Source organism: Arvicola amphibius, chromosome 10 (assembly GCF_903992535.2).
Source record: "Arvicola amphibius chromosome 10, mArvAmp1.2, whole genome shotgun sequence".
Lineage (NCBI taxonomy): Eukaryota > Metazoa > Chordata > Mammalia > Rodentia > Cricetidae > Arvicola > Arvicola amphibius.
The window spans coordinates 116993222-117136704 of NC_052056.1; the positions used below are offsets into that span (position 1 = coordinate 116993222).

The 143483-nt window shown below is 50.1% G+C and overlaps 2 protein-coding genes and 1 pseudogene across 3 annotated transcripts in view; 2 read left to right on the top strand and 1 right to left on the bottom strand.

Annotated features, from left to right (window-relative positions):
* Positions 1-28510: 28510 nt before the first annotated feature.
* Positions 28511-115884, top strand: Nos1 (nitric oxide synthase 1). Its single transcript, XM_038344534.2, is given in 34 exon segments — positions 28511-29220; positions 40115-40241; positions 54820-54948; positions 56034-56179; positions 56620-56782; positions 57797-57888; positions 59966-60107; positions 62894-62914; positions 62916-63034; positions 64399-64408; positions 64410-64574; positions 67220-67264; positions 67266-67322; positions 68816-68905; positions 68907-69011; positions 69531-69616; positions 70611-70755; positions 71924-72028; positions 72493-72551; positions 73791-73892; positions 76943-77059; positions 81360-81534; positions 84269-84407; positions 85137-85215; positions 92562-92755; positions 94053-94222; positions 98738-98948; positions 99585-99672; positions 100889-101010; positions 102592-102740; positions 104255-104449; positions 106609-106727; positions 107324-107557; positions 115668-115884. Coding segments are annotated over 34 exon segments (4827 nt in total).
* Positions 115885-129793: 13909 nt separating this feature from the next.
* On the bottom strand, positions 129794-129892 carry LOC119825798 (annotated as a pseudogene).
* Positions 129893-130147: 255 nt separating this feature from the next.
* Positions 130148-143483, top strand: part of Fbxo21 (F-box protein 21) — a 31639-nt gene continuing 18303 nt past the window's right edge. For both annotated transcript variants that reach the window (XM_038344947.2, XM_038344948.2), the window contains exons 1-6: positions 130148-130433; positions 131172-131307; positions 133243-133337; positions 139206-139327; positions 141825-141971; positions 142190-142326. In XM_038344947.2, the coding sequence (XP_038200875.1) occupies positions 130195-130433; positions 131172-131307; positions 133243-133337; positions 139206-139327; positions 141825-141971; positions 142190-142326 (876 nt within the window). In that variant the 5' untranslated portion in view covers positions 130148-130194. The remainder of the gene's footprint in view (positions 130434-131171; positions 131308-133242; positions 133338-139205; positions 139328-141824; positions 141972-142189; positions 142327-143483) is intronic.

A 143483-nucleotide genomic window follows, 5' to 3' on the forward strand; every position in this document is an offset into this window, starting at 1 on the left:
AGGAGTCTGCCAAGCCCAGAACTGAGTCCCACGCTTTTAAATGGCGCCAGCTCCTCCCTTGTCCACACGAGTAGAGGGAGCGTCCACTTGAATCAGTTGGATGTCAGAGTGCAGGGCCGACTGACTGGGGAGAATAAAATGGCTTCTCTCATTAAAGCTTTGAAACTGAGGGCAAGGCTGGCATCCCAGGGTCCCATTGTGGGGGTACAGACAAGAGAGACTGCGGGGTGTCAGCACTCAGGTGACCACCATGGACCATGAGTTTATGGTCCTCTGGGGCCAAAACTCCTGCCTGAGGGTCTCACCGCCCCACCCTGGCGCAGTGCTCCACACAGATACCAGAAAGAGTGAGTGTATACACAAGCAAGAAAGCCAAACATACCAAAGGCAGAACTCTTCTGGAATGAGGAGGGACCTGAGGGCTATGGCACCCTTCCCAGGTGCCCTGGCACCCAGTTCGCGAGATTTGGGCAAGGGGCAGGAGGTTAAAATACACAGACAGACACAGACAGAGACACGGGTCATCCTTGAATTCCCCAAGAATGCCCCCTTTATTGTGTTCAGGGGCAGATTATATAGAGATAGCCACGCCCCAGCCAAACCCACCAGAAACCACTCTCCTGCCATCAGGAACTCCTGAAGGTCTCGTGCTCAGAGCAGCTGTAGGCACTCAGATCAGAGGATTACAAGAAATTCAGGATCTGGGGTCTCACTGCTCCCAAGACCCAGGTCTTTGCCTGCGACCCAGCAAGCTGCTGCAGAGTCCTAAGCAAGCCTACAGTAGGGAAGCCAATCCAACCTCCTTCCTTTCATAGAGGCCCAGAGAGGGGAGCCGCCTCACCCAAGGTAACACAGCAGGTGAAAAGTTAGGAGAAGGATTGTGGTACCCGACCCTGACTTTGGGGGATTTGTAGACTATGAAGCTGGAGTTTCTACCTGCCCCTCTGTCCTCCACATCCCCAGTGACCTCCCCCAGGGACTGCCCAGCAGAAGCCAAGGGTATGACGGTCTCTCTGAATATCTGTGGACTGATAAAGAGGGTGCGGTCACCGGAGATCTCTAGTTTGATAATAGAGGAGTGTCATAGTTTCCGAGAAGCCCTGTCATTGAATTCCAGATGTCTGGAGACAAAGATGAGGACGCAGAGCAGCTTATTGGGGTGACCTCACACGGCAAAACACCCAACTTGAAACCAGGGGATCATCTGACTCAGTCTCCTCAACAGCTTGTTGAGGACACAGCCATTCCAGCTCTCCTTTTTGGGGGTGAGGGGAGCATCCGTGCATGTTGGGAATTCTTAGGCACCTGGCAGTTTGTGACTCTGTGTTGGGGATCTCCCTTGACACCAGGCAGCAACACTTGCAGGAGCCGAAAGCTACATTTGCGGTCAGAACTCTCCAGCGAGTGGCCTCGACGCTTTAATTTGATGGGAAATATTAGAATTCTCTGCAGACCCAGCCGCTCCCCCATGCCTCACACTCCACCCCCTTTAAGCCCTGGCTGCACCCTTCAAACTGCAAACTCCACCGGAGCTGTCCACACTGAGGAGGCCTGAGAGAGAACAGGAAGTTACAAAACAAGGCTTGGACTAACTATAAGATATTAACAGGACCAGCAGTTGCATGCCACCCAAATCAGCTCAACTTGTCCAGGACGAAGACCCGAGGTCCCAGAAGTTGACTCTAAGAAACCATCCTGTCTTCAGATAGGTCTCAAAAAGCAAGTTGGCTACCGTGAAGGCTTAGCGCCATCTGTCAGTCATTTAGGGAACTGCCTCTCTGCTGAGCTAGCTTGGTAAATCCAACTGCCTTCAGGGAACCCCTAGTCTGGGGACCCTTTAAAGGGGCTTTGGACATTGAGAAACATTTGTGTACTGGATTTTGTATATAACTCATGGGGTTATCCATCTTCACATTAAATTATCCTTTGAGGCCCAGAGATTCCTGGCTGCTTTACTCTGGCTCACACAGCCCTGGAGAAACAGTCAGGTCATGCTATTCCTTATGGCCAGATTGCTCCTCTAAATGGTTCCTCTCTGATCTCTGCCAGAGTCTCACAAATTATTTCCGGTGTCTGGGGTAACATTTGCAGGGACCGTGGCACTCCCTCCTTCCCTGGGGACACTAGCCTCTCAGATAACCATGTTCTCAATACTGGGTCCTGTCTGGCCTGCCAGCCTGCTGGCTCCAAGTCTGCTTTAGATGAAATGTTTCCCCTCTTATGATCCCTGAGCTGAAGGGAAAAACCAATCAGCCACCCACAGGCTGCTGCTCCTAGATGGCTCTGGAACTTTCTGGTTTGGGCCACTCTGTGTCTAATGCCAGACAGCTTTTCTGAGTCCCCTCCTTTCTCCAACCGAAAAAGGGACTGATGGGCATGGAGTCTCATAGAATGTGCATGGGAGCGACAACTCCCAGGCAAACGCCCAGGGCTGAGATCAGACGCCAGCTAACTTCGTTGCTGAAACCAGTATCTCTCACCCAGAGAGAGGAGCAGAGTTGATTCGGGCACAGAGAGGATCTGATTGCCATGGCAACGGAGGGACAGCCCTGAGGCTGTCATCACCCCTGTAACTCAGGGGCATTCCTCAGAACTGAGGTGTGAGGGAATGTGGGCGTAGGTTAGAGGCCAAAAGAATTCAAGAACTTCATTACATGGGGCTGTGTATACAGTTGGTGTCTAATGGGGGAGTTGCCGTTGAATACACAAACCCTGGCTAAATGAACGGTTGTCCCTTCCTTCACATATTCAAACAAGTGTGAGTTTGGCTTTTGGTTGGCACTGGGATTCTCACAAACCCACAATGAGTCTGTCTTAAACACAGCCCTGAGTGTCTGCTCCAATGGGTGTGGGGTGAGCATGGTCAAGCGGTTCTCAGGGGATGGATGGTGACCTAGTTGTCCAGCAACAATCTTTGAGAACCACTGACTTGGAGCCGTGAGTGGTAGTGGCTGCGAGCGCCCACCCTTGTGAGCATCTTTCCAGTCTAACACTGGATTTGTAAATATTCCTGAACGTACTGTGTATTAGGAGTGGGAGGGCAGCTTAGAGCAGCGGCTTCTCCGAAGAGAGAGAGTTTGTGCAGACTCCATCTCGGTACAGCCTGCTCAGTCAGGGAAGAGATCGTTTTATTAAACACATAGAATACGCTGGGGCCCCTCCTGTCCCACCACCTCACCTAAGTTAAGTTCCTTAAGTCGCAGTGAAAGAGGAATAATTAAAACCCATTGTTTGGCTGAGAAAACTGAGGCTGCAAATACCAAAGAAAAGCCCAGAAGTCGCAGCAGGAACGGAGCCCCCAGGTCTGTGCCTGGACAGACAAACACCTTGGGGTTGCCGTGGGCCTTCAGCAGCTGCTGCTATCTGAGCTGTAGGCACCGCACAGCCTGGACACAGCTGCAAGCCAGCCAGCGGCGCTCTCCTCTCCCCTCCCGGGTCCTTCAAGTGTTTTCACTGATGGGTGAATTCAACAGATGCCTTTCGATCGCAGCCTATTAAATTAGCCCCTCTCTGCAGCCAAAAGAAGATAATTATGTTTTCATTAGCCCTGGGTAATGTATTAGCCCTCGGTGGCAGCCACATAGAGTAAGCAAATCAAGTCCCTCTTCCCTCAGCTCGCCTGGGCCAGCTCTTAGCAGAGGACTGTGGGGGATACTGACGGGGGTGGATATAAACACTTTATCCACCCACTGTCCGTGCAGGGGTTTGGAGTGAGACCCCACGCCTGGAGCAGATGTCTGGATGTGTGTCAGCTGACTCAGCCCCTCTCAGACCGAGAAAGGCGACATCTCCGTCATCTACCCCTAAACGCCCAAGGTTGCTTCTGAGAATCAAGCCACAGCACTCACTAGGTCACCACATCCAAGGAGCATTTGGGGGAACTGTTGCTATCACCCTGCTCAGAGCCACCTAGGTGGTGGCAAGATCCTCTGGTTTGTTTTCCTGCGCTTCTTGGGAACGTTAGTTCTGCCCAGCATTAGCCAGGAGGCTCCCCAGCACCTCCCCCCCAGTACTAAGATCCCAGCACAGTGACTGACTTCATTCCCCTCCCCCTTTCTCTACGAGAAGCCAAGCACTTTGGGGTCCCGGGGATGGAACCCAGGCTCTTGTGCACAATCAGAAGGAGCACTACCTCGGAGTCATGCCCGGCCCCCAGCCTAGATCTGGGTTCTTGTATTTACTTTCTCATCCACTGCTTGGAGAGGCTCTGTCTTCAGAGCATCTAATGCTCCTTCTGTCAGGCACGAATGAGGAAAGGAAGCCACTTCTTGTCATTTTGGTGATAATTCCATGAGCTGTGTGTCTGTAAAGGGCTTGGTTCAAAACCAGCAAAATGAGAAATGATACCCATGTCCTCATGGTGGTAAGCTCCTCCGCTGGACTCTGGCTCTGTCGTTGCAGCGGGGTCTCCAGAGCCTCTCGGTCCTGACTCACTATCACTTGCACCAGGACACCTAGCAACAGGGACAGGATTGGGGGTAGTGGGTTTCTGCCTCCTCTCCCAGCGGCCCAACTCTGTTTCTTCAGGCACAGCCCAGCCTTGGCCCTGACCCCACATGCCACAGCTCTGCCTTCCCTACTGACCACTCTGGGCCTTTGCTGGCCCCAACTTCCCATACACAGCAAGCTGGCGCAAGCCTCTGGAGCAGGTGAACTGCCAGCCCAGTGAAAAAGCAGCCTCCTTTCCTGGCTTCCTGATTTTCCCCAGTTGCCATGGTAATTGAGGGAGCAGTGTTGAGACCCAACACCATGGAAGCCCAGTACTCAACTTTGAAAAGGATGAGGAGGAAGCTGGGCCCAGGATGGACTGAGCCCAGGCTGCAAGCACTTACTCCAACCTCCGCTTCTGGGACCCTCATTTACCCGTTGACAGAGAGTCGATCCTTCTGGTCAGTAACACTATTAACGGCTAGCCATTTCAGAGCAGGTACTGTATGCCAGACGCTAAACTAAGGGCTTTGCCGCCATCCTTTGACCATACCAGCCTCAGCACAGCCCAAGACCCACGTCAGAAGCCCAGGAAGCAGACTTCGGAACTGGCACACCCAGTCAGGAAGTGGCGGAGCCCTGGCAGGCCAGTGGAATTTCTCAGGCCTTCCCTCGACACACACTCTTCACACCCCACAGCTTTTTCTTGTGCTTCTCTCCCCTCCTCTTCCTGCCCCCTCCAGGTCACAACCCCTTTCCTCAGGCTTGACATGTAATATTATCTGGAGACCATGTGTGAGCAACAAGGAGGGGTAGCTGGCTCTGGGTCTCAGTGCGATTATACTCCGGGTGTGCAGTGTCTTCGCTGAGACTAAATGGAGATCAAGCTAGTAGCCAGGTGTCTAGGCGTGTTTGGGCCTGAATCCTCCTCTCCTTCCTTGAGTGCAACCCCCTCTACACACCACACACACACACACACACACACACACACACACACACACACACTCCTTCCCTCAAGAGTGTGTGAGCAGCAGCGACAGTTAAATGCAAAACCGCCTTGCAATCTGCCCAGGGAAAGACAGCTTTAGAGACGGGTTTATATGGTTACCCATATGTTAGAGCCCCTAAGAAAGGAAGGGAAGAGCGCTCTGAGCCCACCCTCCCCCAGCCCAGCCCTTGGCCTCCCCTGGCATTGTTGTCTCCAGGCCATAGGAGAATAAGACCCCCGGGGGGTTTTCCACCCCCACTTCCCAGACACAATGCCCACACTCTGCTCTGAAAAACACCAGAACTGGGCAACCTTTCTAGAACCTCTGCGCACCCAAGACCCAGGGCCAGAACCCAGGCGGTCTTCTGCTGGCTCTGTGAGGGGCTTCTGCGCGGAGGGGCTGTGCTCTAACTATCCCATTAAGGAATGTTTCACCACGTAAGACAGAGACAACCACCTGCCTCAGCTAGGTCCTTTTCTGCCCAAAACAGCCTGCCTCCTCGCTGTGGTCACTATCTAGCCCCCTTCGGGCTCCCCAAAATTGTCATTGTGTGTATTTTTTTTTCTGATAGAAAAAAATGGAAATTAGGTTACATAAAAGATGTATGCTTCCAAGCCCAGAGCGGCCCTTTTAATGAGGGTTGCGACGTCTCCCTCCCCACGCCCATAAACCAGCCGGTTGGACGTCACCACTAATTCGTTTCAGCGGTGATAGGATAAAGCAGGGACATTAAGAAATAAATTCCCCCTCACGACCCTCGCTGCGCTCGCTGCTCGGTCCCTGCATATTGATGCAGCAGCGGGCGCGAGCGACTACTTAGCACAGCGGCTAAGGCAGGGGCAGCTGCGGCTTGGGTGAGCCTGGTTGCGCGTGGGGACACTGGCAGCCTCCAGTCCTGAACTTGGCTGGGCTAGGGCGGAGCGAGGCGGGAGCTAGGGGCCGGGAGGGGGCGGGGAGCGCTCGCTCAGGAAGCTCCTACCCCGAGGCGCTGCCGAAGCCTGGAGCATCCTGCCGCTGAGCTGAGCGAAGCTCTGGATCCGCGCGCTTGACAGCCCTGGGAGAAGGAGGCGCGGGAGACACGGTGATCGGCGAGATTCACAGCCCTGGAACTGCGCGGGCTCCGGAGGCGGCAGGTGAGTTCTCTGCCCCGGACCCGGTGTGTTCCACATACCGTATCTCTCCCAGACCAGTGCTCTAGCTCCGACTGTGTGTGTCCCAACTTGGCTCTCCTTGGCGGCCTGGCTCTCTTGATAATGGGGCAGACCCAGATCCCCCTACTGTGAGCTCCTGGGAAGATGAGTCCTGCCACCTCGTTCCAACTTTACAAGGGCAGAGGACCCTGCCAACCCCATTCCCCGGATATCCTCAACCTCCGTGTCACAATGACAGGGATTCACGACTTTAGGCGTGCATGTAACCCGAGGCTGGGGATACATGACCCTGGAGACCTTGGCACCTGCGGGGCCTCAACTTTAAGCTACCTCTTCCTCTAGGAGACCCTCTCTTCCTCTCTCCCGCCACCACCCTCCTCAAACCCCGTAACCCTGTTGGTGACTCTGGCATGGCCAGAGGGTGACTTGCTGCGAGGCTGGCTTGCTAGAGAGCTTTTCCTTGACTTTCCAACTTTGCCCCATCAACCTGGCACTCCTACAGACTGGCACAATCCAGTAAGGCAGCTCTCACTCCTCCAATCTGGAAAGTTGTACCTCTCCTGCCAAGGAGACTGTAGAGAACGCTGATGGTTCCCAGAGCAGAATGAAGGCACTCTGTGGGTCCCTGCTATGCACAGCATTTCACCCAAGTGGTCCGAGAGTGAGACAGGGCTCCCAGGAGATCCGGCTTCCCTGGTCACTCATGAACACTTGGGTCTTAGAATCTAGCACAGGATTCTTGGGTTGTACCCTAAAGAACAGGAAATAAGAGTCTCGCCTCAGGGCAAGGTGTCTGTGCACTGGGGACATGGCTGTCTGGAGCGAGCAAGGTTTGTCCGGGCAGTACACCCAGGGCAGAGACTTAGAGGGACTCCCCTGGGGTTCTAATCCTAAAGCTACCATTTCAGGTGAGTCCCGTCCCCTCTCCAAGACTATTTTTCTCGTGTGTAAAATAAAGACGCAATCCTTTCCTGGAGATCTGTTGGCAAACCTTTCAAACATCGTAAATGTCACAGTGAAACTGAGGGTAGGTGCTCAGCGAGGGAAATATTGCTGGTTCAGTCTGGTGCCGCTGGGACAGATCCTGGGGCCTCAGCATCTTGTGATTTCCCATAGACCAAACCGAGGGTCAGGAGGGCGATGTAGGCTGTGCCCACCTCTGTCTCCCAAGCAGCCCCTGGGGAGATGTATCCCATTTTGCAGCAAATGAGACTCTTTAAAAACATTGTCCGACTCATGGGGAACCCCAAGCCTCGCTTCACACACATACATATTTAATTGTGAAGGGAACCCTAGAGGCACCCCATGGAGGGAGAGGCCCCAAAGGTGAGCTGGTAGGTGTGATATTCAGGCAAGCCCGGGGTGCCCAGGGAGTGTCTGCCCCAATAGTGGGGAAGACAGAAAGGAGTTGGCCCTTCAGACCACTCTCTAAAGCAGATGGGGGGAGTACCCCCCCTTGTCCAGCCCCACTCAACTAGGATGCACAAATAACAGGTCAAGGGGGGGCATTAACAGCTTCCTGGAGAATTAATTTTCTTGCTTGGATTTTTACTCTTGTTTTTAGTGGGGTTTGTTTTGGAATTTGTTTTTTAAGCTTGGGATGTATGGCAGAATGGAGTAGGGGTCATGGCCACTCTTTATCCTTGCAAGCCAGAAGCCCTTTTCCCACGATCGCCAATGCTACCACCCCAGTCCAGATTTCAGAAGAAACTGAGGGACACGTCGTCTCTTTGCATATGCTGCAGGCTACTACCGCATATAGGATGTGTCTGGAATATCTTGACTTCCCCAATACCTAGGACAGCTACCTGAACCCCACTTTCCAGATATGGAAACTGAGGTAGGGCCAACCAAACTAGCTGCCCATAGTCAAAGCAAGGAGACCTTCATCCTGGTTTGTGGCTCCCTAAATGGGGGGAGGAGGGATTACATGCATAGCCAACTGACCTGTGCCCCCTCTTTTGTGTACATGGCCCCACTTCCAGATGCATCTGCACAACCAAACTACCCTCCAAAAGACTTTATAAAGTCTGGGAATCCCTCCCCAGTACCCAGAACATGCAGGGAAAGCCCGAGCAGCATAGTGGAGACCTGTTGAAGATTTTTGCCTGAAGCTAAGTTTGCACCATGGCTGTGTAACCTTCCTATTGGTGACTTAACATCTCTGAGTTCAGTCCTGTTATCTGTTAAATGGGAGAATCACTCCTACAAGAAGCCGTCTTGATGATATTGTGATGTCTGTAACAGGCGTTCTGGAAACATCTATGGTGTGTTAAAGTTGTTTGGGTTTTGTTGTTGTTGTTGTTGTTGTTGTTTTATTTTGTTTTGTTTTTAAATAAAAGAGAATTAACCCAGGTTGGGAGGTCTGCTCTGGAGTATACATGGGATATAGAATCTCTTCCGGCCGCTTGTTCATTTTTCCCAAATGGCCAATGCCAGCCCTTAAGGGCTTTATCTCTGAGGAGCAGCCCTAGGGGAAAGCCGAGAGTCTGGGGAGTGCTCTAATGTAGGAAGTCCCCAAGGGTCTCTACATCAAGCCGCAGGGAGCTATCCAAGGTACTAGGGGAAAGGTGTTCCAGCGCTCACAGAGATGACTTGGGGGGTCAGCTTGCCTACGTTTGTAAGCACAAAGACATTTGTTCCGTCTCTGTGTGTGTGTGTGTGTGTGTCCGTGTGTCTATGTCCCCGGGGTGTCTAATGACAGCTCTTGGCTGTCAGGTTCCCGGTAGGTCTCTGCAGGGGTGGGTGTGCTTCGGAATGCAGTTAAGAATCACAGGCAAGAAGGGTGTTCACCAGAGAAGCTGGCATACTCAGAGGTTGAATTTGGCAACTTAAGAGGAGCAATTTTTACACAGGCTGTTTTCACGAACAGGCACACTTTCCCATCCCAAAACAGTGTGGGACTGGGTGGTTAATAAGGCAAAGGCTGCAGACTGTATAGACTTGACTTTTTGTCTCCTGATGTCTGATGGGCTTAAGACATCTTCCAATTGGGTGAGTGTCAAACGCCTGCCCAGCCGACCAGCAATATCAGAACCACAAGCTGGAAGCAGAGATGTCAGGACCCCTCTGCAGAGTCCTTGTCTCCTGCAGGAGACATGAAGTAACTACATTTAGATAGAGCTTTTCTAGAAGATTCTAAGGCCCTCGGTTCCTGACCTCATTGTGAAGGAGGGAAGCTAAGGACAAGGGAAGGCTTATGACCTGTCAAAAGTCACATAGCCCTTCTCTGACAAAGTAGGGGCCAAGCCTCATGTCTTGGCATTTTGTCTAGAACTTGTGGATGATATTTTATGCTGTCTTCTCAGTAGAGAGGCCCCAGAGTCAGGCATGGGTGGTGCAGGGCTTCTTCTCTTCTGATCATCCCTGTAAATTAGGGAGCTGTTGGGGGTTCCTCCCACCTCAGCCTCGCTAGACATCAGCCCTGAGTTCCAATCCAGCACTAAGCCTTAGTCCACTGGTTAATCCTTTCAGGGGGAAAGTTCCTCTTTAAAGTGGCCCATCAGGAGTAACTTCAGAATCAAGCAAGCAGGCTCCACTGAACTGTCACTGGTCTTGACAAAGCCTTTGCTTTGTGCTCAGCCCTGGCCCAGCCTTGGCAAATCTTCAGAGAATTAGTGGACCTCAGGCTTCTGAGCCTAGGAAGGAGGAAGGTGACTTAACCTGCCATACTGGGCACCGTAGCCAACTTGGAGCTGTCCAACACAACCCATCCACAGAAAATGCCACTGAGTCCCCAGTGCGAGCATTAGCAGGGCTCTGTGGGCATACACCCTGCTATATCTGTATTCAAGGAGAAAAGACAAGAATTAGGGCAGTTACTATGGGTGGCCTCACAACATACATCCTCATTTGTCAGATGTGACATTGTGTGTGTTCTTGCTGCATGTCCATAGGCAGGTACGTAATACAGTGGTGTGACCACCCTGGGGTTGGCTGGATCAGGCAGCTGGTCATCTAGCAAGCCCTGTGCCAAGTGTGACATTTCTTTAGGAGTGATGGGAGGTACTTTTTCACTGCTGCCATGGTGGTGTGGCTGAGGACATCGGGGGAGATGTCTCAGAGGCAGGGTTATCAGAGATAGTACCCCAATTTACACTAATCTCTTTGGCAATAGGGCATCTTCCGCTATAAGCTGGCCACAGTCAAATCACAAGGCAAAGTATGACAGAGAATCATAGGGGCGTCATTATGGGATGCATCCAGGGACTCGGTGACTTGGGGATGAATGAGTTGAGCTCCCCAACCCTTGGTGTGCCATCGATGAAATCATAAGTACTGTGTGAGCTGTCAGGAGGAGTCAGTGGGGCAGCATCATGAAAAGGGACAGAATCCAGTACTCAAAACAAGAGGAAGGATCCTGAGAGCAAGAGACCCCTTCCATTGGCCAGTTGTTTGGTCTAAGCCTTAACCTCATGCTCAACCTCCATTTTCTGCCTGTGAAATGGAGACCTAGGAATCCTTGGCAGATCCACCCAGATGCCTATTGAGATACTGTGGCTGGTATACAGTTGTGTCTTGTTGGTTTGGTTTTGGATGGGTGGGGGAGGCTTTTGTTATAGGCTCTTATTATAGGCTCTTGTTACAGTTGATTTGGCTTAGGGATCTAGATCATCTCAGGACCAGCACATATGGTCCATGCCACTTGACTGACCTCAGAGGTGTTTGAGCTGCAAGCCCCGGGCTAGCGGCCCTCAGAGCCTCATTACCATCAGTGTTCTCTTCCTTGCCTGAGACAAACATTCCTCAGGCACCATCCCTTAGTTATGCACAAAGGGAGAGTTCCCTGTCCAAATGGAAGTCAGAAACCCTTTGCTAGGGACATGGTTTCTGTGTGCAGCAGGGAGGTGCACGCTGTCTCACACTGTACCTGGTGTCTTACTGTACCTGGTGCCACCTTGTCTCGATGGTGGTTTTCCAGGGAGGGTAGTCCTGAGTCTGGAACATCACACGGGGTGATCCTGAGTCTGAAGTATCACTGGGTGGTCCTGAGTCTGGAGTATCATACTGGGCGGTCCTGAGTCTGGAACATCATACTGTGTAGTCCTGAGTCTGAGCATCACACTGGGTAGTCTTGAGTATTATACTGTGTGGTTCTGAGTCTGGAGCGTCATACTGGGTGGTCCTGAGTCTGGAGCATCACACTGGGTGGTCCTAAGTCTGGAGCATCACACTGGGTGGTCCTGAGTCTGGAGCATCACACTGGGTGGTCCTGAGTCTGGAGCATCATACTGTACTTCCAGAGTTTGTGAAGTCCCTGGAACAAATCTCCAGGCTTGCAGAGGTGCTCCAGAGTTTTATCAGCTTCTGCCAGAAACATTGACCCAACATCTAAACATTAAATAACTCTTAGAAACGGCTTTTTTTTTTTTATTAAAACCTTGCAGTCAAGTTGAAAACAAGGTGGGGTTTTCCTGAACCTATTTCTGATTAAACACGAAGAAGGAAGCTTGTGTGGAATCAAAAGCTTGTTCAGCCTCAGACAGCAGCGGCCGTCATTTCTCAGCTTAACGATTTGATATTTTGTTATAAACGAGGGTTAGGTGTGTTGCCTTAAGGGACAAACCTTGAACTTCTAACTCCAGTGAGTCTTCCTAAAAGAGAAGGTGGCATCAGGAAAGGGTAAGATGGTCCCTGCCTCTAAGACAATGGTTCTCAACCTATGGATTGAGACCCCCCACTGGGGTCACATGTTGGGTATTTTCAATTACAGTTATAAAGTAGCAACAAAATAATTTTATGGCTGGGGGTTCACCATAACATGAGGAGTTGTATTCAAGAGTCACAGCGTTAGGGAGGGTGAGAACCATTGCTCTAGGATGCTCACAGCATCTAAGGGGCATCCAGTTGCCAGTATCTAGATGTAAGAGTTGGGGTGTGTATAGTCAGTCTCATATAGCTGTAAAAAATACCATGTGGTTCTCGACAGGCTGCCTTCCATCCTGGAATTTTAAGTACAAACAAAAAAGTATAGATAGATTTCAGTGGCACCTGACATCTTCTGGGCTCTTTTGTCTCTCTGATGTTTGACACGGTAGCCCTGAAATATTCAACAAGTGAAATGAAATCCAATTACAATCACACAGCAGCGTTCAGGTAGCCGACAGAGTGGAGAACAGCCTGCTGACGAAGCAAAGCTTGCCTCTCATTTCCCCTCCTGTGACGCAGTCTTGGAGATGAGACCGCTTTGTTTCCTTACAAAGCACGCCAGAGGTTTGTTCACCAGACCGGATAGCTCTCCTAGCTGGGTGGTGGGGAGTATTATTATCTTGGGGGATTACCTAGGTGCTTTTATTATTTTTATTACCTTTTTACCAGACACTTGGAACTCTGGTGTGGGGAGAAATGCAGTCTAAGTAGAGAGGAAAAACAGACAGAGTCGAAGAGATGGCTCAGCAGATAGGGAGGTCTGACGCCAAGTCTAAGGACCAGAGTTCAATCCCCAGAACCCCCAGACTGACCTTCCCAAAGGGTAATTTTTCATTCTGATCTCCCACAGTTAGTGCCTTGATTCTAGAAACAGGAAACCTCAGGGAGCGAAAGATAGGGAAGGGTTGTGATAACACTGGGTAGAAGAATGTGCGGACTTGGGTGCGGGAGGTTTTTTTTTTTTTTTTAAAGAGATGGGTGTGGTCAGGCTAAATTTCTAGTCTAAACCAAGGCTATTGTCAAAGAGGTCCTGGACTTGGTCTTGGGCACACCCCTCCTGTAGCTGGGAGGTAAGATGTCAGCTTTTCTCTCGTGGTGAGACTCTAGCTTCCTGCACAGACTAGCATTAAAATTTAAAACAAACAAACAAACAAACAAACAAAAACTCCGTTGAGTATTAAGTGAAATTCCTAAGAACAAAGACATTATATTTAAGAATTTAGGGTTGAAAATTTAGTGTGATGATTTGTGCCTGAAAGCCTAGCACTCAGGAGCCTGAGGCAGAAGGATTGTCCCAAGTTTGAAGCCAGCCAAAACTACTGAAGGAGAGCCTGTCCAAAAAAAAAAAAACCACACATAATAATAAGTAATGTTATACTAATGATTGTTAATATTAACATATTATGATATTATGTTTATACAATGTTATAATTATTTTTATTATAGCCATTACTCAAGGCTGAAACACCGTGATATCTCCAATTTATTTTCAGATTATTCATTTTAAGGATAAAGACCAGGGTGAGGCTCAGTGGAAGAGCACTTGCCAAGCATAGGCAAGGCCTGGGTTTCAAATGAGTAAGTTAAGACAAACAGGTAGATGGACAGACAGATGGATAAATGACAGACAATTGGATACATAAGTAGCTTGCAGGTAGACGAGGAAACACATAGCTTCATGGTGCTTTGATGGGGGCAGATGAGCCGAGACACGCACGTACGCAGCTATGGGATCTAATGGAAACTTGGAGGCTGCTGTTATGCTGTTCGTTTAAGGTTTCTGTGTGTAAATATTTCCTAGAGGGTCATCCATGCTCACCTAAAATTCCAACACTCAGGAGGCTAAGGCAGGAGAAGTTCAAAGCCAGCCTTGGCTAAAACAGCAAGACCTTGTTTGTTGTGTCTCATTAAACACACAAGTGTACGTGTGTACGTGTGTGTGTGTGTGTGTGTGTGTGTGTGTATGTGCGTGATTTCCTAATAAAAAGTGGGGGGGGGGTGTAGTTTCAGTGAAACTTCTCTCCTCATCCAATTTCCTGATCTCTTAGAAGAATAATATTCATAGCACAGGCTACATGAGACCCTCTTTATAAAACAAAAAAATAATGATAATTTTGTCTTTCCTATTTCCCGCCATCTCTTCACATATACAGGCATGCATCCACTCCTGAATGCCCACTCTCTTCCCGCCTTCTCTTAGGCTGGTGACAGCGTCACTCCCGGCTCTGTGATTCCCTGCCCGCCCCTTTTTCTCCACGTTCGTTCGTCATCTCGCAGGCACTGAGCAGCTAGTGGGCAAGTGTTCTCTCTGCCAGCCGCAGATGCTGCCCTGGGCCTCCTGGTGAGCATGCGGGAAAGGTGCAGCGAACCTGTGGTTCCCTCCTGGGGCTGCTCCCTAAGCTGCTCTCTCCCAGGCCAGTGTGGCGTCCCAGTCATATCCACAAGCTCTGTTGTTGCTTCCAGCTCTGTGGAGTGGTTCACACAACTCTGACCTCCCCCCACCCCCGGTGACCTCTTTCCTCTGTGTGAAGGACCAAGACTGGAATCTGTTCTGCTCTGGGGACGATCAGGACTGAGGTGACATCAAAGAGAATAAAGATGCTACGATAAGAAAGGCTTGGTCAGAGAAGCATTAGATAGGGCAGGTACCTAGCAAGAGTCCTGGATGGTAGAGAGCTGACCTAGTAAGATTCCAGTGTAGGATGCATACGGATGGTGGATTCCAACCAGGGCATGGGAAGTGAGGGAAGCCTCAGCCAGAACCATGAGATGGACAGGGCTGAGCCCCATCAGAAAACCTCATGAGATGCTTTGGCCTTCCAAGGGACCCTAATACCCAGCCACTCCTTGGCTCTTAAGGAGTTCCAAGAGATGACTCCACTATTTCCTCCAAAAACTCCCACTTTATAAGGACTTAAAACTTAATTTGGGTCTTCCCTCCAAAGCCCTGGCAGGAAACAGAGATGTGAGGGAGGCTGTGTGGTGGCCAACGGTGATCAAGAACTCAGACGCTATCTGCACCACCACCCAGCCCAGCTGTGTTCGGCAGCTGCAATTGTCTAAGGCTGGGCTGTAGATTTCCAGCTTCTTTCTACCTACGTGTTTCTTTGATGATCCTCAGTTAGTCCAAAGAGTTACAATCACTTCAGCTCCCCTCCTGGGGAACCACCCTCACCTGCCTCTTAAGATGGAGAACAGGGTGTTTGAAGAAATCTAAGCATGAAATGAGCACAAGAAGGCCCAATATATCCATAAATATTATGTAAAACCTCTTTTTTTTAATGGAAGAGAACTTAACATTGTAAACCACACACGGCTCATCTACATATCTGTGAGCCACTCTATATAGACTCTGGTCACAGCCTTTTTTTTTAACCTCTGTATCCTAGATGAGAAATGATTTTGTTTGGAATGGGGTGTAGATTGAGCTGAAATTGGAGTTTCATTTGAAACTGTCATCTTTGTAGGCCACAGAATTGCCCAACGGTGACAATTTTGTGTGGTTCAAGCTAACATTTCCACAGTTGCTTCCTGGAAGTCTTCTGCTTGAGGCTTTGAGAAACTGACTGCCCGAAAGTGCCCCGGGCATTCAGGGGTAAACCAGACTCATGTGTCTCAAATGCTCCAGTGACCCTGGGCACATGAATCTGAGGCTCTTGAAGTGGGGAGTCTGGGTGGCGCTTGGGGGTTTGTGTCTCTGATGGTGATGCTGACCTGTGGACCAGACTTTGGGGAGCAAGACACTAGATGACATCCGTCCCTGTTGATTTCACAGAGACCCCTCTTTTTTTTTCTTTTTCTTTTAAACATGTTATTTATTGATTCTTTGAAAATTTCACATCATGCACCCCAGTTCCACTCACTTCCCAGTCTCTCTATATCCATCCCTTACTCTTGTAGTATGCCCCCCAAAATTAGTTAAAAACAAAACAACCGAACACCCACCTTGCTCCTCCATCTTTCCAACACTTCTTCCTTCATTTTCTTACATGGGGAACATCATGCACTGTACCCCATAAAATGTTTATTCAGTGAGTCACTGATCTGGGTCAAGGCCTCTGGTTTCTGGGATACCATCATCTCTGGGCTGAGAGCTCATGAAAATTCTTCTTGGCTGTCCAACCGTTGCCCTGAGTAAGGGAGATTCTGCAGTTCTTCTGTAGGGCCAGTCCCTTTGTGTATTAACAGGCAAAGACGGGGCAACTGTCATGTTGGGCCAACCCAAGGCCCAGAATGTGGGTCTGGATGGTAGTCGAGCTGGCTAGTCTGGGTCATTGGGACCACCCCTTCAGGCGAGGGGCAGGGCCAGCTCTCCCCCATCCATGATTTGGGGTGAGGCCATCTGTCCCAAGTGTTTGGGTCAGCTCTCCCATGGGGGCAGTGGCTGTGCCAGCTCTCCTATTATAGTGTCCCCGTGACAGGCAGGGCCAACTATCCCAGAGACCCTTCTTTTTCAACTCTCTGGTTTCCCAAGCCCGTAAAGTCCAGCTGAGCCTTCCCATTGGCAGGTGACCTCTTGTCCCTGTAGCTGCTGGAAGGAAGGGAGAGGATTTTGGCCTCATCTCTCCTTTGTGGCAGATTTCTGCTGGAACTGCCAGTCACTGGGCATCCTGGGCTCTCCGGTCCTCCACGATCCTCGATGGCATGGCTCTGTTAACGGTTGTCGATTTTAAGGCTCGGTTCCTGGGCTGTTGAGCACCTAAGCTGTCCTGAGCCCCATGCATTTCATGAGGATGAAATAAACCCAAGGAACATGACCTTTGTCTGCAAGCAGCATCCAAACTCACGGCTCATTTGGTTGTTCAAGTGTTTGAGTTCTGTTGTGGGTGGGAGGGGTGGAGTAATTGCTCAATAAAAACATTTGATGAGGGAAATATAGCAGGGTTTTCTGGGACCACGAGCCTCATGTTAATTTTATTCTTTTAATTAAAAATACTATATTATGCTTTATCGTTCCCTCACAACATTGACATATAGCCTTGCATAATCATGAACTTGACCTTTGAAACATTTACTTTCTGAAGTGGCTAGAATCCATCCACCTGGGCAGCACCTGTGAATTCTTCCACACCCTGCTCTCCATCCTAAAACACAATTAACACTTGAAGGTCGTTCACTAGGAAGGGAAGGGAATCAATTTGTAACCGTGTGGGCTTATTTAGAAAATAGTCAAGAATCACCTAGATGGAAAGAGTCCAGAAATCTGCAGCCCACTTTCTGAGATCCTGGGGAGATAAGGAAGCGAGCAAGCACCCGGGTGAGTCTGAGGGGCCTGAATTTGAACCTAGCTCTGAATGTCTGAGAAACTCTCTCAAGTCTCTCCAGCTGTGATCGCAAACTCACCTGTCCGTTTGACCCACACACTTTTCTCCTGGATCCTTGATGCTACCTGGAGCGTTTGGGAAACTGTTCTGTGCAGACTCTTTCCCTGAGGGAACTCACAGGCACTTGACCGGTGTTCTGAGGTCCCTGAGCCCTAAGGACATCCTCAGACTTCAGACCGGACTGAAGTGAAAGGCCCAGAGTCCCTCTCACCTTCCGGTCCCTGGAGCTGTGACACAGTCTCCTCTCTTCTATCAGGAGCATGCAGTGCTGCCTGGAAAGAGACTAGAGAGCGAGACTACAGCTATAGACAAACTCAGCTTGTGCTCCCCCCCCCCCCCAGCCGACTCCAGAGATTTCACCGCCTTCCTTAGCGTCTCTGTATCTTGTTTCCATCTACCAAGAGGAGATAAACAATATCGTGTCTTTCAGGATTTTTTTAAAGTTCAATTAGAAAGATCCTGCGAGAGCTAGAGATGGAGATTAGTTGGTAGAGATCTTGTTTAGCAAGAAGTCTTTACTTGGACCTCCAGCACATAAATCAGGCTTGGTTGCTACGTCTGTAATCCCAGCACTTGGAAGATGAGGCAAGAGGATCAGAAGTTCAAGGTCATCTTCAGCTATACAGTGAATTCAAGGCCAGTTTTGCACACACGTGAGACCCCATCTCATTAATTAAATTAAAATTAAGACTCTTTGTGTGAAAAATGTTCACACTATTGAAGGCAAAACATTTGGAACTGGTAGAATTCATTTATAATACTACTAATTTCACATGTTTAAACCTAAATAACATTTAGCAGAAAGTATTTCTGAAAATTGAACATGTATTCAGAAATAATGCTTCCAGGCTGCTATCTTTTAAGAAGAGAATGAACTGTGTTATTAAGTTCTTCAACTAAAAGTAGATTCATTCTATCTGGGAGCTTTACGACCAGCAGGTGCACATTGGGCCCATGCCTGCCTTTGGGACTAGTTTCTCCTGTCCAAGGTCCTTGTCCCTACACCCATGCTGCTATTTGGGAGTCTTAAGAGTTCACTCAGATTTGACCCTGCTTAATTTATTGTTATTGTGGACATAGCTGCCTTTGATAGAAATATTTCCTCCTCTGTTGCTGTGTTTTCCGTTAAGCAGATTCCCCGCTTGCTAAGATTCTTCTGTAACTAATTCAGGATCCTATGGCTACAGCGATGTGTTTACAGGGCGTCATTGAAGTTAAAGGATCAATTCCAACAGTACCTTAAAATATAGGGTTTTGGTTTTGTCTCCTTCTAAGAGCCCATTTCCCCACATCTGGGCCTAGCTTCTCTCCCCCAGGAGTGTGTGTGTTGGGGCAGGGGGAGTTTACTGAGTCTTTAGTTAACACTCAGCTACAATTTGGGGCATGCCGTTCTCAATATCCCCTCAGAGAGATGGACCCAACGGTGTCATTACAGCTGACGTGATGGTTTGCAAAGTGTCCTCTATAGTATCTACCTGCCTGAATCTTGACGAGATCCTCAGGAACTACTTCTGACTACCTTTTAATTTCACCAGAAGACTGAGTCAGATTGTTAGGTAACAGGCAGAACATCAATCCGCCACACAGGGACCGTGCCAGAGAATGAACCGAATCAAGTGTATTTTTTTGTCATCCCCGTACGCTCTCAGAATAGTGGGAGTCAAGGGCCACAGAATGTTGATTCCTGCGATGGTGCAGACCGCAGTCAAGCGGTGCATCGGACTCTGGAAGCACAATCCCACAAACGCCGTTGGCACGTTGTTATGATTTCCTCCCATCACACACGCCTGCGGTCTTCTAGGAAATGGTTTCCTACCCCACCTGTGGGGGAGCTGAGCCAAGAGATCTCTGAGGACACCACCCTCTCCCTCCGCCCTGGGTCCATCAGTCACCGCATCCCCAGAACCCTCTGCCCTGCTCCACCGCCAAGAGCCGAGCACACGGTACCTAGAATAGCTCCTGCCTGGGCTTCTGGAGCCTGCCTGGAATTTCCTCCCATGGTTCCAGAATCAGAGCCTGAGCACAGCCCAGGTCTCACCGTACCTGTCAGAGGGGAGCCCAAAGGGCGTTTCTAATCGTTGTACAAAGTACTAGGCTTCGGTATAATGCTTCCCTGTGTGTATTAACGTGTTTTGCTTATAGCCACCCCACTTCCCCTCTCTCTTCTGCTGATCTCCTCCCCCGAAAGAGTCCCTTTTCTACACTGACATCCTAAAGATTTCTTAGTCTAGATTTCACATAAGAAAAAAATCTATGTAAATCTCTTCCACCCTCTCCTTTTGTGGGGGGGGGCTGTTTTGAGGTAGAGTCTCATGGGGTCACACAGGATGACATGGATTCGTGGCACACGGCAGCCTCAATTTGTCTTTCTGAGTCTGACTTATTTCATTTAACATGATGCTCTCCAGTTCTATCCATCACTGAAAAAAATGGCATAATTTTACTCTTTACATACACACACCCACGTCTTCTTTAATCCACTCCTCTGTCCATGGCCGTCTACACTGGCTCTATTCCTTGGCTCTTGTAAATAATTCTCAGTCACTGAGTTCTGTATGTCTTGACAACTAGCCTAAGGTAACCGTTAGGAGTGGCATACCAAAGTCGTAGATGACCCCCTAGAGCACACACCCACTTAATCGTCTCCTGTGGTTCATCGGCGGAAGCCCTCAACATTCCTGCCTCACAGACAAGGAATCAGAAGCTAGCAGAAAGTGGACCTAAGTCTTAAGTCTTTGTCTTTCTGGCTCCAGATTCATGCTGTGACCTCTCTCCAGTGATGGGGCAGGCCCAGCCGGGGTGAGAGATGAGCCAAAGGCAATAGAAAAGCCTCTGCTCTGAACTCTGGAACTTTCTGTCATCGTGATGGATGTAGTAGCATACAGGTGGCAAGGCTAGCTCTGGTAATTGAGTTTGTGAAGCCAAGCCAAGGCGAAAGATCCGTGAGTCCCCTCGTCTCTTCCAGCATGGGGACAGAGCCCTATAGCTCTCCCGGCATGGTACACAGTGACATCTCCATGCCTTCCTCACAGTTCTGACTTCCTACCAACCTCTGAGACCTGCGTGTCTCTGCCTGGGGCTCTCAGGCTCAACACCCCAGCATCCTCGGTGCTGCTCTTTCTACATTCCAAAGAGGAGCTGGTGACCTGGGAACGGACGCTCACTCTCCCAGGAATCAGGATCAGTTCATATATACAGAGTAGAAAGTGCCCTGAAGAACATGTATTTACCAGATACCAAAGGCACTCAGTAGAAAATGAATGTCCAAGAGTAAGAATCGGGTCCATGGGGCACAAGGGTCCTTTCCTTGGCTACGTTCCCTAGTCTATCGAATATCTAAAAACAGCAGCAGCAACAAAAGCAAACCTAGACCCTAATAACCCTCCTCTCACTCCAACCACACGGGTGCCAGCACTGGCACTGGCTCGGGGGCTGAGGACCTTTCCCCACCATCACAAAGCCAAGCAGAGACATCCTGGCATCAAAGATCTTGTCCTGATTGGGAAAAGTGATATTAAAAATAATCAAAGCAGTTAGTCAATAAGCTATGATAAAAGAATATCTAAAAAGTAACGTTCCCTTTTTACGTCCAAATCCCACCCTTTCCTGAGAAGTTGCTACTGATGCCAAGGACCTGGGTTCGTATTCAGAAATACTTGGTTTCTCCAAGTTCACATAGACAGGCAAATCGAATATATAAGTAAATACAGTCCTTGGTTAGTATGGTCCACATTAAACGCAGTAACATATCTTTTTTTGTCCTTTTTATTTATTTTCAAGATGGACTTTCTCTTAGTAACCCTGGCTGTACTGAAACTCACTCTATCGACCAGGCTGGCCTCGAACTCACAAAATATACACACAGTATATTTTGACTGGGTTCATCCTAACTCCTCCAGATCCCCCCCTCCACCCCCGCTCACTCTCTCATAGCCCATCAGCTCTGACTTGTGCTACCCACAGACTCCTGGATGTCGGGCTGTGCCCTGGAGCATGGTCAGGAGCCACACCCTCAAAGAGAGCTGGCTCTTTCTCGCCCAGAAGCCATGAACTGTCAGGAGCGGCTCGGTGAGGGGTGGGTCTCCTAAACCCCTCCCAATTCCACACTGTAGGGTGACCTGTGTAGCCTCAGTTCCACGCTGACTGGCTTGATCCAGTACAGACAGCCAAGGGTTTGTGGGTGTCTCCAAGGGTTCATGCCAGCTCTCCCCAACCCTTCCATGCCTCTTCCATGATGTCTCCTGAGCCTTGGCAGGGGTGGGGAGAGTGACCTAGATGTCCCATTTGTGAATAAGCACTCCACTGACCCTCTGAATTTCTGCACCTCCTACGCCCACTGCACAAAGAAACGTGTCTGATGAGGCAGAGAGCTGTGCACGTTTACCTGTGCGTCTATTGGTGTTCTCTGTGGTTTATCTGAAGGAGAAAGTCCAAATTCTCAATGGCTACACCCAAGCCGCATTTTAAATTGAGGGCCAATATTGTCAAATATTAAAAGAGTCTGTCCCAAACAACAGTGTAAGAGAGGGTCCATTCCCCCAACCCGGATCCTCTGACCACAGGGATCAAGATTCTACAAATCCTCCTCCACCCTGACTCTGAGCTCAAACTTATCCTGCCCAGCTGTGGATTCAGTCTGAGAGAGTCCAAGACAGCCTCAGGAGGCTGCAGGTGCAAAGGGGGGCGGGGAGGGGGCTCCATGGTTGCTTGAGGGTCCACTACAGGACCCAGAGCAAGTCTCTGGGATCCCCAAGGGACAGGATGCCAGCACACCCTGCTGACTTGTGGGGGCGAGGCAGGCTTGGGGCTCTGGTTTGCTGGCGTGGGAGAGATGGCTTCAACTTGGATCTTAAATGGCTGCAAATTAGAGGCTGTGGAAGTTGGTTGTTGGGGTACTGTTTAAAGGGGCACGACTTGGCGTCTTTTGTTCAAAGGGGGGATGGCTGTGTCTTGTTGTGCTTTGTAAGACTTGGGAACATGCAATCTGTTTTTAAATAAGACTGGAGAGAGCCTCTGTGGCTCCAAGAGCGACCTTGTGGCTGTGCAAACTGCAAACAGGAGCAAGTTCGCCAGCTCGGTTCTGTGTTCTTTAATCCTGTTCATTTACAGTATAAATACAGCTGTTCTTAGAACCTAAGTGATCTGACATCCCAGCACGAGGAAAGGTGTTTTATAATGAGGGTGTGGCCACCGACTTCTGACTTAAAGGGCCTTGGGAAGATGCAGGCCTGGATACCTGCCCCTTCCAGAGTGATCGCCGTGCACTGTGTTTATATGTACAGAGTTTACCATGCGTGCATTTTCTCACCCAGCAGGGTGTATCGGGCTCCTTTCTAATCTACAGATACTCACCTTGTTCTCCAAAACGCACTCCTTGTATATAAATGTGTTAGGTTTCACCTGATATCCAGAGGGCAGAGTTCCAGACACAAGAACATTAATCCCAGAGACACCCATTTCTAGCCTCTCCTGCGAAGCAATAGGATTTCTCTCCTCTATCCTTCCCTCCCATACCTATGCCCTGCTAAGTCTCCAGTAGATGCTTAGGGGACAAGAGGGAGGGGAGACTCCAGGGACCCAACTAACATGTATTGATTCATCGGATGGGCATGCTTGCAGGTCACAGGCACACGTGGAGGCCAGAGGTCCACCGGTAGGATGAGCTCTCCTTCCACCGTGTGGATGGTGGGGACTGAACCCAGGTCATCGGGCTTGGTGACAAGTACTCTCCTTTGCTGAGCCATTGCACTGGTCTCAGAGTCACAGATGACAGTGTGAGAAGAGCCGTGCTAAACTGTCCAGCTTTGGGGTAATCGCACTGGGGAAAAAAAGCAGTAAAGGAGGAGAGAGAGGGTTGCCGCAGAGGGCATGTGGCATCCTCAGCACCACAAAAATATATGTTAAAAATAAATAAATAAAAATCTAACAAAGGAAAAGCAATTTCCATAATTCTATTTAGCCTAATATATCTGTAACAGTATTATTTCTAGATGGAAGTAATATTTTAACTTTATTTATAATGTGTTAATGCTAGCCCTTGGGAAGCCGTCATCAAGGGGGTCATAGGTTCAAGTTCAGCCTGGGCTAACAGTAAAAAACCTAACTCAGGAAAAAAAACTTGATATGTTTTGAAATCATTTTTTCATACAAATCCTTGAAGCCCGAGGTGTACTTGGGCTCTTCCAGAACCTCTTAGCCGCAGTGAAAGAAGCCCAACCAACATACCGTGAGCAACTGTCATTTTGGGTATTGTGACTCACCGCCATCTGATGTGACTGATTAAGGCAAAACCACAATTCTCACCCCAAAGGCAGTAAGAGAGTTTTCCCGAATTCCGTCTTCTGCCCTGAAAGTGGCTGCATGAGATTTTTATTAGCTACAGAGCAGAAGAATCTGAAAGTGTTTACCAGAGTTATTAGTGGGGGCACGGGTGGGCCGTCACAGTTTTACCCGGGAGACTCTGCCTCAGGCTTATGTAAAATATCCGGTGACATTCTTTATCTTTGGGATTGGTGGGACGGGACGAGTGGTGGCTAAGAATGCATTTTAGAGTTTTAATAGTCACGAGGACCCTGGGCCCAAAGAAGGGGCGAACAAACGGCAACTTTCAAAGGCACCGAGGTTGGCAGGAGATGTCTGCCTCTGATCTGTAACGGTCTAATGCCACCTAACGCAGTCTGATGCTTCGTATTCTCTAAATTCAGTCCTTCAGGGTAGCATAGCTTTAACACCTGCAAGGCTTTTCTCTCTTTCTTCTCAGCCCACCCCCTTCTTTCTGGGAATTTCAGATACCTGCATTTCCATTTGAGTTCACAACACTGAGCATGCTCCCCCGACTCTCCTGACCTCTGTTCCTCGTTTCTCGGTGAACGAGCGAGGCTCCCAGTGGCTCTTCTTCATCCCGGTCTAGAAATGGAAAGTGCTCAGACTGGAAAACCACAAGAAACCAGCACATGTGATACATTCATCCTGTGTGTGTGTGTGAAGAGAGCCCCTTGGCATGACCGCGGCAGCTTAGGGCTGAAATGTGAGAGTGGAGTACGTGCTTTGCTGAAAGACAGGGTGCCGCTGTGTCTGAAATCGGCATCTGGGCAGGGTCCAGCCCTGACTATTAAGCTCCCTGGAGTCTCCCCCTTTCGTTAAGGCCTTATTGATAACTTAGCTGAGCAGAAAATACTTCATAAGCTTAACCTTCCAAAACAAAACAAAACCAGAAGAGTGGCAAGGAGCATTCACATCTGTGACCCTCACACTTTGTCAAAGCAAGGATGAGAAAGGTTCTTTCCTACAGTGGCTGTAAGGATCAAATCCAATCCATGGAGAGGACTTGACACCCTTCCTAGCCAAGAGCTCCCGCTGTCCCCATCCCTCCCATTGTAGAAATGATGTCCAGGGTGAGGGGCTGCCTGCACAAAGTCACACGACGAGGGGGTGACATCAGACACGCCCTGCTTTGGCTGCTTCCTTCTCCCAGGCAGTCATCACTGACAGACAGCCACTTATTCCCGCACAGCAAGGTAAAGGAAATAAACACATCCAGAATGAGTGAGGCACTCAACAAAGGCTCACGGCCAAGTGTGGTTTCCATGGTACGTACCGTGTGTGCCTGTGTGCGAGTGTGTGTGTGTGTGTGTGTGTGTGTACGCGCGTGCGTGAATGCCTATGTATGAGAGAGAGAGAGAGAGAGAGAGAGAGAGAGAGAGAGAGAGAGACTTGGCAGGCCCTTCAGCCTAGCTTCTATCTCCCTCCCTGTCTCCCTGTAGATGATGCTCCCAAAGGGACCAAGTAAGAGTCCTTGGTGCCATCTGCAGGGAAGGGTGTCCATCAAGATGACGCAAAGGGCTGTGATTGATGGGGGAAATAAAACAAATCATCCTGATTAAAATCCAGGGAGTCCAAATCATCATGTTATATAATAATAACCAGAGACAGGGTTTTCTGAGTATCGGTCCTCTCTGTGGCATGACTGTCCCTGTGTTTTCTGTGCCTGTTGAATTCTCCAGGTTAATCAGTAAGGTGGCTGCTACTAAGAAACCATTCTACAGATAAGGGAGATGAGGCTCAGGGCAAATAAGGAGCCCTCTCAGAAACACAGACAGAGCCAGGAAGCAGAGACTTGGGGGACTTGAATGTTTGCAGGTGAACTTGTTCCTGCCTTTTAGGTAGGAAAAAAGCCAGGACACTGTGGGGTCAAGACTGTGGCAGGCACTGGGAGTAGCAGCTCAGGCCTATAATCCCAAATACTGAGGCAGGAGGATGACAAGGTCAAGGCTTGCCTGAACTATAGAGTGAATTCAAGTTCAGTCAGGGCAACTTCAGCAGACCCTGTCTCAAAATAAAAATTTCCAAGGCTGGGAATATAGTATAGTATACACGGTGGCCTGGATTCCATTCCCAGTACCACCGGAAGAAAGGGAGGGAGGGAAAGAGGGAGGAGGGGGAGGATGCCTAGTTTCCCAGACACCTGCCAAGAGCCCCACCTGTTTCTAGATGATAGCAGAGACCAAGGCCAAGCTGAGCGTGGCTAAAGGTGGGAGGCGCTGTGAGAAGCTTTATTTCAGTTTTTTTTTTCTTTTAACGAAGGCACACCAAAGGCCAAGCCTATGCTCTGTCCTTTACTAAAGTCCGGCCCAAGCCAGCATTTGTCATAAATGAGCTTGAGGTCCTTGCCTCCCCTTCCAGACACTTCTTCCACTAAAGAATGGAACCCAGAGCCAAATGTGATGCCAGAGAAAGCTCTAGAGGCCCAGATGTCTCCCCCTTTGGCTGTGGTTGGGTCCCCAGAAGATGGGACCCTTATGTGAGCTACAGAAGCAAGAGAGTAAACTGTCCTCGACAAGGAAGAGAATGACGATTCTGGGTACTTCTCCTACACACCAGAGCCTAGGCAGCCAAACGCTACGATCGACACACGGGCCACACACAGCCGAGAAATGCCACAGCATGAGGACGGTGCATCATACACGGACAGAAACACACACACAGAGCCACGCCAGATGGAGAAAGCTGCCCGGGCTGGGCCAAGGATTCGTTACTCCTCCACCCACACAGAGCGACTGGTAGGGTTATGTAATACAAGCTGCAAAAACACTAACCAGCCTCCTTCAAGGGGCCCTGGGCGGAGGGGCACCTCCACTGAAAGTCAGGGGGACCTGTGCAGTCAACTCCTGCTCTCGGAGGCAGTGGGCACTTGTGCCAGCTGACTCAAACCGGGGTGGCCCTGGGAAGTAGCTGGAAGGGAAAGGGGGTGAGGCTTTGGTTTGTTAGTCATGCCCAGAAGCTGGGTGCCCCTCCTTGTGCGAAGGCATGGTGAGAATGTGTAAAGAGAGGGCTGGGGATACAGGTAGTACTTGGGCTTGGAGGGGAGGAGAGAAATGGATGCAAAGATTGGCTTGCCCTTCCCCCACCCCCACCCCACCCCGCCCACCACCTGGCACAGCTCACGGCTTTTCACACACCTAGCTCCTTGCACTTGCCTGATCTGAGCTACCACCATATCACAGCTTAGCCCCTATTGGCCTTTGGCACCCCAAACACACCCCAAGACCTTCCGCTGGGACAACTGGTGCTTTGAAAGCTGACAGCGGTTTAGGGAAGTAAACATTGAGCTGTGAGAATACACATCGGAAGTGGCTAGCAGGTGACTCTCAAAGTTCAGGCTTGCAAGGGAAGCTGCTCCATCCCTCCGCCATACACTGTGTGTGACCTAGGACAAGCCACTAAGCTGTCTCTCAAGTTGGAGCTGCAGGCCCCGGGATGGTTCTGTGAACATCAAAGGAGGGAAAATAACTGTTGAGAATGGATGTATTCAGAAACTTCCGTGTTAGTCTTCACTTTGCTTTTTCCTCTTCCGTCGGTGAATATCGATTGAGCGTGTCATGTGCCGTTGCTAAGCCCAGAGGGTCGCACTGGGGTTTTTCATGTGGTGTGTGGGGAACAAATGTATTCCAGAGTTTTGTGTGGACCTATCTCTTTGTGTTCAAAGTGTTCGTAACATGGTGAAGTGTCTACTTTTAAAATTGAAAGGAGCTAACGAGGAGGGAAATGGCCGTGAGGTTAGCTGGACTCCTCCACCTGTGGACCCACCTAAGGCAGCATCTCTGTCTGTGCAGTAGGTTGTGTTCTTGGTGATGGCGGAGATGGAGGTTAGTGGGAAGGTTCCAGAGTCGGGAGCCCAAAGGTTGGTGCCAGAGGAGCTTCTGAGCTGTGAATGGGAAGTGTTTGCCAAACCGGGACACTGAGGACAGTGTGACTTGTCAGAGTAGTGACTGTCCATGCTGGAAGAGATAAAAGGTTGAGAATTCTTACCCTTGGGTCTCTGGAGCTGCCTGACCATCATGGCTGTGGTGTCCCCTGGGATGCCCTCTGGTCCCCGAGGGTTATAATCACATGGTAAAGCCAGGTAGCTGCTGCAAACTGGAGAAGGTGAGTGTCCAGTTAAGGAAGACCAACCATGCCTCGAGCTCAGCTTCAGCACCCCGGGCATCTGTGATTCAGTATTCTCTATCCTAACTCTGAGGTACTGGGTGCCCTGCACTGCTCTCTCCCTTCCCCTTCTCACCCGCTCTCTTCTTCCTTCTCCTCAGCTCCAGGAACCCCTACATCAATTTTCATTTGACAAGCTGGTGACCAAGATGCCCAGAGATTAGTCCCCATGCGTGTGCGTCACCTTAGACACAGTCATAAGACACAGCAAGCCTCCAGTCTTCCGGACCTGTTGCTCGGGGACACGTCCCTTCCCTGCTCCTGACGTCTGCCTGGTCAACCTTGGCTTCCTCAGAGAATAAGGAAGGAGGTGGGACACATGAAACCATGCCACCCAAGGCTGAATGGCAATGAGCAAGTGACGCCAAGTTGACGTCAAAGACTGAAGCGACTGAAATTCTGCAACTAGCTCTTTTCTCGGAGTAACGCGGGGCCCCTGCAAGAGTCATCTTAGCTTGGAGGTCTTCCAAAGGACACAGGCACCATGGAAGAGCACACATTTGGAGTTCAGCAGATCCAACCCAATGTCATTTCTGTCCGTCTCTTCAAACGCAAAGTCGGGGGTCTGGGCTTCTTGGTGAAGGAGCGGGTCAGCAAGCCACCCGTTATCATCTCCGACCTGATTCGAGGAGGTGCCGCGGAACAGAGCGGCCTTATCCAAGCCGGAGACATTATTCTAGCCGTCAATGGCCGGCCCCTGGTGGACCTCAGCTATGACAGCGCCCTGGAGGTACTCAGGGGCATTGCCTCTGAGACCCATGTGGTCCTCATTCTGAGGGGCCCCGAGGGCTTCACTACACACCTGGAGACCACCTTCACAGGAGACGGAACCCCCAAGACCATCCGGGTGACCCAGCCCTTGGGTCCCCCCACCAAAGCTGTCGATCTGTCCCACCAACCGTCAGGCAGCAAAGACCAGTCATTAGCAGTAGGCAGGACCATGGGTCCTGGTAATGGGCCTCAGCATGCCCATGGCAATGGACAGGAAGCTGGCTTAGTCTCCCAGGCTAATGGTCTGGCCATTGACCCTACAATAAAAAGTACCAAGGCCAATCTCCAGGACAGCGGGGAGCATGATGAACTGCTGAAAGAGATAGAACCTGTGCTGAGCCTCCTCAACAGTGGAGGCAAGGCAATCAACAGAGGTGGACCAGCCAAAGCAGAAATGAAGGACACCGGTGTCCAGGTGGACAGGTAAGCTATGGGTGTGCAAGTGGGTGCTTGTGTGTCAGTGTGCATGTAGAGGCTCCAGCTGACAACCCAGGAGCCAGCCTGCCCAGCCACATGTCTTGACTGCCCTATCTTTCCCTGGAAATTTCAGTCACGCAAGGTGAGTGGGCCTCCATTTGAAGATGCAACTCTTGACATGAAACCCGCGGTTGTTAATAACTATGGTCCAGGGCATTGTGTCTTCAAGTGTTTGTCCTGTGAATGCTCTCAAAGTCCTATAATGTGGATGTGGGAAAGATGTGTCAAGAGTGGGGTTCAGAGAGATGGAGATGGCTTTGCTAATATTGACCAGAGACTGAGAGGCATGTACACACATGTCTCACTGGACACATAGCTCTTGCCAGGGACTCGGGAAAGAGAGTAGGGAAAAGAAGAAATCTACACCCCATGCTGCTTCCTCCTCTCTGCAGCCAACTGAGGACAAGGGAGGCTTCCGAGGAGAGGGAAAGACAGCAGAATTAGTTCTAAAACCCCTAAACCACAGTCTTCCAGTCTTGAACCCTGGGGGTAGACCCTGAAGTACTGGGAATGCCCCCTCTTGTTCACCAAACTGCAGCTTTCGGAGTCTTCTGGTGGAAGGGATCCTGGCAGAACTAGAGACATTGCCAGCTTCTTCCGAGGGAGGAAAGAGCAGCTGGCCCTAGCAGTCAGAGAGTTGTGTGTCCCACAACAAGGGAATTCCCTCTGCCTCTTACACCATCAAAACCAATAGCCCTGTGCCATGCCACCCAGAATCCAAGCCCTGCAGGCATTGGTGACACTCACCGAGGCTGTGCAATGTGCCAGGACTCCAGAGTTGTATCTTCTGTGCTCATGACACAAGCTGGTCCTAGCCAAACCCTATTCCTCAACAGAAGAGATGTTCCGAGAGTTTTAAATGAGACTCTGCTGCTGTGGCGGAGCCCCTGGCCGATGGTGGCTGACCCTCAGCTGTATCCACAAGACTCACAGTGGATGCTAGGTACTCCTCGCCATGTGACTAATTTGACCCTGTCTCTCAGGTGACACAGAAGACACAAAGGGGCCACATAGAATATAAGCACTAGTGGGTGCTGGTGTAGTTACAGAGCAAACGGTGACTCTAAAAAGTCCTAACTGTGATATAAGGACAGTGTCAATCTCCTGAAGAGGAAGCCAGCAATCGAGAGTATCAGTGCACACTCGGGACCTCGTTGGAGGAAGTCCCACTTGTTCATCCCGGCTGCCCCGCTAGCTTCACCCCAAAATAATCACACAGAAACTGTATTAATTAAATCACTGCTTTGCCCATTAGCTCTACTTTCTTATTGGCTAATTCTTACATCTTAATTTAACCCATTTCTATTAATCTGTGTATCGCCACGTGGCAGTGGCTTACTGGCTAAGTTTCAGCATGTCTATCTCCGGCAGCAGGTCCATGGTGTCTCTCCACCATGTCTTCTTCTTCCCAGCATTCAGTATTATAGTCAAATGTCTCGATGTTCATTGTATTCAGGATCCATCCATCCATAGGTGCTGATCTAACCTTTAAAGGCCCAAGTATCGTTTTGCATTCTAAGTTGGCATTTTCAAAAGCCAGAGATTCAATAAGTGCTCCTCTAGCATCTGGGTCTGTTACTCCTATTTGTACAGCCTTAGTTAATCTTTGTAAAAAAAAGTCACTAAAGGGTTCTCTCTGGCCCTGTTTAACCCTGGCATATGATTCAATTATTTTTCCTAGTTCTTGAGTCCTGCCCCAAGCATTTAAGGCTGCTTTGTGGCATAGGGACCCACCTCGGCCAGCAGGTCAAGGGTGTGTGCCTGGACCAGAAACTGCTGCACACATGGGAGCATCAGGTATAGAAGGACATAGGTGTGTCATCTTGGCATCTCAAGTGCCACAGCCGTGTCACAATCTGTGGTACAGTTTCTGAAATGAACCATTCATCCTCAAGGAGACAACAGGTCAGGCTGGCTTCACTTGCTACTCCCAAATTCTGTGGCCTCACACAAGGAAGATCAAATCTGTCATCTACACAGAAGGTCCTGTGATTATGGAGACCCTTTGTCCTTATGTGAGACTTATCATTGGTATTTCATGTCCTTCTGTCCCATGTGGTTCCACCTCCACAATGCAAGGAGCACCCCTGAACCCAGAGAGGAACAGCCCAGGATGTCCATAAGCCCACTGCCACTCAACTTCCTGGAGGCTGAAATCCAATGCCAGAGTCAATGACGTAAATTAGGAACCAGAAGCCCAGAGTGCATTTTCCTTGGGGTTGGTTTCACATTGGCATCCCTGAGACCATCAGGGAGGGACCCTTGGTACTCACCGCTGTGGGGAAGATCTTGTAATCTCAGTGACCTCCCTGACCAGATGCTGTTTGATTGGCACTGGCAACTTGGAGACTGGATGAACGGTTGCCATACTGAGCCACTTAGGAGACAGTGGGGTACTGTATCCAGATCCAACATCCAGGGCACGCTCACCAGCCAGTGACTGCTCAGGTCACCAGGAGCAGCAGCCACTTGCTAGTTTAGGGTACTGCCTGTCTCATCTCTGTGGCCCTTCATCCCTCCTATGTGTGGACTCGGCTCTCTGCCCATCACTGGGGTTTATGGGGACCAAATGTGATGATACATTATTCTAAAATGGCAGCAGAATCCCTTTACACTGGGAGCCAGGTGGCCCCAAGAGCCTGTAAACCCAGACTTCTGGTCCATTCTGTATTTGAGAGTGGTCACTTTAAAAAGTGTCAGAGGATGTCAAGGTTGCTCAGCTTGCTGCCCTGAGGCAGGGTTCTAAGGAGGCCAAGGTCCCTGGTTCAGCATCCATCTGGAACAGCCGGTCATCCTGGCCCTATGATCAGGAAACTAACCAGCCCCCTATTCACTTTTGCAAGGCACTAGGGCGGCCCCTCTGCACCTCTTCAGAGGTCATGTAAATGTTGCAGTAGATGTAGGCCACTGGCTTCTGCCCGCTTTTCTAAATGAGCAAACTGAGGGCCAGAGAGCTGAAGCCAATCAGCCAGGGTCACACAGTCCTGCCTGTAACCTACAGCAAGTGTCTGGAACTAAAGGGCCAAAAGAAGCAGCTGTGGGGCGGGGGAGGGAGGAGCAATATGCAGGGCACCTGCTCTGTGGCGAGCCTGAATCAGAGGCTTGTGCTATATACCCATCTCAGCCGACCACTCCCGGGGAGGCTGGCCCCACACTGCCGTCTGTATGCCAGTCCCATTTCTGTGATGAATCAAGCAGGGATCAAAGAGGCTCTGTCATTTATCCCAGGTCAGTTAGCAAACAAACCAAATTCAGGCCCAAGGCTGTGCTCTTGACCTCTGTGGCCTCATAGATGGTCCCGTTGCCCTCAGTGTGTTTGACTACTGGCCCCCTGCCCCTGGGTGTCTAAAGCTATCAGAATATTTCATCCAGCTCTGGAAGGGAAACTGAGATCTTGCAGTTCCTCTGGCTTAGGACAAGGTGACCATGACTTGCCATCCTTCAAGATGAGAAGGAGGGCCCCCCCCCAACTTACAGAAGAGCCTCTCTGATGGGTTTTGCAGGTTTCCTAGCCTTCCAGCCATCATGATGGAAGAACCAGGATCCCAGGTCCATTCTTTTTGTAGCAGGGCCAGGCGACTAGCCTGTTTCTGTGCAGCTAATTAGTGTTTGCTCACCATAATGGTGGCCAAGAAGAGGCTAGGGAGATGGCTCAGTGGGTAAGTGCTTGCTGCAGGACATGAGGACCCGAGCTCAGATCTCAGGTAACCACATAAAAAGTGCTAGAGAGACAGAGACTGCCAGATCCCTGCCTGGTTTGCTGATCAGTCCTGCTTACCTGGAGAGTTCCACCAGAGGGGGAGACCCTGTTTCAACAAAGAAGATGGACAGTGAGCTACACACACACACACACACACACACACACACGTACACACATGCTCATACACACATGCACAAATACACACAGTGACCTCAGTGACCCTCAGCGGGGCTGGCCCCAGGCTGCCTGAGTTGGCGCACACTGCACACAAGAGCTCTGAATGGGACTGCGAAAGCTCTCCCACAAACTTCCATGCCACAAGCCAGAGCGACTTCCGGTCTCTCCCTCATCAGACACGCATGTCTTCCCCAATCTGTTCTCCCCTGCCTCGTCCCCTTTCTGTCTTGTCACTTGGACACTCAAACTATGGAAGAACTCACTTGTCTACCTCCCCCTAATCGACCTGTCCCCAGCGGGCTTCTCACCGCCTTGCACCCAGTGAAGTTTTGAGCAAACAGAGTCTCACCCCTGATTCTGCTCTCAGAGCTGGGGACTCGCTGAGGAAGTTCTCCCCTCCCTGAGTCACATCAGAGGCATGAAGAATAGACAAGTAGACGTTTGCCGTCATCTCTCCCAGTGACTCATGCCAGGGAGGAAATAGGCCAGAGATTTGGGGGGAAGTAGCTCAAGAGGGAGGAGAACGTTAGGTGGGGGAAGACAGAGGTGCCAGTCATGTGGAAGTCAGGGAGGGGGAGCCTGACAAGAGAGTAGAGTGGGAACAGAGGTCCTGAGACAGGGACCGGCATGAGGGCTTCAGCGGGGTGATGGGAGGCTCCAAGGGTAAACAGTAAGAGGAGCTTTCTATATAAGCACTGAGGATCAAACTCGGGTCCTATGCTTGCACACAGGCCTCTCTGAGCTACCTCCCAACCTCACCGTTTCAGGATTCTGAGTGTGTGTGTGCAGTAAGGATGACTGTTAACACTCTCCGCCTCCAGGTGGGGCAGAACAGACATTGGGTCAGTACATAGGAACCCTCTTGTGCTCCAGCATCCAAACCCAGCCTATGACCCCCAATTTCTTTATTCACCTACTCTTGCAGGTGTAGATTGAAGGGTAATTAGAGTCAGTCATGTGACTGAGCCCCAACGCCCCACCTCTCTTCCAAGCTTCAGCATGTCCCTTCTTGGGTTCCCATTCTCAAAAGCAGATGTTACAGCATATCCTGATGGCACACGCCTGTAATCTCAAGCCCTGGAAAGCTGAGGCACAAGGGTGACAAGTTTGAAGCCAGTCTGGGCAAAGTAGTAAGGCTGTCTCAAAAAAAAAAAAAAATACTGACTGGGGATGTAGAGTGTTTGCCTAGGATGCACAGAGCCCTGGCTTCAATCCTGCACCACGTAAACCAAGAGTGATAACCTACACTGGAATCCTATCATCAGGGGGGTAGAGCGGGAGGCCCCGAAGTCCGAGGCCATTCTTGACTACACAGTGAGTTTAAAGCCAAGATGGGCCTGTCTCAAAAAAAGAAAAACCTCCCCACATTTTGTTCGACAGGACCTCACCATCAGGGCGAGAGCACCCTGATGAAGTCAAAGGGAAGGTTTGGCCAACACGCCCACCTCCCACCTAAACTTGGAGTCTTTGTATTAACTCGGACCCCAGCAACCGAGACCAGGTCGAGGCAGCAATGAACAGCAAGCACAGAGCAAGGAGTATGGGAAGGAGTTAGCCATCATATCCACAGAACGCTGGGGTAGGCCTTCTGCCAGAGCCAGCTAATCTCCAGGGGCCCCATCATCTGGTAGCTGCCTCTATCTTCCCCGAGCCTGACACACAGGCCTGACACACCTCCTCCTTGCCAGGTATTCAGGCTTGGCTGGTGGTCAGCCATGTGAGATTTCCAAGGAGTCAGACCAGTCTGTTCTGTGAGAGAATATGGACCTTGATTCCCGAACTCCCTGTGCTGAGGACCTGGCCAAGGCCATGTGAAGATTCAGGATACTGACATGGTTCTTGGCTTGGGCACATCTCAGCATAGTCTCCACAGATGTCTTTGCCTGTCATCCTGGGGCGTGGCACTGTTACTGTCATGGGGTGGGCGTAGAGGACAGTATGCTCAACAACCCTCCATGCCTGGGACAGAGCCCACTGTGAGGAGGTCTCTGACTCCAAACCTCAACAGTGAAGGCCCAGACATTTTCAACCACATCAAGGTGACTCAAGGCAGCTGGGCAGGCTCTGGGAGCAAAATAAAGTCAGTCATCCATCTACCCTTGCCAGAAGTCAAGAGACAACCTGGTCCTGCTTCAGTGGGCTCCTAGTGTTTCTCCTGCCATAGGAAGATGCTAAAAAGCCCTCACCAAGTCACATTTACCCAGCTGATGAAGCCAATGCTCTCACTTCATTGACCGGGAGTGTCTAGCAGTTCATTTAAAGTTCTGGGCCCCTGGCAGCACAGGTAAAGGTGCTACCTGCCAGGGTTGTTAGCCTGAGTTTGAGTCCCAGGCTACACGGTGAAGAGAATAGATTCCTGTAAGTTCTCCTCTGACTGCCACAATATGCTATCACACACACACACACACACACACACACACGCACACGCACACACTCATATACTCAATTTTTTTAAATTTAATTAAATTTTTAAAAAATATTCAAAAGTCTACATGAGTATGTGGTTTAGCCGGATATACCTCCACGGTCCCCTATGTAATCCTCATTCCCCCCACACACATACAACAAAAAGCAAAAGGCAGCTTTAGAAAGCATCTTTCACTGACTGTGTGCCCTTGGACAGGTGATCCAATCTCTCTGAGCTGCGGCTCCCTTCGCTGTTAAGGAACATCATTATAGTTAGTGTCTGATTTGTGCTGACTGTATGCCAGGCCTTGTACACACATGACCTCACGTAGTACCTAGCCGAGGTGGGTGCCCCACGGGCTTTGGAAGATATCAGAGGCAGCACTCAGCAGTGGGTAGACTAAAGGGCACACGGCGGGGGGGGGGGAAGATCAGGGTGGGAGTTATGGAAATCTAACTACGTTTACTGCAGACTTGGACTTCACATGTGGCTAGTGACCATACCAGACGATACAGGCAGAAAGCATGTCCATCAGGCTACTGCCTGGACAGTGACAAAGACCTTGGGGGACTAGAAGTTTTCTTGTCCCATCTGGTAGGAAAGTTGCTAGTGGGTTCCCCTAGCTCTGTGTGAGGATGGTCCTCTCTCTCAGTCTTTGGCCATGCTGTCATTAACCCTCGTGTGACAAAGGACACACTGAAGCTGGTTGCATGCCCAGACTCATCTGACTAAATAGGCAAAGCCAAGAGCCAGACCTGGTTCTGCCCACTCCCGGCCGTGGATGCTACTTGCGCGCCACTGTGAGCAGACACGGTGGGATGCTTAGGAGCCCTCATCATGCAGATGAATTCCTGAGGTGTACCAGGTCCTCCCCAGTCCTCCTGCCACAGGCTGGGGTTCATGGAGTCTACTCCTGAATTTGTGCTGAGTGTATGGAGATCAGATAGCTCTGAACATTCTCTGGGCTCCAACTAAAATTCCCTGCTCATCATACATAATTCTAAAATCAGTATGTGTTAGTCAAACCACCCAAGCATATTCTTTAAACAAAGGTGCTCATAACAGAAGGAGAAGGGGAGGGAGGGAGGGAGGGAGGGAGGGAGGAAGGAAGGAAGGAAGGAAGGAAGGAAGGAAGGAAGGAAGGAAGGAAGGAAGGAAGGAAAAACACAAAAACTAAATGTTAAACCTGTGAGCTCCTTCCTGTAAGGTCACTAGGAGATCCACTTCAGAGTTGCCTAGGTGATGGACCTCACAAATGCTGGGGTTCTCGCCCTATCTCTGTAGCTGAGAATGTAAGTATCGTGTCTTTCCTGCCCTCTCCTTTAATCTCAGAAGGGATGTGAGCTAGAAGCCATCAATCAGATCTAGTTTCATAGCTCAGCTCAGCTTCAAGCTGTGGGCCTCTAGGGAACACACACTGCCTCTCTGGGCGCTGCTCTCTCATCTGAAACCAAACGCAGTGAATGGCTGTTGAAACGAGATGAAATAACTGTGTACAAGTACCTGGTACATTACAGATGTCTCCAAATGCATTAACCTCCTCCCTTGTCTGCTGAGGCCCCATTTGTGGTCACGTGACGCAGTCAGCTCAGGCACAACAGAGCCGAAATGGAGCTGAGTGACATTTGAAGCAACTCTCTACAGCCCGTTCCCTAGTTAATTGCTGCACAGGTAATCCGTTGACTTGGGAAATGCTGGCCGTCAAGAACCACTCCAGGGACGTTTTGGTGACATTTTAAAGAGGGTGAGACAGAATGTTCCCTCTGATGATGTAATCATCCCCAGCAGAAGAGCAGAAGTAGCTGATCCACGAGCCAGAGGGACTAAGAGAAACCCAGCTAGGAGGGGTGGGCTGGCCCCGTTGGAGCAGTGGGAAGGTAAACCATTTAGGACCCTGCACTGAGAACCAACCTCCCAGCTCCTTCTTAATCCCAAATGACAATTCACGTAGACTTGGGGGGGATGGAATCCCCAAAGCTGGGGAGGTAACACAGGGAGCTAGACAAGAGAGAGCCCCATGCCTGGGACCAGTACCCATGGAGGGATACAAAGTAACTGAGTGGCCTAAAGTTGGGGATAGGGTGTGAAAATAAGGTACAACTCAGTTGGATGCAGGGCCAACAGACAGAGGGGAACAAGAGAGCAGCCTTCGCAGGAAAGGATAGAGGTGACGCGGGCATCTGGGCAGTGTGGTCCTGTCTTTATCTCGGAGGCTGGCTACCCTACAGGTCCTTGCTGACATAGCCTCAGCCTGGGCCGATCAGAGAAAAGGGCAGGACGACAATGGCCTTCACAGGCAAGAGATCAGGTTCTGGAGTCAGGCACAAGCCTGTGGTTGAGGACCACGTGATGTGAGCCAGTGACTTCCTGTACATGGACCTCAGTTTTCTCGTGCGATTCTTATTTTGGTGATGCTGGTGGTTGTCATGGTGAAGAGGGGACGGAAAGGATGGTGATGGGGATTATGGTGTTCGTGGCTATAGCAGCAATGATGGTGGTGATGACAGTCATGATGGTGCGGGTTTGGTGAGGACGAGTTTCTTAGGATTTCATGCTATGAAGAGACACCGTGACCATGGCAACTCTTATAAAGGGAAATATTTAATTTGGGTGACTTACAGTTTGGAGGTTCAGTCTATTGTCGTCAAGATGCTGGAGGGGCTGAAAGTTCTATAGATCCACAGGCAACAGGAAGTGAATTGTGACACTGGGCATAACTTGAGCATAGGAGACCTCAAAGGCCACCCCCACAGTGACATACTTCCTCCAATGAGGCTACACCTCCTAATCGTGCCACTCCCTTTGGGGGGGGGGACATTTTCTTTCAAACCACCACCACGCGCTTGGTCATGATGGTGACGACAATGGTGGTCATGGTTGTGATGCTGAGCACGGTGATGGTGAAGACGGTCACAATGGTGATAACGGGGATTGGCATAATGGTGACGACGGTGTGATGATGGCAATGATGTTGATATTGGTGAGGATGTGTGAATGACGGTCACCGTGATAGGGAAGAAGATGGTGAAGATGTGACAAAGATCATGACAGCGGCAGTGAGGGTGTCACTGGTGTTACTGCCGATGAGGAGGGAAGCCAGAGGCTTGTTTCTGAGTGTGGTGATGACGGTGGCAGCAGTAGTGAATAAGGACAACGCTAATGGTCTCTACTTCAGAGTGAATGTAAGCAGCAGGCTGGAAGCTGTGACCTTACCACTGACCGCCTGTGACCTTGGTCCCTGGGTGAGTTATCCGCCCATAGCCGTGATATAACAACGTGACAGGAGCAACTTAAGGGGGAGTCTGTAACTCACAGTTCTAGGGTGCAGTCCATCACGGCGGGGACGTCAGGACAGCGGGAGCTTGAGACAGCTGGTCACATTGTATGCACTGTCAGGAAGCTATGTGTAATGAATGCTGGGCTCAGCTCACTTTATGTGTTACAGTCCATAGACCCTGGGAACAGCTGTGCCCTCAGCTATATGGGTCTTTCCCTAGGAGCTGACCCAGCCAAGAGAATTCCCCATCAGCATAGCCAGAGACTTGTCTCCCCGCTCATGCTGGACTCTGGAGTTGACAGCAGCTCTAACCTCCACAGCCCTCTCTTCTGCACCATCATCTGTGAAGGGGTGATGGTGGTGATGGTGGTGATGGGGGTAATTGGGGTGATGGGAGTGATGGTGGTGATGGTGGCTAATCCTCATTCCTGCCCCATGGACCATCTAAAGACCTGGAGGAGTCAGGCACACACAAAGGGGCCAGGAGACCATTCAGCTGGTAGAGTGTTTGCCTTGCAAATATGAGGACCTGGGTTTGGTTCCCAGAATCTGCAGAAAGGAAGGCTCCTGGACACTGGAGATGTAGAGGCGGGGAACGGATGGAGTTTCCTGTTCTGTGGTCCCATCAAATTCATAATCTCTATTCTGTGAGAGATTCATAAAGCAAGCTGGATGGCTCCTGAGGAATAGCATCTGAGGCTCACCTCCGGCCTCCACATACTCCTGCACACTCACACACTTGTGAACCACACGCGTTGTGCCTGACACACGCGTCGTGTGTAGGGAATGCTAATTGACTCTATTCACCATTATGAGTGCTATTATTTTCATTGCTATGTCCCCTAAGCTGGTAATTTTTATAAAGAAACCCAAAGCCTTGGTCGAGATCAGAATGAGCCTTGGATCTGGCCTACAGGACTCTCACCCATCCCAAGCCCTACCTTTCCAGTTATGAGCTGTCCTGGGTGAGCAGGGCATACGGTACATACATGAAGAGGGTGACAATGACAGATCTGAGAGGCCCCCAGATTCCCAGTCTTGGGAAATGGGAGCAGGGGTGAGTGACGTCCATGTGGCAGCTTTGTCCTGAGCCTAGAACTGCCTTTCCTGTGTCGGCACTGGGGGAAGGGTGGGGTTCTGGTGAAGGTACGTGGACCCACAGGTGACACAGAGAGACCTGCAAGTGAGCTGGAGTTCTGCACGGATGCGGGACTTCCAGATCAAGGCCACCATCTTGCTATCACTTCCTCACCGTGTCCTCCCTATCCTTGCCTTTCAGAGACGGGGACAGCAAGCTGCACAAAGCTCTGCCGCTGGGCAGCGAGAACGACCGAGTCTTCAATGACCTGTGGGGGAAGGGCAACGTCCCTGTGGTCCTCAACAACCCATATTCAGAGAAGGATCAGGTAAGTGGATACACTGGCAGCACCCTGGGTTCCTGTACCTCCCTGAGGGTGGGGGTGAGGGTGAGGGGAAGGGAGCATGGAATCCCAGAGCCATTGGCCTGGAGACTAAGCCAAGAGGGCAGGGACTGGGGTGTGAAGATCAGCTTCAAGTCTTGATATGCCATGTTAGCAAGCATTTAGGAACTTGTCATTTTCCCAAATTTTACATTCCTGTTACTACCAAGAAGGGCACTCATGTTCCATGTTCTAACACCATAGAAAATATAAGACTCTAAATACTTGTTAAATTTTACAAATCTAAAGATATTTATAAAAATATTTTAAAAAGATCTAAAGCCAGCAAATATCCTCACTAATACTTTTTTCCCCTTAATGCCAACTGTAGAGACCAATAGGATTGGTTGCTTTTTGTGCGTTCTATCATGTCATATATAAAGAGACAAATGACCCTCGTGTTAGTCTTCCTTCATAACAAATGAAAGTGTCCGCACTTGGCCTTGCTTTCTTGCGTGTTAACATGTCTAAAAGATAAGTTCCTGTGAGGAGGCAAAGGAGCTGGTGTCTTAAGTAGGGTTTCTATTGGTGTGATAAACACCAGGACCAAACACTACTTGGAGAGGAAAGCGTTTATTTCACTTTACAGTTTCCAGGTAATAATCCATCACTGAAGGAAGTCAGGGCAGGAACCTGGAGGCAGGAGCTGATACAGAGGCCATGGGGGGGTGCTGCTTACTGGTTTGCTCCTCATGGCTTGCTCAGCCTGCTTTCTTATAGAACCCAGGACCACCAGTCCAGGGGTAATACCATCCACGATGGGGTGGGCCCTGGGTGGGCCCTCCATGTCAATTACTGATTAGGAAAATGCCCAACAGGTTTGTCTACATCCCCATCTTACTGAGGCTCCCTCTTCTCTGATGACTTTAGCTTGTGTTAAGTTGATACGAAAGTAGCCAGTACAGAGAGCCTGGTTCTTTTTCACAACTGTATAATATTCCAGTGTGAGTCTATGCCGTCCTCTATTGAATAAGTCCTCATAACAGACACTTGGGCCATGGCCACTCTTTGGCTGTGACAACACTGTCCTGTGTGGTATTGTATAGATAGATACTCATTTGGCACATGAACGGACTTAGGAGAAAAAGATTCCTGGAAGTGTTGGGTTGAGGCAAAAGTCTTTTCCATTTCCAGCCTGGTGGCTGTACCCATTTTACCAGATAAGTGGCAGGAGCAGGGGGGCTGTTTGCCCACAGCCCCGCCAGCTCCATCTGTTGCCGAGTATTTCAGTCCGTGCCAATCTGCTGAGACGTGTGCTGACAGCTGAGTCACTGTCCCTGCCATTCCTTTCTAAGACTGCCTCAGCTTGGCCAGAGACCAGCAGCTGCTTCTCTCCTGCCCAGGCAACTGAGGGGCCAGGCCAGAGTGACCCTTGGAAAGAGTCCGTGTCTCCTACCAATGATCCTCGCCCCACAGCGGCAGGACTCGCGGGAGGTCTGGAAGAGGGGAGCTGCACCCCCTCTTCTCAGCACCTGCACACAATTGGAGCCTTTCAGCCCCTCTGAGCCAGGACTCCCAGCCTTTCTGCAGGGCTTCAGAGGCTGGTGAGCCAAGCTGAGACACAGAGGAGGAAGAAATGGGCATGGGGAATTCCACGATCCCACTGGCTGACTCTCCCGCAGCCGGTGACACCCAGGAATGTTTGTGGGGTGAACAGCATTAAACTGTCCTCAAAAATCAAGGCCACATTGGAACAGGAGTGGGCTCAGTGGTTGAGTGTGTACTTAATAGGCAGGAGGGGAGGCCTGGGTTCACCCCAGCCAAACACAAACAAACGAAGGCCACACCAGAACAGGGGTCTCCTGTTCATGGACAAGAAAACAGGCTACTATGCTGTTCAAAAATTCCTTCATAATTTCTTTTTATTGTAGCAGAGAGAGGTCCTAAGAATGGAACCCAGGTCTTGGCATGTGAGCACAAAGCTCCGTACACTAGACTATATCACTATCCCTTGGCTTTTTTGATGTACAGCCCAGGCTAGCCTTGAACTTGTAAATCTCCGGCCCCTGCCTCCCAGCTGCTGGGAATACAGGTATGAACCACTACACTGGGTTATAGTTCCTTTCTTTATTAAAAATAAAGCCATGTGTACCTTCCCAAGACAAAGACAGACAGGAAGTGGTGCCTCCGGCCAGACCCAGGCTCCACCACCATTTGTCAGGTGTGCAGTCTGTTGTCCTAAGAGATGAGTCGGATTTTTAATTTATGGCCATTGTTTCAGAGTGTCGTGCAGAAACAGCAATGTTTCTCCTTTAAACGTGCACTGTCTAGCCATATGTGAGCCTGTCCTACTAGGGAGAGTCTTAGTCACTGCTCTGTTGCAGGGAAGAAGCACCATTACCAAGGCAACTCTTAGGAAAGTGTTTAGCTGAGGGCCCGCTTACAGTTTCAGAGGTACCGTTCCTTTCCGTCATGGCAGGGAAGATGCAGCGTGACAGCAGGCACTGGAGCAGTAGCTGAATGAGACTCTGGGCCGGGCATAGGCCTTTGAAACGTCCAAGCCCACCTCCAGTGACACATCTCCAACAAGGCCACGCCTCCTGATCCTTCTAATCCTCTTCAAAGTTTCACTCCCTGGTCCCTAGGTATTCAAATATAGGAGTCTATGGGGCCACTCCTATTCAAACCGCCACAGGGGAACAGCAGTCTACATAAGCCAATCTGCTCACATGGACTCTCCCCTTTGGGACAGTCCCCACCACCCAGTACTGTCACCATCTTAGCAAGACCACGTACCCATTACCGCTCATTAACACACCCATGCTGCTGGCTTTATTTTTACATTTAGGATAGCAGATGAATATTTTTATATCCATTTTTTTTCCTTACTGTCGTTGTTCATGCATGCTAGGTAGATGCTCTACCGTTGAGCCATAACCCCATTCTTTTGTGTTTTTCTAAGATTCATTTTTACTATCTTTGTTATGTGTACATGTGTGTGGGTATGTGCACATGAGTGCAGTGTCTACAGAGTTCAGAAAAAAAGTATCAGATCCCCCCTGAAACTGGAATTACAGGCAGTTATGAACCTGCCAACATAGGTGTTGGGAATTGAACTTGGGTCCTCTGCAAGCGTATTACCTACTCTGGGCTTCTGAGCTGTCCAGCCCCTCCCCGATTCTTTAAAAATAAATTTTTTAGATGAAGTCTCACTAAATTACCCTTTCTGACCTTTAACTCACTCGATAGCCTGAGCAGTTCTTTACCCTGCCCATCCTCCTGCCTCAGCCACCTGAGTAGCTAGCTGGCTATATTTTTATTATAAACAATGGGTAGAAATTGGCTAAGAAGTTCCTATGTGTCAAGAAAGATAAGAAATGAGAAGTATTCTTGCCTGCGCAATGTATACCCAAATGCACTATTTGAAATTGTCAGCCTGCTTTGCTGGTTTGCCAATGGAGTTTGTCATCTCCTGTTGGTGAGTTTGGCTGAAGGAGAAGTTTGGGGAAGAAGCAGAAACATTCTTGACTTTTCTAGAAATAACTGGAAGGCCCTGGCAAAGTCTGAGCAAGGGGACGGCTGTGACCACTTCCTTTTATGCTGTTCACCTTGTTGGAAGTGGTAATTTGCAAAAGCTCACCTTGATCTTCTTGTTAGAGGGGGCGAGCTCAGGACAGAGAATATGGCAGAAGTGATTGGGGGATAGGCTTCTTAGCCGGTGGGCAACAGAGGGGTGATGAGGGGTGCTGAGCACCGAGGACCCAGTAAGATGACCAAGTGGTGCTGTCTGAAAGACTGGCCCAGAGCCCAGCAGTGAGGGGTTGGGCCCACTCTACCCTCACATCAGATCCTCAGAACAATCCATGACCGAAAACTCCATTGGTCTAACACGATCTTCCCAGATGCACTGACTGTAAATCCAGACTCCATATTGCCTTCAGAAACAAGAGCTGAAGGAGCTGAGCTGAGCGTGATGATAGTGGTGGTCAAGGGTAGCCTGGGTGACATAGTGAGACCCTTTCTCAGAAAGGGGGAAATAAGCACCCTGGATACAACTGGCACAAGAGGGCGCTTTCCCTGAATTCACTTGGTTCTGTGTTCAATCCTCAAGACAGAGGGAGCAAGTGCTTTCCTTGAGACCCAAGTTTAGGGTGCATTTGCCAGATCCAGAGATAAGGAGGCAGAGCTGTGTCCGGTCGGCCTCTCATCCGCGTGCCCTGGGCCTTCATGTGGAGCCAGTCAATAGACAGCTGGTCTTGTCAGATGTGGACTGTCTCCCAGAGGCTACTCAAACCATCTCACCCGACGCTGCTAAAGCCCACCTCCTTCTTCCCTGAAGCAGCTTGCTTTTCTCTTTCATACTTTAACCAACGATTTTTTATTTTAATTGTTTTGAGAATTTCAAACAGGAGTGCTGAGCTTATATCATTTCCTGCCCTCCCTCTCCCTGCTCAAATGCCTCCTGTCTCCCTCACTCCCGATCCAATTCATGATCTCTTCTTTAGTCATTCTTGAGGGGGGGGTGCGTGTGCATGTGTGTATGTGTGTGCACGCGTGCACACACGCGCACCGCAGTCAAGCATTTTCTGTATTTGCACAGCAGTGGCTTTCTGTGATGCTACTTTCATCTGCTACTTCTGTGAGCATCCTCAGACAGACAGCACTGTTCACTGCACAGAGACCTCACTGTCTGCTTCCCCTGTCCGAAAGAGACTGGGTGACCATGGAGGGGGGCAGCTGTCTGTACTCCCCCTCCCCAGAACTGGGCAAAGGGGCAGAGATTATGAAGAAAGCAAGGAAGACACAGGCTGGACATGAGAAAGAACTTCCTAACTCAGAGTACCTTTTTTTTTAAGAAATAATGAGGCCACACTCTTGGCCCAGAGGTGAGTGCCATCATCCTTGGGGGCTCATGTTTGTTTAAATTTGGAGAGCCTGGCACACAGGTGCTGCCCTTAAGCCAGCCTGGGAAAGCCGAGCTGTTTCTTTCTATACAGAGGTGATTTCTCTTGGTTAGCTATGAGGAGGGCCAGAAAGCCTGTAGTTTCTAGTCTTTGGTTATACCTCTGTGGACCTCGTCCTGCACACCCTCAGCGCAAATTGCATCTGGCCCAAGATGGAAGGTGGGATGAGCTACTTCCCATGATTCCAAATGCTTCCTTGAAACCCTTGGACCTAACTCTGGGGTAGAAGCAGAAAAAAGTCAACTCCACCTTCCCTGTCCTCGAGAGCCTTGTGGCCAAGTGCACATCTGCTGTGTGCTTAGTGCTGAGCAGGGTCTTATGGGAACTTGTGTGGCTCATTGGCCAGCACGGGAGGCTTGCTCTGAGAGGTAACACTGGGCCTGAGCTTTTGAAGATCAATAGGAGTTGGCCTAGCATAAAGTAGATAAAAGTTTCCTGGTTTAAAAAAAAAATGATTATGGCTGACAGGCTATGGGTTTGCATTTCTGAGGCTCTCTCCTGGATCTCTGCTGTTATCTTTGATGCTTGCTCCACTTGATGCACGCACCATGCTAAGGCCCTTCTGTGATAATCACCATATGTAAAATGTCACAACCGATAAATAGCATGAGACCTGATGCCTGTCCCCTCTCCCTGTGTTCTTTTCTCTCTACTGCGACAGAATGTCTGAGCAGGCAGCTTTGGAGAGGAGAGGTTGTTTTCGTTACACAGTTCAGGGGGTTCAGTCCACTATGGCAGGAAAGACATAGAGGTGGGAGCCATCTTGGCTGCAGCGGTGGCAGGAGGGTGAGGCTGCTTCCTCATATCTTGGCTGATCAGGAAGTGGAGCTAAAACAGGAAGAGGGGCAGAAATATTTCCTCATTGACAGTCACCCAGTGACTCACTTCCACTAGCCAGGCAGGCTCCTGGCCTCTCAACATCATCACCCTCTGAGGTCCAACTGTTCAAAACATGAGCTTGTGGGAAGCCGTGTTCCATTCAGCCAGAACGCTCTATAGATCCCTAGGAATGGAGCCCAGCCATTCTCGATGCCCCCTTTCATTGGTTACCCATGTCCCTCATGTGTCCCAGTTGTTCTCCTAATGGAGAAGTAACTTCGCACCATCTTTCGGCGTCTAGCCAACCACTCGCCCAGCCTACAGTGCACAGGAAGTGAAGGTTGCAAGCCGGAAGTGGCTTCTCCCCTGGAGTCTGCCCCTGCTGTCTCCCGCCTCCTGCTGGCTGAAGAGATTACACAGCCGCTCTAGTGGCCTTTCTTGTGATTCCCTCCCCACCCCTCACCTCAGCGGGAACTGGCATTTCCTCTCCCTAGAGACCGAGGGCTTCCTGGCCACTTTCAAAATGTCAGAATTCATTGTGGAGCCTCTCTGTATTTCCAATCAAATGCCAGCACTTCGGCCTCTGGGGAGTTCCAATTACAAGTCAAGAGGAGCCAGGCTCCTGAGCCCATACTCCCTAGTCTGCATGGGAATCTCAAGACCTGGGGCCTGCTCTGCTGAATGGCAGAGGGACAGCAGCCCTTTGGGCCCCAGCAGAAGAGGGACAGAACAGACACTCTGTCTCACAGCTTCGGGCCCATCGCGACAGCAGGGAACCTCAGTCAGCCCTGACCCAGGCTTGTTAGTGATGTCAAAATAAAAATAACAGCCGTGGAGATAGACATGCAACCATTAGAGCCCAGGGTTTCCTGGCCACAGCATAGCAGCCAACCCTGCTGTAGATGGGGCCAGGATGGCCCAGTCCTCACTGGTGATTACCATCAGATGACAAGTTAGCATGGAGCCAAGGACCCCCCCCCCCAACATAAGGACTCATCCTCTCCTATGGAATAATGGTGGTCCCCACAGCAGCCGTGCCTGATACTTACTGAGCCTTTTCAGTGCTGTGCTGAGTACTTCCGGATTGACATCTCTTTTCATCCCCAGCCCTACCCAGGAAGTACTGTCTGCATAGTGTGTGCCTTGACTTGGTACCCATAGATCCACTGGGGCACAGGCCGAAAATACTCACAAAATTGCACCTACACTGAATGATGCAGACTATTGTTTTTATTACCCCCTTCCTAATATTGCAGCGCAGCTACTTGGGTCATGTTTCTAGAGATAACTTAAAAGTACATAGAAGACTGGGCCGGCAAGATGGCTCAGTGGGTAGGAGCACTTGCTGAACAAGCATGAGGACCTGAGTTCAAATCTGGAACCCACATAAAAAGCTAGGTATGGCTGTACATGCCTATAACCCTGGCCTTTGGGGCTAGAGACAGAAGGATCTCAAGAGCTTTCTGGCCAGTCAGTCTAGGCGATATGGTAGGCTTCAGCCGCAGTGTGAGACCCTGCTTTAAGGGACAAGCCAGAGAGTGATGGGGGAAGACACCCAAAGCCCTGCATCCTGCTCTGGCCTCTGCAGGTACAAACACGTGACCTGTATACTCAAGTGTATGCAACACACACACACACCCCTACACACCCCTACACACCCCTCTGTTGTCCCTATATTATAGCTGGAGAAAGTAAGGCACAGAGATTTAGTATCTCAGTGAAGATCAGTGAGTTCTGAAGATGACGTATGATCACAGTCCCGCCATCCCGCCATCTCAGAGCCCACTCTCAGCTTAACGAGGCCACGTGTGGAAAAAGAGACCAGAGAATAAGGTCGCCGTCCTTACAGTAACTGCCCCATAGAATCGAGGAATGGACACTGCACGTGTCAACACAGTGAAGTCGTGGTCACCAGGCCTGCAGCTAACATCACTGCAAATGAGAAAAATGAAAGACTTTTCCTAATGCTAGGAACAGGGGTGGGTGAGGGGGCTCGGTGGGTAACGGTGCCTGCCGCCATTTGACAGTCTGATTTTGGCTAATTACTAACTCCCCAACATGAGGCAGGGGACTAAGAAACCACAACTCCCCTCTTTCTTCGGCATCCTGTCTGTCACCCACATCCGTGACCTGTGTCTCTTGGGGACACCTATGCCTACTTGAACAGACACTTGGGCTCTCCGACCCTGTTCTGTCGGTGAGGACTAGAGAGCTGGTGGGTATGCTCTGGGCTGGGCCCTTCTGGGCACTAAGTAGGCATTTGCAAGAGATGCTCAACACCAGCTGAAACTGAGTGTGGCCGCATCTCTGAAGAAGCTCAGGGTCATCGTTTCTTCGTCAGATATTTGCCTGGACTTCCAGAAGCATCTCTCCTAAGGCAAGCTAGCATGGACACTTCAGCGATCATCGTGCTGTGTCACTCGGGGTCTCAGGGACTTCTGTCCCCACATGACCCACATAGTCCACCCAGCTGTCCCTAGGAGAGGTCGTTGGCTGTGCTCTGGCTGACATCTCTTGATGCCAGTGGGCTCCTCCCTCCCTGAGATCTACCTGTCTGACCTCCTGAGCATGGAGATGAACCCCTCTGGTTGACCCCACCTTGCTTGGGTCAACTCACCCATATTGAATCCCACTGCCTTTATGAAGCAGACCCTTCAAAACCATGCATTCCAGAAACTTCTCCTGAACAGGGCCTTCTATCCACAGCGATGAGTGACAGAACAGTCTCTGCCAATGCCTTCCTCCCTCTAACTAAGCAGTCTTTTTGGTAACCCCTGGTCTTTATAAGTCCCTTATTCAAAAGAGTATCACCAGCTCTGGGGAGATCACTCCTTCAGTGAAATGCTTGTTGCCCAAGCTTGAGAACCTAAGTTCAAATCCCCAGCACCCATGTAAAAAGCCAGGCAACAGAGTATACACCTGTACCTCTGTTCTGGGGTGTCAGTGAGAGGAGAATTCCTAGACCTCACTGGCCAGCCAGTCTGACCAAGCGGCAAGCTCCATGTTTAGTGACAGACCCCGTCTCAAGAAATAAGGTGGAAGACACGCAATAGGGAACTCTGGACACCACACAATTGTATACAAACAGGTAGAGATAGGACACACATGCACACATATGCACACACATATACACTCATGTGTACATGCATACACATACCCCACATGCACACAAAGACACCAAGTCCTGCTGTCTGGGGGTCAGAGCCAGGGTGGAGCCAGGAAATGGGGTTTGAATGCCCTAGACCAATGTTTGGGTTCAGCCCTGTGGGAACTTCCACATATTCTGCTAATGGTTTGTTTCCACAGCAAGTGTACTCAGTGCAGGCTGTCCCACCTAGGAAGGCCATGGCATTTGATAGGGAACCAAGCAGAATTCTCTGAATGTTGAGTCACTGTGTGGCTCACTATCAAAACCCTTTTCCCATAACCTTAGCCCAAGCCAAGCTGCCCACCCCGCCCCAGCTGATAGCTGAGACCCCCTTCACTTTCCGACAGAGATCCTGACAGCTCCTGAGAGCCTTCCCTTCATTCTGCTCCCAAGACATTTGAAACGTGTGTTTAGCAAGTTCACATGCAGGAGACCTAGTAGAAATGAGCCGCAGGTATTTATAGGACTCATTATTAAAATTAATGTCCTGGGCACATAACAGTTCTGGTGTGGTCACAGGTCCAAGTTCAGGACTATCAAGGAACATGCAACTATCCAAGAGTCTCTCCAGGATGGGGGTCAATGTCTGTTTTCTAGCTCTTTTGGGGGGGGTTACACATCCAGGTACACGTGTGTCCACACGTGTGCATACGTGTGCAGGTACACATGCAAGTGTATTTGTGTGAACATGAGGTCAGAGGTCAATGCCCTGTGTCACCCTCAATCATTCTCCATTTTTTTCTCTTAAGAAATTCCACGCACGTATACAAGGCATTTTGGTCACATCTATCCTACATCCCCTCCTTCCAGCCTCCTCACCGTCCTTACCCCAACATACCCTCTGTCTCCCTCCCAATTTCACGTCCTTTTGTGGTTTTATATTTTTATAACCCACTAATCCCATTAGTACTGTCTGTAGTACATGGTTCATGCCCCAGTGGGTGACTCCAGTTGATTTTCTGAGCCAGGATGTCTCACTAAACCTGTTTTGACTGGACTAAATGGCCGGAGTGCCCTAGAGATCCCCCTGTCCTCTGTCCCAATGCTAGGGTTTCAAACACAAAATTGTGACAGCTGACTTCTTCCATGGGTGCTGGAGATCTGAACTCAGGTCCTCGGGCTTGCACAGCTCGCTCTCCAGAAACTGAGCTGAGCATCCCTCCCTGGCTCACAGTCTAGTTTAAGGGCCTCTTTAAACTCTGGGTCTGAACCACCTCCTCTCTCACACTAGAACAGGTCCGCTTCCCAGTACTCCCCCTCTTCCCCACCCCCATGGACTAGAACATGGTACGATGGTGAGAGGAAATTAAAGCGAGTGGTTGCCAGTGTCACAGGGTCCCTGTAGGGACCGGGTCACTTTGGACACAATGCTTTGTACATAACCCACAGAAATTATCCCCCAGGACCTAAGCACAATTGGCTCCATCTTCCAAGCACATGCATGGATGCTACACTACCAGGGACCATAACTGGCTTCGGCTGGCTCTCTTGAAGAAGAAGTCCCCACAGGTTGGGGCAGGTGTTGCCTAGGGTTGCAGGAAGATCACAGGAGGCGGCGTCTAGCCCCTGTGGTGTGATGGCCTGCTGCCCGGCTTGGCCCCGGCTTGCTGTCCTCATTTCAGGACAAGTCCAGAAGAGGCAGGTTGATGCAGGGCTGTCACAGAGCAGCCATGGCTGGTGCCAACAGGGAAGAAGGGAGATGCTGGCTGACTCTGAAAGCTTGGGCTCAGCTCCAGGGCTCACTCATCCGGGCTGCATAACCCAGTCCTGACAACCTGGTGCTTTGTGTCACAATTATGACACAGGGAACCGAAAGTCACAAGAGCCTTCATGATCACAAGGCTTTCCTCTCTGGGTGGGGGAGCGTCTGCCCCTGAATTCCCCTTTTCTACGTAATGTCAGCCATGTGGAATCAAAGGACTACGTAGTAACTACATTGTAACTTGTTACCCTGTCTTCAGTTGGGATATTGTATCATTCCTTTCCTGATTACTGTGACAAACTACCCAGCAAAAGCAACATATGGAAGGGGGGTTCTTTCTGGCTCACAGTCTGAGGAGAGAGGGGAAAGCAAGGCGCAGGAGCTTGAGCTAGCTGGTTACATTCATTGTACACAGTCAGAAGGCAGAGAGAGATGAACGCTGGGGCTCAGCTCACTTCTCTGTAGTCAGCTCCAAGACCCCAGGTCATAGGACTGTGACACTCACAGTTGGGGGTGAGTCTTCTTACCTCAACTAACTTAATCCAGAAACTCTCCTACTGACATGCCCAGGAGCCTGTCTCCATGGTGATTCTAGATCCTCTCAAATGACAGCCAGCGTTAGCCACCACAGTCATATTCAGACGTACTGGGCTTTGGGACATCGATATAAGGATTGACAGGACAAGTCTATGGGGAACACACAGGTCCTTGACCCTGCTCTGACATCTTCCTGCCTGCCATATTGAGGTTCTTGCTTCCTCCCTCAAACACTTCCTCCCTTCCGTCCCCACCTTCTCCCCCATGCTTCTCAGAGTCTGGTAGTGTCTCATCAAGTTTTCAGGACATCTATGGCCCTAACAGGAAGCCACCAGCTGACATCTCACACCCCAGACTCTCAGCTGCTCATCCTGTACACCGTGTTCATCCCAGCTCCCCTCTTCCAGTCCCACGTAAAGATCTACTTTCCAGCTGTGCCCCCACCACACTATTGAGAAAGCATCTTCAAGACTCTCAGCCTTCCCTTCCTCCCTCCCACGATCCTTGAAATCCTTAGCATTTCAGTTTCGCGGTGGTGAGAAAGCAATATTTATTCTGTGGAAATTGTACTTGAAGTTTTGCGGGAATATACAGCCCAATCATTGTAGCTCCCTCTCAGTGAGAAATCACAGAGAAGCACGCAGCACTCCACAGTGAGCTTCACTACTGAGCCGGGATGCCCCACGGGTTAGGTGTCATATGAATTTTCTTCTTAGGATACTTTCGCTTTACAATAGGTCTGTCAGGTTGTGACCCCGTGAAAAGTCTAGATGCTTCTGTTAATAGCCCTTGGCTTCCATCAAGCAACTCACTCAAGCTAGCAGCTTTGTGGTTCACTGTACCCGCCCCCCTCCAAAACAAGACCTGACCAGAGACCTTGGCTATGCATTTAGGTCACTAGACAGTTTCAAGGATGCTAAGAGCAAACAAACCAGAAAGTCAGACATGGTACCTGTAACTCGGACTTGCAGCTTACACTTGGAGAACTGGGAAGGGGTGGACCTGTGGGACTCGCTGGCTGGCTAGCGACAATAGAAGATCCTGTCTCACAATAAGGTGGATGGTGCCTGAGATGACACCCAAGGTTGTCTTCTGCCCTACACACACATACACGCATGCACACACATGTGCACACACATGCACACAGGCACATGCACACTGCTCTACAGATGTTTAACATGTGGCAAGGGTCACTGGAGAGCAGGGCACACAGAGCTATTTCCTAGAAATTCTGGAAAGATCTCCACCCCAATGGCATTTGAGCAAAATAGGCCAGTGGCAAGATTGGAGACATCTTTGGGAACTCTCCAGTCTCTGTTTCTGTCATAATTATAACACAACGATGCTACTTTGTACAAGAAGTTCTGAACGGGTCAGGCCTGATGGCGGAGGCCCATGACTCCAGCTACTCAGGAGGCTGAGGCAGGATAACAAGTTCAGGGTCAGCCTGGGCTACCACAGTTAGTGCAAAGCCTGTCTGGAAAAGTTAACAGAATTGCTTCAAAGGCTGGGGATGTAGCTCAGTGGGGAACACTTGCCTATGTGTGTATGAAGGCCTGGGTTCAGTCCCAGCCCCTCGCAAGAGAAACGGGCAACAGGGTGATCCATGAAAACCTCACCCCTGAAACCTGAGCTTTCTATCTGTTCCATGAAACACAAAATACTATTCTTATTTGGGTTGTTATATTAAACCATGTAAAAAGGGGAAAGGGGCTCTCCAGAAACACAAGCATGTGTTGGCTGAGTCCACGGACTACAGAGCCCAAACCCTGGATAGTCAGTGAGCCATTCCTGCTCCCCAGTGATGGGGTTAGCCCTACCTGTGTGGGGGCCCTCAGCCTCCATGGACCCAGGTGCCTAGGTGCTTCTCTTGGGCTTCTACAAATCCCTCAGCTGAGTGAGTCTGTGGGCATCCAGCTAGAGCAGGTGTCCCCCCACCGGGAGGCTTCCATCCTCCTACAGCAGACAGGAAGCTCGGGAAGGAAAGGACAGGTGTGGCTGCCACCTCAGTCTACACGCGCCCACCCCAGCCTCGCGGCCCTGAGCGTGCTGATCTGCGTTTTGAGCAGAGACCTTGGTTCCCACTCAGAAAAGTCATTTGTGCCCTGTATGCAGGGCCCCTGTCTGCTACACTCCATCTCCTCATTTATCCCCTCCCCGCCATCCAGTGTCACTGATGGCTAATTAAAACATCAAAGCCAGGTGCAGCAGGCCCAGCAAGGCTTCTGGTGTGCTACCCAGGCGCTCCCATTGGTCCGTTATCTTATTTCTCTGCTGCCGGGTAGCGAGGGCTAGAGGCCACCGGCCAGCCACAACCTGTGCCTTATCCTCATTCCCACCACCATCCTAACCTCTGCCCTCCAATCGTGATAGGACACTATGTGCAAGGCTCCCTCTCGGATTCCTGCTGTCACTCAGTGGCGCCCGCCGATGCAAGCAGCCCAGAGTGACGCTAGACTCATTGAGCGACACCCAGTTCTGAGGGAGGAAAGCAGAGCTGGTCTTCAAAGACTCAGGCTGTCAGCTCCATCATATAACTCATAGCTGTCCTCCTGCCTCAGCGCTTCCAAGCTTGTGAGCCATGGGCTTGACCTTTAACCTCCCCATCCCTCTTCTCCCCCTTCACATCACCATGCCTGGGTTTTTCACACGGGTTCCAGGAATGAAACTTAGGTCTGTGTTCCTGGTGAAGCAGCTGAACCAGCACCCCAAGCCCCTGGTCCTTTACCTCAGCAAGTTCGCCCTGACCACAGGCCCTTGTGCTCACCTCTCTCCATCCCCTCCCTTCCTTTATGTTCTCATCCCACCCGCAACGCTACCATTTTTGTGCCTGTTTATTCTTTCTCTCCTGTTTCAGGAGGCTGAGGCGTGTGTCTGGCCGTGAGTTCTGAGTTAAGATGAACCGGGGCCAGGAGAGCTTGTGAGTTAGAACTTGCACTTGTGTAGGTCACACAGCTCAGACTCCCTCCCTCCCCGGCTTGTCTTTCACATGGAGGTGTCCCCACCAAACAAATGACCGAGTTTCTACAACTCTAAGGACTGTAACCATTCAAAGGTCCTCTCGGTCATTTGTTTATTCCACAAGCGTTCACCAGGTCTCTAGGAGGCATTCTAGAATATTAGAACGTAGAGTCTATTCTACATACTCTTGACTCTGTGGCAGACACTGAAGCAATCACCTAAGACCTCTTGCCTTCTACCCCAGGACTGAATCCATAGCTTTTTCCCGTGCCATGTGTCTTTCGCATAGGCAAAGCTGTTGGTTTCTGGGAATCTCACACCTGGCACCCGGGGAAAGCGTCTCTCTGTGAAGGCAGTGGGTGACCTAAAAAGAGCAAAGCCAATAAGTCCCAGACGAAACATCGCGGCCCCTCCAGGCCCTGTCTCGTGTGTCACTTTCCTTCTCATTCACAGCCCCCCACCTCGGGAAAGCAGTCCCCCACCAAGAATGGCAGCCCTTCCAGGTGCCCCCGCTTCCTCAAGGTCAAGAACTGGGAGACAGATGTGGTCCTCACAGACACTCTGCACCTCAAGAGTACATTGGTGAGTGTTGGGTGGAGGCGGAGGGGCATGCAGAGGGGGAGTTCCATGTGTGCAGGCGATGTCATCAACACCGACTGCAGCTCACCCCATCAGAGACCAGAATCCCTGCCCACATAGCGACAGCCAAGGGCTCTACAGGCACAGCCTCACGCCTCCCTGAGTGCTCTACCGATGGGTTTTTCTGTGTGAGCACCTTGCTCCCAGCAGAAGGTAAGGGTCCTCGCAGGTCCTTCACCTCTGACAGTGTGATCACAGGTGGGCACTGAACCAATCTTTCCTTGTTTCCCACTGTGGCCTCTGTCCTTCACCACATTCTTAACGCTCAACACTCCAACCCATTGCCTTCCATTTAAGAAAAAAAATGAGTCTCTTGAAGGAGTGTTATATCTGTTGGCTAGTGCAATGTAACAAGCAGACCTCAAAGTCGGTGGCTGAAAACACCTGCTATGTATTGCTTTTTGTAAGTGCACAGTGTGGCCAGATGGCTCTGCAGACCTGACCAGGAAGTGGCTGGTTTTAACGGGGTCTATCTCATGCACCTTTGGTCACCCTGGAAGACTGTGTAAAGCCCTGGGTTTAAGCGCCAGGTGGTATGATGGTGTGTGACTATAGTCTCTACACTCGGGAGGCAGAGGCAGCAGGTCAGAAATTCAAAGGTCATCCTTGGCCTTGGGCATATAAAGACCCGCCTCAGTAATAATGATGATGATGATGATGATGATGATGATGATGATGAAGATAGATAGATAGATAGATAGGTAGATAATGATAGGTAGATAGGTGATAGATGGGTAGGTGATTGACAGAGACAGACAGACACGAGGTTGCTGCACCAGTGGCTCTGGGTCCCAGTGCCAGAGCCCCTTCCCTAACTGACCAGTGCAAACACCTTGGGCAGCTTAAAACAAGGCCACTGCTCCTTAAGGGCTTTGACCAATCTTGTCCAGCAGTAGTTTGAAGCTGGCTTGGGAGATCCCTTTGTGATGGAAGGTTGAGTTGGTCTGACTGTGAGTCCCAGGTCATGATGCCTGCCAACTATGGTGGCGAGAAGCCAGACACTCACTCACCTCCCTCTTGGCTCCCAGGAAACGGGGTGCACAGAGCACATCTGCATGGGCTCTGTCATGCTGCCATCCCAGCACACGCGGAAGCCAGAAGATGTCCGCACAAAGGAGCAGCTCTTCCCGCTAGCCAAAGAATTTCTCGACCAATACTACTCATCCATTAAAAGGCAAGTACAGGGGCCTAGGCAGCTGGACCAGTGGGGGAAATGCTCCTTGTTTAAGTGTGAGGACCTGAGTTCAGATCCCCTGCACTCTGTGAACACAGAGCGTATTGGAATATGCCTGCAACTCCACTGCTGGGGGAGTAGACAGACAGATCCCTGGAGGTCACTGGATGGCCAACCTTGCAAAATCGATGAAAATCGATGAGCTCTGGGTTCAGTGCCTCAAAAAGTAAGAAGGAGAGAGATTGAGAATTCACTGTTCCCTACCTCACAAAGGCATAAAGGCTCTTTCACCTGTTAGTGGCACAGAGATTCGAGTGTTTAACACACACACACACACACACACACAGAGAGAGAGAGAGAGAGAGAGAGAGAGAGAGAGAGAGCGCACTTCCAAGCCATCACACTGTGGCCCTCTCCCTGCCCTGTCCCTGCTCCCTCAGGTTTGGCTCCAAGGCGCACATGGACAGGCTGGAGGAGGTGAACAAGGAGATTGAAAGCACCAGCACCTACCAGCTCAAGGACACCGAGCTCATCTACGGCGCCAAGCACGCCTGGCGGAATGCCTCTCGATGTGTGGGCAGGATTCAGTGGTCCAAGCTGCAGGTAGGTGGTGACACTCGGACGCCTGGAAGACCCTCTGGAAGGGAACAAGCCTAGGGGGCAGATGGAGCTTCAAAAGAGATCCAGGCTAGTGGAGACCCATCAGAACACTGTTCTTCACTGGACGAAATCGCCATGCCCATGCCTCCTGGGAGAACTCAGGCTGTCCCGTTTGCTGAAGTCCCCGCCACTCCCTTCTGCTGTCTCTTTTCCCAAAGACCCAACACTCCCTTTTTCTTGCACCTGCCTGAAGGTGTTCACTTCTGCGCCCCTAGTTTAAGTCTGTCCTAGAGAGCACCTTAATGTTACAAGTAGATTGGTTTGTCAGATCAAGGCTTTCTGTTCAGTGGACTGTGTTAGCATGTATCGTGCATAGCGACGGCTTCATTATGGCGTTCGCTTACATAACGTATTTCGGTCATGCTCATTACCCACTATCTTCTCTTGCTATCTTCCTGTTCCCAGCTGTCCTCTTCCACTTCCGGGTCCTTTATTTTATTTTTATGTTCTGTGACCCCACTGACTTGGTGTGGGCTTCTGGCATGAGCTGGGGTGTGGGGTTACTCACTAAAGCGGGGTCAGCTTTCCGGTGCTACGTCACCAGAGGAAGTGAAGAGCCATTGATTACCAGCAGCTCCTCAGGGCAGAGCAGAGTCTCGTGAGCTCCCACCTCCACCCTCAGCTCTAGACTGTTCGATTTTTTTTTTTTTGCTTTTTTTTTTAAACTCCTGGTGAGCCCACAGGAAATACGACCAGCCCCAAACAGCTTGCTCCGTTCTTCACCACCTAGTCACGTGACCTCCACGCATACTTTTGGGGGGCATTTCCTCAGTTATTGGCATAGAAAAAGCAAATGGCAATACAAAATTATACAGCCTGGACCCCAAGAGTAGGGGGACGGGCTATCCAAGAGGGGTGCAGCGGCAGTGAGTTCAGGGTCCCCTAGAAAGGAAGTCTGCCCTGGACCTGCCAGGGAGAGGGGAGGCAGCCAGCAGTCCCACCATGCACTTTCCACAGGTGTTTGATGCCAGAGACTGCACCACAGCCCACGGCATGTTCAACTACATCTGTAACCACGTCAAGTACGCCACCAACAAGGGGAACCTCAGGTGAGTTGTCCCGGGTGGGATGGAGCGGGCAATGACCCTGTCGCATGGAGTCCTAGTTCTGGATGTGGGCTGAGCTGCCAGGGGGAAAGGCTGTCCCCCTGCAGCTGGCAGAAATACCCTGGTAATCTTGTCCCCTGCCCCTCCTCTGCTAGAGAGAACAACAAAACTGAGAGTCACCCTGGACTGTCCTTCCCTGCCACCCACAGAGAGGTCAGGAAACTAGTGAGAATTCCTAGAAAGAAAAAAAATAAATAAATAAGCTCCCCTTTCCAAGTAGAGCCAGCTCTCACAGCATCCCACCTGCTCCGCCTGTGGCCGCCTCCCAATCTGCAGAACTCTGTGCCTGCGTGTTCTGCCCCATTTAGCCCCACCTTGAACTCCTGGACCGATACAAACAACATAATCTATGCGAGCCAGCTGAGCCAGGGAGGTGCCTTGGTCTGTGATTTCCACCCTGGCCTCAGCTCCTTCCTCACAGATGAGGCCCCATCCACAGCTGGCTGCACTTGTCAATCCTGTCAGTGACATCTGGTCCCCCACTGCTGAGAATCAGTCCCGCCTCAGAAACATCCAAGGCTCCCTCACGGATATTCCCACAAACCCCGGCCTGCCCTGAACGCATACAGAGGGGGCTTGTCTGCCTCAGGAATGGATTTCCTTGCCGCCCGAGCCACTGCTTGAGACAGAAATAATATGTATGAGAGGAATTCATATTTAGGACTCTTTGCTAAGTAACATCACCCTGAGAAAAAAAATGTCAAAGAACTTCCCAGCAAGTGGCTAGAGAGGATGTTCAGTTGGTGAGGTGCGTGTTGCACCAGCTTAGGGGTCTGAGTTCAAATCCAGCACCCGTGCTTTAAAAAGGCAGGTGTAGCAGCATGTGCTTGCAATCCGAGAGCTGGGGAAGTGGAGATGGGGAATTCCCGCAACCTGCTGCCAGCCAGCCTAGCAAGCTCTGGCCTTCGTGTACATGCATGTACACATGGCACCTACACACACACACACAGAGAGAGAGAGAGAGAGAGAGAGAGAGAGAGAGAGAGAGAGGAGAGAGAGAGCCTCCCAGCATATTCTGAACCCTGAATGATGGCAGGTCTTGCTGAGGCTAAGCCCTCAAGTTGCTTAGGGGCTACCCTGGTGGCTTCCGAAGGACACTCTGTGCCAGTGAGAGGAGGGGTCACCCCACGCTCGGAGTACACCTCTGCTGTGTTTAGTGATCTACTTTGGGGGGAGGGACTTCATTGATCATTTCCCTAAGATTCAAAATCTTGGGTCTAAAAGCTATGAGACCGACGTCGGAGGATGTCCGGCGTGAGCGGAAAGAGTTGGTGCCTGCGTGGGTGACTCCCAGCGCAGGCCTTCAAACTGCCCTCAGGTAGCTCCAGTCAAGCAGACAGGAGGTGTAGCTTCCCCAACTCCCTCCATCTCTGCTCCCCCATGGAAAGTGACCATCACACCCTCCCCACACCGCATGTCTCGGCAGTTTATAAACATACGTGCGCACAAACAGGCTCTGGCTGGTGAGCCCCTGTAGACATACCATGTGTCTTCGTGCCAGAGGGAAGGCGGCTTGCTTGTCTCCCATGTGTGGCGGATCTGTGAATTGCCCAGACTCTCTCCTCATCCTCCAGCATCAGGGATAGGATGACCTGGGCAGCAAGTGCTGCATCCCCTTGTCTGGAGAGTAAGACCTACAAAGTGTGCTCAGAATCAGGGTCCCGTGAACTCCATCCCAGATGCCGCTTATGGAAACAGTCTAGTGCAGCCTGGATGAGGGCCTATGACAGCAGAGAGGGATTTCAGACGAAGGGTGGACCATGACGTTCAGACAGGAGGGCTTATGCCCTGCGGTGTGTGTGGTACACACCTCTCCATCCAGCCCTCGGGAAGCTGAGGCAAGAGGATCACAACTTCAAGGCCAGGATGTGCGTTTCCCGCCCTCAACCTTGCACAGACTGTGGGTTTTGTTGCAGGCGCTGGTAACGCAACCCCTTCACACAGCTGGGGACCTGAACAAAGCTGATCCCCAAAAGGTGAATGCCATCCTGCTGACTCATGTCCTCTCCCCTCTCCCAAGGTCGGCCATCACTATATTCCCCCAGAGGACAGACGGCAAGCATGACTTCCGAGTGTGGAACTCACAGCTCATCCGCTATGCTGGCTACAAGCAACCCGATGGCTCTACCTTGGGGGACCCTGCAAATGTGCAGTTTACAGAGGTGAGCTCAGACGCGCCAAGCCCATCCCCTGGTGGGACTCTCAGTTCCCCTGTGCTTTTCCACGTTAACAGTCTTATCCCGGAGGAGTCGGCCAGCAAGGAGCACAGAACCCACTCCTCAGACCTGCTCTGGCACGAGACCACCCTCAACTTCATCCTTCCAGTGCCATTGCAGTCATTTGGCTATTTTCATGACACAACCCTTCCAATGGGAGCTCTGTCCCCTTCCAGAGTTGAATAGACCGCGTCTTACTAGTGCCCAGGGTCTTATCCTGAACTGTTAAATGAATGAACCCTAGGTCTCTCAGCCTCCCAGCAGGAGAAATGTAGTTCAGGGAATCCACATCGCTGGCTGCCTTTCCTGAACAGACACATATGGCTCCTTCGTGTGTCGATCAATAGTTTGAGCCAGGTGGGTGGTGGAGCACGCCTTTAAACCCAGCACTTGGGAGGCAGAGGCAGGGGTATCTCTGTGAGTTCTAGGCCAGCCTGGTCTCCAGAGTGAGTTACACAAAGAAACCCTGTCTAGAAGAAAAATAAAAGAGTTGTCAATCCTTCCTGGAGTGGACTTGACTCTCCCAAGGTCGATGTATACCATAATGCTGGAGACCAAAGTTGACAAAAGCTACCAAGAGAACCAAGAGTGCCCATCTCCCTTCCCAGGGTCCCTTCCCTGTGGACATAGTGAGTGACGTGCAGTTCAGAGTCAAATAGACTGTGCCCCCGGGATACACAGCAGACAGATGCCGACGCCAAAGTCCCCCTTTCCTCAACCCCCACACACACCCTGCTTTTCTCCCCACCCCTGTGTGCTGACTTCTTATGCATAAGGCTTTTCTCATTGAAATGTGATCATCCTGAGAACTGGTTGTAACCAGGGCAACGAGGAGCCGCACCTGTGCACTCGGAGCCTGGGCCAGACTCCCCAGACTCCGTTCTACTTGGCTGAGCGCTAACTGCCAAGCGTGTACTTGGCTGACCTTGGCTCCTGCTTAGCTAAACATGATAGTGTGCCCCAATCTTCTTCCTTATCTGTGTCCAGAACCATCCCTATGTGTCCTCCTGAAGCCAAAATGTAAACTTCTGTTTCCACTCACATTCCACACAGGAACATCCCAAACCTGGCCACATTGTTATATGGAATCCTTCATGTCCGTGGTGGTGGCCTGCACATGCTACACAGCTGGCCCCAACCAAGAGATCTCCAAAATGGCCCCTCCAAAAAAACCAGGGAAATGGCTCACTAATAGTCTTATATCGAAGATATTTTTGAAATTATAGTACTAGGGTAGAGCAAATTAGGCATATGGATAAATTAGAAAACTTAATCAATTAAATATATTTAGTTTTACTGCTAAGTAGCGTATTTAAATATACTCACTTCAACAGTTTCATCATTCTTTGTGCATCCTGGTGGTGACACCTGTACTTCCAGCACTCCGGATACTGAGCTGGAAGGGTTGTGAGTTTTGAGGCCAGCCTGAGCTACATAGTGAGACTCTGTCTCTAAACAAAAAACAGGGCTGATGAGGTGACTCAGTAGTGAAGGGCTTGCTGCACAGGCTTGGATCCCTGCACCCACATAAAAAGCGGGACCCCGTGACACATGCCTGTGATGCCAGCACAGAGGAGCTGAAGACAGGAGGGTCCTGCGTGTTGTTGACTGCTGTGTAATTAGCGGCCATGTCTAGTGGTGGCTCAGTCCCAGCACTCAGGAGGCAGAGGCAGGCGGATCTCTGGGTTCAAAGCCAGCCTGGTCTACAGAGTGAGTTCTAGGACAGTCAGGGCTACATAGTGAGACCCTCAAGGCTGGAGAAAAGGCTCTTTGGTAACAGTGGCTCTTCCATAGGACCCTGGTTCAATTCCCAGCACCCCAATGGTGGTTTACAACTGTCTATAACTCCAATCCAAGGAAACCTAATACCCTTTCCTGGCCTCCAAAGGTGGCAGGAATGTACCTGGAACACAGACATACACCCAAGCAAAGCACCTACACACATAAGATAAAATAATAATAACATTTTTTTAAAAAAGAACCTCTCAAAATAAGGTTGAGAGTTTACACACATAAATATATACACAATATACACACATCACGGAGAGAGAAAAACTTAAAATCAAATGATAAAAATGTATACAATTAGTAAATTAATATTGATATTTAATGTACTTTATTATATTCTGTAAACAAAGACTTAATATATTCAGTAAATGAACAAATGTCATTTAATTTTAGTGTCAAATGTCTCATTAAAAATCTTAATCCATTACTAATGAATTATTATTCATATGAGGTACATTGTTGGAGCTAAAATTCACCATTTAAAATGAGTATGCTAATGCAATGAGCCTCACTTCTTGGGTTTTTCTTCTTAACGAGCTTCCAGAACAGTGTAACTCCCGTGTCTCACTGCCCTATGCCTGTGTGTTTTCTACGGTGAGCCACAGCACTGGAGATTTCCTTTGTATCTTGCAGCATTTAACACCACACATAAAAGCTAGCCCGTGGGAAATGCCAGGGTTAGTCAGACTCAGCCCTCACCCCTTCAGTGTGCACAGCCAGCACGACCCTTTCTGGAGAACACTGACCTGTGTGCCCGGGAGAAGTTGCCCTGGTTCTATGATGAGGTCAGACTGAGCTTGTAAAGGAGGCTTTGACTAGGATTTTGTTTTGTTTTCTTAAGCACCTCTTATAACTGAGAGACCCCGCAGAGCTCGCCTCAGCCCCGGTGCCTGCTGTGTTGGGAGGGGCAGGGGCAGAGGTGTGACGGGGGACTCTGTTTGTAGATCTGTATTCAGCAGGGCTGGAAAGCCCCCGAGAGGCCGCTTCGATGTCCTGCCGCTCCTGCTCCAGGCCAATGGCAATGACCCTGAGCTCTTCCAGATCCCCCCAGAGCTGGTGCTGGAAGTTCCCATCAGGCACCCCAAGTAAGAGGAACTAACCCGGGGGTGAGGGGTGGTTCTCTGATGACCTCCTCTGTCCATCTCCTTGCCCCACCTCCACCCCAGGTTCTCCCCAGCCCCAACAACAGAAAGAGGGTTCTGGGTCCCATCCTGGCTATCAGAGGAAGAGTCCTTCTGAGCCAGCCTGAGCCTATCGGATGCATCTACTCCTAAGCGACTCCGCGACCTGCCCTTTGCCCAGCCCTTGGGGTCACAAGAGTAGACACACCTATTGTCTTAGATACAGGCATTAGGTTAAGGAAGCTGCACCCAGTGACCAACCCTGAGTGACCTAAGTTCAGGCAGGAGACCAAGGTCAGAGAAGCAGGTAGCATGTGCAATTTAAGAGCAAAGGATGCGTTAGGTTGGTCTGATCTGAATCATCTCCGGTAAAGGAGTTTGCCACCCAGCCTGACTTCTTTAGTTTGATCCCAGAGCCCATACAGTGAAGGACAGACCTGACTCCTGTAAGCTGTCCTCTAAGAACGCGCGCCCACACTGCACGCACACGGTGCGCACACAAACGAATGTCATTATACAATGAATGAAGGAAAGCCACCGTGAGGGTGCCAGACTGGGGCCAAGCCCAAGGGAGGTTGCTAAGAAACTTAAGTAATGTGCAAGATAGATCTTAAAAAGCAAGTTAATTATTTTTAATTTATGGTGAACTAGATCTCAACTTTTAAAATAAAAACAGGCTTCAGCTCAGCCCTGACATGAAGGTGTGATGACCGGTGAGTCACCAAGAGGGAGCCTGTCTATTTAAGGAGAGCTTTTTGTTTATTTTTTTTTAAAGTGTGGATTCATTTAAAATTCCCCATGCACAAATAACAATGCTGTTCTTGTTGACTAAGTCTCTGGAGGACCTGCCGTGTCACACCTGGCACTGGTACCCCACCTGCCTGGCCTGAATCTTCCGTGGACAGGGAACACCCGTCCTGGGGAACCTGATACGTTGGAACACAACCAGATGCCTAGATGCACTTGGCTTATGTTCATATTTCTGGGCCCGTTCAACCCACTTTGCAGTCCTCATTCCATCCAGCCGTGGCACTAGCTTAGGGCTGTGTCTCTGCCTCTCTGTAAAGAACGGCAAAGGAGACGTGTGAGGTCACCTGGACCAAGCTGGACATTGGGAAGGTTAATGTTAAGCTTAGAATCAAACGTAGATTTTAAAGGTGAAGGCACAGGAAAGAGGAAGTTTTGGGGAGAAGGAGCTGTCAATAATCAGGTTTTATGCATGGTCCTCGAGGGTTCTGAGCTTGGATTATCTCCAACCTGAGGCTGCTGCACCCCTGTGCTCAGGAGACACTGCTGCATGCTGAGAAGGGGACATTTGCTCTCTGCAGGTTTGACTGGTTTTAAAGACCTGGGGCTCAAGTGGTATGGCCTCCCTGCTGTGTCCAACATGCTGCTAGAGATTGGGGGCCTGGAGTTCAGCGCCTGTCCCTTCAGTGGCTGGTACATGGGCACAGAGATCGGCGTCCGTGACTACTGCGACAACTCTCGATACAACATCCTGGAGGTGAGGTCCCTCAATGCGGGAACAGTGGACACTGCTCAGCAGCTTTGGGGCTGGGAGATTGGATCAAGCTGGGACCAGAACTACAGTCCTGGAGAAATCTTCTAGAAATATCAGCAGTACTTACGTCTTTCCTAGCCGTGGCTGCCGTAGCAAATGGCGCAGCCACCACCACAGCGAACGCTTTGCATGTGGCTTGCACGTGATGTCTTCCCTTGATGCATCTACAGAGGATTCCCTGAACCCCTCAGCTATGAATATCTGCAGATGGGCAGAGAGATGATGACTTAGTTGGTGACGTGCTTCCCACCCAAAGCATGAGAACCCAAGTTTAATCCCCAGGACTCACATTTTAAAATCCAGGCTTGGTAGTGAGTAGTAGGTGCCTATAACCCTGAGACCAGGGAAGGGGAGACAGATGGGTCCAGATAGCCTAGCCTACTTGGTAAGTTCCAGGTCACTGTGAGAGTGTGCCTCAGAAGACAGGATAGGTGGCCTGAGGCTGCTCTCTGGCCTCTACATGCATACATTCATGTGTACCACACACATGTATGTACATGTATATACCCATACATATGCAGACATGCACACACACACTTTGATGCTCGAGTCCCCATACATAAAATGCTGTGGTATTTGCACTGAGCCTTCTGTATAGTTGAGCCTTCTGCAGCTGGACATATGATTTTAAATACAGGGTAGGTGTTGTATAAATGGCTGTCACTCTACAGATCAAGGAACAGTGACAGGGAAATGGCTTCACAAGCATTTTTACAGACACAATTTTTATGAATATTTTATAGTCCAGAGTGGTCTGACCATGCTGTTGAGGAGTGTTCGGTGTAGAGGGCTGGCTGAAGAAGCCATGCAGGCAGGGTGTGTGTGTTCGGGAAGCATTGGGGATTTTGGTTTATTGATTTTGTTTGACTTTGTTTTGCTGTTTGCTTCTGCCATGCTGGGGGTTGAACCCAGGTCCTTGAGCATGCTAGGCGAGCTCTCTACCATTGAGCTAAAGCTCCAGTCCTACCTTGTACTTTTCGTCGTATTTTATTTATCAGCAAATGTCCTAACAACAATTTGCAACTGTTGACCTTGTTTCTGGAGAGGCTACGGAGGAACTGAGAAGCAAGGCTGGGCACGGATCACACAGTGTCTCAGTGAAGAGTCGCGGTTGGAACTCAGAGCCGAGCGATAGGTTTATAGTGTTAAAACCCTTTGCATCAGCAGGCATGATAGCCCACGCCTGAGATCCCGTATTTGGGAGGTAGAATATGGAGGATCAGGATTTCAGGGCTGTCCTTAGCTACATTGCAAGTTACCAGGCCAGCCTGGGCTACATGAGACCCTGTCTTGAAAACATGAAAACAAAAACAGTACTCATGGTGCCACTATGGAAAGAAGTTGTCAGAGGCCACCAGCCTTGTGGGGACCTGGAGAGTTTCATGGCGCCAGGCCCGGTCCACGGAACTCTTGCGCTATTGGTATGGGGTATGGACTGCGTATCAACATTTTTTTTTTATATTTCTTATTTATTATGTATACAATATTCTGTCTGTATGTATGCCTGCAGGCCAGAAGAGGGCACCAGACCTCATTACAGATGGTTGTGAGCCACCATGTGGTTGCTGGGAATTGAACTCAGGACCTTTGGAAGAGCAGGCAGTGCTCTTAACCGCTGAGCCATCTCTCCAGCCCCTCAACATTTTCTTAAAGCTCCCAAGGAGAATCCACTAGATGAACACCAGTATGTACAAGACTCCGGCAAGAAAGAAGAAAATTACACATTAGTCCACATCCTAGTTCAAGTAACATCTACAAGTTTGGTTTTGGCTTTTCAAATCAAAAAGGGCATATTTTCAACAATTTTTATGCTTTTAAGAAAGTAATGTTGCACGGTGCCCAGATGTGTGTGCCCCTCCTGTTTCAGAAACTCACAGGACGTTAGATGTGTGTACATAGAACAGGAGCCATTGGCTTTCTGCAGAAGTGTTCCCTGATTCTCAACCAGGCTAAACCGAAAGGCTTCGCCTCAGACAGTGAATTGATAAGTCTGCTTTTCTGCTCTCCAAGGCACCTCATGACTTAAATGAGAGGCTCTGCCACCCTGGCCCTTCAATCCCAGCTGCTGGGAACACTGTCAGCCGGGGCTGAGGAGCAATTTACCCCCAATTGAGGAATGGTGGCATTCTGAGCGTAGTAATGAGACCAGGGCTCCCACCAGCGACTGGCCTTGACAGAGGGAGGAAAAAGCATGACTTTAATTAAGGGATCTGCCTCGAGCCTCTGCCACTGTGTCCAGGATGTTCGTTTCTGTTATGTCAAATACTAGTGCCAGGACGTATTTCTTTCAAGTTATTTTGCTAGAGTTGTCATTGACTTAGAAAGCACTGGCTCTCAGCATTCTGGGTCTCAAGCGTTAGGCGTTAACACAGTCTCCTCCGTTGACTGGCACATGAGTTTGGTGGCTGGAGGGCCCAAGCGGGTCTCTTTAGTTACCACCTGGGTGGACAATAGCAAATCTCTGGAACCTGTGAATGAGTCAGTCAGCCCATGAATGGGTTAACTGCAATTAGGAACTCTGCTCACAACAGCTGTCTTTGAAATCCAGCATTAGGCAGGCTGTGAGTCTGTTTTCCTCGCCCTTCCAGGAAGTAGCCAAGAAGATGAACTTGGACATGAGGAAGACATCCTCCCCTGTGGAAGGACCAGGCGTTGGTGGAGATCAACATTGCTGTTCTGTACAGCTTCCAGGTACCCTCGAGCTCAGCACCAAGCTCAAGCCTCAAAGGAGAGAGGGGGGGAAAAAAGAACTTTCTAGAGGTCAAGTGTTCCACCAACAAGATTCACCTTTGGGAGCCGGAGACACGGCCCAGGCAGTATAGTAAAGAAAGCACTGGCCTCACAGGCATGAGGTCCTAGAGTCAACCCCAGAACCCACGTAGAGAGCCAGATGGAGGGGACGAATACTCGGAATCCCAGCAATGCTGAAACGAGAGACAGAGACAGGCGGGTCCCTGGCTCCTCACTCTGGTTATCCAGACTAGCCCGGCTTGGTGAAGTTCCAGGCCCATGAGAGACGAGAGACTCTGTCTCAAACAGACATCTGAAAAATGACACCCAAAGCTCCCCTCTGACCTCCCACACACGTACACACATACACCTTCCTACATGCTTGAATATATCACAACAAAAATCGCTTTCAGGGGGCTCCCATCTGTCAGTATGGCCTACTTCCTGTCCACATGCCCTCCTGTCTTATGGGCCTTGACAGGGTAAGACATTTGCTACAGAGACGTGGGAAGGACCCTAGACTTGATACTCCCCACTCTGCAGCTTGACGGCCGTCTCTTAGAGACTTGGACATCCACATCACAGGGACAACGCCCAACTTCACTCTGGGCCACACAACTCCCTGCCCCCACACTAGGAGTTTTCCATGTCTGGGAAGTATGCCACCAGAACGTGCTGCTCGTGAGCTTGAGGTGGGCGTTGTCGATTATTCTAATTGGACAGGCACGAAGTGAGATCTCAGTGGCCACTCTCAGAACTTGAGGTCAGCCCTGCCCTGTGAGGACAAGCATGTTCATTCAGACCTTAGGTAAACATGACTAGAGCAGACGCCACACCTCACAGAGCATCATGGTGCAGAGATCCGTGTGGGGGCGGGGGGGACCGGGGAAAGAGGCCGCTTCCCAGGAAGAATAAGGAGCTGTGGAAAATATCAGAACTCAGCCCCTGATGGGGACACTCGGGACATAAGAGAGATGAGGGAAGGAACGGAGTCAGGGCAGTATCTCTTAGACAACTTGTGAATCCGTGCCCGCCAGCCCCACCCTGTGCCAGACACTGGTCCACCCACCTCCACACTGGCTCATCCCTTTGATCTCTAATCAGCTCAAACTCGCTCCTTAGAACTAAGTTGGGAAGATTTTTATTTCACTAGATAAATAGTTACAGAGGATAATAAAACAGGAGATAAGTGCACAGACATAAGAAAAAAACAAAACAAAGCCCTGAGAGTCTAGCTCCCGCCCCTGGTTAAAGGGAGGAGGGAGGGAAAGTGGACCAGGTTGACAAGGAGGTCTTGGAGGCACACCCAGCACCAAGTAGAACCTTCGTCACGCACAATTAGACTTAAAGAAGTAAGACTCACCCCAGGGCTGCCCTTGGCAGCCTCTCCGGGAAGGCGCCTGAACATCTCACCTTCTCTTCGTTCCCGACTCCTGTCCCTTCTCCTGCCGCAGAGTGACAAGGTGACCATCGTTGACCACCACTCTGCCACCGAGTCCTTCATCAAACACATGGAAAATGAATACCGCTGCAGAGGGGGCTGCCCCTGCCGACTGGGTGTGGATTGTGCCCCCCATGTCGGGCAGCATTACCCCCGTCTTCCACCAGGAGATGCTCAACTATCGACTCACCCCATCCTTCGAATACCAGGTCCTGCCCCGCGCTGCTCTGGGCTCGCCTCTGCCCTGAGACCCACCCTGCCCAGGGGCCATGTTTTCCCAACCCACAGGAGCCCATCTCTATCAGGGTCAGCGCTCTGGTCACGGGTGTGCCCAGCAGCCCGAGAGACTTACGGAGACAGGAAATGACAGTACAGGAAGAGGACATGCATATGGGGGGGGGGGGAGTTCAGCCGGACGCGGGGTGCAGGGTACGGGGGAACACTTAGAATCTAGCGCTCAGGAGGCTGAAGCAGAAGGCTGGCCGTTGTGGCCAGCCTGGGCTACATAGCCAGACCCTATCTCAGACAGAGTCTGGAGGGACCTAGGCTGAGTGGGAAGGGCTCATGGGGCAATGCGGAGAGGCTGAGCACATCCCTCTGTACAGGGACATCTGTGGCTATCCCTGGCTGGGGCTGAGGGTTGGGCAGCCTTAGCTGCTCTGGGCATCTCCAGGTGGGATGACTGAATTTCCTCATGGTGTGACCGGTGTCGTTGCGTCTCTTCCCAGCCTGACCCATGGAACACGCACGTGTGGAAGGGTACCAATGGGACCCCCACGAAGCGGCGAGCGATTGGCTTCAAGAAATTGGCAGAGTGAGTTCCCTATACTGGGAGATGGATGGATCTGTTCACAAACTGGGAGTGCCCGGAGCTAGGCAGGTGCTGTAGCCTGTGTCAGCATTCCATCTTATCACCACCATTACACACACACACACACACACACACACACGCATACATGCACACATACACACGCACACATACATACACTTACACACGTACATACACATGTACATACACACATGCACACATACATACACATACATATACACACATCCATACATACACACGCACACACATGCACACATACACATGCACACATACATACACGTCCATATACACACATACACATGTACACACATACATACATACGCATGCACACACATATATGTACACACATTCACACACACATAAACACACAGGGGTAGGGGATATAGGTGAGATAGGCTGAGCTACATAACAAGACCCTATTTATTGGGTTTTTTTTTTTTGGTGGTGGGGGAGAGGTGTTTTTGTTTAGTTTTTTGAGACAGGGTTTCTCTGTGTAGCCCTAGCTGTCCTGGAACTCGGTCTGTAGACCAGGTTGGCCTCAAACTCAGAGATCTGCCTGCCTCTGCCTCCCAAATGCTGGAAATAACAACATGCACCACCACTGCCTGGCAAGACCCTGTCTTTTTAATTAATTAATAATAATTATTGATAATAGTAATAATTAATAATAATAATAATGTTTAACGGAGCCAAAAGGAAGATCAGGAGGTTGTGGACCATGAAGGAATCACTTTTGACACAGGGTCCAGCTGGTGTATTTGGGTGGTATATGTCACCAAGATGATTTAATGGAGTCAACAACTGTCTGTCATCCAGCAGCAGCCATGTTGCTAACCTCTGATCTGGGGGAATAATTCATAAGTCAATGTAGTCCCTGAACTCTGGGATGCTGTGTGTCTCTAGGGGTCCCTACATCCCATTCTAACATCCTGTGTCCTTTCTCCATTCCCCATTTCTCTCTCCATCTGCTCCCTCGAAGAGCCGTCAAGTTCTCTGCCAAGCTGATGGGGCAGGCCATGGCGAAGAGGGTCAAAGCAACGATTCTCTACGCCACAGAGACAGGCAAATCACAAGCCTACGCCAAGACCCTGTGCGAGATTTTCAAGCACGCCTTTGATGCCAAGGTGAGCAAGGGCTACTGGAAGCTCCCTGGACCCTCACGGTAAATAATGTGCATATTCGCATACATACCAAGCATAGATATGTTTTCCCATGGATCCTGCAAGAGTCCAGTCCACAGGAAACCCCCATCTCTAGAGCAAAATGTTAGTGGGTTGATGAGAGCCCACCCTGCTAGGGATCAGTGTGAGAAACCTCAATAGTTACAGCTCCATGCATATATCAGGACTTCCCAGAGCTCCGAATCCATGAACACCCATTATAACTGGGGAAATTATGAACTATACATATTTGCCGGACATATCTGACCCAAACAAGATCCCTGGTTCTCATGGGGTATCTGGGGAGAGATGTGCAGGTAATGCTAAAATACAGGTAACAGTCCTCTCCCTGTGACATGCACCTCAGCCTCAGGGGGCCCAGGTCCTTCCAGTTACTGGAGGCAGGATTAGAATAGACTGGACAAACCTGCTCAGGTGCTGCCAGGTCACACCCAGCCTAACCGTGGTCAGGACTCCAAGATCACAAAATATCTGGGGGCATGGGGTTGGGCTCATGGCTCAGCCAGTAAAGTGTTTGCCATCCAACCGTGACCATTGGAGTTTGGGTGCCAACCGCCCCAAATGTAAATGCCAGGTGTATGGTGGGTAAATGCAGCCCTAGCGCATGGGAGGTGAGACAGGATTTTCCCGAGAGCAAGCTGGCTTGTTAGAGCAGACCAATCAGTGATCTCTGGGCTCAACTGAGAGACCCTGGCTCAGAAAAGGAAGTGGAGAGAGTAATGTAGAAAGACACCCAATGTCAACCTCTGATCTTCCCATGCACACACACAAATATGTGAACTCCCACACATTCACACCACACACACACACACACACACACACACACACACAAGGAAAAACATGTTCAAGGGTCTTTACAAAGATCTACTCCATTGGACCAGAGCCTGGGTTCCCATAGTCCTTCAGGACACAGCGGCCATAGCAAGATTTCATGCCAGCAAACATCACTTGTGCTACCACAAGAGTCCACTAGATAGTGACCATCGAGAACATCGGGGCCCGAGTCAGGAGGCAGCTCAGAATAGCTCACCCTCTTGCTCCTTGTACCCTCTGTCCCCTCTCCGCGGGTCCCACTCACCTCTCCTCTCTCCCACGCCCCCCCCACGCCTAGGCCATGTCCATGGAGGAGTATGACATCGTGCACCTGGAGCACGAAGCCCTGGTCTTGGTGGTCACCAGCACCTTCGGCAATGGAGACCCCCCTGAGAACGGGGAGGTGAGCGGGATTACCCCCTGCCCTAGCCTGGGATTCCAGTCCCCACAGGAAATGGTCACAGCTGGGATCCTTCCCCACAACTCCCTCCCCAAGCCCCCAAAGTCAAGACTTTGGTTTGATCCAATTCGGGGTAAAAGGGACGATGCCAAGTTTTTGACTACCAGTGTCCCTCGGCTAAACGTCCCCACAGGGAGCTGTGTATTTAAGGTACTCCAGTTCTGAGCTTGGAGAACTTCTTGGAGACAATAAAGGCCACAACAGTCGGTTGTACCCTGGGGTGGGGCGCTAGCTCACACCTGTACTTTAAATATCCAGCCATGCCCACATATATGTGGAACCTGCAGCTGGGGCCCTGGCTGCCCACCTCAGCCCCTGGCATCGCGCCATCAGGCAGTCACGGCCCCAGGGCCTGTGCCCACCACTAATACGTTCTTCACGCTCTGCTCGTTCACTTTGACTTATAGAAATTCGGCTGTGCTCTGATGGAGATGAGGCACCCGAACTCCATGCAGGAGGAAAGGAAGTAAGTGAATGTCCTCTCTGACGTCACATGCTGCTCTTGGGAACCATTGAACAATATGTCTTGACAACTAGGGTTCATGTGAGGGCCCGGCTATGGTTGACAGCCTTTGGAGATTGGTTTGAGCTGGTGGTCTGGCCTTCGCTGTGGCTGGAGTTATGGTCTCTGGCTTGACATCCCTCTCCTCTGTACCTCCAATTCTGTTATCAAGCAGAGATAGTAATATCTACCTTGACTTCCTGAACCAAATCAGAATTTTAAAATTGGAGGGTCTCGAGAAAAATTCGGAGCGCTGTGCAAACCTCGGTCCCTATTATCACTCCTCTGCCTTTGGAACCCACACTGGAAGTCGGGAGCCACTCTTTCCTTAGAACCTTCCATCCGAGGCTCATAATGGTTGTGCAGGTCAAGTTCAAAGGGTAAATAAGTATCTGCTAAGGCAGAGGCCTGTGATTGCACATGTTTCTGAAGGAGTAGGACCTCACATGGGGCTCGGTTCCAATGGCATTTTACAGGGCTGGCAAAATATCTTAGTTGGGTGGGGATTGTTTGCCACCAACCTTGATAACCAAGCTTGATCCCCAAGACCCACATGGTGGAAGGATAAAACTGACTCCCCCTCAACACATTTTACAAGGTGGAAATGTCTGTGCACCAAACCTATCTTTGGAAATCTCTAGACCCTCCTTTGAGGTGCTGAACACAGGGCACATGCACACTAAACTCCCACTCAGGAGACCAATACAGGCTTGCTGCTGAAAAGCAGATCCTGTGACTTAAGAGTATGTGTGTGTGAGAGAGAGAGAGAGAGAGAGAGAGAGAGCCGGGCAGTAGTGGCGCATACCTTTGATCCCAGCACTTTAGAGGCAGAGGCAGGTGGATCTCTGTGAGTTCAGGGCCAGCCTTGTCTACAGAGTAAGTTCCAGGACAGCTGAGGATACACAGAGAAACCCTGCCTTGAGGAAAAAAATAGTAAACAAGAAAGAATGTGTGTATGATTCGTAGCTGACTGGACTTTAGAGACACTCTCTCTGGGTCTCCCTTCTGAGAACACAGGACCAAACCCAGACTCTGGGTACCCAGGGAACAGGACCATGAGCATCTTCTGGTCAGCACTTGCTCCCCACCAGCTCAAGTATCTTGGCCTCCACCTCCCCATCCCTCTCCTTTCCGTCCACAGCAGCTCCCCTCTCCCTACCTCCTTCAGGGGGAGATAGGGCACCATCCGTTCTCCCCCTCTAGGTACCCGGAACCCTTGCATTTCTTTCCCCGTAAAGGGCCTTCCCTGTCCCATGCTAACCTTGAAGCCCACAGTCTGGTTGCTGTCCGTGACAACCAGCACAGGTAGAGAGCATCCGTGTGCATGTGCCTGTGTGTGTGCCTGTGTGTGTGTGTAAATGTGTGTGCATGCACGGTGTACATTACATGATGCATGCCCTGTGCTGGAGCATCCCTGGCTACATTTGAGTCTCAAAGAGACCTGAATCCTCACCCAGGCCTTGCCACTAACTCTAGGAACCTTAAGCAAATCTCCTGACCTCTGTAGACCTTGGTCCTTCTCATTAACCCAATGGGGAGAAACCTCGGCTCTGCCAGTCTCTAGGGGCTGCTGCTGAGGACGGAGGGAATGATCTGCAGCAGAGAAAGCAATGGCAGAAACCTCCAGCTCATACAGTACACGTGCTGGTATTTTTACCCCACAACCGTCCATCGTGCCTCCCCCGCTAACGACACAGCCGCCCCCCTGGTATGCTGCATGACGGATTTGGAGAAGTGACTCAATGCGAGTCTATTTTCGGGGCAGAAAATACACATCCGTGTATTTAGAACCTTGTTAGAACAAAAACTTTGAAAAGCATCCAGCCTAGAAACGCTCTGCCAGAGTGTGCATGTTCCTTTTCTGTTTCTCTCTGTGTCTCTCTCCCTCCCTTCCTCCCTCCCTCCCTCTCCTTTTGCATTCTAATATGTTTCTTGGGATTCTGTCTTAGTTTGGGAGATTTGGGAAGGGAAGAGTTGTCTGTGTTGAATACTGAGAATTTTATTTTAGTTTGTGTTTTTTTTTTTGTTTTTTTTTTTTTTTTTTTTTTTTTTTTGGTTTTTCGAGACAGGGTTTCTCTGTAGTTTTTTTAGAGCCTGTCCTGGAACTAGCTCTTGTAGACCAGGCTGGCCTCGAACTCACAGAGATCTGCCTGCCTCTGCCTCCCGAGTGCTGGGATTAAAGGCGTGCGCCACCACCGCCCGGCTTAGTTTGTGTTTTTTAAGATTTATTTTATTTTAAATTATGTGTGTGTGCAGTGCCCACAGAAGCCAGAAGGGGGAGTTACATCCCTTAGAGTTGGACTTACAGGTCGTTATAAGCCTCCATGTGGTTGCTGAGGAATGGATTCAGATCCTCTGCTGGAGTGGCAATGCCAGCACTTGTTTCTGGTTTGCCTAGAAGCAAAAGATCTTGATGGAATCTGATTTTGTTTTCAGTCTTGGGTTCCTGAGCCTCTTGTGCTGCGGCCTGGGCCTTGGACGTCCTCCCTGGCTGTGAAAACTGTGGGGAAAGGCTGGGCCTATGAGGTGCTTGTCTCACAGCTGTGAGAACCTGCGCTCCATCCTCAAAACACACTCTAGAAAGTTATGGTCCAGACAGACATGGTGGGGCCAGGCGTGGTGGCACCTTTAATCCCCGTGTTCAGAAGACAGAGGCAGGGGACGTCTGTATGTTCAAGGCCAGTCATGGCTTCATATTGAGATCCTGTCTCCAGAAATGCAAAAGAGGGGAGGGAGGAAAAAGGAGAAAGAGAGAAAGAAAGTCAGGAAGGCAGATATAGCAATCCTTGCATAGGCCTGGCCAGCTAACCTAGCCTATTTGGCTAGGCCAATGACAGACTCTGTCTCAAAACACAAGATAGGCAGCCAGCACCCAAAGATTCCCAAAGACCTCTAGTCTCCCTACACAAGTACACATCCATCCCCCTACATGCGCACAGACATAAACACACACACACACACACACATTTACATGCATGCACACGTAGACCCACATACGCATGGACATATTTACATAAATGTGCACACCCTCACCCACACACAGTGTGCACGCATGCCTCAGGATCAGTGCCAAGAACAGTTTCCACTTTTACTGGAAATGCGGCTCATGACCCTAAAATGTCTGAGAATGTCACTCGGCGGCAGGAGAGTGTTGGCAGGGACAGGCCAGCCTTGTGGGACTTTCTACAGTGATCTCGTCTGTCTCTGCTGGCTGTAAAGCAGCCGCCAGCAGCATATGGCTGCTGAGCACCTGGAACGAAATGCGACAAGTGCAGGCAAGGAGCCGACGCTTCAAAGTTTCATGCCGGGGCACACTGTAGGATGAGCATATTTTCCTATATGTCCCTAACCCCCTTCCTCGCCTTTCCTGTGTCCCTACACACCTTCACTTGTCCTTCCATGCAATTTACACATACATGATGTTATGTGTTGCTTTAAAATTCAGGAACTACAAATGGGAGAAAATGTAAAATATTTTTCTGGGATTGGCTTACGTAACCATGCCCACCCCAGCCCCCATTTCTGCAATTTCTGACTTCTTTCTCCTTCTCTTCCTCTTCCTCCTCCTTCTTTTTGATTTTTTTGAGGCAGGGTTTCTCCGGGTAGCCCTAGCTGTCCTGGAACTCACTCTGCAAACCAGGCTGGCCTCACACTCACAGAGATCCCACCTGCATCTACCTTCAGTCTGCTGGAATTAAGGGTGTGAGCCACCGAGCTCAGCAGAGGCTGACTTCATTCTTCTTTATGGCTGAAAATCTCCTCTGGGTTCCTACCCTATGCGCATCCCACATTTAACCAAGCCCTCTCGTCTTGGACGCCTACTTTGTCATTGTAGTTCATTGTGATTAACTTTGGGTTTGTGTAGTTGCAGGCAGATAATGGCTGCTATGTTGGAGAGCACCAGTCTTGTTTCCAGCTGCTTGGCAAGCTCTGGGAACAGAAATGTTGACTCTCGGAACCCCCATCTCTACCGAACCAGAACCCTCACTTCACCAGAGTTCCCCCTTATTCTGCATGCTACAACTTGAGAGGCCAGGAGGCCTGGTCCCAGTCACAGCTTCCCCCCCACCCCACCGACCCCCCCCATGCTGACAAGACCATCTGAACTCTGCAGGTCTCAATCTTCCCAGTTTAAACAAGGCCCGGAAACATTTACATTTGAGAGGTCAGCTATCACTGGGGCCATTGCAGGTAGATCGATGCATTCCCAGAGAACCCAGAGGAGTGGTATAATTTATCTCAATACCGGAGAGAAGGTTCTAGAACCAGGATCAAGAAGGTGAAGATGTCCAGAGTGGGAGCTAGCCTCAGGAGGGCTCTAAGGCAGAGTTCATGCCCTTTTCCGCTTGTCACAGGAGCTACAAGGTTCGATTCAACAGTGTCTCCTCCTATTCTGACTCCCGCAAGTCGTCAGGCGATGGGCCCGACCTCAGGGACAACTTTGAAAGTACTGGACCCCTGGCCAATGTGAGGTGAGTGTGGGTGCAGGGGACGGAGGGCAGTGAAGGCTCTTAGGGAGCAGGGCTCGGCGGCGAGTGGTTCTTCGTTCAAGAGGAGAATTCTTCTTTCCTGGGGGTGGAGGGGCACTTCCTCTCTAAGTCACGCTACCTGGTCTCCCATGTGTGAAAACATTGTGCACCTGACAACCTCTGATGTCTCTCCCACTGCCCCACCACCACCCAGATCCTATCACCAAGGATAATCCATCATCTGTACTGTAGGGCACTAATCTCTGGATACCACTACCTCAGCTGCTTTTCCAAGGAGACAGATTTTACACAGAGCAAACATCTCTGGAGACACCCTGCCGTGGTGGTCCAGCGAATCTCAACCCTAGGTGAATGATAGAATCACTTGGAGTTGGTCCATGTGTGGCTGGTGATGTAGTCCCAGCCCTCAAGAAGCTGAGGAAAAATGATGGCGAGTTCAAGGCCAGCCTGGGCTACATTAGGAGACTCAGTCTCAGACAAAACAAAAATAACCTGGGGAGGACCTCAAACACAACAAAAATAACCTGGGGATGTTTGTGACTGGCCAGTGTGATGCCCAAGTCCAATGGGAGAGCTTCCGCAGTTGGTCTAGAACTGGGCCTACTGCTGCCACTTTTCTTCTAAGCCTTCCAGTGGCCTCTACTGTGAGGTCAGATTTGAAAACTGAAACCCATTTCCCCAAACCCATTTTCCTAAAGCAGACTCATGTTCCATGGGATAATTTGGCAGAGGAGGGGGCACAAAGACAAGTGTTTTAGGACTCAATGTGTGTTCGGTTGAGTAAGTATTTAGAAAGAGAAATGGGGATGTCAAGATTTGCATCCTGGGTAAAGGCCATGGTAGGTCTGATGCCCTGTTGGTCCACCATCCAGACCTAGCCGTAACTGTCTCCCACCTTGACCAGACAAGCCAGGCTCATAGATGGCACAGGACACAGGACTCCTAGACAGTGAAGAACTATATCTATTGCTACATTCTTACACTCTTTTTCTAGTCTGTATGTGGCATGTGTGTGCATGGGTGTGTGCCACTCATAATGTGGGGCAGCTTTAGATTTTGATATCAGAACATTATGTTAGCATTACCTTCATACTCCAATTAGGAAAAAGGTGTCCCTGCCCTAATCCACACCCCCTAAAACAACTCCCTTCTTCCCATTGGTAGACTCGTATTTAAAGAACTGTACTCAAGAGCGTAGGGTTGGCTCACTCTGGAAAGTTACTGCCACATGAGCATGAGGGCCTGAGTTTGATCCCTAAGAACCGTGTGAAGTCCAGGCATGGCGTCAGGCATCAAGGTGTGAGCTGTGATCCCGGCCCCTGCAGAGGAAAACAGGGTCCTCAGGTCCCAGCGAGAAAAACTTATTCTGAGACTCAACATCCACAGTTGACATATGCCCTCCACATGTGTGTGCACACATACCTGTGCACATACCAAAACTAATTGTGCTTAATTATTATGGTGATGTTTTCATCATATAAAAGTATGCAGGCATTTTTTTTCTTGTCTAAAAGCCCACAAGAAACCTTCAACTTTGAAATCTTAAATGTCTTTGCTATCTGGCCCGGCAGATGAGAACTTAGTCAACTGTTGGTTTCGAGGTTTAAAATAGGAGCTTCAGACTCCTAAGTAGCGATTGTCATGGTAACGTGAGTCTCCCAGTGACTGTGGTGTGGGCCCCTCAGCCCGTCCAGAAGTGCTGTCATGAGTCAGCCACCTGATCCTTTGCTGGTGAGAAGGAGGGTCACGCGTCTGAGTCTGTTGGAGATGCTGTAGTGAAAGGCTGATGGACATTTGTCGCTCTCATTTCTTGGGGCCTGGGGAGTCCAAGGTCAGGGTCCCGTGAGAGCTCACCCCTACTTCATACACAGCTCCTTATAACTGTGTCCTCATGTGGTGGGAGAGAGGAAGTCTGATTCCTTAAACCCCTTAGATGGACACTCACTTCATTCTAAAGAGTCCCATGCTGATGACCTAATCACCTCCCAGAAGCCCTTTCCCTTCATTCCGTCAGAACAGGCTTCCACATGGGAGTCAGGGACTCAATTACTCAAGCCATCATATGTAGTCTGCAAGCCAGTGCATGAAAAGCAGAAGGAAGTTACACAAGCCAGGCATCCCACACATGCCTGCAACCCCATGTCTCAGGAGAGTGGAAACAGAATTGCAGGGACTTGCTGGCTTATACAATGTAAGCTCTACATTCAAGGAGAGACCCTGCCTCAAAGGGATAGGTGGTGAGGTAGGGGAGACTATACAATACCCTCTTCTTGCCTCTGCCTAAACACAGGCATGCACATCTGCACATGTATGTGCAGACACTCACAGACACAGCTAAGTAATTTTAAAAGGCAAATTAAAGCACAAGAAGTCATTAACAGTATCCAGTAAGGTCAAACGTGGCCAACATTACACACCCACATAACAGGGATGTTGGCATAGGTGTATCTGTATTGGGCTAAGGCTTAGGTGGGTGGTATGAGATAGAAGAACCCTTTCCTGTCACCCCTCTGATTTGTCCACCCTGGTTGCCTCATTTGTGCGTAGGCTGCTTCCCTGTGAGGAGTGGTACTCAGACCCAGCAAGACTGTGGGGGATGACGGGAAAAACCCGGTCTCATGCACAGGCTGTGCTTGGAAGGACTCTGGAGCCTCTGAAGAAGAAGGCTTTGAAAGAAAGGAAGAACAGAATCTAATAGGGTCAAAGGAGGACAGAGAGACCTGTGATAACTTTTGCCCCACCAGTGAGACCGCTGGGTCCATCCCAGTTCATGTTGTAATGATGAAGAGCCTCCTCCCAGGATCCCTCCCTCCTCCTTCCTCATCTCTGCTGCCATTCCATCCCCAGCAGCCTCGAGCCATTCAGGGACAGTGGGTGACAAGGCTCCACTCCTGGCTTGTCTGGGGTGGCTGTCTTTATCAGAGCATCCTCCTTGGAGACAGCAGAGAGGGGCTTCTGTTGCATTGGTGAATCCATCATTGTAGTCCGGTTGTCTCAGAACCACTCTCCAGAAATGAGCCATATAATATCTATAAGAGGGCAAACCAAGTGGATGTGGCACTATACAACTAATGTCTCAGTACTCAGGAGATGGGAGCAGGAGAATCAGAGTTCAAGGCCATCCTAGGCTATATGAAACCCTGAGTCAAACAAACAAACAAAAATCCTATAAATAAGGTCCACCGCCCTCCCCAGTACTACAGTCCCCACCTCAGCATGGAGAAAACTCACATTAGCTTGACCTCCACTGGCTCAAGTTCTCTTGGTAGAGAGAGCTTGTGAAACACTAATTTCACAGACATTAGAAAGGGTACAGCATGCATGTACAGTGTGCACGACTCAATCATCCCCATGTAGGAAATCCCACCTCTACACCAACATGTGATATGTTCAAAAGTCCTTCAGGTCACTTTGTTAGTTCAGATCCCCAACAGCCACCACATTAGAATCCTCATGGACATCCTTGAGACATTGACTTGTGGCAAATGGAAGCATCCCTGCTGAGATTCTCCTCTGGCCATGGTCTGGCTAACAGAGGAGACTATACCCAACAGCCGATGTTTTCCATTCATTGCCCTCTCCTTCCTCAGAAACTACTGAAACCTTCTCTTGAGGACAATCATCACTGTCAGAGACTAAGAGGAAGAAGGGTCCTAAGAACTCTTGGGATTAAAGTCATCCTTCCACTAAAATGTGTTTTTTCATAGTTCTGAAAGCTAGGAGTTCAGCAAGGGTTACATCCCAACTGGCTTCTCTTAGCGGTTTATTAGTGATTACCTTCTTTCTGGAGAGGAGGGGTAAAGGAAGAGGAAGAGAGGAGGAGCCAAAGAAGAGGAAGAGAGGAGTGGAGGGAAAGGAGGAGAGGAGGGGTGGAGGAAGAGGAGAGGAGGGGTGGAGGAAGAGGAGGAGAGGAGGGTAGAGGAAGAGGAGGCGAGGAGGGACAGAGAAAGAGGAGGAAAGGAGGGGTGGAGGAAAAGGAGAAGAGGAGGAGAGGAGGATGGAGGGAGAGGAGGCGAGGAGGAGAGGAGGGTGGAGGAAGAGGAGGAGAGGAGGAGAGGAGGGTGGAGGAAGAGGAGGGTGGAGGAAGAGGAGGAGAGGAGATTAACTTTATAAGGATCTTACTAACATTGATCACTTTCTTAAAGCTCCTATTCCAGCATACAATCCCATAGTTCAGGATTCCGGTACATGAATTTCAAGGTCACACTAATCATCCCATGGGACCAGACACCCCACACCCTGCAAGCCTCCCATCACAGACCTTCTGTTTTCTCCTGGACAGGTTCTCAGTATTCGGCCTGGGCTCTCGGGCGTACCCTCACTTCTGCGCCTTCGGACACGCAGTGGACACCCTCCTGGAGGAGCTGGGAGGGGAGAGGATTCTGAAGATGAGGGAGGGGGATGAGCTCTGCGGGCAGGAAGAGGCTTTCAGAACCTGGGCCAAGAAGGTCTTCAAGGTAGGAGACCCACTATACCCGAGACAGCGCCAAGCTGTCCATGGGGTGTGGCTCAGTGGTAGTGTGTTTGCCTAGCATACAGGAGGCACAGGGTTCTAACCCCAGAATGGGAAGAAAAGGAGATGGGGGTAGAAATATAAAGCAAGAAAAGGAAGGAAGGAGGGAGGGAAGGAGGAAGGGAGAAAGGAAGGGAGGCGAAAAGGAAGAAAATGAAGGAGAGAAGGATAGGCAAAGGAGGGTCCTCCCCCAGTGTCCACAGCTAGGATACAGCTCCAGTGAATTTGAGCAACCTTAACATACACCTTTCCCACTCAGAGTTCTCAGGGGCACTGAAGCTGACCCTGTGGCTTTTGCTTCTCTCTGCCCACTGCCCTGGAATCGGTCCTCATCAGCAACCCCAGAAGGAAGGTGTCCTGGGCAGCTTCTGTCATTGAACTTGTGCCGAAGGCCAAAAGGGAAACTGAGGCCCAAGGGTCTATGAGTTATTAGAGGGAGTTGTGTCTAGAAGTCCGTTCCTGGATTTCCACCCAGACATTGAGAGCCGAGATGAATTCAAGATTATCCACATCTGAGATAACTGTGTTTTCTCTTCTCATCATCGGTCAATCTTGACTGAGCATCCCAAAGGCCAGGCCCCTAAGAAGCCCCTAAACCAGTGGTTCTCAACCTTCCTATCACTGTGACCCTTTAATACACTTCTTCATGGTGTGGTGACCCCAACCATAAAATTATTTTCGTTGCTACTTCATAACTGTAATTTTGCTACTGTTATAAATCGTAATGTAAATTTTTTGGTGATAGAAGTTTATCAGTGGGGTCAGGACCCACAGGTTGAGAACCATTGCTCTAAACCCTGCAGCTGTTGACATCCTGGTTTCCCATCCCACCCTCAGCTTGAACAGTGACTCGTGTTGACCCACCAGGTCCCACAGCCATTTAGCCCCAACGAAATCACACAGAAGTCTACATTAGTTATAAACTGATGGGCCTATTAGCTCAGGCTTCTTATTAACTCTTATAACTTATTTTAGCCCATTATTCTTGTCTATATTAGCCATGCAGCTCAGTACCTTATTCAGCAAGGCAGTCACATCTTACTTCTTCTGTGGCTGGGTCAGGACTGCAGAATAGAACTTCCTTCTTCCCAGAATTCTCCTGTTCTCATTGATGTGCCTCTACTTCCTGTCTAGTTGTCCTGCCTATACTTCCTGCCTGGCTACTGGCCAATCTGCATTTATTTAAAATATAATTGACAGAATACAGACCATTGTCCCACACCAGACTCATTTCTGTGTCTGCAGACATTTTTTCTTGTTCATATGAATGAAGTCCAATACCAGAACCGTTTATGACTGGCTTCTTTCCCTTATTACAAAGTCTTTAAGGTTCATCCATGTTGTAGTATGTACCAGCACTTTATCCCTTCTTGTGGCCAAATAATATTCCACCGCATGATACTCTGATTTTCTATTTTTCTGTTGATGAACATGTCAACTGTTTTGAAATAGACACACAGCCAGATAATAATAAAGGCTATGTTTGAAAACTTTAAATTTCAGTGGAAAAAATAATTCCATGGTTGTTGATGTCTCAGTCTCAGTTATTTGAGAGGTTGAGGCAGGAGCATTCCTGGGACATGAAGGTTCAAGAGCTACCTGGACCTGTCTCAGAAAAAAGTTTGCTAATCATTCTGAGCAATAATCTTGGGATCATTAATGTTTGCTGATAAAGGAGTTTTGACCAAAAAGGAAACAACCAAGAAAAAAAATGTGTATCCAGACAGCTTGTTCTGCCTTTGTGTAATTGTTTTAAATCTTTTGAAGAAGACAAAAAAAGTTCTATGGCATTTACTTTCATTTTTAATGTTAAACCTCTGGGTATGTGGAATTTAGTAATAAATGTCATTATAGCTGTATCTTTAGTAGAGGTGAGGACCTCAAGTCGTTGCTTAAAATTGAAGGTGATGATGCTTCGTGGTACGTGGATGGGTGGAATAGATGATGGATATGAAAGAGTGAGTAGGTGGATAAAATATTATGTGGAGACAGACAGATAGATGGGTGAATAGACCAGTAGATGGGTGTGTGTGACAGTGGATGGATGAATGGATGATAAATGAATAAATGGATGGATGAATGGGTAGATGGATGGATGGGTGGATGGATGGGTGGATGGGTGGGTGGATGGATGGATGGGTGGATGGGTGGGTGGATGGGTGGATGGGTGGATGGGTGGAGGGATGGATGGATGGATGGATGGATGGATGGATGGATGGTGGATGGGTGGGTGGGTGGATGGATGGATGGATGGGTGGATGGGTGGGTGGATGGGTGGATGGGTGGATGGGTGGGTGGATGGATGGATGGGTGGGTGGATGGGTGGGTGGGTGGATGGGTGGATGGATGGATGGAGGATGGATGGATGGATGGATGGGTGGGTGGATGGGTGGGTGGATGGATGGACACTTAGATGATGAATGGATGGAAGAAAATGTTGATAAGATAGATGGACAGACAGGTAGGTAGATGAAGGGGTGGGTAAGTGGGTTGATGGATAGATGGTGGAAGGAAGAATGGGTTATATGGATTAATGCGTAGAGAGAGGGAGGAAAGAAAAGGGTGAGAGGGGAGAGAAAAAGAGGGATGAAGAGAGACATCCCTGCCACGCCTTGGAGCTCCTGGGGAGGCACCATCTAGGATAACTGAGGTCACCAGAGACTCTGTGTGGATCACAGGCTGCCTGTGATGTGTTCTGCGTGGGGGATGACGTCAACATCGAGAAGGCGAACAATTCCCTCATCAGCAACGACCGCAGCTGGAAGAGGAACAAGTTCCGCCTCACCTATGTGGCGGAAGCTCCAGAGCTGACACAAGGTACCCGACACTGGGAGGCCTTTGTAACCTAGGGAGGATTGGGCGGGAGAGCTCCTCTCAAGGGTGTGTGGGAGTGATGGCTTTATCACTCTGGTCCCCCTTTCAGAGAAGCCCTTGAACCACAAAGGCCCCACGTGCAGGGTACTATATAATCGGGAGTCTCTCTCCAGTCACACAGCCTGCCTACAAACTATCCCTACCTCCGTTCCATTTACTTTGGCATTTGGTTCCGTGTCTGCAACCACCTCACCCAGCCCCACTGATAAGTACCCCCACCCTCATCCTCTCCACTCCAGATGAAGAGCTGGAAAGGGGTCAGAGGAGGTGGCTCACTTGGTAAAGGACAGGCTTCACAGACACCAGGACCTGCGTTGATTCCCCAGAACCCAGGAAGGAGACAGGCGTGGTGGTGCATGCTTACAGTCCCAGCACTGGGAAAGAGGAAACCAGAGAACCTTGGGGCTCACTAGCCAGTCAGCCTAGCCAAATCGGCCAGCTCCAGGCCAGTGAGACCCTGTCTCAGAAGATAAGTTTATACATTACGTGAACAATGACAGCTCAGGGTCCTCTGGCCTATACATACACACCTACGCATACACAAACCCATCCACCTGCACACACACTACCACATGCACGCATTCACGCACACACACATACCCAAGGGTGGAGAGGTTTTGTGGAGCTTTGTTTAAAGCCCTCTCATTGTGGCCATTATTTCTCTCCTCACAGGTCTTTCCAATGTGCACAAAAAGCGAGTCTCCGCTGCTCGATTCCTTAGCCGCCAAAACCTGCAGAGCCCGACGTCCAGGTAGGAACACCCACTCAGCAGCAATCCCTTCTGCTTCCAGGAAGGAGAGCTCAGATTCCAGAGACCGCTGAAAGCTCCTGGAGCCCCTCACACCAGGTCCTCCGACTCCTGCCTTTATGTCCCCATGTTCCCAACTAGAGACAGGGATGAAGGAGAAGTGTCAATCATATATAATGCTAAGAAAGAAATGGGCCTCAGGGTGAGCTTAGCAGGCTGCCCCCTTGTGAAATAGCGGAGTGTTCTCTGTAGGCAGCATCTCCATTGGAAAGTGCTTAATCCAAGTAGCTTACTGTGAGTGATTGTTTGCTAGAGCAATGTTTCTCAACCTGGGGGTCACGACCCCTTTGGGGAATCCAAGGACCCTTCCACAGGGCTCACCTAAGACCACTGGAAAACATAGCTGTTTACATTGCAATTCATAACATTAGCAAAATTATGGTAGCAACAAAAATAATTTTATGACTGGGGTCACCACAACTTGAGGAACTGTATTAAAGGGTCACACTAGCAAGGTTGAGAACCACTGCTCTAGAGAGCTGCAAAAATAGCTACCTGTACTGTGGAGTGATGGCAGGCACACCCCCAAACAGCTTACTCTTCGATTCGAAACCCTATCTGTAATATATTATCTGTGGGGGTGGCTGTGTGCCACCATGTGCCTAGGGAGATCAGAGGACAACCTTTGCGTGTCCATCCTTATGTCCCACCTCATTTGAGACAGGGACTCTTCACTGCTGCAGAAGCCCGATGTGGCCCATGGAGCTTCTGTGAACCCTCCTGTCCCCTCCTATGGGTGCTGGGCTTTTCAGGCATGCTCGCTCTGCATTTGGCTTTTTGTTGTTGCTCGTGTGTTTGTGTGTGTGTGTGTGTGTGTGTGTGTGTGTGTGTGTGTGTGTGTGTTGGCAGAGGGGGTGGGTATGGGCTTGCCAAGACCAGGAGAGTGTCCGATGCCCTCAAGCTGGAGTTAAAAGGTGATTGTAAGCCACCATGTGGATCCTGGGAACTACACCCGGCTCCTCTTCATGGCTGCCAGTGCTCTTAACCACTTTGCCATTTCTCCAGCGCTGTGAACCCTTTTCATAGGCTGTAAAGAGCTGAACTCGGGTCTTTAGTCTTGTGCCATAAATGTTTTCACCCAATGAGCTATCTCCCCAGCCCTAGAAATTATCTTACTACCCGAATAGCCAAATAATTTAGTCTCTGCTATAGCCAAACACCTTGCTATCTGATAGAGAGTATGTTTGTCTTAGCACTTGGAGAAGGGGCAGGGGGGTGGGTAAGGCTTTTATTTTATGCAATGCTGGGGCTTGAACCTAGGATCTTACACACACTAGGCAAGTGCTGGACCACTGAACTGCATTTTAAATCTTAGCACTTGACTTAAAACACAGTTAGCATGCCGGGCAGTGGTGGCACAGGCCTTTAATCCCAGCACTCGGGAGGCAGAGGCAGGTGAATTCCTGTGAGTTCTAGGCCAGCCTGGTCTACAAGAGCTAGTTCCAGGACAGCTAGGACTGTTACACAGGGAAACCCTGTCTCGGAAAACCAAAATAAATAAATTAATTGATTAAATTAAATTAAATTAAAACCACACAGTTAGCTTAGCTGGGCAGTGGTGGCACACACCTTTAATCCCAGTACTTGGGAGGCAGAGGCAGGCAGCTCTCTGTGAGTTCGAGGCCAGCCTGGTCTATAAAAGCTAGTTCCAGGACAGGCTCAAAAGCTATAGAGAAACCTGTCTCGAGAAACCAAAAAACAAAAACACAGTTAGCTTTTTCAGCAACGCCCAAAACAAATCATTTTTCCCCCCAAGAGACGTACATGACCAAGAGCACTGACCCATGTCCTTTGGGTCACTTTGCTTCCAAGCTGTTTTCCTCAGACCCGGCTTCCAGAGCCTCAGGCTTTAACCACGGGCTCTTACTCCTCCATTGGAAATATCACCCCAGAACCCCAGCAGCAGAGGTCACATGATCACCACTAATAACTGTGTCGGGCCAGTTACCACCATCACCAGCCTGAACAGGACATGCCAGTATCACCTGTCCTGTGACACTGTCCTCATGTCACACCAAGTCCACCAAGCCTGTGTCCTTGCTGAGTCCAGGCACCTCTCTTTTCAGAATGATCACATGCAGGCTGGCTGCGGCTCTGCATCTATAATAATTAAGTCTTTGCACTGATCCCTCTTGGGATTTATTTTTTCACCTTTCAGTTACAGCTGAGGTGTGTCTTCTAAATTCTTTATTCTTTGCAGTCCTAGGCACTGATCCCAGTTCTCCCTCACATAAGCACTGGGTCCATGAAGCCTTGGGAAAGTCACAGGGTGTGGTTCGGTTCCCAGCGCTCACATGGTTGCTCACAACCATCTATAACTCCAGTTCCAGGATATGTGGCTCCCTCCTCTGGTTGCCATGGGTAGCAGTGAACATACATACATTCAAAACATTCATAGACAAAATGCATTTCTTAAAAAGTCACTGGGATGCTCAGAGGTCCTTTCTCCTCCACTATAGCACGGAACCACTGACAGCAAGCTTGCTCTCTTGTATCTGATACTCTCTGTCTTCCGTGTACCGAGCAGAGCTCCCTGAACACTCTTTCCAACGCACACCAGTCCAGGAAATAAAGGTCACAATTGCTCACATGTTAGACATGAGAAGTAACCAGGAGAAAATGCAAGTGTCTTTTTTTTCAAGGTCACACTGACCTGGTTATCTGGCCACCACACCAAATGACTCCACAGATGGTCTCCGTCTCATTTGCCAGGCTGCTGTGACCATTGAAAATGATCCTCCGAAAGCGGCTGGCACAGCACAGGATCCATTGTTCCTCCCCGCCTCCTCATGCTACCTGTGTAGTTAGTATGCATGCTTCCTGTATGCCCTTCCGAGCCTTTGATTAGAGAGGTCAGCAGGGCAGAACCCCGAGCCTCTTGAACTCCCCCTCAAATATTCTCAGACATTAATAGAATAGATTAGGCACTTAGTATCTCTGAGCAGTTAGTTCAATGCAGCACTAGATTCCTAGGGACATCTGATGGAGAGGGGCTGTGAAAAAGCCATACCTGATGTCCCAGTTCTATCCCACGGAAAGTCACCGCTGACGTGATGTCACAAAAGAGGTTCGAAGTGTACCAAGGAGCCATGCGCATTGAAAAGTCCGTGAAAAGCCAGCGTGCAGTGGGTCCTCCCAAGAGCATGGTTCTCACACAGGCACATGGCCTTGGAATCTGCTTCTCTCTACCACCTGGAGGGACCCAACTCTGGCAGAGTTTCGAAGATTAACAAAGGAATTTGTCAAGCAAGGTTAGGAGCTGGAATTGAGTTAAGAGAGTTATGAACTAGCAGGCCAAATTGTGCCTAAAGGGTGTGGGGACTGGAGCAATGAGCCAGTGGTTAAGAGCCCTGGATGCTCTTCTAGAGGACTTAGGTTCAATGCCCAGCACCCGCATGGTGGCTCACAACCACCTATAATTCCAGTTCCAGGAGATCTGATGCCCTCTTTTGGGCCTTTGTGGGCCCAGACAAGTGTGGTGCACAAATGTACATGCAGGCAAAACACCCATACACATACACATACACACAAAATAAACACCCATACACATAACACATAAAATAAACACCCATACACATACACATAAAATAAACACCCATACACATGCACATAAAATAAACACTCATACACATGCACATAAAATAAACATTCATACACATGCACATACACATAAAATAAACACTCATACACATACACTTAAAATAAACACCCATACACATACACATAACATAAACATCCATACACATACACATAAAATAAACACCCATACACATGCACATAAAATAAATACACATACACATAAAACAAAAAATAACTAAATATATTTTTAAAAGATAATGCTTTTTTAGAATTTTTTAAGTATAATTGAGTGGAAAAGCAGAACTCACCCACTTTCCCAGGCCAAGGCCAAAGAGGGGCCTCTCTGGCCTAGGAAGCCATAGACAAAACATCACAAACCATTCCCACTAGTAATCCTTAATTACAGGTACAGTGCCAAAGAGGAAGGAAGTGTCCTTCAGTGCGTGACCCATACAGAGTGACCCTACTTGGCATCCTGCTTGGAAACAAATTTTGTGATACAGGCACAGTAATTAGGAAAAACAATGTGTAAGAGGGTGTGTAATGGGGTGAGTGTGGGCAGGATAGAAACGGAAAATTCTAAAAGTCAAGGGGAGGAGCGAGACTGAAGGACTGGGATTGATTGGTAAGGAGGGTGGGATTCCGAGAAGAAAAGCGAGAAGATGTCTAGAAAGGGAAGCATGAACTCGAGGGCACAAAGGGGATTTTTGATGGACATGGATAAAGCCATCTTTATGTCCATGTGGGATGCACATGTTTGTACGTGTGTGTACATTTGTATGGAGGCCCGAGGTGACAGTTGGAATCCCCTCGGTTACTTTCAACCTTAGCTTTTTCTAGATAGGCTCTCATTGAACTGGAGGTCACCGACCAATTCAACTAGACTGCTGATCCGTGAGCCCCAGGCCCCCTCCTCTCCAGCTGTGGGATTATAGGCACACACCACCTCCATGCCTGTTTCTTGAGACTGGGAATCTGAAGGCAGGCCATCTGCTTGGGGGGCAAGCACGCTTACTACAGAGCATTTCTCTAGCCTGAGATTCTGTATGTTTTTTGAGTAAGGTAGCTCAAGAGATCTTTTTTTAAAATGCTAATTGAAGCAGATGTGCTCTCTCCCCCAATTCACAGCCTACAGTGTTTCCTGCAGACCAAAGGGGATTCTCTGAAATCTTTGTCTGGTGGGTTATGAAGAGTCCCTAGCATCACACAGGTCATGAAGAGGCCCTTGGGATCACACAGGTCATGAAGAGTCCCTAGCAACACACAGGTCATGAAGAGGCCCCTGGGATCACACAGGTCATGAAGAGGCCCTTGGGATCACACAGGTCATGAAGAGTCCCTAGCAACACACAGGTCATGAAGAGGCCCCTGGGATCCACCCATCACCTCTCTCAAACTCTGCAGTTATGGCCAGGCATGGTGGCACATGCCTTTAATTTTAGTGCTCAAGAGGCTGGGGCAAGAGGATTGTGAGTTTCTGATGTGCCTCGCATGTATAGTTCAGAACTAGCCTGGGCTACAAAGTGCATTAGAAGGTAGCCTGGACAACCTAGCACAACACCGTCAACATAAAATGAAGAAAGCACCGTTTCTGCTTTCCTAACGTGCTGTTCCCCTTTTCCACCCTGAACTTCTGCTGACTCTCCTCCATCACCCTGCCCAGGGGTCTCCGTGTGCTCCATCTGCATTATGTCAAATAGCAGACCCCGAGCGACCACTGTCTCCCTATGCCACCCTCCCCTCTGCTGCCACATATCCACCGCCCTAACCCTGTGAGACCTTTCAGTGACTTCCAGTGAGGATGAGATGTCCCGCCCGCTCTCCCCACCCATCACTCTCTCTCTGGTGTCTAAAGCCACATGAGCCCGTAGACAACTGCACCTTATCGGGGCAGCCAGCTCAGGCTCTCGTTACCCTTCTGGCCGGATGGAGCTATTAGCTATTCGGATTTTTCTGTCTAATGAGGAGCGTTAGACAATTGTCTTGTCAGTGAAGCTATCTGAACCACTGCCATGAGTGTGTCTGTCTGTCTGTCTGTCTGTCTTTACGTGTCTATGTATGTGTCTGTGTGTGTCTTTGCGTGTACACACATGTGTCTGCATGTGCATCTGTCTGCCTGTGTGTCCGAGTACATGTAAGTGGCACTTCTGTATGTGAAAGAAATGAGCGGGACACGGGACAGGCTGTGTGAGGAGAGAGGAACACAGGCCTGAATGGCTACTGCTTCCCACAGCCGCTCAGCAGACCACACGAGGCATACCTCACACCTGTAATCTTAGCACTTGGGAGGCTGAGGTGAGCATTCAAAGACACTGTGGGCTTCAGGCCAGCCTGAAGAGAGAATCTGTGAAGAAGACAGGAGGAGGAGGGAATGGAGGAAGAAAGGAAAAGAAAAAAGTCCCTATCCCAGAGCTTAATGAACGTAGAAAAATGCAACAGAATTGAGGTTGTTAGCCAGTGAAACCCAACTTCACAGCAAAACGTCGAGGATTGTCCACCCAGGTTCCCTGGGCACCCAGTCACGTCATCTTGTGCAAAATCCCAGACGGGACAGAACCTGGACCCACCTTCCACGCACCTGCTGGCCACATCCTGTCCCTATTCTGTCCCTCCTTTACTGTCCAATCGCCTGCAGGGTCAGGAGGCCTGGGGGAAGCAGGTGAGCATCAGCCAGCTCAGCGGGATCAGGCCCTTGGCCTTCCCGTTGGAAACAAGTCCTGACGCAGGGAAGAAATTGGGTGTTGATTTGAAATGAAAGCCTTTCAAAGACTTAACGCTGCTTGAGCAACAGGCTCCTGGATTAGAAGCCTTGCAGCGCCCCCTGCTGGCTAGTGGTTTCTATCACGCTCTTTCCGTCACCAGTGAAAGCTGTGGTGGTGGTGTCTTTGCTCCTAGGAACTAAATGCTCATGTGAGTTAGAGATAAAAAACAAGTCATATGAGCTGCTGAAACTGACAAGCTCAGCATCCCAGAGAGGGTAAAACCCTCCTGAGAGAGGGACGTGCATCCCAAACCCTAGGAACACACAGTGAGTCTTCTCAAGTTCCCCATCATATCACAAACAGAGTACCAGGCTTTCAAGAGATGACTTCACACTCTGTCCACCCCACTTACACACAAAGATATGTGCCAGTTTAGCTATTTTTAATAACGGTGGCTATTCCTAGCACAAAGGGACTCTTGGTTATGCCAAAAAACATCCCTAAATAGCAAGGGTTCTTGGTCTACTCAAGCGTGATTTACATGTGGGGGACAGGAGTTTCTCCCTCCACTGAGACCAGTTGGCGAAGGAAAAGAGCAATGTCTGGCATTGGAGATGGCTGTGAGCCTCCATGTGGGCACTGGGAAACCTAACCTGGGTCCTTTGCTAGTGCAACCAGTGCTCTTAACCACTGAGTCAGCTCTCCAGCCCCAAGAATTCATTCTTGAAGCAGCTGGTTAGCGAGGGCCTCTGGAATGGGAAACACACAAACCCAGGCAGGTGTGAGCAGGTACACACTCGTCCTCGAGCCGAGCACTCTCATATGCTGACGTATCTACTCGGGAGAGGCCCCGAGCCTCTGACCAGGCTTTCTTATACTCAATATGGACCTTGTTTGCAAAAGAGAGTAGAGGGCCAGCAATAGGGCTCAGTGGATAAAGGTGCTTGGTGCCAAGCCTGACAACTGGAATTCAATTCTTTGTCCCACGATCTCCCTCGTTCCCTGCAGCCGATCAACCATCTTCGTGCGACTCCACACCAATGGGAATCAGGAGCTGCAGTACCAGCCAGGCGACCACCTAGGTGTCTTCCCTGGCAACCACGAGGACCTCGTGAATGCCCTCATTGAGCGGCTGGAGGATGCGCCGCCTGCCAACCACATGGTGAAGGTGGAGATGCTGGAGGAGAGGAACACAGCTCTGGGTGAGGGTCCAGCTGCACCCAACAGAAGGGCTGCGGGAGCCGCAGCTCCAAGTGGGCAGGGTAGCCGCCAGGGCATGGTTGGCCTCTCAGTGAGGGCTTCCTACCTTTCTTTAGTTGATGGATGGATCATCCATAGCCTCCTTCCCTCCTTCACTTTCTTCTTTCTTTCCCATTCCTTCTCTTCCTCCCTCCCCTCCCTTCTTGCTTCTAGTTCTTTCTCTATCCCCTTCCCTTTTTCTCCCTCCCTCCTTCCCTTCCTTTCTTCATCCTTTTCCTCTTCCCCTTCCTACTTCCTCCCTTCTTTCCTTTTTCTATGTAGGCCAGGCTGACTTTACACTTTCAATCCTCCTGCCTCAGCCTCCAAAGTACTAGGACCACAGACACAGCCTGTCACACCTGGTTTGAAGAACCTTCAAAGCTGAGGGTCTCCAAGCTCCACCTTCACCTCATAGATAGGGAATGGGCTCCAGACGCCAGTACAAGGAGCTGTGGTGGCCATACCTGACAGCCCGTGACACCATGGCTGTCACCTTTGCAGGGGAGCTAACTAGAAAGTGAAAATGGCATGCTGTCTGCCAAAGCCTTCCTGCAGATCCTCTTGGCAGGAGCCACTATGAAGAGACATGTCCCCCTTAGGGAATCTAATCGCTTGTAGTTCTCTGTGTTAGACCAGAATTTCCATCATGTCTCGAGTTCACAATGAGGTAGGGGATCATGTTTGGAAGGTACACAGAATAGTCCTCCCACCATGGAGGAAGGGTTCTAGGACCCCTAGAAGATGCCAGAATCCATGCGTACCCAAGTCCTTATAGAAAGGGTGTTGTGTTTGCATAACATCTACACACACTGTCGTATTTGCATGTCACTATGCCTGTCCTCCTGCATACTTTAAACCCTCTCTAGATGGCTTACCCAGAGCAATACAAATGCCTATAAATGGTCGCTGCACCATAGTGTTTACAGATAATGACAAGGAAAAAAAGTCTGTGCATTTCAGTACAGATGAAGTTGTGCGCTCGCTCTCTCTCTCTCTCTCTCTCTCTCTCTCTCTCTCTCTCTCTCTCTCTCTCTCTCTCTCTCTCTCTCCATTGCTTTCATTCCTCTGCCATGGACATGGAGAGCCAAGGGTACAGCGTAGTTAGAGCCAGGGGTGAGGCTAGAAGGCCTGCCTTTGCATCCAGAAAGCTGTGTGGCCCTTAGATTCCTTCACTTGTCTGTGCTTCCTTTTCCGCACCTGGGGTGACGAATGTGGTGAGGATTAGGTGACCTGAGCATCGTCCCCACTATGCCTCCCCAGGCGTCATCAGCAACTGGAAGGATGAGCCTCGCCTCCCACCCTGCACCATCTTCCAGGCCTTCAAGTACTACTTGGACATCACCACGCCACCCACGCCCCTGCAGCTACAGCAGTTCGCCTCCCTGGCCACCAGCGAGAAAGAGAAGCAGCGGCTGCTGGTCCTCAGCAAGGTTGGTCCCGGGTTTTGGAAAAGCAATGAATATGCTCTTCCAACTGTTCACAGCAGATGGCAGTCGTGAGTAAGGGGCGTGGTCTCGTTCGCATATGGTCGCCGTATTGGCTTGTCCCATCTGACTCTCCCAGCTCTCGAGCCTGGTAAATTGAGAGGGACCCTTCCAGAAACTCAGCAGGCATTGCTATAATAACTCTTACCGCCTTCCTTTGTGGTTTTGAGCTCTTGTCGGCGCCACCTTAACCCATGCATGGAAGAAAAGGTAGCAGAGATCCTCACAGCGGGTTTACAGATAGGGGTTGGATTCTGGTCGTAATAACAGTGGTATTTTCTGGTTCAGAATAGCTACCAAAAAAAAAAAAAAAGATTGCTAGAAAAGAGACAAGAGACCTCTGGTGATCAGATGAACCCAGCAGCTTTATCACCCTTGCCTAGATACCACGAAGGTCCCTACCCAAGCTGCTCTCTGTCCTTGCTCAGTAGGGTACCTAAGACTGGGGATGTGGCTCAGCGGGTAGAGCTCCTGCCAAGCACACAGGAAGTCCTGGGTTTAATCCCCAGGACCACATGAACTAGACATGAACTAGACCACGGAGGCAGGAGCATCAGGAGTTCAAGGTCATCTTCACCTACACAGAGAATTCAGTGTCAGCCTGGAATACATGAGACTTGTCAACACAAAACAAAACAAAACAAAACAAACAGGGCCTGCAAGATGGCTCAGTGGATAAAGGCACCTGCTGACAACCTAGGTTCAATTCAATCCCCTGGGCCCACATGACGGAAGGAGAAGTTACTCCCGAAAACTGCCCTCTGGATTCTACTTGTATGTGCGTGTACACTCATAGTCTCACAGGCAGACATACTCTCCTGTGCACAAAACATAAAAGATGTAGGGTTTGAGATGAAGAGATGCCTCAACCCTTTAGAGCACTGGCTGTTCCTGCAGAGGACCCGAGGACCAGGGTTTTATTCTCAGAACCCACTTGGCAGCTCATAACCCCAGTTCCAGGTAATCAGATAACCTCTTCTGACCTTTGGAATCACAAGGCACACTCATGGTACACACACACACACACACACACACACACACACAGGAAAAACATTCAGACACATAAAATAAATCTAAAATTTCTTGCTGTTGTTTTGTTTTTCGAGACAGGGTTTCTCTGTAGCTTTGGTGCCTGTCCTGGAACTAGCTCTTGTAGACCAGGCTGGCCTCGAACTCACAGAGATCCACCTGTCTCCCCCCCCCCCCCCGAGTTCTAGGACCACCTCCTGGCTTAAATCTAAAATTTTAAAACTAACATAATTTAAAATAAAGACACCTACCTACTCAGGTAGATCACCCAACCCCAGTGTTTCCAGGAATCGGGGGTCTCCTTCCAAGGAAGCAACCCCCCCAGCAGAGGCCATTTCTTTTGCTATCCAAGAAAGTGGACTGGGTGGTGAGTAGCAAGGGGGAGGCTCATTAGCAAGTGCACATTACCGAGAAAAGTGAAAATAAACACCAGAAGGCAGCGAGGACTCCGAATGGGGAGCAGGAGACAGATGGCCATGGTAGAACGCGCTGCCGTCATTTTGCATCCTAAGCTTAGCAGGATTTTATAACTTTTAGAAGATGTATAATTTGGACTGGAAACTTGTGATTAATGGTGGCGGGGGTGAGTATGACGAGGGAACATTTTGCATAGTATTCTTTGAGAGAGAGTTTTATATAAAGTTCATCTCTTCTGGAAAACACAGAGTTTCCAAGACAACTGAGTGGAATTTTATTATTGTTGTTGTTGTTGTTGTTGTTGTTGTTGTTGTCAGAAAGAAATACCTGTGAGAGAGAAAATAGGCTGGGAGGTAGAGGGGACTGGAAGGGAATGGTCAGACTGCAAAACAAAGCAGACCCCAGAGAAGAAGGGAAGGAGCAAGGTCAGATGGAAATGTACCGCTTGCAATGTGGTTTCGGAAAAATGCCCACGGTCCTTGGGGGTTCCTAGAGCCAAAGTCGTGGCTCCCTAGAAAGGGTCACGTTGGCATCTGTCATGAGCTTGAACATCTTGCAGGAATCCGTGCCCAGCAGAAGCACAGCTGCCAAATACGGTTCAGGTAGAGGTCACTGCCCAAGGAAATCACTTTAGACGAATGCCCGTTCAGAGTCTTCCACTGGAGGCTTTTGGTCATGAGATGTTTTGAATCTGAAACGTGGGGCTAGAGAGTTTGTTCAGCTGTTCAGAGAACTTGCCGCTCTTCTAGAGGACCCAAGTTTGGTTCTCAGCACCGACATCAGGTGGCTTACAATTGTCTGTTAACTCCAGGTCCAGGAGATTATGGCCTCTGGCCTCTGCTGGTACCTGCCCTCAAGTGCACATACTCCCATGTAGACATGTGCACGCATACACACAAACACACTCGCACACACACGCTTCTCCTTGGTCCACTGCCAGTGGCACTGTTTGAAAACGTCATGAAACTTTTAACGGGCAGAGTCTCCCTAGAAGAAGTAGGCTGTTAGGGGTGAGTCTTGGTCTTAGAGCCCAGCTCCTTGTCCCCATGCATCCTCTGCTTCATTCCTGCTGCGTGTGTGCAATGGGATGGCTGCCTCCTAGTCCTGCAGCCCCTCATCCACCATGATTGGCTGTGTCCCCTTGAATTGTAATCCAAAACAAACCCACCTTCTTTAGGCTGCTTCTCGCTGGGGATTCAGGCCCAGCAGTAAGATGAGTGAATGAGGCCACCTGCAGCAGGTGGAAGCCAATGGGGCTCAGCGTTGGAAACAGATACCTTTAAAAACACCATTCTCAGGGCTGGAGAGGCGGCTCAGCATTTAAAGAACTTGCTGCTCCTGCAAAGACTGGTTTAATGCTTAGCATCCACCACAGGTGGCTCACCACTGTCTGTAATTCCAGCTCCAGGGAATCTGACGCCCTCTTCTGGCCTCTGCAAGCACTCACGCACAGACACATGCACACATGCACACACATACACACACACACGTGTACACAAAGACACAGAGACACATACACACAAATAAAAATTTAAAGTAAATCTTTTAAAACATAGAAACAGTTCTTACCTCACAGGCCACACAAACATGTGGCAGCTGTGGATCTGTGTGCCAGCTAGAGGTGGCCATTCCTGGCTCAGACACAAGGCCTAGCCCTAGCTTACCAGGACTCTGTGTCTCTGTAACCTCATCTGTGAAATGGGATGATAATAAGCCATTGCTGCAGGGTGAGTGTTTATGGCTCCTAGATTTCTCACATCCAAATTAACCCCCTCAGTTAGCTTTGGTGTGTCACTTAACAGGGGGTGACATCAAGAGGTAGGGATGGGGCTGGGGGTGCAGCTTGATAGCTGGAGGCTACAGTCATGTGCACAAGGCTCTGAATTCAGTCACAAGGACTGGTGGTGCAAGAGGGGGGCAGAGAGAGACGGGGAGGAGAGGGGAGGGGAGGGAGGGAGAAATGGAGGGAGGGAGGAAGGGAGGGAGGGAGGAAGGGATGGAGGGAGGGAGGAAGGGGAGGGAAGAAAGAAAGAAAAAGGAAGTAAGGAGGAAGGGAGGAGAGAGGAGAGAGGCTTTTGCAAGGCAATTGCATCAAGGACCCTATCCTCATAGGCCAAATAAACATTTTTATAAAAAGCAGCCAGGGGGGCTGGAGAGATGGCTCAGCGGTTAAGAGCATTGCCTGCTCTTCCAAAGGTCCTGAGTTCAATTCCCAGCAACCACATGGTGGCTCACAACCATCTGTAGTGAGGTCTGGTGCCCTCTTCTGGCCTTCAGGCATACACACAGACAGAATATTGTATACATAATAAATAAATAAATAAATAAATATTTTAAAAAAAAGCAGCCAGGACATCTGCTTCTCCCTTCTGCCACGTGAAGACACGTAGGCACTACCAGGATCTACATGATCTACAGGATCTACACCAAAGTAGATTCTCCCCAGACACCAAATCTGCTGGTCCCCCCAACCACAAACCTCCGGGATGTGAGCGATAGATGTCTACTGAACCAATTAACCAGCCTGGGGTATTGGTATTTCAGAATAGTTATGGCCATCGCTGTGACCAAATGCCCAATAATAGGCAACTGAAGGCAGGAGAGGCCACAGAGAGCAGCCATCCTGAGAGGGAAGGTATAGCCACAGTCACATGAGGCAGCTGGTCACATTGTAAGGGCAGTCAGGAAGCAGAGTCAACAGGAAGTGGATTAGGCTATAAAAACCTGAAGGCCCGCCCTCAGTGACTCACTTCCTCCAGCTAGGTTCTATCTTCTAAAGATTCTACAACTTCCCAAATCAGCACTGCCAGCTGAGACCCAAGTGTCCAAACACAGCCTGTGGGGGACACTTCACACTTGAACCACTACCATAAGAGAGGCTCTATTTCAAAGCCCGAGGTGCCTAGCCCTGTGCCTGACTGTAGGTACTGAATATACCCTCATGCCGGCTCACCGCTCCCCTGGTCTTCCTCCAGGCCCCACCGACTCAAGCCCCTCTCTGTCCTCTCCTCACAGGGGCTGCAGGAATATGAGGAGTGGAAATGGGGCAAGAACCCCACGATGGTGGAGGTGCTGGAGGAGTTCCCGTCCATCCAGATGCCGGCCACACTTCTCCTCACCCAGCTGTCGCTGTTGCAGCCTCGTTACTACTCCATCAGCTCCTCCCCAGACATGTACCCCGACGAGGTGCACCTCACTGTGGCCATTGTCTCCTACCACACCCGAGGTGCGTACCTGGGGGAGCTGGGGGGTTCCTGAGCCTGCATTTCCCCCTCAAGGTATCTGGAGGTCTCTCCTTGAACAACCTGTGGATCAGATCCCACATTCTTACAGGACGCTGCCAGCCAAGCCCATGGAATGGAATGCATCCCATAGCTGAGCTAACCCTGAATATGGTTAGAAATAGGCAAGGCATGTGTCTGGGGGGGTCTCCTCTCACCCTGTCCACCCTGCGGGGCAGCACTCACAGGAGCATCATACAGGCCTGTCTGGAGCTAAATAGCACAGACACCTCTGTGATGTTTTTCCCTTGCGATCAAGCCCCCGAAGTGCACAGTGCCTAGAGACTCTGAGACATGATGAACAAGCCATTCAGAACACCCTGACCCAGGTCCTCAAGCAGGCAGGGTCTGAGTATTCACACCCAGACCCATCGAAACCCTGTGCACTTGCACACTCAACTCACTCTGAGTGTACCAGCTCCTCCTCCCCTTCAGAGCAGGGATCCAGGTCTGGAACTCAGAGGCACAGCCCTTGGCATTGAGCTGGGAGATGCTTCACTGCGGGTGAGGGCTGGGGCTGGGACTGGAAGAGAGAGACAATGTGCGATGTGATGAGATGAACCTCTTGCTCGTTCTGTTAGATGGGGAAGGACCCATTCACCACGGCGTGTGCTCCTCCTGGCTCAACCGGATACAGGCGGATGACGTAGTCCCCTGCTTCGTGAGAGGGTGAGTGACAGATGAGGAGAGGCGCAAGGCCATCTCCTATCAGCGCGTTGATCCCGTGCATTAGGGTACATGAAGGCTCAGCCTGAGGGGCTCTAGGTAGATGGCCGGTGAGGCAGGGGTAGCACCAATGTCTGCATCATTTCCAGTCGCTAGGGAGACAGAATCAAGGGACACACATCATCATGCACTGCCTACTGTCCACATCAGAGTCTCAGAGAGTAGGTCTTAAAGCGCAGCCTGACCACATAGCCTGGGCACGTCCATGTTAGCATCTCCAGGTAGCTCATTTCGGCACTGTTGTCTGTGACCCCCGGATTAAAGACCTCATGGATGACTGAGGACTGCTTCTCAAGAGTGGAAGAGAAAGCTGAAATCAGGGCCTGGGGCAATGGCTCAATGCTGTTTACAGGTGTAAGGATCTGAACCCAAATACCAGCACCCTCTTAAAAGCCAGGCAGGGTGACTCATGCCTGGGGAGGCAGAGACAGGCAGGTTCCCAGAGCTTAGTGGCAGCCTCTGAATCAGGGAACTCCAGGTTCCACGGAAAAACCTGGCTCAAAAAGTAAATTGGAAAATGATAGACAGACATTCGATGTTGACATCTGACATCCACATGCACATGTACAGACAAACATATACACGTGCATGCATACACACATACACACACGCACATACATGCACATACACTCACACACATACATTCATACATGCACACACACATACATACACACACATACACACGCACATATACTCACACACAGTTGCAATTTTAACTTAAAATTCAATCCAGAGTGATTTTCTTCCTCTATCTACCACCCTGGGGACATTTGTTGATGTCCAAAGACGTTTTTGACAGTCATGACTCCAGAGTTATTCCTGACATCAAGTTGGTAGGAGCCCAGGGTGGTGCTTAAACACCCACAATGCATACAATAGCTCCCCATCAAAGGGGTGCCCACTCTCAAAGCCAGAACACAGAGGAAGTCCTGGTTAGCTCCGACTTCTTGTTCATAGGGCTTAGCCTGATGCTAAGTGATGGGAATGGAGGAAGAGGCAAGCTCCAGCAAACTCACTTTTAAATTACTCTGCTAGTTCCCACGCTAAAGGGGCCCATGGTCCCACTAAGGAACAGACAACTCTCTAAGATAGCTGCCTGGGATACCCTGGGCTCCAGTGTGGAGCAGCACACAGTGATGCTTCTGTCTTTTCTGCCCAGTGCCCCTAGCTTCCACCTGCCTCGAAATCCCCAGGTCCCTTGCATCCTGGTTGGCCCAGGCACTGGCATTGCGCCCTTCCGAAGCTTCTGGCAACAGCGACAATTTGACATTCAACACAAAGGTATATATGGACCAGGGGCCACTGACTTCTGACTCAAGAGAGAGATGGGGGAAGCCCTGCTTCACCTCACTGCCTGGGGGGGAAGGGAGAGGTGAGGTTGCCATACCGACGTGGCCACAGGTGCAGTTTGAACAGCCTACCCAACCAGACCTGCTCCACAGCCTGTCCCAAGAGCCTGAAATCTCATCTCAGAGGGCATTTCCTTGGCTTAAGAGTTGATCCTAAAAGCCCAATATGCCACCAAGGATAGGCACGCATCCTTGTCAAATGGATCTGAGTATGCGACTGCTTCATGAACCATCACAAGCTCAGGCCTTGCCGAGTGAGATAAGTTCAGGTTTGGAAAAAGGAGAGAAAAGACCCTAGTTGCAGAGGCATCAAGGAAGGAGTCCAGCTGTATAAGACAGGAGGACAGCACAGATTTAAAACCTAGCCAGGCTGTGCTAGCACTGCCCTTAATCCCAGGGCTCCAAGGCAGGGGGATCTCTGTGAGTTCCAGGCCAGCCTGGTCTACATAGTTCCTGGCCAGGGAGGATTAATTTAAGTAAATAGATAAATGAAGGAAAAAGAAAGAGAGAGAGAGAGAGAGAGAGAGAGAGAGAGGTAGGGAGAGAAGAGAGAAAGAGAGAAAGAAAGAAGAAGAAAGAAAGAAGAAAGAAGAAAGAAAGAAGAGAAAGAAAGAAATATTATCGGGAGAGAATACAAAAGAGGGTGGAGTAGTCTGAGGAATGGTTCTGTTTTCGTCTTATTTCGTTTTCATTTTTCCCCTTCCGACCCCCCCTCCCCCCCCTTCCTACTGTGCACGTCCTTCTTTCTTCCTCTTTCCTCTTCTTTCTTTCGTTCTTCCCCTTTCCTTCGAGAAGAAGGAAGGAAGGAAACAAATGCCCCACACAACTGTGTTTACAACAGAACAGTGACCTCAGGAGGTGATTGGTGGTATTACCATCGTCCCATACACCCAGTTCTGAATCTGATTCCCCAACTCACATCAAATAATTGAAAAAAACATGGAGTCTGTATCGAACATCTACAGATCCCCCCCTTAAACAGTGCAGTATAGCAATAGAGAGTTTACATTGCATCAGTTGTAAGTAGAGAGGTAAGTGGAGGCACAGAGGAAGACTGTAGGGGTTCTAGAAAATGCTGTGCTATTTTATCTGAAGGACTGGGGCACCTGCAGATTTTCATACCCGGGGGACCCTGGAATCATCCTTTTCCTTGCACCCTGGGTGGTCACTTCTGCTTCCATTTTCACGTGGGGAAACTGAGGCTCAGAGAGAGAAGTGACTCAGACCCGGGCCATCAGGCTCCAGTCTGGACCCTGAGCATTTTCCGGTAGCAGGCTGCAAAGGAGTCAAGAGACCAGGAAAGGAATGTCCCCTGTTCCCACAGACTGTGCTTGTCTTTGTGCGTGGGTGAAAACATGGGGGTGTGCCTGTGTGTCTAACCACCTGCCCCATGTATGTGAGCTGTCCTCTGCATGTCACACCCTGAGTTCCTGGCACCCCAGTTCCTGTAGTTCAACCACTGCCTACTTGAGCATCAAAGCCATGTGTGATACGGGGTCTTCTGGGTCCCCAGGAATGAAGCCCTGCCCCATGGTCCTGGTTTTCGGGTGTCGACAATCCAAGATAGATCATATCTACAGAGAGGAGACCCTGCAGGCCAAGAACAAGGGTGTCTTCCGAGAGCTGTATACTGCCTATTCCCGGGAACCTGACAGGCCAAAGGTAAGCCGGCCACGTCCAGTGTGCATGCATGACTGTGCCTGTGCACGGCAACACACACATGTAACAGGTCACAGGTAAGCCAGCTACCTCTGACCACACCCAGTGTACATGCATGATTTTGTTTCCCACTTGAAACTCTCTAGAATCACCCAGGAAAAAGGCTCAAAGAGGATTATCTGAATTAGGTTGGCCTGTGAATGTGCTGGGGGGAGATTTCTTAATCTGGCTCATCAAAGTGAGTAGACTTGCTCTGAATGTAAACAGCGCCGTTCATGGGTGGGGCCTTTGGACCGAATGAAAAGGCAGGAGCGCCAGGCAGTGGTGGTGCACGCCTTTAATCCCAGCAATTGGGAAGCAGAGGCAGGCGAATCTCTGTGAGTTAGAGGCCAGCTGGTCTACTGAATGAGTTCTAGGACAGGCTCCAAAGCTGCAGAGAAACCCTGTCTCCAAAAGCCAAAAGAAAAAAAGGAAAGGAAAGGAAAGGAAAGGAAAGGAAAGGAAAGGAAAGGAAAGGAAAGGAAAGGAAAGGGAGAGAGGGACAGAGGGAGGGAGGGAGGAAGGAAGGAAGGAAGGAAGGAAGGAAGGAAGGAAGGAAGAAAGAAAGGCAGGAGCAAACTGAGCCTCATGTGTCCATCCCTTCCTGCCCTCAACTGTGGGTGTGGTGACTGGCCACTTCATGTTCCCACCACTGTGATGTCCCCACAATGATGGACCTGAGCTAAAAATAGACCTTCTGCCCTCCTGCCCACCGTTGCTGTAACAGCCAGCTTACTGTGGAGGTGGGGTGGGAGGCATGGAGGCCAGCAGTCCCGTTACCTTGCTCCGTCCCTGGCTTTCTGCCCTGAGTGTCTCTGACCTGATGGCAGCCACCATCTTTCCTTGGGGGAAGGGAAAGATAGCTAAGGCTTTTGTGTCTCAGTTACTTGTCTCACGGCTATGACAAAGTACTTGACAAAAGCCATTTCAGTAAGGGAGGTTTTGTGTGAGCTCACAGGGAGTGCAGTCTGCAGTCTGCCATGGTGAGGAGCCATTGTGGCAGGAAGCTGAACTACATGGACACCTGTGTAACTGAGCAGAGAGAGATGGCTGGTACCCGCTTGCCTTCTCCTTAAGTCAGTCCAGAACCCGGCCTGTGGAATAGTGCCACCCATATTCAGAGTGGGAGTGCCCACCCTCATTAACCCAGTCTAGAGACCCCCTCACAGACACACCCAAAGCTTCTACCAAGCTGACAGTCAAAATGAACCATGCATGCTGGGGCGGTCCTCTAGGAGGTGACCTAGGGAGCCCTCCCTCAGCAGACAGCTCAAGCTGCCCCCGAGGTTGGGATCCGCTCACTACACACCGAGGTTTGGTCCTGTTGCACTCTTCCTGGTCCCTCGTCCCATTTCCCTGAGGTTACCTCACAAAATATCCCCTACCCATAAGCCCCCACATGGCACTCTGCTTCCCCTGGGACGGGGAACAAGAGCCTCTCAGAGCAGCCCCCTTTCTCTGGTCATCCTCTTCTGCAGAAATACGTTCAGGACGTGCTGCAGGAGCAGCTGGCCGAGCCTGTGTACCGTGCCCTGAAGGAGCAAGGAGGCCACATCTATGTCTGTGGGGATGTCACCATGGCTGCCGATGTCCTCAAAGCCATCCAGCGCATAATGACCCAGCAGGGGAAGCTCTCAGAGGAGGATGCTGGTGTGTTCATCAGCAGACTGAGGGTAAGTATCAGCTGGCAACCAGGGGCCAGGAATTTCCCCCTCACCAATACCCAGTCACAGCCCAGAGGAGATGCACAGTCAGGCACGTGGGCACACATACACACAGTCTGTCTGGTTTTAGGCTCTAGCATATGAAAATGACAAGTGGGCGACCCTGTGGGTAGTCACACAGATGCTGTCCCGACTCAGCGCTTCCCGACCCCCAAGCCAGGCTGCCCTCAGCCCCATGCGCTTGCATATGGTTGGCACTAAACAAAAGGCTCATCCAAAGGGGGGGGGGCGGTGGAAGCTGGAGGCCGGCCTACATGCTTATCACGAAACCGTGTGCCTGGCATGGAGTATGCCCACCCTAGAGGAAGGGCCTTTTCTTAATGCCCTCGAAGGCTAGGTTACAGCCTGGGACAGTTTCCCCAGCAGAGTCCCAGCTTTGTGACCACCGCCCCCCACCAAGCGGAGATTGGATCCCAGAGGTGGTCCCATCCCAGTGCTGCTTTCTTAAATGAGAAGCAATCAAGTTTTCTCGTGGAGGGGAAGGGGCGGAGCATGTCACGGTCCACATGCGAAAGTCAGAGGACGCCTGTCGGAGTGTTCTTCCCGCCTACCGCATGGGTTTCGGGGATTCAAGCCACATCAGCTGACTTTGTGGCCAGTGCCTTTACCTGCTGAGCCCCCTCATGGGCCCCAAGCCGTAACCAAACATGTTTTTAGAAGCTCTTCGCTAAACTTCATTCTAAACCCCAGTGAGGGAAAAGAGATTTCTGCTAGAAATTGGCCAGGAGCCGTTAGAAATGACTCCGCAGGGAAAGCGCATGCTGTGCAAGCTGGAAGACCCGGGTTCAAATCCCTGCACTTACACCACTGCCAGATGGGCATGGCGGTGAGCCTGTGGCCCCAGTACACACAGAAGGCAGAGCTGGGGGCTTCCAGAGCAAGCTGGCTACGAGACCAGCTGGACCAGTGAGCTCTAGGTTCCGGTGAGAGCACCTGGCCCAGCCCATCAGTGGAGAGTGATGGAGAAAGATACCAGTGCCCTCCTCTGGCCTTCACCCGTGTGCGTACACACACATGCACCCACATGGATAAACATACATGGGGAAAGAAAAAGGCATGCCAGGCATAAGGGATGCTGTGGAGTCTGCCACTCTCTTGGTGTCTTTGACATAGTCCCCTGAGAACACTTCATAGCTTCCCAGAAACTTTGCAGACTAGGGCAAAGAAACCTCCCCCACTCTCTCTAGATGTGGGCCCTGCTGCAGACCCAGGGTGCTGGAATTGAGTATATCATGGGCCCTGATGCAGAATCTGGATGCTAGACCTGGGTTTATCATGGGCCCTGCTAGCCAAGTCAAGCTTCTGGCCACTGCTCTCATAAGCATAGAGATCAGTCTCTCCTCCCAGCCACAAAGATGCCACTCTTAGAGAATATTCTTCTTAGGGCAGGAGAGATGGCTCAATGGTTAAGAGCACTGTCTGCTCTTCCAGAGAACCTGGGTTCAATTCCCAGCACCCACATGGCGGCTCAAACTGTCTGTAACTCCAGTTCCAGGGGACCTGACACCTGCACTCCAAGATGCACAAAATAAAAATAAATACACTTTTTTTATAATATTCTTTTTAACTTCCCAGTTCGCCCATCACTTCTGCCAAGGGAGCTCCCATCACTTCTGAATCTGCCCCCTCCCCTAACCCCGCTTTCTTTCTCCTATGCTGGAGATGAAACACAGGGTTGGTGCATGCTGGGGACATCTGTACCATTTAGTTCCATCCCCTACAACTACTTTTTTTCCCCTCTCCCATCAGCTGGTGCCATTAATCTGGGGCATTTCATACTTAGTTCAGCCTTGCTGTGATCTGAACTTACAGGGGAGAGTTGGAAGGAGAGAGAGAATTTGAGGCTTCCTTCCGGCCTCGTTGCTCCTTCTATGCTCGCAGTCCTCAAGGCGGCCCCCCTTTTTGCAAAGGCTCACCCCATAGATTCTTCACTGCCCAGCCTCAAGAGGCACAAAATGGCAGAGCCCTGCTAACACACAGCCTTAGAGACCAAAGATACCCCAGCACTTTCAGCTCAGTCTCTGTCTTGTCTGGGTATATGTTCCTCCATGTATCACTCTGGCTGTTCTTCTCCAACCCCTTACCTGCCCTTTGATCTATCCCCATAGGATGACAACCGGTACCATGAGGACATCTTTGGAGTCACCCTGCGAACATATGAAGTGACCAACCGCCTTAGATCTGAGTCCATTGCCTTCATTGAAGAGAGCAAAAAAGATACAGATGAGTAAGTCCTCTCCAGTCCCGGGGAGAGGGGCCACAGTGGGCTGAAGCTGGGGTTTGATGGGTTTCTCACGGTGGGGGTCCGCAGGCCAAAATAAGTGGCTGTGATCCTGCTGCTATCAGGGCAAAGGGTTGCCCATTGGAGGCCAGCTTGAGGTACACGTGGGACCTCGTCTCAATAAAACAAAGGAGTACACATCCCCAGGTGACCCCAATCCTGCTGAGTCTGGCATTCAAAAGTTAGGTCACAGTGGTTTGCAAGGTCTAGGGGTACCAAGGATCCAAAGTGTCAGAATTCCACCTGGCTAGGGTGCCTCCTAGTGGAACCATGGTCTCTCCGCCAACTACTGTAACTCTTGATGCTCCCTACCCCTCTCCCAGAAGTCACTGGAGACATTGTCATGACTGCAAATTAAAATAGCCTCTAGAAGTTGCTGGAAACAGCCTGAAGCATCATGAGGGTGGGATGGAGTCTCACTATTTAAACCTTACCTCCCAGCGTACAGCAATAGGACCAGGGTGCTGATGCCTTCCTCATCCCTTCCCTCAGATCTTCCCCTTCAGACAGGCAGAACTTTCTCCCAGGTGTCTCTTTCCCAGTCAGAATGGCTGTTTCCGGAGACTTCTCACTGTTTCTCCTCCAGACAGCTTGGCTGTCTCCAAACATTCCCTGTCCACGCAGGTTACACTTCTGTTGCATGTGCACACACTCACACCTGTGAATCGGGTGCCTGCGGAGGCCAGAAGGGAGTGCTGGCTAGACCTGGAGTTAGAGGCAACCGTGAACTGCCACACATGGGTGCTGGAAACCGAACTGGGTTCTCAGGAAGAACAGTGAGAATGTTAAACCACTAGGACATCTCTCCCGCTCCTTCTGGGCTGTTTATTGTTTGTTTGGGGTTTGCTTTTCTGAGACAGAGTCTGTGTAGCCCAGGCTAGCCTGAACTTGCCCTCCTGTGCTGCCTCTGTTACCCCCAGGTCACCCGAAGGAGCCTGGCTTCTATGCCACTAACCCCCTCCCTCTCTCATCCAACAGGGTTTTCAGCTCCTAACTGGATCCTCCTGCCCCATGGGATGGTGGGGTGGCCGCTCCAAGTGCCCAAGCTAGGGCGGCCACAGTTGACTAACCGCGGACACACATGGCTGAACCTTCCCCACGGGACCCCATGTGACCCACCCTGCCTTTTGTCCTGTTGCTGTGTCCTGGTCCTTCCTCCCACCCCATACTCTCAACCCTGGGTTTTCTCCTTGACTCTTCTCCGCAATGCATTGTCTCTATACCCTGCAGTGGCTCTTACAAAACTACACCTTCCCTACCCGCTCCTTGCCAAGGGCAGGTGTGGCGCGTGAAACCACCGGGTCATGGCTGTCACTCCTGTTAGGGTCTGAAGGCAACTGGCACTGAGTTACCCTGAGCCAGTCCCTTGACCACTTTAGCCCTTCCCTTGAGTGTGTGTGTGCGCGTGCGCGTGCGTGTGTGTGTGTGTGTGTGTGTGTGTGTGTGTGTGTGTGTAACAGGCCTAGGTCATTCTCTGTCCTCTTACCTGAGTCCTCTGCCTTCATGAAGGACGTTCAGTGTCATGAAACGTGTTCCTAACTATTGTTAATCCATCTCCCATGTCCATCATGAAAGATCTGTGTCAGCCTCTCTGAAACACATCAAGTCCCTTTACTAATCTAGGTGAACCAATCACAGCAGGAGATAGGTAGGTGATGGAGAAGAAGTTGTCCCTGTGAAGGAGTCAGTTATTGAATTCAAGGTGTTCAGAGTCTGACCCCATCAGCAGAGGTCTGTCTGGGAGATTTATCCAGATGGTGAATTGGGCAAGCACCTCCCCACCCCCACCCCCACCCACCCCAGCTGGGGCCACCAGCTCTTGAGCTCCCTCCCTAAACCTAGGCAGCCCCAGCTAAGAGCCCAGCAGCCACGCTGAGCAAGGAAGCATGCTGGGAATAGTCTTCGCCACCAAGGAAGGGTGTGCTTAACTCTAAGTCTGCCCTATTGAAGGAATGGAAGTGCCTCCCGGAGTGCTTTGGAGCCTGGAAGCAAATGCCAAGGAAGAAGAAGATAGCTGGTTTTTATTCCTCCAAATGGGCTTGCCTCCGGCTTGCGAATAATTTCCTCTCCCACATCCTACCCCTAAAACGAGCAGCCATAGCCAGGGCAAGTTGACCCTCAGAGCCAACCATGTTCTAAGTCAGCAGGCTCAAGAGGTCGGCTCTGAGTCCCATGTTCTGTGCTTTTGTTTGGTTCTGTGAGGCAGAAAAAAATGAAACAAAAAAAAAAAATTCCTCTATGTCCTGAGTCAGGGCCTGGCTCTCTTGATGCTAAGTGTGGGGGCTCCCATATAGAAAGTGCCAAGAACTTCACGGTTGTGGACTCAAACCTGAGAACTTCAACCCTCCCTCTCTCCCTCCTTCCCTCCCTCCTTCCCTCCCTTCCTCCATTTTTCCATTTTCCCAGAAAGGGTCCTGCTGTTGCCTAGGCTGGCTTTGAACTCATGACCTTGAATTGCTAATCCTCTTGCCTCTACTTTCCTAGCTAGGATTACAGGCATAAACTGCGTCCAGTTTACGCTGTGCTGGGGCGGGGGAAGAAGGTGTCAAAACCACGATTTCCCGCACACCAGGCAAGCATTCTACCAATTGATCTACATCCCCAGTCTTCAGTCTTCAACCTGAAATTCAGAGACAGGTCTCATGCTGCTCCGGACACCCCCACCACGTCCCGTCACTAGCATGTGGATTTGTCCCAGTTATCACCCCCTGGCCCCAGTTAGTAGCAATGTTCCCCCCAGTAGCCTGGAGGCAAGGCACCGTCCTCCGACACAGTTCCCACCACTTTCTTCCCAGGGACTTCCTTCTCAATCCTTCAAGCCTCTGCAGACACTTCCTAAGATGTAGTTGATTCCCCAGATCTGAACGGCTATGCCCAACCTCCATCCGAGAACTTCTCTCTGCACGCCAGCTACATGCACGCCTGCATCGGTGATTTTTCCACCTCTGAATAAGGAGTGCTTACCATGTGACAGGCTCCTCCCCGCCCCCACCCCTGTATATCCGGGTGCTCCCAGTAGCAGGTGGACAGATGGAAGCTTCGTGTCACTTGCCAGAGAGTCCAAAGACAGGATTACATAACCGGGTTCAGGAGGGACTTTGGTTTTTCAGTGCTAGAGATGAGACCCAGGGCCTCACGCCTGCCAGACTGAGCTATGTTCCCAACCCCCAACAGAGAATGTTTTTTTAAAAAGACCTTTGAACTCTTAACCTAGGCATCTTCCTTAGCCCCTGGCTAGAAGGCCAGAGACCGCTGAATGCCCTAATCTTTTTCCAGGTAGCCGTCTAAGTTGCTTGCCCAATGGCTGACTAAAGTGACCATCTAGAGTGGGCCAATACTGCCCTCTGCTGGTGGTTTTTAGTTCGGCCCACAGCCAGCAACAAGGGACTCTATCTACAGCTTAAAATAAGAGCAGAGTCCAAGACTCAGTTTGTAGCCGGTCTGTTTACTCCGCCTTCTATGCTGGCAGTAACTTCAACCCCACTTCACAAAAGCAGGTTTGACCAGGAAGAAGAAGATGACCCCTCAAAACAGGAGGGCTGGAGACTTATGCTCCCTGCCATCCCTGTAACGCCTGTCCCCAGGAGTTCAACCTGCGGGAGGGGAAGAGAGCTTCTCTGTGTGTCCTTGGGGAAGAAAGCAGGTGACTTTGGGACACAAAAGCTGAGGTGCCCCCTATGAAGTTTCACACGCACACCTGCCCCACGTGTTAATTCTGCCTTGTTTACTCAGAAGGCCCGGTTCCTTGGTGTTCCTGAGAACCCAGATTCTACCTGCGCAGGGTGGCTTTAATGGTCTATGACAGTGCCAGCTCCAGCTCTAATGAGCTTCCATTTTCCCTTATGGCTGGGGAGAACACCTTCCCGACAACAAGATTATCACCGTCACTAGTTTAAGAGGGGGGAAGGGGCAGGCAGATTTTTATGCTAAGTCAACAATACTTGCTACTGTCTGTCATGAAGAGTGAAGACAGAGAGAGATCCTTCCTCCCTATACCCCTCCCCACATGCCCCCTGCACTTCCTCCCACCCCCCCCTCCACCCTCACCCCCACCCCTGCCAAGGACAAGAAAGTCATCAGGCCTGGGGACAAAGGAAGCTGAATCAGCCAGAAAATACCAATGGTGTGGATTTCCCTGGCAAAGGCCTGCTTTGGGATACAAGAGTTCAGGTTTCTCCTAAGGCCAGGGCAAAATGCAATGGTTCTGACCCTGATGTCTGAGCCCCTGTCCCTGCCGCATCACACACACACACCACACTTACATGCCACACACACACACACACACACACACACACACACACACACACCCCGCACACAATGCACACACACAGAGCCTTTCACTGTGCCCTAGAAAGGTCCTTCCAGGTTGAGTTCAGCCAAGGTTTGCTTTTATTTTCCTTCCATCTCCGGCTCTGCCTCCTCAGGACCCAACCTTGAGAGGTTCAGGCTGGCCCGACTTTTTCTCTTTTCTCACTCACTGCCTGACCACCTAGAGGGAAAGGCACCCAAGTGTCTTAAACAAGAGGACCCAGGGACTCCTGGACTTCCGGGGGCATCCCCAAAGCGAAAATGCTCCATAATCTAAAATATCTTGTTGCAAGTGAATGCTTTAGTTCATCCACGAAATGATCTAAAAGATCCCACTAGGAATATGCAAATATGTTTTTTTAATCCAAAATCGAAAACATTTCTTGTCACAAGTATTTCATCAAAGTAAAGTCAACCTATCAGAATCAAGGGAGGTATTGGGGTAAGCGTGCCTCAGCTGTGTTTATAGGTTTGTTTTGTTCTGACATCTGAGTGGCTCTGGATAACTGGGCATCCCTGACCCAAGGCAGTCAGTTCTTAATGAAGTGTCCCTGGAAGGCAGAAGCAAGGGTGACTTCACAAACTGATAGTCTTCGTCTCCTAGCAGAGTCAGGATATGGAAGTGACCGGGTTTAGTCATGACCTCTAGGAGATTCTAGCCAGGAACCCACTAACCTTGCCCCTCTTGTTTGGAGCATGGCTGTCTTGGGTATTGTAGGATAGTGAATATCATTTGTGGCCTTCCCTACTAAATGCCTCTGGCGGCCTCCCGCCATCTGGGACAGCCACAAAGGTTACTAGAAAGTACTGAGTGCCCCTGAGAGGGCAGAACCTTCAGCCATTAGACCAAGCAACCATTGCTTTGGGGTCTCAGGGGCCATGGAGCTGTCTACCTGCGGCTGTAGGGCCTTCTGGTCATAGAGCTGGGGAAAGCCAGAAACCTGCCTCTGTTCGATGGTTGCTTCTCTAACCTCCTTCAAACCAGCGGTGACATAGCAAAGTCTCAAAACTCCCAAGTCAGAGGGTAGCTCAGTGTTTTTAAGACAGAGGCACTGAGGAGCCACCTCTCATGTAGGGTCTGAGGCTATCCCCTGTCCCTATCCCCACCTCCGTGCCCCAAGCTCTGTCTTCCCACTTTTGTTGCTGTGTTGTCCTTGTGACTGTACGACCCACTCCAGGCTCGGCAATTGCTTGCCAGAAGTCCCACGTCCCACACGGGATCAGGTTACACCCAGAGTGTTCACTTTGGGGTTACAGGGAGTGGGGGCAGGGGGATGGGCAGAGCCGGGGTTCCATCTCACCACGCACAAGCTGTCAGAAACTCGGATGCCCCCACCCACCTCTGACTTCTCCATGCTGCTAATCTCTGCCAAGTGTCCCGTGTGCTCCAGCACTGCCGCCTGCCCCCACGCCCTCTGCGAGGCTGTCCAGGCTGTGTTCTCGCATGCTTCTCTTCTATATATAACCCTCACCTTCTCATTTGGTGGGATTCAACACAAAGTCTACTTATGCTTGTTTGCATTATGGTTAAACTATTAAAAAAAAAGTGCACTGACTTGGCTGGCTGGTGTCTTTTGTCACATTGGGTTGGAATATCACACATCTCTCTACCACAGTCGTGGGTTTGGTATCCAGGTAGCATGTATTGGGACTGGAGGATGCTCACAGGGTAAAACTGTTGGGAAAAAGAAATCTCTTTGGTGTCCTGATTTGGGGCCAGAAGACAAGGTTTTATCCATCAGTCCCTCTTGGGCCATTGCATTCTTGAGCCAGTTGACCACTATGGACACTCCTAGCTGCTGGACAGAGGGTTGGGGAAGTAACTAGGTCTCCGTTCCCATGCAGCCACCCCCCCTCCACAGCACCCCTCTTCCCCATCACAGCCTTATCCCTTGGAGGGGCCCCAGAGAGGCAGTTGTTCTCCCATGTATCAGCCCTGAAGACCCCAGAACTCAAACCTAGCTGGTCTCAGGCCCAGCTCCACTTAAAAAGAGATCTCCAAAACCCCGACAAGGAGGCTGGAGAGATGGCTCAGTGGTTAAGAACACCAGCCGTTTTTGTGGAGGACTCAGGTTCGGTTCCCAGCACCCACATGGTGACTCACAGCCACCTGTAACTCCAGCTCCAGGGGATTTAATGCCCTCTTCTCCACAGGCAACAGGTATGCATGCAGGCAAAACATTCGTATGCATAAATTAATTTTTTAAATGTAAATCCCCTGCCAGGGCTGATGAGGAAGTGCTTGTCTTAGATGCCGGGATGAGTTGGTTACTGACGAGGGATACGGGAGTGAGACAGAGCAGGGGAATATGCCTTCACATGCCCTCTGGACACAGCTACGAGGGAGGGCAGTCACACCAATCACCTGTTCTGCCAATCAATCCCTGGGCCCCACGTGGGGGAAGGGGAGGACTGGCTCTCTAAGGGTTGTTCTCGTCACACAGCCTGTGCATGTGTGTCCCTCTCCCCGTCTCTCTAGTCCTCACACCCTGGGCCTCACGTCCAAGGTGCAGTGTAAAAGGAAGGTCAGACAGGGAGCAGGAACCAGGCAAGGCCATTCATGCCCCGCCCCCTGTGGGACTACAAATTCATTAACCAATTAACACTACCGCTAATGATGATGCAAAGCCAGTCCCCACAGGCTGCTTTGGCGTGTCACATCTGAGGAAGTCAGGATGCACTGATAGGCATGTCACTATGCAGCATGTGGCTTTGCCCTCCCTAACTGAGGCACAGGGGGGCCAGGCAGCTTTACAACATCCACAGCTCGGAAATGACAGGGGTGGAGCCAGGAGCAGCCTGTCCATCCTAAGAACCCACATACTGATCCACCATGATGGGCATTTGCTGAGATACTCAATCTTGGTTCAAATCCCAGCTCCTTCACTTCCTGACTGTGTAACTTCAGATAAGTTGTTCAGCTTCTCTGTGCCTTCATTTCTTCGCCATAAAATGGGCTGGTGGTTGTAATTTGTTAGATTGTGGTAGTATTAAATGAGTTCAAATGTACAACATGGGATGGGGTGGGGTAGGGATAGGGTGGGGTGTGGTAGGGTGGGACGGGATGGATTTGATAGAAAAATGAATAGGCTTGAATTCTGGCTCTCCCAACTTCCTCTGCTTATTTCTCTTCTGGGTATGAGCAGTCTTCTCCCCAAAATGACATGATATCTAACCCTGATCTCCTCTGGCCTCTCAGGCCCTATAAAGAGTCGGTTCCTGAACGTTTCCACCATGCCCAGTAGCATTGCCTCGGAGCTGGCCTCCACATCTGCGTGTTTAACCAGCTTCCCTCCTGACACCTACTCAGGCTAGAGCTTTGACAGGTCCAACCTGAGAGTTAGCCAGGGACGACTTAACAGTATACACCTCCCCAACTGTATAGCTCCTGTTGCCTAGCAACCAGGTGAACATTTTAAGTTTACACCCAAACAGAACCTTCGCAAGCACAAATCAAAGAAGAAAAAGGTGGCGACAGCATATGGTGTGTGTGGGCGGGGGGTGGGGGGGGAAGAATAAGAATATTGTTAAGTATTTGGAGATCAGCCTAGAGTATGGGCTTCCCTGGGCAGTGAGTGTGATGACTCCGTGGGAATCCGTGCTTGCTGCTGAGCCTGGTGACCTGACTTCTATCCCTGGAACCCACCAGGAAGGAGCGGGCTGACTGCACAGAACCTTTTTTTTTTCTTCACTTTTCCCTTTGCAAAGTCACTAAAAGGTTAAATCCAAAAAACAGGGCTGTGAAGCTGGCTCCGTGGTTAAGAGTATTTGCCGAGGAACCTTGAGGATCCGAACTCACATCCCAGCACCCTTGAGGCAAGCCAGGTGTGTTTCCACGTAAAGTGTGGGACAGAGACTGGAGGATTGGGGCTTGCTGCACCCATCTAGCTGAAAAACACAAGTTCCAGGCTCAGGAGGACACTGCCTCAAAGGGGTAATTCTCAGGCTTCAGGATGCAAAAGCATGTGCAGCCACATGCACAAGTGTACATACACCACACACACACACCAAGGAGCATATTTATAATTGGCTTGGACTATGATATTTAGCCCGTGACTTGAAAGCAAGATTTGAAGATTGTCCACAGTGATTCTCAACCTATGGGTTTCAACCCCTTTGGTGGGGGGAGAGGACCACACTTTCACAGATGTTGCTTACCAGATACTTGCTTTACATTTCATAACAGTAGCAAAGTCACAGTTATGAAGTTACAACAAAAATAATGTTATGGCTGGGGTCACCACACCATGAGGAACTGTACTAAAGGGTCGCAGCGTTACAAAGGCTGAGAACCGCTATTCTAAGGTTTCCAGCTAAGACAGCTCCCGGTTGGGAGAAGGTCACAAAGACAAATCAGCAGCAGCGGAAGTGTGTGTTAAACCCTGCAGCGTGTAAGTGGATCTGCTGTGGAAAGCTTTGAAGAGACATTCCTGGAAACGCAATGTGATCATCGAATCCAGTGTGAGCTCAAGAGAAGCCTGCCCTTGTTCCTCTAAGCCTCAAAAAGCACACACTCTCCCCAGGTTCCCCCTTTTGGAAAGACCTCTTCCATACATACTATAAGTCATACTCTCAAAGGAACTCGGTGCCTCTGGGAATCAGAGAGAGGGAGCTGTCCCCTCAGCCCAATGTGCAGAGTGCACGCATGCTTTTGTTTCCAGCACTTGATCCCTCCTCTTCCTCCCCAGCTCCACCACAGCCTCATCTTCTGGACCAGCTGATTCTCCTGGAGATCTTTAAGGCTGCCACTTCTCCCCTGCAGGAGCGCGCCCTCACCTCCGCCATCTTTGTTTAACCTCTTTCTGCTGCTGAGGGATAGTTATTTAAACTTCGTCGTGGCATAGACACAACCCAAGGAAAGAAAGGGTGGTTTGGGCTTCTAGTTGAGTACTGTCCTTCATGGTGGCAGGAGGCAGCTGGTGACAATGGGACCGAGAGAATGGCACTCAGTTTACTGCCTTTTTTTTTTCATAAAAGGGATCCCAGCCCACCAACTGGTGCTGCAACACTTAGGGTGGCTCTCTACTTCTCAATTAACCCAATCTAGAAAAGCCCTCTCATATATGCCTAGAGGTGCGTTTCCATAGTGACTTGAAATCTCATCAGATCAAGGACTGAGATTAACCCATCACCCCCTCTTTTCTAGAATCCGTACCCATCCATCCATCCTTCCTGTCAGTCCCAGGCACTTGGCAGCACTCACTCTCTCTGTGTATATATCCATTTGGCTTCTCCACCTTCGTGTGTTAGTGCTACCAAAATGCTGAGTAACAAACACACTTTAATCTCCTTGTAAACTGTCAAACCATTGCAGCAAAGGTTAGAGGGGTGAGGTTCTGAGCCCAATGTCCTGCAGGACTAACCTTTACCAAGCCAAACTGCCACAATCTTCAGTTCAGACGGGCCTACTCACAAAAGATCAGCACAGCTGGGCTTGTTTTAACTACTGACGATTCCTCAAACAAGGAGGGGGGGGATGGGAAGAGTCATGGGACCCTCACCTGAGCAGCCAGCTACCCCTCCCAAAGAGCTGTAGGTAATTCTGCCCTAATTGGAAGCAGCCTGAGTCTGGGGAGGAGCTAGACTGTGCAGATGGAGAAGGGAGAGGGTTCTACCTAGGCCGCTGTGAGGGCTTCACTGTTCATGCTCGGTGCCAGGAACAGACCACGTGGCTGCCTTGAGCTCACCTGCGTGCCTGCCCGCAACCCCTCGCCCACTGGTCTGTAAGTCTGTGCTTTGGTTTGTCATTGAGCCCTTAGGGGGAGGACGCAGCTGTTATTTCACTCCCTGCCCCTAGGGAGATAAATTCTCCCGACTCCCAGGGCTGCGAGCGAGTGTTCTCCACAAGCTGGGAAGACACACAGCTCATTCCAACACTCCAGAAGGAGCATGGTTTATCAGCGTCGGTCTTTCAGTCCCGTAAGTCTCACTAGGGACTTCCGGCTTCCAGAGCTGGGTAAAATCAGTTTGTAGAAATTTTGGTTTGTTTCTTAGTTTTTGGAGATAAGGTCTCTTGACGAGACCCTGGCTATCCTGGAACTCACTGGCAGACTAGGCTGGCCTTGAACTCACAAAGATCTGCTTGCCGCCCCAGCGTTGGGGGTAAACACGTGCACCACCGCACCCAGCTACTTTATGTTGTTTAAGCCTCAGCATCAGGGCTAATTCTCTAAAGCAGCACCAGAAATTTAAAACAAAAGGCTAGAGATGTAACTTGGTGCTGGCGTGCCTGGGAATCATGCCGAAGGCCCTGGGTTCCATAGTTAAGACCTTAGAGTGAATGGAGGGAGAGGGAGACAGACAGACAGACAGACTGGGTTAGTCTGTTGCTGGTGAAGTGTCTCCTTGCCTTCTCTAGCTTCTAGAAGCTTCCTAAATTCCTTGGCCTATGGCCCAGCTTTACTCAAGACGGTGTTTCTCAACACCAGCTAGTCTCTGACCTTTGTCCTCCTGCCCTCTTCTCCTGAAGGCCTGTGTAACACCAGCCCGTCACTCAGCATAAAGTCTAAAGCGTCCTGACTTTGGCACACCTGAGAAGTTTTTTTTCACCATTACAAAAACCTTTACTAGTCATCTGCTTCTGGGGGAATCAGCCTAGGGCCATGTTTGGGGACGATTAGCCTGACTGCCGCCACCCAACCCTGGCTCCCAGAGACTCTTTAGTTCCTCCTCATATGCAAAACACAGCCAGCTGGTTGCTTGTGGAGTTCACCTCTTCAGTCAGAATCCAGCAAGACATCTTCCACGGGAAGGAGGGGGCAGAAATAATGGAGAAGACTGACGGGATAGTTAAATAGGATGGTGGGGGAAGATGCAGCAGTACAGTGACATCAGGAACACTCAAGGAAGGTGGGAGAGCGTCACACAGCCATGAAGGGACAGTGAGGCTGGCTGGACCAACTCTGTATCTCTAAATCCGGGGAGATGCTCGCATCCCCCGCCAGAACATTCGACCAACGTTTTCAAAGGCTTTCACTTTGATTGTGTGTGTGTGTGTGTGTGTGTGCGTGTGTGTTGTAGAGGACTAGCCTGGCAACCTAACAGCCACCATTGCCATGAGTTCAGCTGTGCCCTCTTAACAAAAATCATCCCAGGTGAACCCTCTCCCATAGGTTACAGGGGAAGCGGGTGGCCTGGGACTCCCATTTGTAACCATTCCTCCCAGCGATGTGTATTCAGTTCTACCCTAAATGCAGACAGTCCAAGCAGGAAGCTAGAGTATACAGGCCAGGGAGCCTTCGGAAGGGGCTCCATCTACACAGCCACAGAGAGGTCATCAGCCATGCTGGGTGCACACCCTCCCTTGTGGCTGCTCTAAGCCTGCTCATACTCCTTCCCATAATGCCTTGCTTTACTCCCTAGGTAAACCCCATGAATCCATCAGTTCCCCATTTGGGGGAATCATGCCTCCGTTTGTCATTGGGACCTTAGGAGGAAGGGTCCATAATGTTTATGTCTCCCCCAGGGAAGGAACTTTAGCCACAGTGTGTGCACACATGCATGCAATGCCCAGAGAGGTCAGAGAGGCCATGAGATCCCCCAGGGCTGGAGTTACAGCTGATGGTGGAGCTGTCTGGCAGGACATGGGGGCTGGAAACCTAACCCGGGTCCTTTGCCAGAGCAGTCCATGCTCTTAACCCCTGAGCTATCACTCCAGCCCCTCAGTCGACTTTTTGATAGGACACACAGTCTTATGCATGCTGGGTAAAGACTCTGCTGCTGAATTACATCCCTAGCCTTGAATTCACTGGCGATGTGTGTGTGTGTGTGTGTGTGAGAGAGAGAGAGAGAGAGAGAGATCAACCTTAGTTTGCATTTTCCAGGGACAATCCACCTTGTTTTTTGAGATATACTTTCTTACTAACCTGGATCACCCTGATTCCTTCGGGCTGGCTGGCATAAACAACCCAGGGACCTGCCTGTCCCTCCCCAGTTCTGACATTACAAGCACTCAACACTACCCTTGCCTTTTCTTTCATTCATTCTTTCTAATTATTATTTTAAAAATACTTTGTTTTAATTTTTATTCCTAAGTATGTCTATGCCACATGCTTGGAGATGCCAGAAGAAGGTGTCTGATCGCCTGGAGCTGAAGTCAGACAGCCTCATAGCTGCCTGCTGTGGGTGCTGGAAACCCAGCTCAGGATCTGGAAGAGCAAACACCGGTGCTCTTAACTGCAGGGTCATCTCTCTGGCTTCTCTTTCTTGCATTTCTAACATGGGTTCTGGGAAGCAAACTCGGGCCCTTAGACTTGCAAGCATTTTACCTACCAAGCTATCTCCCCAGCCCCCTCAACCCTTGCTTTTTTTTTTCTCTCTTTTTTTTTTAAAGATAAAATGTCATTGGATATCCCAGGCTGGCCTCCAACCTGCAAGCCTCTTGTCTCAGCCTCCAAACTGCTGGGGTTACAGGGTTGTGATACCATACCTGGCTTCAGTAAATATCCCAGCCTAGACAAATGGTGGCTCTGCTTTCCTCTGCATGACCATCTCACAGGAAGGGACGTCGCAGCAGGGAGCTAGTAAGGAGTAAGATTACACTGGGCACATCCCTCGCACGGTCCCCTTTTCTCCTGCTGGGGGAACGCTTACTAACCAACTCCTCTGTAAGCATTCCCTTCCTTAGATGAGACTGCCTACCAGACAGTACAGGCCCCAGGCCTTCCAACTCCAGGGTCTGCTGCACCAGCGGGAGAGTTCATCAGTCACAGTCCATTCTGTCGGGTCCAGAGAATGCTCTGCGGCAGCCACGATTTGGGTTTTTATTTATTTTATGTAGGCATTTTTTCTGCCTGTATATCTGCATACCAGAAGAGGCCACCAGAGCCCATAGGCATATGGCTATAGGAAGTTGTGAGTCACCCATGTGGCCGCTGTGAGTGGAGTGGAAGCCAGATCCCCTGGATGAGCAGCCAGTGCTGTTAACTGCTGCATCATCTACCCAGCAAACGCTGATTGATTGATTGATTGATTATTTTATGTATCTGGGCAATGGTTTGGGTTTTGAGTGAATAACCTGATTAGATAGACGGCCAAAATCAAAGAATAATGAGAGAGAGGGAACAAAATATCGTCCAATCGGGCACTCAAAACATCAAGCCAAAATTCCCTGGGGAAGTTGAGGCTGTGAGCTGGAGTAGCTATTGGAACTTCCTGTCCGTAGCTGAGCTTCCAGCCTCTCTCTGCTGCAAGCATTTTTGTATCGTGAGATAAATGATAGTAACCTCTGTGTGAAATATGCGTCAGTTTGCTCCTAGCGTTGCCTCAAGGGCACTGCGTTCTTCCTCCTGGCCTGTTTTTGCTGTTCTTACCCCTCCCTGTCACTGAGCTGGAGAAGATGAGCCCATCCCTGGACAAGGGGCCTCGGAGGACACTGGACAAAGACCTGTTTGAAGTAGAGGAGGGGACCCTGCTTCCAGAGCCAGCTTTCTCAGTGGGTTCCACCAGCACACGACAGCTTACCAACATGATGTACTTCACACACACTTAGATGTATAGGGCAGGTGAAAAGCAGGGGCCTATGAGGCAGAAGGGCTCATCCAGTCTGAGGTCATGGAGCGTGTGTTCCTGCACTCTGAGCAGGCTCTGCTTGAAAACAATTGTCATCAAAGGTCCTAGGCAGGAGAAGAGCTGGACCCAGAAAAAAAAGGGCAGGTGTGTGTGCGCACACACACACACACACACACACACACACGCACAGTTGTTTCTCAATATGGGAGAGGAAAGTAGCGGGGGATGTTCCCTGAGACACCCCAAGTCTATGGTTTCTCATGGAACAGGACATACCCGGATATGCCCCCAAGCTTGTGAACTATGAAGTCCCTTGCTTAAGTTAACTTTAAAAGTCACTGGGTTTAGAGGTCACGCAGCTGAACTTTGTGACTGGCTCTGCTCATAGCAACAGCTCAGAAACTGTTGTTTAGGTGACTTTTCAAAGACGGGACAGCCACTGTTTGCAAAGTCACTGGCTCCTGTGTAGAGCCAAGCACTCAAAACTCACTTACACCCAGCGCTTCTGACCAGTCACAAGTCCCCACTTTGACTGTCTGCCGTGCACTGCCAAAAGAGGTCAAAAGCTTCACTGGTTTATGATATAAACATAAATATTTAGAAGGAGGTTTAACCACATGTCCATTTGACAAAACATTGGTGATAGATTTCCCCAACCTAGGCCTCCCAGACATAGGCAGCTTTTGGCCAGTTCTATGGTGTCAGGAATGTATTCCCTCCCATGAAGCAGGCCTCAAATCCAGCTGGGAACGAAGGATGGGGAGAGGAGTACCATGGGATACTGTCTTCTGGATGGGCCATGGCTGTTGCCATCATGAACACATAGCAGCTGTGGCTGCCTGCGTGGGGTTTGGAGAAAAGGAGCAAAGGGCATGAGGGGAGGGAAGGGAAGGGAAGGTTAGGGTGGAAATGGTAGGATAGCGGAGGGGAGGGACAGGACTACTTGGTAAAAAGGGGTCAGAAAGAGTGAGGGGGTGAGAGTAGGTAGTTGGGGTGAATGTGATCACAGTGCCTCCTATACTGTCCAAAAAATTTAAGATTTATTTTATTTTTAAGGATGTGTGTTTTAAGAGAGGTGTTGGAGTGCGGGTATGAGCCTGTGAATGCAGGTGCTTGAGGAGGCCAGAAGAGGGCGCCAGACTCCCCTGAGTGAGAAATACAGGCGGTTGTAAACCTCCTAACATGGGTGCTGGGCCAGTCTTCTTTCCACAAGGCCAGTAAGTATGTGTTCTTAGCCACTGAACTATCTTTCAAACCCTCAAGCCCTACCTGGTACAAGGATTTTTTGTTTTTGTTTTTTTTGAGACAGGATTCCTCTGTAGCTTTGGAGCCTATCCTGGAATTCACTCTGTAGACCAGGCTGGCCTCGAATTCACAGAGATCCGCCTGCCTCTGCCCCCCCCCCACCAAGTGCTGGGATTTCGCACAAGAACTTTCAACTAAGTACCTCATCACCTCTTCACCCGGGCCCACGTGAGTGAGGGATAAAAAGTGAGTCTTTTGATATCAAGAGGCCAAACTAATACCCTTGGATCACACTAATCCTACAACCTGTTCAGCACAAAGCCTATGGAGAACCATGAATATTAATTACCACTGCCTAGACCCATAAGAGTCTCCTGTGTGGTCACATTCCCTAGTGCGTCACCCTCTTCTGACTATCCACATCTATGTGTGTGCCACGTATGTACAGGACCCCTGAGGACCAGGAGAGAGAAGGCAGCAAATTCACGGAGCTGGGTGGCAGCCTTGTGAGCATCCTGACATAGAGCTGGGAACTGAACCTGGGTATTGGAGTTGCAGGCTCTGTTAACCACTGGGCCATCTCTCCAGTCCTCAATCCTACTTCTTTATGTCATAAATAGAAATATCGCCTGGTGGTGGTGGCAGACGCCTTTAATCCCAACACGAGGGAGGCAGAGGCAGGCGGATCTCTATGAGTTCGAGGCCAGCCTGGTCTACAAAGCAAGCTCCAGGGCAGCCAAGGCTACACAGTGAAACCCTGTCTCAGAAAACCAAATTAAATAAATAAATAGCGACATCCGGTTCTTGGAGAGGCTGCAGAATCCCCGTATCTGGATGCTCATCCTCTTTGCAAATACACCGCTCCTCGTAAAACTCTTCAGTGGCTGTCAGAGTGTGGTGACCAAGCAGTCCTGGTCCACGCAGACTCAGGCCCCTTCTATAAAGTGTCATTGTGTTTGCATACACAACATCCATGGGCCTGATTATCAACCCATCATACACAGTACAGACCAAATGCTAGGTAGGTTTTACGGTATGCTCTGGGTACAACCATGAGAGTCTATACATACACAACACAGATGCCGTTTTCAAATGACCCATTTTGTTCTTCACCCAGGTCTCTGGTAGCTTAGGCTGGCCTCAAGCTCACCACGTAGCCAAAAACAACCTTGAACTCCTGATCCTCCTGCTTCCACCTTCCAAGTCCTAGGATTAAAGGTAAACACTGTTACAACCATTTGTTCATTGCTGGGGGTAGAACCTGGGGCCTTGGGCATGCTAGGCAAATGCTCTACCCTCTGCACCACATCCCAAGACCATCTGTTGTTGGTATCATTGTTTTTAAACAATTTCTTGTACCCAGGCTGACCTCAAACTCTCACTGCTCCTACCTCAGCCCCCATGAGTTTCTGGGGATTACTTTTTAAAAATATTTTTGATCCCCCGTTGCTTTGCTGACTGGTTGAATTCACCATGTAGGGCCCACCAAAGGCCAACTGCATTATCCTGAGAACAAACACACTGAGGAAGATTTTGTGGTGTCTTCCAAGCCTCTCTCTACCCAGATTATGGAATCTGTGTGCAAGATGGGCATCCATGGCCACAGCTGAAGATAACGAGATCCCTCCCACATACAGCCCAGTGAAATTTCCTTAACAAGGGGGCACTGGGGCCAATGGGATGGGCAGGCAGGATGGGGCCTGAGAGTTCTAGCTCATGTGGGTGCCTTTAACCGAGACGTGGAATGGGAACTATTAAGTTATTACCAGAGCTTTACAGGTCAAAGCCTGGGTCTTAACAATCCCAACAAGCAAGACTCATCCTCTTGGCCAAACACACTAACTGAAAAGATAGGCTATTGAAAAACGTAGGAAAGTGGGCTGGAGAGATGGCTCAGTGGTTAAGAGCATTGGCTGCTCTTCCAGAGGTCCTGAGTTCAGTGCCCAGCAACCACATGGTGGCTCCCAACCATCTGAAAGGACCGAGCAGACGCCATAACACGCTGCCCAGTCTTCTCGGAGATCAGACCTCATTTTCAGCTTGCTCAGACTGAACAAGCACTAAAAAACCACTAATAAAGGACAATCAATCTCCGACACCCCAACAGTGAGGAGGAGGCCTGGTACATGCAGTACTAGTCCAGGCCGGGCCTGAGCCAACCTCCACAGCAGCTCTCGGACCGGGCCTGGGACTTGTCCAGGCCTGCCCAAAAATGGAAAACTGGAGCCCTGACTAACTCCTGACTAGCCCTAGCAATTACAAAATGCTAATACGATTTCCACTTGTTTAAACCAATGATATCTAAAATGACCCAACTTCCTTAGACACTCCCCTCAGTAAAGGCTTAAAAGAAGCCCCCACCTCCTTCTCGGGGTGGCAGCCATCTTGTCTTTGTGTAGGATGGTCAGCCCCAGCATGCTCGAATAGTAATAAACTCTTCGCTTCCACATCGAATCTGGTCTCTTGGTGGTCTTTGGGGGTCCTGACTCTGGGTACAACACACCTGTAATGGGATCCAGTGCCCTCTTCTGTCATGTAGGTATATGTGCAAGCAGAGCACTCGTGCATAAAACACATGCAAAAAATCATAGACAAGAGGCTTATTAAGTGTGACCACACTGGGAAGAGGAAAAGGAAGTAGGCTAGTGACCCTCAGTGTAACCTTGGGAATTGGCATGGTGTTTAGGAGAGATTAGACTATTTATTTATGTGTTTATTTATTTTACTTATTTTCTAAGTGTATGTCTGTGTGTGGGTATGTGTGCATGCGTGCAGAGGGCAACAGGCATGGTGCTAAAGCTACAGGCACTGTGACCTGTCCAACATATAAACAAGAGGTATTTATATAGAAGCAGTCTGGGTCAAGATGGGGTCCAGCCTGGCTCCACAAGGGCTCTGTAAAGCTGGCAGAACTATGTGAAATCCCTGTCTGTGGATTTAGTTCCTTCCATGGTTGGCTCCAGAGCTCCTGGACGAGGGGGTCATTTAAATTAGTAGAGGCCCATTGTTTCGAAGGCCTATAAGTGGAAGGGAGAACCACAAGTGAACTTTTTTCCCCCTCCCTCACCAGGATGGTTGATGTGGATCTGCGCAGCTTAGCCAGAGCACTAGTATGTGGCATTGATTAATGACTGATTGATTGATTGGTTGATTGATTGAGACAGGCTCTTTCTATGTAGTCCTGACTGTGCTGGCACGTGTGTGTGTGTGTGTGTGTGTGTGTGTGTGTGTGAGAGAGAGAGAGAGAGGAGGACCATTTCTCATTTTTTTTCAGTGTTGGGCCTAATATTTTTGGTGTTTTGGTGTTTCTCTGTATAACAGTTCTGGTTGTCCTGGAACTCACTCTGTAGACCAGGCTGGCCTCGAACTCACAGAGATCTACCTGCCTCTTCCTCCCGAGTGCTGGGATTAAAGGTGTGTGCCACCACTGTCAGGCTGACAGTTTCACATTTCTTCTCCTTCTTCTTCTTCTTCTTCTTCTTCTTCTTCTTCTTCTTCTTCTTCTTCTTCTTCTTCCCCTTCCCCTTCCCCTTCCCCTTTCCTCTTCCCCTTCTTTTCTTTTCTTTTTTGAGACAGGGTTTCTCTGTACTTTGGAGCCTGTCCTGGAATTAGATCTTGTAGACCAGGCTGGCCTCAGCCTCTGCCTCCCAAGTGTTGGGATTAAAGGTGTGAGCCATCACCACCTGGCCAACTTCACATCTTAAAGCATTTCCTTGTGCAATGTGTCTGTACATATAGCCTCTATCCCTTTGACCAGGAAAACTTGGATGAGTGCTTTTTGTTGTTGTTTTGTTCTGTTTTATCATGGTGAAGTAAGCAGACAGTGGCCCTCTTAGCCCCTGCAGTTCGATGACATTAAAAACGTCCCCTGCCCAGATTTTCTTATCAGCTCAGTTAGAAAGTCAGCATTCATTAAGCAGACCAACGGTCAGAAGAGATGGCTGTTCTTCCAGAGGTCCTAGGTTCAATTCCCCTCACCCACCATGCAGTTCACAGTCATCTGTAGCTCCAGTTCCAGAAGATCTGCCAGCTCTCTGTCCTGCCTGGGTACCAGGTATACATGTGGTACACAAACATACATGCAAACAGAAAAAACACCCATATCTATAAAATAATAAAATTTTCAAAAAAACCGAATCCCCGTTTTTCTCCTTCTCCTTGGCCTTAATCACCTCAATCCTAATTCTGTTTGATGAATTCATCTTTCCTATAAGTTTCCTATGAGGGGATCCTGTGGAATTTGTCCTCTTGTGTCTGGTTTTTCCAGGCATGCCACCCTCGGGGTCACCTTGCAGCAGCAGCAGCAGCGGAAGAGGAAGAAGAAGAAGAAGAAGAGAAGGAGGAGGAGGAGGAGGAAGAAGAAGAAGAAGAAGAAGAAAAAGAAGAAGAAGAAGAAGAAGAAGAAGAAGAAGAAGAAGAAGAAGAAGAAGAAGAAGAAGAAGAAGAAGCAGAAGCAGAAGCAGAAGCAGAATTCACATTTTACTTGTGGCTTCAAAGCATTCTGTCAATCTTTTTTTACAAGGCCTAAAAAAATTATTGGCCAGAATCATTACCTAGATGTTATTTTTTCTAACAGGCCTGGGAAACATTTACATCAAATATATTTACATCTCTTTGAAAATGTAAATATCAAGGAAGACCGCTGTCCCTGCCTCCCTGTCACCAGGGGGTAGTTTAGCTAGGTTCTTTGTTTCTAACTGCAACCACCTGTGTGATAAAGATTTGAAACGTTTTATTATTTCTTGGTGCACAGCGCAGTTGGCCAGCTTGGTGGGTCCCAAATGACTAAGCCAGTGTAGGATGGAGGTAAGAACGCGTCTCAAAGGAGGTCACGCCTTCTACCCAAGGCCAAGATATTGTGAGCCGTGGGAATTGGCAAACAAAATCTGTGCTCTGTGGGTAGCGCTGTCTTTATGCAGAGTGGGGTTGCTCCTCCTGTCTGTACACTTGCCACTCTGTCATCTCGTGATCACCTCATCTGTGATGGTGACTCACTCTGCCTAATGTTCAAGAACAAAACTGGTTTCTTCGTTTGTAAAGGGCATTCTGACTGCCAGATGTTTCTTTTCCTATCTCCTCAAAGATCAACTTTGATGATCTCTGCTTATCTATGATGTGGTGGCAGGCAGGCTGCCCACAGAAGGGACACTCCTGACCAGCTCAGGGATCAGCAACTCCCAGGTCCCAGCAATTCCCAAGATGCCTGGGAATGGTTTACCCAGGTCTGAGCACCACCAACAATGCCCTACAACAGCTTACAATCAAAGCTGTCCAGAGCCACAGAGGGAACCAGGCAGAAGCAGAGGCCAGAGAGAGATGCGGTCTTTGGAAGCCATTAGACTTTGAGAGTCCAGACTGGAGCCAAGTATTCTCAGCTCTAAGCGCGTTACCACTGTACAGCTGGCTTCTGTTCCACCAGTGTGGGATGTACAGTGAGGTCCTCTGTCCTACCTCAAATGCGAGCACCTGCAACCAGAACCACTCTGGGTTGGATGCAGTACTGCACAACCCCACGTGGATCTGCTCAACACCCCATCTGCTGCAGTAGGTAGGTGGGCCTTCTTCCCATTTTACAGATGGGAAAAACCGAGCCTCATGAAGGCTAGGTAACTTTTTCTAGCCCAACAACTGGTTAGATTCTGTGCCTTCTGCACTAGTTTCATTTCTGTGGCTCTGATAAAATACTGTAATTAAGAAGCAACTCAGGGGATAAAGGGTTTACGCCACAATTCCAGGTAACAAGGAAGTCATAGCAGCAGGAATCTGAGACAGCAGAGAGAAATGAATGCGTACCTGCTCGCTGTGCTCAGCGGGATCTCTCCACTCTTGCACAATTCAGGACACACACACACCCCTTGCCTAGGGATGGTACCGCCCACAGTGGGCTGGGTCTTCTCACACCAGTTAACTTAAAAGGCAAACCCTCCTGTATCCAAGTCGTGCCACAGGCTGACCTAATATGGACAGTCCTTCACAGAAACTCTCCTCACAGGCGATGCTAGTCTGTGACAAATTTGACAGTAAAAACTATCACCCAGTTCATAGAAGACAATTATGAAGGATCTGCCACACGCGAGGTCTTTGCCAAAGAAGTAGGAATCCAGAAAAGAGTCTTCTGGTCCTGAAGGGGGCTTCAGATCAGAAAGGAGACGCATGCTGAACAACGGAAGGGATTGTGGGCAGCGATCAGAGAAGCCAGGCCAGAGGGTCAGCAGCCAGGAAAGGGAGTGGAGACTAAAAGCACTTCCCAAGCAAGGAGAGGCACCCAGGGGAGGATCCCAGTGGGAGGAAGGAGATAACAGCTATCTGGGCTCTGCTTGGACTGGAGGAGGGAGGACAGCCTCAGCCACGGACAGGCCGGACAGGCCGTATTTGTCCCTCTGTAACAATGTCAGGGAGTTCAGATTTATTTCTAAGGACAGTAGAGAACTGGTTTGGAGGGATCCACTGAGTCATTCCAACAGGTTCTAACCCAGAAGATCTGAGTTGAGGGGAGTTCTTTACCGTGCCCTTTGTAAACCCTAGTCAGAGGACACATTCTTGATATTCAAGGACTCTGATTTTATGATATCTGTGTTCCCATAGACAGAATCTAACAATGAACTGGACTCAGTTCTTTTTATTTGATTTTCACAAAGGAGAGATGGAGATTGCCCAGCAGGTAAAGGTGCTTGATGCTACTAAGCCAGATGACCTGAGTTCCATCCCTAGGACCCAACGGTTGAAGGGCAGAGCCAACTCCTCCTGCAAGCTGTCCTCTGCCCTCCATATGCAGTACCACCCACACATGAGCGCACAAAATAAAAGTGTGAATAAAAGGTGTTATTGAAGATGAGACCCGAGGTTCTCCTCTGGCCTTCACGCACGCACACACACACACACACACACCCCACATGCATTAGGAAAATAATAAAGCAAAGGCAAGCACTGAAAAGACCCACTTACACCCGGTGACAAAACCTGCTTTGGGGGTTCAAATCCAGATTTTTGTTCCCTAGGACGCGATCAGGGACTCACGCTTATAAGCCTTGCTTTTCTTAACTGCAGAATGGGTATGTGTATGGTAATTATTGTTTTGCCAGTGAGGGCATAAACGGCCCCAAGTATGAAGGATTGGTGAGTGGAAGACAATTGGAAATGGACACCATAATCTCTAATGTCACACAGTCATGTACAGGAATGCTTCCCACCATCCTTTGATCTGTCTAAAATCTAAAAAGACTTAGATTCAGGGTTAATACCCTTCTCCACATCATCAGAGGGCTAGAAATAGGACTTCCCAAAAGGCAAATAGTATGCTTGACCCAGCACCCACCTGAGAGTGAGTTAGTCCTGGGGAAAGCCAAAGACACAAGAGAATAGATAACCATTTTTGACAGCTTAAATTGGGGATTAGGGATGTAGCTCAGTAGATTGTATGCCTAAACCTGCACAAAACCAAAACACTGAGTTCCACCCAAGAGGTGGAGGCAGGGGGACCAGAGGTTCAAGGTCCTGTTCCAACTCTTAGTCGTTCAAAAGCAGCCTGAACTACATGAGACTCTGTCTCACACTGTAACTCGATTCTTGATTTTCCTGCCTCAGTCTCCTCAACTGGGATTACAGAGTAAGTAAGTCATCGTGGCCGGCTTTAATTTTTAGTTATTGTGTGTGTTTGTACACTCATGTCATGAAGCGAAGCTGGAGGTCAGAGGACAACTTGCGTGAGTCAGTTCCTTCTCCTACTATGCGGGTTCTGGGATTGGAACTCTGGCCGGCAAGCTTTCCTGCTGAATCATTTCACCGGCTCCCCACTCCTAACTTCATTTATTTATTTATGAGACAGGGGTCCTCTGTGCATCCCTGGCTGTCCCGGAACTCGCTCTGTAGACCAGGCAGACCTCGAACTCAATGATCCACCTGCCTCTGCCTCCCTGGGATTAAAGGAGTGCATCGCCATCACCTTCCCCACACCGCTTCGCGAATTTGCGAGTCATCCTTGAGCAGGAGTTCTGCTAATCCTCTCTGTATAGATCCTGTTTTCGTAAATGTGCAGCCGAAGTGAGTACCCAGCCTTATTTATTCATTTATTTATTTATTTATTTATTTATTTATTTATTTATTTATTTATTTATTTATTTATTGTTTATATTTATTATTATTTATTTATTTAAAGCTAATGCTGGGATAATCAGAACCGGGAGAGCCGGCTCCGCAGCCTTGGTCTTTCCTTCCCAGGGCTGCTGGGGACCGGGTATGGGCGGGGCACCTCGTAATCACGCCCCCTGGTGGGCGTGGCGGAGTTTCGTGAACTCCCCATCACGCCCGCGCGCGCGCGCCCGCGGAGCGGCCCCTCAGGTACGCGGACAAGATGGCGGCGTTAGCGGGGGACAGCGCAATGGAGGTGGTGCCGGCGCTGGCCGAGGAGGCCGTAGCCGAGGCGGCGGGCCCCAGCTGCCTGGTGCAGCTGCCGGGCGAGGTGCTGGAGTACATCCTCTGCAGCGGCTCCCTCACGGCGCTCGACATCGGCCGCGTGTCCAGCACCTGCCGTCGCCTGCGCGAGGTGTGCCAGAGCAGCGGCCAGGTGTGGAAGGAGCAGTTCCGGGTGAGGTGAGCCGTCCGCTCCGTTCCCGCAGCGCTCCGGGCCCGGGCCTGGCGTGGGCTCCACCCGCCACCCTCCCGCGCTCGCGCCGCCCCCTCTCAGGCCCCGCTTCCCGCGGCCGCAGACAAAGGCCTGGGCCGGGGCCTCCGGAGCCCCGATGGGGTCGCCTCGGCAGCCCGCGACCCGGCCTCCCGCTCGGCCCCGCGGCTGCGGCCTCCCGTGCCTCCCGGCTCCGGGACGCGCATCTTTTGTGGCCCGCTCGGTACAGGATGTTTACGTGCCGGCGGGATTGCGTGCATTCCCGGCTGGCTGGGATGCCGGGATCGGACCTGCCATCCCATCTCGTGACCTTGGGGGTGGAAGGGGTGCCGTCCACCTCCCTTCTCCGCAGCCTGGATCTTTCCTTCCGTGATTAGACACCTTCCCTCTGTTTTGCTGCGTGGGGGAATCTAATGAGATGCGGCCCCGGATTGCGGGGCCTGGTGCTGAGGAGGCGCGCCATCAGTGCAAACCGTTAGCATCATCGCAGTGATTGTGTCCACCACGGAATGGGAGGGTGGGGGTGGAAACACTGTCTTCCCGTCACCAAGCCAAGGTCACTGCATCGAGTAGTGAGGGAGTGCGTGGATGCCCGATGGAGATTGCAACTAGAGCCGCTGCCCGCCCCCCCTTCCCCGCAGGCTCCTCCGCTGTCAGGGGTTCTGCAGTCTCCGCTGCGCTGAGAAAGGTGTTTTCTTCCCTTATAGGTGGCCCTCCCTGATGAAGCACTACAGCCCCACCGACTACGTCAATTGGTTAGAGGAATATAAAGTTCGGCAGAAAGCTGGCTTAGAAGCCCGGAAGATTGTAGCCTCCTTCTCCAAACGGTTCTTTTCAGAGCATGTAAGCACCTGTTATGTGGCTCAGGCTGTGTGTGTGTGTGTGTGTGTGTGTGTATACACACATGTGTACACGCCCGTTAGCTGCTCGACTCTTACTGCTAGTTCCCTTTCCGATGCTCAAACAATCCCTTGCTTACACGGCTGTAAGAGTCATTGTGTCCTCTTCCCTCCCGTCCAACAACACGGAGCCATTTGTCCCTGCCAGCCCTACTTTTCTAAAGCAGGAGGCAGTGGGGCTGTGAGGACCGGGGAGGGATACACAGGGCGGTGTCCACTGGGTCCAGATAAGCCTTATTTTTCTTCAGGATTGTTACACAGGCTTTGTGCAGCCCCGCGTGATTTGGGAGCCCTCAGTGATCGGATGCTCCAAAGCCCTTACACTTGTTTTCCCAGGGAGGCAGCCTAAACAAGTGTGGCCTGAACCAAGCAGTAAACTGCGCCATTTGTTAAGGTGCTGGGTTAAAAACTGCCTGCAGCTCACTGTCTAGCATCGGTTGCTCCCAGCAATGGAGAATTTTTGTTATCACTGCTGCTCTTTGTTCTGAGGGGAGTTTCACCATGTAGCCCAGGCTGGACTTAAACTCTTGTCCAGCCTCCTGAGGGCTGGGATTATGAGGAATCATTGCCAGACCTGGCTCAAGCTGCTTTTCTTCATTGGCTTAAATCTTTTCCATTTTTTGGAGTCGGTTGTTTTCCCCTCATCCAGAATGTCCCATGGAAATCCGTGTCCGTTCCTGATGCTGCTTTCCCTAGGGCTAGGAACCGGTCCCCTCATATTTCCCGTTTCTCCACAGACTGGTGTCTGCCAGTGGAGCTGACATTCTTAGCTCTGCTCTTCTGGTGTGATGGAGTTGTTTTCTGAAGATGGCGGCTCCTTTTCCACTCTTCTGTAAAGGAATTTATAAACAGTGTTTCAAGTTTCGAAAGGGCAGATTTGACTTTCAACACATTCTAACTCAGTCCCCTACTGGGACTGCATATAGACATTCTCCAATTTGTTTATATAAAATGCTTATTAATAGCAGCATGAACCAAGGTTCTCTTGAGCCTGGAACAGTGCCCTAGCCAGTCTGTAATCACAGTGTTCAGTACTGGCTTAAACGTGTGCACACACACAGGTGTGGTGCAGGACATGTATGATGCGCTTCATCACAGGCTGCTGGTTCACAGCCTCTACCTGTACACCAGCTGGGTTTGTGTGTGCCTCTGTCTTATCACGGTGGATTGGTGAGCTTCCCTCTTCCTTCCCTGTACCACTGCTTACTTAATTAGAAGCTTGTGGAGGACTTTGAACACAGCAGGGCATACTTAGGGTGGACTCACAGGTGGGTGATCGACTGGACTCAGCACTCTGGTATTCTTATTTTCTCCATGTGCACACAGTCACCATGAAACATTGTGGCTGCCCTCTTGAGGAAAACTGGGGGACATCTCAGGACTTTAACCCCAGAGTCTTAATGTGCCACCACCTCAATAGCCATTGCACCATTACCTCAGCATGCGTGTGTGCCTCCACCACAACGCACATGTATGTCTCGTTGCCTCAGTGCACAGAGCAGAGTACACAGCCAGGGAGCCCCAGGAGCACCTCTGTGTTGGACTAGTTGTGTGTAGCAAAGACTTTGGGAGATTGGAGAGTTGCAGCCTCAGCCTGTATGAGCTCTTCATCGCACATGAGAATCTGGCACCAGCAGGCTCAGAAACTCCTCGACTGTGAAAGTGGCGGGGGGGTGACTCAAGTGCCAGGGCTTGAATGTGCTGTGATTTCTCTGTTGCTTTCTGCCCTGACGGCCCTAGGAGATAGTGTGCAAGAGCTGCTGTCACTGTCCCCGTGTGCAGCTGCTCTCAGTTGTGGCTCAGTTGTGTGTCTGCCAGTGTTAGCTGTGCTAACTCATGAATGAGTTCTCCTGTGTGTGTGTGTGTGTGTTTCCCATAGGTTCCTTGTAACGGCTTCAGTGACATTGAAAACCTCGAGGGGCCGGAGATCTTTTTTGAGGATGAGCTGGTGTGCATCCTAAATATGGAAGGAAGGTAAGCCATGGCTTTCTCGGTGTCATCATCATAACAACTGCAGGGGGAGAGAGGTGTTTCCAGATACTTCACGTCTTGGCACAGGTATCATTTCGAAAAGTTCTGGGTGTGTGAGATGAGCACACCAGGACAGTTGGCACACTGTCATTCCCTGCAGCCATAGGCGTCTCATCCATGGATTCAGCCAACTTTGCATCAAAACTATCCAGAAAGCTGTGCATAGGGTCTCACGTCTATACTTACAATACTCAGGATGCTGAGACAGGGAGAAGCAGCAGGTTCAAGAGCTACGTAGTGAGTTGCAGAACACCCTGGACTATGGAATGAGACCCTGCCTCAATAATAAAATCTTAAAAAAAAAAATATGTCAAGAGGCAGGGAGATGATCAGTCAGTACAGCTTGCTCTGCAGGTATGACGAGTCAAGTTTGATCCCCAGCTCTTCTCGTGCTGGCCTTGATGACAACCAACTTAGCCAAGTGGCGAGCACCAGGCTCCAGAGAGAGATTGTTGACTCTCAAGGAATGACACCTGAGATCTACCTCTAGCCTCCACAGACGCTCACACCTGTGTGCACACGCGCGCACACAGATTGTGGTTTAATGAGCGTTCACAGACCCTTTTTCTTGTTGTTTAAACAGTGACTACTTACATTGCACTTAGTGATTTAGGGGTGATTTAAGGTGCAGGGGAGCGTGAGCTTGGGTTCTCCGCAGATACTCTCCTGATTCAGAAGAGCTAGAACTGGGGAACCTGATGTCGCAGTACAGAACTGCTCTCCTGGAGATCCTGGCTTCCATTCTCATCGTCCACATTGGGTGACTTGAGCCCCTATAACTAGCGCCACAGACCTGATTCCCTCTGTTGACATGCACAGCCACACGGGCACGAGCTCACACACACACACACACACACACACACACACACACACACATCATTTACAATAAAAACAAACCTTAGTCTTACTGTTTAGAATGGTATATCTTATATTTTCTGCTGAAAAGCTTAATTTCCAATTCAGTGACTTGCCGTGCAGCCTAACCTCCTGTGGGAGAGATCCGCTGTTGTAAAAGTTGGAGAAAAAGATGCATTGAGAGAGGTCACTGCACAAAGTCCTGACCAGGAGACAGTGTTTTGTGTTTGTGGGGAGAGGTTCTAGGTCTGGGGTGCTTCCCCACCCGAGTTTGTGTGTAGGTTTTTGTGAGCACTGGAGTGTGCACTGACAGTATTGTGTGGCCTCATGGTAGTCTTTAGGCATGGCACGTATGGAGAAGGGTTCAAGGTGCACTTTATTGGCTTTAGTTTGTGTGATGTAAACTTTATTTCTTATTTACACTTTCCCTGTTCTTCCCACTGTTGATTTTATGTTGGCCTTTCCTGCCTCCACTGTTTGCTTTTTTTTTTAATAGTGTTGGATGCCAAACCCAGGGTCTTCCCCCGAGCCAACTGGGTGCTCTACTCCTGAGCTCTTAGCCCCACCTGTTTGGGTTTTAATAGCTAGCTACTTTGTCTTTCATCCTAATCCTAACTACTTGAGAAAGGGGAGGGGATCTTTGCTTGTGGGAGACAGATCCTGCTCTGCTTTGTCTTAGTATTGCCCCAGGGATCTGTCCCAGTCAGCTGTCACAGGAGGTGCTCCCTTTGCTCACAGCTACCCTGTCTTGCAGATTGACTGGTGGGCAGCCACTTGCTCTCTGCTTTAGAGGCTTCCGTTCTTAGTGTGTGGGTTCTCGGGAATAGGTTTCCTAGGTAGTTGAAGTATGTTGAAAACGTGTGAAAATTAATATACTATCCAGTGCTGCTCCAGGTAGTTACAAAGAAGCAACGAAGATTTGGGCATGGGAAGGTCTTTATTTCATTTAGTTGTTTTTCCACCTGGATAATGTTGTCATAAAATAAGTGCAGAGAACTAAATCTACAAGAAGAGCCAGAAGAAAAGTATTTAAATGAGTGTAATGGGAAGCTTGCAGTGTGAGCTGGTGGGGCAAAGTGTGAGGGAACTTGTGATCTCAACAGAGCTCTGTGGGAACGGACATGGACAGGATGCCAGAGGAGCTCCTGGAAGAGAAGGGCAGGCAGGTTGTTGAGCAGAGAGAACTACGTGGAACTGGATGCCCAGCTGGAAACCGGCAAACTAGCCTTCTGCTCAAAACTTACTCTCAAGAGTAACAGCCCACACCATAAGTCTGTGACTGGTAGGCCAGGCTGGGAACTGGCGGTCCTTTGCAGAGCTTACCACGCCCAAGGGAAGTGGGCAGGGCAGCAGTTTTAAGGAAACACCTTGGAATTCACTCTTCAGAGGACTGTTAAAATCACTGGGAAAGACTGCCTTTTTGTGCTAGTCAGGTCATCAGGAAAACTGAACTCGTGCAGCCAGTGGAAGTATGTATTGTGGTTGTTTTCAAAGTAAGTGTTGTAAGCACGTTACCCTTGGTGGGGCAAGTGTAATGGCAGGGCATGTTCTGTCAGTTTGCACGGTGACCCTTTTCGCCTCCATTACTGCTGTGGAAAGCAGTGGGAGCAGGCAGTTTCTGTAGACAGTCAGGTGCCCTCTCTGGGTGTGAGATGACTGACTACCTGTGCTATTCTGTGTGGTCTGAGAAAGCACAGCCTGCAGGAACACTGTACTACAGCATGTTACAGAGCTTGGGCTGTGCCTGAGAAAGTAATATGGGTGGCCAATGCCCAGCCAGACACTTGTAATAGAGGTACTGATTTCAGACTCAGAAAGGGCTTTTGGGTATCCAGGCAAAAGAGATGAAGTCACTTCTGTGCAAAAGAAAGACTGACTTCAACAGCAGCACTTTATGCCAGAGGAAAAAGGTATTCCAAGACATAAAGGAAATGCCAGCCAAGGATTTTTATATCCAGCTGAACTGACTTCCAAGTATAAAGGCTAAAGACAAACTTGTCAACGTGGAAGAACTTAGACTTTGGGCTCGTTCTGACATGTCAGCTAGAAATGGAGTTTGAAACCCAAAACCACAGAGAGAGTCTGACTCAGGTCTACTGGTGAGCACTGAGTGGACATTAACCTGATGTCCTGCCTCCAAATGAGAACTGTCTAGGAGTCAGTACTATGTGTGTAGTTAGGGCAGCAGTCTGGCAAGATGTTCAACAGGTAAAGGTTCTTGCTGCCAAGTCTGAAGAACTGAGTTCAATCCCTCGGATCCACATAGTAGACTCTGCAGCCTGTCCTCCGGCTTCCACATATGTCCCATGGTCTGTGTGTACACATGCCTTGGTAGACACACACACTTGCCTACACAAGATTATGGACAGATTACACAGCCTCTTTATAGTCCGAGAAATGATAGGACAACTGGCCATTACACTCAGGCCAGACTTGTGTGTAGATGGAGATGTGTGTAAAGCCAGTGAATGACTGCCATGCCGTCTCTGGTGTCATAGAGGGGCAGAAGGAGGTCAAAGCTGTATATGTCTGAATTTGAGTCAGAAGTGTCAGTGTGAACTCATGACCAGCCCAGTAGCTACCGCTTCCCCCATGCATCCAGGATCACGGAGAAATGACTGCTTCTCAGGCCTGTTTCAGAAATGTACAAGGTGAGTCCAGAGCCAGACATTATGAGTACTGACAGTCCCTCCCCTCAGTGAGGGGCAGCAGTGTGGGAGAGGCAGAGCGTGTTGGACTGCTCCAGAAAGGTTAGCTCTGTGAGTCCCCAGTACTATTTCAAGACATTACTTGGTCTTTGAAGGAAAATCAAAAATGAGTGAAAGGGATAAGCAGAGCATTTGTACTGTTTTTGCTACATTTCATCCCGTTGGGAAACTAGAGAATAGATGAGGGTTTTGTGACAGTCTTTCCGATAAATGAAGAGGGGCTGGTTCAGTTAGAGTTATCTCTGAAGGAGCAATAGTCCTGGACACTGAGCACAGTGACTGCTGATACTGTGCAAGGGATAACCAAGCATTGCCATCAGCTCCATCCCACCTTTCTTTTTTATTAAGACAGAGTCTCACTCTGTAGTCTAGGCAGGCCCTGCTTGTAGCCTCTGCTTCCTGAGAGGATCATAGGCATGAGCCTTTTTCTTGTGGTGCTGGGGGTAGAAGAAGGCCAGCGAAGCAAGCTTCTGCCTCTGGTCTGCATCTGCAGGTGGCTTTTGGTGGAAGACTACCCCACCCTCTGGAGTGGCAGCTGGCCACACAACTGGTATTTGAATTTCACAGAGCCTCTCTAACTACTTAGTTGGGAATTGATTTTGTGTTCTTGTTTGTTGTGTTCATCTATGTATATGTGGGTACAATCATGCCACAGTGCATGAGTGGTCGGAGGACAGCTTGTAGGAAGTGGCTCTTCCTTTCTACCAGTGTGGATCTTGGGGATTGTGCTCAGGCTTGGCTCCTTTCTTGCCAGCCTTTCCATCTACTTAGTAATAAGAAATTCGGAGCAAGATGACAATATAGATGGACGTATTCTAAACTTTGGGAAGCTACTGTTAGACAGTGGGGAGACCCTGTAGATGACTGGGACTAAAAAAATCCCTGAGCAGTTCAGGGATGTGTGTGGGCAGTCACTCTAGAGAGGCTCAGGAGATGGCCACAGAGGCATGAAGTGTGATTGTGCAGCACCTCAGAGCTGTGCTTCTTGGCTTGCGCGGGGAATGCAGCATTAGCCCCCACACCTTTGTTGGGGGTGACTTTCCGCAGCAGAGGTTAACAAGCAGCTGGAACCGACAGCTCTGCTGACTGTCGCTGACCTCTGTGGGTAGAGGAGGCCTTACTGTTCACACCGTAGTCTCATGTTTGGGAGACCTGATGAAGTGCTTCACGCAGAGTCTTCTACCCACCCTCGGTGCACAGGCGCCACTGTGGGCACTCAGGGTATAGCAGTGAGCAACCCCACATCCCTGCCTTCACAAGCTCGCGGGGTAACAATAAAAACACACAAGCTGTTGATCTTCTAGGAAGTGGAACGTGCTGGGGAAATGCTGAGGGAACTAGAGTGTAAGGTTGTGGGGCACCTTTTGATGTAGGGTAGCTGTGGAGAGGCCTGACTCGGGCCATCCGAACAGAAAGCCAAGAGCAAGTAAGAGAACAGACTGCAGGCATCCAGGGAAGGAACATTCCACTGAGGAAGGTGCCAAGGTGACACAGACAGGCACTGGGTTAAAGGGACAGTGGGGGCAGTTGGAACTGAGATTTCAGAGGCTATGGGGATGGGATGAAGGGACATGTTATGTCTTTACTAGAAGTTGGGCTTCTAGTAGGTGAGCATCACTGGAACAATATACTGCGTGTCAAGAGGTGATAAGGGAGAGGATGGAAGCAGGAGCTGAGGAGGAGGAGGGTACTGAGACACCCACAAAAACTGGGCCAGCTTTGCCAAGTTAGTGACAAATGCTCGTGTTAGGTGTTGGAAAAGGACACTCAAGGCATTCAGGATGGTCCTCTTGGGATAACAGCTTACTGTGACTTTGGGAATAGTGACTCACTAGGAGGAAGTCTTGGGATGCCCCCAGTTATCTAGGCAAGTATGGAATAACAATTGCATGTGCAGATTTGAGTTCTTTGGAAAACTTCTTCAGAAAGTAACTTCTGGAAAGGTGGCCATATCAGATGCACCTGAAGCCATGAGAGTAGAAGGACTGACTTCCCTGAGTGCACCAAGCACAAAGGAGAAGGGAGCAGCCTGTGTTCTGCGTGTCAGAGCAGGCCCTGGGGACAGCACAGCACAGCAGACCTCACCTCCCAGGATGCCGCTGACAGCCTCCTCCAGAGACGTGTAATGTCTCTGTGCCAACAGCGGTGCACATGTGTGTCAGCTGTGTTTGTCTTGTTAAAGTGGGTATATGATATGAAGGGGGCGGGGCAACTCAAGTTCTTAGTGGCTTGTTTGATTGCTTTCCAGGAAAGCTTTGACCTGGAAATACTACGCAAAGAAAATTCTTTACTACCTGCGGCAGCAGAAAATCCTGAACAACCTCAAGGCTTTCCTGCAGCAGCCCGATGATTATGAGTCGTATCTGGAAGGTGGGTGTTTCCGTGCCTGTGAGCAGGGGTCTTTGGCAGCTGAGCAACCTTTTAAGAGCTTGTGACAACTGCCCCTCCAGGTAGAGGAGAAAGAAAGCCATGCCAGTGGGCTTCAGGAAATTGGATTACAGAGCACACAGCACTCAAACTTCCAGCAGATTCCAGTGGCATCTTCTGTGTCAGCTCAAGTGATCTAGTGTCGTAAGAGTCATCACCAGCTTAGTGACAGTTGAGGACTGGATGCTCAGTCAGGAAAGCACTTGCCACACAGGTGTGAGGAGTTGATTTCTGCCCCAGAACCCGTGTAGAAAGCTAACTTGGTGCATGCTTATAACCACAGCCCTGGGGAGGTGGAGACAGGACTCTTGCAGTTCTCTAGTCAGTGAGCTTGGCAAAAACGATGGACGGCTCCCAAGGACGATGCTGAGGTTGACCTCTGCCCTCAACAACTCTGGCCTGCAGAGTGAGTGACCTTTGCCTAGTGGAACCAGTTCTTCCCGCTCAAAACTGTTACTTCGGATGTTCACTTGCTCCTATTTACCTGTGTCCTGAAGCAGCTGGGGATTAGTGAGGACAGGCAGGGAGTAAGTAATGTGGCCTATGGCCTGAGGCATGACCTGACTGGGGGTTAGTGGGCTCTTAGGGGAATAGTAAGAAAATGTGACTTGGCTTTTTAAACACTGTCTTAATTCTTAGGAAGAAGCCTCCTGTGCTGTGGTTGTGAAATGTGTGCTTATTTATGTCTCCTCCCTGCTCCTGGGGGTTACTAGATGGGTTGACTTCCCCCCTCACTGGTGTTCTAGGTCACATCCTGTCCAGTATGGTTCTCCAAGCACTCGGCAGCCTCTCCAAGGAGTCCTGGTTTTCCCTGGGCATCACTGCCAGCTGTCCTCCAGTCAGCCAGTGTGCCTGACCCACTTGTCCCCATCGCTGTAGGACCTGCCTCATGTTTTCTGAATGACCGCTTGCTTCCCAGGGCCCTCGGTGGTCTGGTCCTCCCCTAATGTCACACACTTTGCAGATTGCTCTGCAGTGCTCTGCTTCTGAATCCAGGCCTTTGCCTGGAGAGGCTCAGCTCTTCTTCCTCACGGTGGCAGCATTCTTCCTGTGGTCCCCTGCCCTTCAGCTCAGGGCTCACTTCTGTGAGTTTCAGCTGATCCCTGCAGAGCTCACTGGCTTCAGCAGCTGCAGCTGCTGTGACTGTCACAGTGACTGCTGCATCCCTTCTGTGTCCAGTGTAGTCATTGTGTTTCTTTGCTTTTTGTTTTGTTTGAGATGCAGAGCACAGCCTAGCTGTCAGCCTGTCTTCAGAATGCTAGGTATGCCCAGCCCTTGTAAGTGGTTTGTTATGTTCCAGGCCTTGAGTAAAGATTGCCACAGCCCACAGTGCCTAGTGGAGATACATGCTAATGGTTGAAGGTCTAATGCTGACTGAAAGGAGATAGGAAATCTTGTAGTTAAATGGAAAGTCATAGTCATCCTCTCGTCTGCTTTATACTTCGGAGAGCTGGGAGTTCATTTCTTTTGAGGTGTTTGTTGCTGTTCTCTTTTGTTTGAGGCAGAATCCTGACTGGCTGTGTTGACCAGACTGACCACAGACACACAGAGATCCTTCTGCCTCAGTTCTGGGATTAAAGCTGTGCCATCATGCCAGCTTTCATTTAACAGTTAAGACTAGTAAAGCAGTTTTCTTTGTTTTTGTAGGTTATATATGAAAAATAAATACTTGTTTTACATTTTCAAATACAAAGTTTCGGTTTTCACAGTCTACCCAGGTCACTAGAAAGGCAGTAGAAACCTCTGAGTGGCTAGAGGGGAGTGCTTGCTCCAGAACCTGCTAGACTCCAGCAGCCACTAAAGAAGCCTGAGTGGTGACTTACAGACAGTCCCTATAGCCTAGGCTGGGTCTCCCAATGCCCTGAGCTGCCTTCAGCTTCTGAGAGTGTTGGTAGAACAGCTAGGTCCTGAGGTAGCCTATGGTCTCTTGAATTTAAAAGATCACTGGAAGGCATTCAAGTAAAAATGTTCTGTAACCAGTGATGGCTTAGGCATGGTATGAGGTTGGCTGAGCCTGAGGCCAGCAATGAAATGGGCCTGCTCTGTAGGCCATCAAATCTCCTTTAATGAGGTCTCTTTGTTGCTCCTGCTCCCAGCTTAGTTGTTAGGAGGAATTGCTGTAGGAAGTCTTTAGTGGTTGGGTTTTGAGTGTGGGAGACAAGTGGCCTGAGGGCTTTCTTGTGGGCATTTGGCACTCTTCATAATAGGACGTGGGAATCATGACCTCCAAAAAAAATGGTTTGTTTTGTTTTCTTAAGTGGTGTATGGAGTGCTTTGTGGTGAAGGCATCTGATCTTCCCTGTCTGTGTTAGGGGTTTGCCTGGCATCTAGGGTGGGAGCTGGTGTGGTGTGAGAAGTCACAGCCCCAGGTGCTGGTTCAGTAACACGCCACTACCAGTCAGGTAGAAAGCAACACTGGCTCTGCTCTTCTCACCCACAGGTGCCGTTTACATCGACCAGTACTGCAACCCTCTCTCCGACATCAGCCTCAGAGACATCCAGGCCCAGATCCACAGCATCGTGGAACTTGTATGCAAAACCCTCCGTGGTATCAACAGCCGCCACCCCAGCCTGACCTTCAGGGCAGGTGTGGAAATGCTGTAGCTGACCCTGGGGGTGGCTGTCTGAACGGTGTAAAGCACTATTGCCACCCTGTCTCCATTCCCAGCCTGGCAGCACTTGACTGTCTTGCATGTCCTTGCCAGTCACTGTGTGTTCGGGGTGTGCCTTGCTTGTGTTTGGGGTGTGAGTGTTTGGGGTGTGCTTGTTCATGCTTGTGACCCAGAGGAGATCTCTGTGCTGCAGGCGAGTCCTCCATGATAATGGAGATAGAACTCCAGAGCCAAGTTCTGGACGCCATCAACTATGTCCTGTATGACCAGCTGAAGTTCAAAGGGAACCGCATGGACTACTACAACGCCTTGAACCTGTACATGCACCAGGTATGTGTGGCTGAGTTCCCTCCCACAGCTGTGGGCTCTGCAGCATCCTCTGTGTGCTCCCTGTAAAAGAACCATTAGATGCCTAAGCCTGCAAGTGTGCACACACATGGGGTTCGGACACTGTTGGGGAAAGGGTGGGTGTATAGGTTCTGCGCCCCTACTTTGTGCATTTGCCAATTTTGATGCTCCAGGGTGCTCCATCCCTGGCTCCCTTTTAGGTAGACAGGAGTGACTGTGTGTGTGCAGGCACATGTCCTTTGGACTCTGATGACTGTCCACTTCCTATTGACAAATGCTGTTGTCTTTCCCTTGTCTCAGTGAAGCCCGTTTTCCTCTGTCATAGGATAGCATTGTAGGTTAGATCTGCTACAGGATGTTTTTTTAATTTAAATTTTATATATATTTTTAAAAAGGTATCAAATCCTATTATAGATGGTTGTGAGCCACCGTGTGGTTACTGGGAATTGAACGCCCTGGTCCTCTGGAAGAGCAGCCAGTGCTCTTAACTGCTGAGCCATCTCTCCAGCCCCCAGGATGGCTTGTTTAAGCCCTATGAATGGAAATAGACATTTCTGTGTTTCAGTTTGCTCAGTCTATGATTGTGAGTGTTGAACCGCACAAGCCTGCCTCTGTTGGCCTGGAAGACTATGGCCCAGCTACATCAGCCACACACCTTTGATGTCCATTTCCTTATCTGTCCTGTTATCTGTAACATGGTTTCTGTTGTCATATCACAGACGTTTTTACATACTTGCTTTCTGGTAGGAGGAGGCCAGCAGGCTGCCTGTAAAAGACCCGGCAGCGAGTCAGTCCAGGTTCACAGGCTGTGTGGTCTGTGTGCTCAGTTCTGTCTTACTGGGTGAAAGGGCGCAGGCAATTGGAGTCTTGGGTGCTGTGCTCCCTGTGTGCCAGCAGAGCTGTGTGGACATAGAACGGGCTGGCTATAGTCCTTTGCCAATTTTGAGATAAACTCTCACTCGGTGGCCCAGGCTGGTCTTGGACTGTCTGCTCTCCTGCTTAGTCTCCAGGGTGCTGGGATTATAGGCATGGCCCATAGAACCTGGCTTCTGTTATTTTCATGTCATAAATTGTTTTGTTTTTAGAATATTTTAAAAATTTGAAAATTCAGGTATGTGCAACAGCTAAGTGGTGGGACG